This window comes from Pseudorca crassidens, chromosome 7, assembly GCF_039906515.1.
Source record: "Pseudorca crassidens isolate mPseCra1 chromosome 7, mPseCra1.hap1, whole genome shotgun sequence".
NCBI lineage: Eukaryota > Metazoa > Chordata > Mammalia > Artiodactyla > Delphinidae > Pseudorca > Pseudorca crassidens.
Window position 1 is genome coordinate 101015204 of NC_090302.1, and position 108592 is coordinate 101123795.

Genomic DNA, 108592 nt, shown 5'->3' on the forward strand with positions numbered 1-108592 from the left:
GGGATGTGCCAGCATCCCTGGCCATTGCCTAGTAGTGTGTCAGGAACAGTCCCTAATCATAAGACAAACAACCACGTTCCCAGCATTCTCACACCACATACACAACACATACACACCACACACACACACACACACACACACACACACACACACACACAGACTGTTCCTCCCTGAGGACAGGAACCCTGTATTTCTTGTTTTAATATCCCAGCTTCTGCCCCAGGCAGGGCCTGGCACCTAGGAGATACCCCAGGTGCTGCCACCCTGGTCCTATAGACCCTCATTTCTTGCCTGGACCTCCAGACTGGTCTCCGAGATCCCACCCTGTGTGCTATACTTTAGTCTCCACATAGCTGTCTGAGTGTTTGCTTTAAAGCAGGATTCATGCCAGTTTCCTGCTCATTACCCTCAGTGCCTTCTCATTTATGCCTAGAAAAAAGTCGAAACTCCCTACCTTGGCTCTCAGGCCCTGCGTAATGTTGGCCCCTATTCCTCTCTGCTCATCTCCTACTACATCCCTCACCCACACCATCCCAGCCAGCAGGCCTCCTTCCTGCTTGAATATGCCAAGGCCATCACCACCTCAGGGCCTCCACCTTGGCTGCCTCCGTGGCCTCGCTTACTCTCCCTGCTAACCTTGGCATGACTCATTTCTTTACATGTACAACTCAGCTGCTCCTGTGAGGAGTTTTACTTGATCGTATGAGCTACAACAGGCAACCTGTAATAGCACATCTCCCTGTTTTACTTCCTTTACACCACTTCTTAGATCTAAAACAATTTGTCTTATTTACTTCATTTACCCTGTTGATGCCAAAAGCTCAGCTTCTCTGTACACCGGCGCTAAATCAAATCTCAGAGACAGAGTTTTGGGTGAAGTAGAAAAGGATAGCTTTCTTACTTTGCCAGGCAAAGGGGGACACAGCAGGCTCCTGCCTCGAAAAACTGTGTGTCTCCTTGGAGAGGATAGTGAGAAGTTTTAAAGTAATGGTTCAAAGATGCATGATCAGCCCTTGGACATTCTTCTGATGAGGTGGTTGTGAGGTAAGTAGGAGTCAGCATCATCGACCTTCAGGTTCCAACTGGCCTGGGTTCTACATGCTTGTGGGCAGCATACCATTGTTAGTCATTAACCTCTCTCACCTGGAGGGGGTTTCAGTATCAGAAAACAGCTCAAAGATATTGTTTTGTGTATCCGTTGATGGGGAGCCAGGACCTTGCCCCAAGGCTGCACTGTTGTTTCTCTTGACTGTTTCTCACTGGTCTCGTATCCCCTCCCTTCCCTAATTAACAACTGCTTGAATCTGCCCGGTGGAACTCAGAGAAGGTCATGGAGGCTGAATGAAGTCTATTTCCTGTGATCAAAGAAATGGGGGACACAGAAAGGCTTTGTGCCCAGGAGTGCCACAGGGCCCTGCTCGGTGTCACCGGCTCCCCCAAGTAAAAATGTTCTCGTGTATCATTAGTGTCTAAAAGATACTGAACACAAGGACAGAGGAATAAATGTGTGATTAGATGAGAGGATGGATGGGCGAAGGGTAGGTGGGAGGATGAGTGGCTGGAAGGGAAGATGGGTGGGTGGGTGCAAGGATGGTAGGCAGAGATAGATGGAGTGAGTGGAGACAGATCAAAAGATGGGTGCATGGGCAAATGGATGGAGGGGTGAGTAGATGAATTACAACTTCTGTAATATATTATATGGACCTAGAAAAGGCAAGACCTTCTCTGTGCACGAGGACATGCTGTGTGCTGGGGACTTCTCGAGAGGGAAGGCCATCTGCCGAGTGAGTAAGGCCATTTCCGTTCTTCCCTTGCCTGTTGTCAGGGCCTCAGTTTCTCTGGGGGAGGGGCTGTGTTGCCTCTACTGTCTTTGTGGAGACCCCTGGGACTTCCCATTTCCTCCCTCTACATGTCTTCCTGGCCTCCATTCCTTGGCAGAGTCCCCCAGGACAGCCCCTTCCTAAGCCCCTTGCACATAAGGGCATCTACTGGCAGCACCCTCAAACAGCATCTTTTTATGAGGCACACTTTAAAGTTTTTACTGAAGTATAACATACATACAAAAGAATATATTCGTGCTCTTTTCATAAGTTGGATGAATTTTCACATAGTGACGCAACACGTGACCAATACCCCAGAGGCCCCACTCACACCTCCTTCCTATCATCAACACCCAACAGAAACCACCACCTTCACTTTTGACACCTTAGATTCTGCATGTTCCATAAGTAGAATTCATTTCCAGTTGTCAATCTTTCATGTCTTAACATTGTATTTGTGAGAGTCATCAATACTGTTACATGTAGTTATAGTTTGTTCAGTCTCCTTGCTCTAGAGGACTCTATTGTGTGAATTGAATTCTATGATCAGTTCTACTCTTGATGGGTATTTTAGAGGTTTCCCAGTTTTTCATTTCATTTCACTTGCAAATGTTTTCTCTTGTATTTCACAGAAGCCCTTGAGTAGAATTGTTGGATTAAAAGGTATGTGTATATTCAGCTTTGGCAGGTATTTCCAGACATCTCCAAAGAGGTTGCACACTTTCCACTCATCCCAGCAGTGGATGAGAGTTTAATATTTATTTATTTTATTTATGTATTTTCTTTATTTTTTTTGGCTGTGTTGTGTCTTAGTTGCATCACAAGGGACCTCTGTTGAGGCATGCGGGATCTTTCGTTACGGTGCGTAGTCTGCTCCAGTTTCTCTCTAGTTGTGGATCTCAGGCTTCTCTCTAGTGGTCGCGTACGGGTTTTCTCTCTCTAGTTGCGGCGTGCAGGGATCCGGAGTGTGTGGGCTCTGTAGTTGTGGCACGTGGGCTCTCTTGTTGAGGCACACGAGATTATTAGTTGTGGCGTGAAGGCTTAGTTGTAAACCAACTATAGTTCAATTTTTAAAAATGGAAAATTTTTAAAAAATAAAGTATACATTCTAATGGTAAAAAGAAAATAAGAATTTGTGTTTATGTGTTCCCTTTCACGCAGAAGTGGGATGCTTACAGAGGCACTAAGCTCCTCATATTTGGAATCTGTACCCTAAAAAGGCTGTTCTGGCACGCAGATTCACAGACCACCGTAAGTGAGAGGGCTCATCTAGTAGTGCTGAGTCAGCCAACATTGAACACAATCCATGAGCACTGTCCCCTCTTCCTCCCAGAGACCATGGCAGACACCAGGAGCAGATCCCTGTCCTCTCTCCCTGGAGCCCAGATAGAACTGAAGGTTCACTAACAAAACCAGACGTGGCACATGACATAGAAGCTATTTGACACTCATGTGTCCCACCCATGTCCCACCCTTCCCACTCAGGTCCATAGATGAACAGGAGGAGGCCCACGCATGACAGCCCAGTTCATGGATACCAGACACAGGGCTGCATGTGGATGCTACTTCTCCTCACTCTCTCCTCATTTGTAAACATCTACCAATAAATAATATAAATAATCCCACACCTATAAAATTGTCAGTGGGAAATGATGGACACTTTAAAAGTTGCTGGTCATCTAATCCTAGACAAAGTCAGACTCCCGTATGAGGGAGAATTGATCCCACCAGTGCCTCCCACTGCAGTGGGCTTCGTCCTCCCTGCTCTGTATTTTTACTGATTTTATGGTTGCCTGCTCCCTTCCAGGGAACCCACGTAGTCAACCTAGTAAGTAACCTTTCCAAAAGGTTTCCCACGTTCATATAAATCTATACAAAAATATTAAAATGGAAAGATGCTTATCATAAAATATTAAGTCGTCATTAGACATAATTAAGTACGCACATAACATGGGTGGATGTCCCAAAATAAAAAATACAAGTAAAACGTGCAGTTCTGGTAGGATGACAAAGTGCTCTGAACTAAATGACATCCTAAATCAACTCTCAGTACATACACGAGCATAAATATTTATAAATATTTCCACCATCATTTATCAATGACATTCCATAAAAATTACTCATTTTACTGAAAAGTTCTAGAACTCTACAACTTCTGCATATATCGAATGATAGTGTTCCTTCAAGTATTTGTCAAGTACCGGCTGTTTCATCCAGGCTGGTGTCCAATCATGTGTCCCTTTCCAGAAGAAAAGGTAAAGTAGGGAAGCTGTAGTTTCATAAAGAGATTCTTTTAGACTCAGGACACAGCAGAGCCTGCTTCACCATCTTCATAGACATACTTTCCCGAGCCCAACAGGTGGTCCCGAATTGTCTCCTTTGCCAGTCTTTCCCCCAGCGTTTCCAAGGCATCCAGCAGGGTGTTGACTGAAGCCGCCCGTCCCTTGTTGCTGACCCAGGTCTCTAGCATTTCATACAAGGCATCCCGAGGGACCCGGACCCCTTCTCTGGCCAGAAGGATCTCATTTCGCGTGAGGCCCAACTGCCTCATGAGTGAGTCCCAGGAGTTAGGGGACACGGCGGTTGCAAAGTAATCGAAGAATAGTCTCAGACCTAGGTTGAGGGAAAGTCACAGAGACAGAGTTGGGACAGGCTTTAGAAAGGGCAGAGGACCCTCAGTCAGGCCTAGACCCCAGGGTGGGACCTGAGGAGCGCCCTCTGCTGGTGAACCTGCTGCTCTGCGTCCCTGACATGCTTCCCATCAGCAGAGAATCAGGCCACACTCCATGGGCCTCACCTGTGCCCAAGGCACTGCAGGGAGTCCAGGTCTCCAGAGAGTCCTGCCCTAAGGGGGGATGAGGGCCCACCAGGGAGGGGAGATGGACGTCATGGAGGGAGAAGGCAGTCTGTGGTAGGAGACAGAGGGCGGGACACAGTGGTGCAACAGACCTCAGAGGAGGACACCTGCCGTTCTCACGAGAGTGAGGTCCCCTGGCTGCCACCTCTGCAGTGGGGACAGAGCAAGGGCCTGGAGGGAGGAAGGTCTCTGGCCTCACACCCAGCTCGACCTCGCTGACTGACACTGTGGCAGAGCTAGATGGGGACAGACTCGGAGCAAGAATTTAACCCATCAAATGGAGCAAGCACCACCCACCTCACGGGACTGTACTGGGGATTCAATGAGGCGTGTGTGAAATGCAGTGCACACCACCGTGCATAGGTACATAAGGTGGGCCCCGATACAAATTTATATTTTCTAACGGCTGCACTGAAAAACGTAAAAAGTAACAAGTAATAGCTAATTTTCATAAAATAGGGTACTAACTCAATATATTCTAAAAATTTTCATTTCAGCATGTAATCAGTATACAACAAACTGTTAATGAGACATATTACAGTCCTTTTTCCTACCAGTTCTTTGCAATACAGTATCGAGTTACACTACAGCTCATCAGATTTGGCCACAGGTCAGATGCTCCACAGCCTCCTGCGGCCCCTGGGTGCCCTGCTGGACGGCACAGCCCCTTAGATGCCTCAGGGTGGGCCAACCTGGCCCTGAGCAACAGGGGAGGAGGGAGGATGGGGGACAGGGAAGGACAGGGAGGTGTTATGGGACACTGTTAGGGGACAGAGGGGTGCAGGGTGGGGAGAAGAAGAGCGGGCAGAGAGGGAATTAGAGTCCCGAAGGTCCAATGACAAGCCATCCCTGCTCTGAGTTGCCCTAACAGCTATGGGGACGGCAGTTAGGGCACTGTCCCTCCTCCCTCCACTCCTGCCCCAGTGCCCGGGGAAAGCACTCACTTTCAGTGGGGTCTGCACCGTTTGCTGGAACCAGCAGCCTTCTTCTCGTGTGAGATGCTTCATCTTCTGTTGGTTCCTGTAAAACACAGTGGAGAACAGCCTTGGTCTTAATCAGGGGTCCTGGGTTCCAGAACTGAGCCCGGCAACCAGCCCGCTGCGTGACATGGGCAGCCACCTTCCCTCCCGGGTCTCTGTGGAGACGGAGAGGAACCTCTCGCCCTGAGCAGTTCACAGGCTCATGTACTCATGGAGGGACATGTTCCCTGCAGTAATGCTCACTTCTTAAGTATCTGCTCCAGTTTTGACAACTGTATACAGCTGAGTAGCCATCACCCAATCAAGACACAGAACATTCCCAGCACCCACACAGTCCCTTCTGCCCTTCTAGTCCTTTCCCACCCACCTCGTCAGGAGACAAGCACTCCATCCCAGCCTTCTTGTGACTCAAATGAAGAGTATTTACAAGGGCATTTTGGAAAATCTAAAGTAAGTGTCTATTCCATGTACATGAAGGTGCTTTGATCAGCAATAATGTACCATATCAATAGCCTAAATAAGGGAATGAAAGCATCTGATAGCCTCCATGGAGACTGGAAAGGCATTTGGTAGAAGTAAACATGAACTCTGACTTTGTAAAAATACCTAAAAATAGGAGGCTGCATCCACAATGATAAAATTTTCTATATGAACACAAGAGTCAGCATCATTCCTAATGGTGAAATGTTGGAGGCATTCCCAGTGGAATCAAATCAAGAGCAAAATATCTGCCTTCTCTAAGCATCTTTGAACATAAGTTCTGGACTATGCAGCAAGCAAGATGTGAAGAAAAAATGAGGCAAAACTAGGGGAAGGGGGCAGAAAAAATAATTATGATTTTAATATGGCTGAATATTTTAAAAACCTAAGGTTTAAGCTACAGTACTTAAAAATGAGTGCATGTCTTGATGAATGTTAAAAACATAGCAGAAACAACATATTAGAAAATGAGATTATAAGAGGATCCAACCATTAAGAGTAATAAAGAAACAGCTTTGACAGGAAATAGTCATAACTTATCTGAAGAACTCAAATCTTATTGAGTCATAATAAAAACCCTTGACTTGAAATGCTATCTCCTTTTTTCATTCATATATTTTTTCATTGAGTTATAGTTGATTTACAATATTATATTAGTATCAGGTGTACAATGCAGATTCAGAATTTTTAGAGATTATACTCCATTTAAAGTGATTATAAAATATTGGCTATATTCCCTGTGCTGTACAATCTATTTTTGTAGATATTTGTTTTGTATATAATAATTTGTACCTCTTAATCTCCTACCCCTATTTTGGCCTCCCACCTTCCCTTTCCCCCTGGTAACCACTAATTTGTTCTCTATATCTGTGACTCTGCTTCTTTCTTGTTATATTCATTTGTTTTTTTATTTCTTAAATGCCACATTAGGTGATAACATACAGTATTTGTCTTTCTCTGTCTGACTTATTTCATTAAGCATAATACCCTCCAGGTCCATCCATGTCGCTGCAAATGGCAAAATTTCATTCTTTTTTACGGCTGAGTAGTATTCCATTGTGTGTATATGTGTGTGTGTGTGTGTGTGTGTGTGTGTGTGTGTGTATACATGTATATCTCACATCTTCGTATCCATTAATCTGGGTTTTTTTCTTTCTTTTTTGTATTTATTGTGGTAAGAACACTTAACATGAGATCTACCCTCTTAACAGATTTTTAAGAGTACAATACATTTATTATTATCTATAGGCACATTGTGGTAATGCAGATCTCTAGAATTCATCCATCTTGCACAACTGAAATTTTATACAAGTCGATTAGCAACTACCCATTTGCCCCTCTCCCTAGCCCCTGGCAAGCATCATTCTATTTCTTGCTTCTGTGAGTATGACTATTTGGGATATCTCATATAAGTGAAATCATGCAGTATTTGTCCTTTTGTGACTGGCCTATTTCACTTAGCATAATGTCCTCAAGGCACATCCATGTTGTAGCATATTGCGGGATTTCCTTATTTTTTAAGGTTTAACAATATTCCATTGTATGTATATACCACATTTTCTTTTTTTTTAAATACATCTTTATTGGAATATAATTGCTTCACAATACTGTGTTAGGTTCTGTTGTACAACAAAGTGAATCAGCCATATGCATACATATATCCCCATATCCCCTCCCTCTTGAGCCTCCCTCCCACCATCCCTATCCAACCCCTCTAAGTCATTGCAAAGCACCTAGCTGATGTCCCTGTGCTATGCTGCTGCTTCCCACTCGGTATCTATTTTACTTTTGGTAGTGTATATATGTTGATGCTACTTTCGCTTCGCCCCAGCTTCCCCCTCCCCGCGGTGTCCTCAAGTCCCTCCTCTATGTCTGCGTCTTTATTCCTGCCCTGTCACTATGTTCATCAGTACCATTTTGTTTTTTTTAGATTCCATATATATACGTTAGCATACGGTATTTGTTTTTCTCTTTCTGACTTACTTCACTCTGTATGACAGACTCTAGATCCATCCACCTCACTACAAATAACTCAATTTCATTTCTTTTTATGGCTGAGTAATATTCCATTGTATATATGTACCACATCTTCTTTATCCATTCATCTGTCGATGGACATTTAGGTTGCTTCCATGTCCTGGCTATTGTAAATAGTGCTGCAATGAACATTGTGGTACATGATTCTTTTTGAATTATGGTTTTCTCAGGGTATGTGCCCAGCAGTGAGATTGCTGGGTCATGTAGTAGTTCTGTTTTTAGTTTTTTAAGGAACCTCCGTACTGTTCTCCATAGTGAGAACTGAGGGTTGTCTTTTCGTCTTGTTTATGGTTTCCTTTGCTGTGCAAGAGTTTAAGTTTAATTAGGTCCCATTCGTTTATTTTTGTTTTTGTTTTCATTACTCTAGAGGGTGGGTCAAAAATGATTTTGCTGTGGTTTATGTCAAAGAGTGTTTTCCCTATGTTTTCCTCTAAGAGTTTTATAGTGTCTCGTCTTACATTGAGGTCTTTAATTCATTTGGAGTTTGTTTTGTGTATGGTGTTAGGTAGTGTTCTAATTTCAGTCTTTTACAGGTAGCTGTCCAGTTTTCCCAGAACCACTTATTGAAGAGGCTGTCTTTTCTCCATTGTATGTTCTTGCCTCCTTTGTTGTAAATTAGGTGACTATATGTGTGTGGGTTTATCTCTGAGCTTTCTATCCTGTACCATTGATCTATATTTCTCTTTTTGTTTTTGTGCCAGTACCATACTGTCTTGATTACTGTAGCTTTGTAGTGTAGTTGGAAGTCAGGGAGCCTGATTCCTCCAGCTTCATTTTTCTTTCTCAAGATTGCTTTAGCTATTTGGGGTCTTTTATGTTTCCATATGAATTGTAAAATTATTTGTTCCAATTATGTGAAAAATGCCATTGGTAATTTGATAGGGATTGCATTGAATCTGTAGATTGCTTTGGGTAGTATAGTCATTTTCACAATATCGATTCTTCCAATCCAAGAATGTGGTATATTTCTCCATCTGTTTATGTCATCTTTGATTTCTTTCATCAGTGTTTTATAGTTTTCTGAGTACAAGTCTTTCACCTCCTTAGGTAGGTTTATTCCTAGGTTTTTTATTCTTTTTGTTATGATGGTAAATGGGATTGTTTCCTTAATTTCTCTTTCTGATTTTTCATTGTTAGTGTATAGGAATGCCAGAGATTTCTGTGCATTAATTTTGTATCTTGCAACAATACCAAATTCATTGATTAGCTCTAGTAGTTTTCTGGTGGCATCTTTAGGATTTTCTATATATAGTATCATCATCTGCAAACAGTAACAGTTTTATTTCTTCTTTGCCAATTCGGCTTCCTTTTATTTCTTTTTCTTCTCTGATTGCTGTGGCTGTGACTTCCAAAACTATGTTGAATAAGAATGGTGAGAGTGGGCAACCTTGTCTTGTTCCTGATCTTAGTGGAAATGCTTTCAGTTTTTCACCATTGAGTATGATGTTTGCTGTGGGTTTGTCATATATGGTCTTTATTGTGTTGAGGTAGGTTCCCTCTATGCCCATTTTCTGGAGAGTTTTTTTCATAAGTTGGTGTTGAATTTTGTCAAAAGCTTTTTCTGCATCTATTGAGATGATCATATGGTTTTTATTCTTCAATTTGTTAATATGGCGTATCACATTGATTGCGTATATTGAAGAATCCTTGCATTCCTGGGATAAATCCCAGTTGTCATGGTGTATGATCCTTTCAATGTGTTGTTGGATTCTCTTTGCTGTGGTTTATGTTATTTTTGCATCTATGTTCATCAGTGATATTGGTCTATAATTTTCTATGTTTGTGATATCTTTTTCTGGTTTTGGTATCAGGGTGATGGTGGCTTCGTAGAATGAATTTGAGAGTGTTCCTCCCTCTGCAGTTTTTTGGATTTGAGAAGGATAGGTGTTAGCTCTTCTCTAAATGTTCGATAGAATTCACCTGTGAAGCCCTCTGGTCCTGGACATTTATTTGTTGGAAGATTTTTAATTATGGTTTCAATTTCATTACTTGTGATAAGTCTGTTTATATTTTCTAATTCCTCCCAGTTCAGTCTTGGAAAAATGTACCTTTCCAAGAATGTGTCCATTTCTTCGTGGTTGTCCATTTTATTGGCATATAGTTGTTTGTAGTAGTCTCTTATAATCTTTTATATTTTTGTGGTGTCAGTTGTGATTTCTCCTTTTTCATTTCTAATTTTATTGATTTGCATACTCTTCCTTCTTCCTTGATGAGTCTGGCTAAGGATTTATCAATTTTGTTTATCTTCTCAAAGAACTCACTTTTAGTTTTATTGATCTTTGCTATTGTTTTCTTCATTTCTAGTTCATTTATTTCTGCTCTGATCTTTATGATTTCTTTCCTTCTAGTGACTCTGGGGTTTCTTTGTTCTTCTTTGCCTAGTTGCTTTAGGTGTAGGGTTAGATTGTTTATTTGAGATTTTTCTTCTTTCTTGAGGTGAGATTGAATTGCTATAAACTTCCCACTTAGATCTGCTTTTCCTGCATCCCATATGTTTTGGCTTATCATGTTTTCATTGTCATTTGTTTCTATGTATTTTTTAAAATTTCTTCTTTGATTTCTTCAGTGATCTCTTGGTTATTTAGTAGTGCACTGTTTAACCTCCATGTATTTGTGTTTTTTACAGTTTTTTTTTCATGTAATTGATTTCCAATCTCATAGCGTTGTGGTCAGAAAAGATGCTTGATATGATTTCAATTTTCTTAAATTTACTGAGGCTTGATTTGTGACCCAAGATGTGATCTATCCTGGAGAGAATGTTCCATGTGCAATTGAGAAGAAAGTGTATTCTGTCACTTTTGGGTGGAATGTTCTATAAATATCAATTAAATCTATCTGGTCTATTGTGTCATTTAAAGCTGTGTTTCCTTATTTGTTTTCTGTTTGGATGATCTGTCCATTGGTATAAGTGGGGTGTTAAAGTCCCTTAGTATTATTGTGTTACTTTCTATTTCCCCTTTCATGGTTGTTAGCATTTGCCTTATGTATTGAGGTGCTCCTATGTTGGGTGCATAAACTTTTATAATTGGTATATCTTCTTGGATTGATCCCTTGAACATTATGTAATGTCCTTATCTCCTGTAACAGTCTTTAGTTTAAGGTCTATTTTATCTGATACGAATATTGCTACTCCAGCTTTCTTTTGATTTCCATTTGTATGGAATATCTTTTTCCATGCCTTCATTTTCAGTCTGTATGTGTCCCTAAGTCTGAAGTGGGTCTCTTGTAGATAGCATATATATAGGCCTTGTTTTTGTATCCATTCAGCCAGTCTGTGTCTTTTGGTTGGGGCATTTAATGCATTTACATTCAAGGTTATTAGTGATATGTATGTTCCTATTACCATTTTCTTAATTGTTTTGGGTTTGTTTTTGTGGGTCTTTTTCTTCTCTTGTGTTTCCTGCCTAGAAAAGTTTCTTTAGTATTTGTTGTAAAGCTGGTTTGGTGGTGCTGAATTCTCTTAGCTTTTGCTTGTTTGAAAATGTTTTGATTTCTCTGTTGAATCTGAATGAAATCCTTGCTGGGTAATCTTGGTTGTAGGTTTTTCTCTTTCAACACTTTAAGTATATCCTGCCACTCCCTTCTGGCCTGTAGAGTTTCTGATGAAAAATCAGCTGATAACCTTATGGGGATTCCCTTTTATGTTATTTTTTGTTTTCCCCTTGCTGCTTTTAATATTTTTTCTTTGAATTTAATTTTTGTTAGTTTGATTAATATGTGTCTTGGTGTGTTTTTCCTAGGGTTTATCCTATATGGGACTCTCTGTGTTTCCTGGACTTGCGTGACTCTTTCCTTTCCCATGTTAGGGAAGTTTTCCACTATAAACTCTTCAAATATTTTCTCAGACCCTTTCTTTTTCTCTTCTTCTTCTGGGACCGCTCTAATTCGAATGTTGGTGCATTTAGTGTTGTCCCAGAGGTCTCTGAGATTGTCTTCAATTCTTTTTTCTTTATTCTGCTTCTCAGGGTTATTTCCACCATATTGTCTTCCAGCTCACTTATTTGTTCTTCTGCCTCAGTTATTCTGTTATTGATTCCTTCTAGTGTATTTTTCATTTCAGTTATTGTGTTATTCATCTCTTGTTTGTTTATTCTTTAGTTATTCTAGATCTTTGCTAAACATATCTTGTATTTTCACAATCCGTGCCTCCATTCTATTTCTGAGATTCTGGATCATGTTTACTAACATTACTCTGAATTCTTTTTCAGGTAGATTGTCTATTTCCTCTTCATTTATTTGGTCTTATAGGTTTTTACCTTGCTCCTTCATCTGTGACCTATTTTTTTGCCATCTTATTATTATTTTTTTGATTGGTGGGATTGTCTAACTACTTGTTTGACCTGAGGCTTCCACCACTGGAGTTTGTAGGCTGTTGGATACAGCTGGGTCTTGGTGCCGAGATGAGGACCTCCATGAGACCTCACTCTGATGAATATTCCCTGGTGTCTGAGGTTCTCTGTTAGTCCAGTGTTTTAGACTCAGAGTTCCCACCACGGGAGCTTTGGCCTGACTCCTGGCTCGTGAACCAAGATCCCACAAGATGCAGAGGGTTTCAAGAAAAAAAAAAAAAAAAGAACAATAATGAACAGTAAAAAATAAAATTAAACTCAGAAACTAACAAATATGTTAGAAAGTATATAAAAATAAAAATATAGATGAAACAACAACTGGAAGGTAAAACAGGACCACAATATTAAAAAAGAGGAAAAGAAAAAATAAAAGGTGGAAAAGGCCTTGGCTGTGGACATCAGGGTTTAAGCAGTGGCGGGGTTTGGGCACTGGGTGGGGCCTATGGTTAGGGCTCACAGGGCTGGAACACACCCTGAAGTGTGTGAAGGGTAGGGCTTAGGCTCAAGCCTGAAAAGGGGCCCAGGTCTCTGGTCTCAGAGGGTGGGGGCCCAACCTAGAAGCCCAGCAGGCTTCCCAGACCTGAGTAGGTGGGGCAAACATTCTCTGCTCCTCTCCAGCTCCTCTGGTCCTGGAGGGCTCCTCCTGCCTGCCTCTCCTGTTCTCCCCCCTGGCCTCCTTGCTATGCTCCCAGGACCAATGCAGCCTGGAGGGGGCCTCTGAGGGGATAGGACCTGGCCCAAGAGCCAGGCAGACTTCCCCAGCCGATTGGGCAGGGGAAACTCTCAGTGTGCTACCCCCTGATCCAAGTCCCTGAGGGTCCCTCCAAGTATGGGGAACCCCTCCTTCTCAGTCATCCCTCAGGGGTGCTGGTCCTGTCCAGCCTTCACTTCTCCTCCCCACTCAGGCCCCGCATGTCCTACTGGTTTGCTTGGGGGTTCCTCCTTTCTCCGTGGGCATCAAGGTCCCCCACTAGAGTCCAGCAGGCACCCTAGTTGTGGGGAGACATGAATTCTATATCTTCCCAAGCCGCCATCTTGACTCTGCCTCTCCATTCATCTGTTGATGCACACTTAGGTTGTTTCCATATCTTGGCTATTGTAAATAATGCTGCTGTGAACATTAGAATTAGTGTTTTCACTTTTAATAAAATATATACCCAGTAGTGAAATTGCTGGATCACATGGTAGTTCTATTTTCAGTTTTTCGAGGAACCTCCATACTGTTTTCCACAGTGGCTGCACCAATTTACATTCCCACCAACACTGTATGAGGCTTCTTTTTTCTCTACTTCCTTGCCAAAACTTGTTATTTATGGTCTTTTTGATGCTAGCCATTCTGAAAGGTGTGAAGTGATATCTCATTGTGGTTTTGATTTGCATTTCTCTGATGATTAGTGATGTCGAGCATCTTTTCAGGTACCTGTTGGCCATCTGCATTTCCTCTTTGGAAAAATGTCTATTTGGGTTTTCTGCCTGTTTTTTAATTGAGTTGTCTGGTTGTTGTTGTTTTTGATATTGAGTTGCATGAGCTATTTATATATGTTGGATATTAACCCCTTATTGGTCATATCATTTGCAAATATTTTCTTCTATTCAGTAGGGTGTCTTTTTGTTTTGTCAATGGTTTCCTTTGCTGTGCAAAAGCTTTTAAGTTTAATTAGGTCTATCTGTTCATTTTTGCTTTTGTTTCCTTTGCCTTAGGCAACAGATCCAAAAAAATATTGTCATGATTCATGTCAGAGAGTGTTCTGCCTATGTTTTCTTCTAGGTGTTTTATGGTTTCTGGTCTTACATTTAGGTTGTTAATCCATTTTGAGTTTATTTTTGTATATGGTGTGTGAAAATGTTCTAATTTCATTCTTTTAGATGTAGCTGTCCAGTTTTTCCAGCGTCAGTTACTGAAGAGAATGTCTTTTCTACATTGTATATTCTTGCCTCCTTTGTCATAGACTACTTGACCCTAAGTGCATGGGTTTCTTTCTGGGCTTTTTTTTTTTTTTTTTTTTTTTTTTTTTTTGCGGTACGCAGGCCTCTCACTGTTGTGGCCTCTCCCATTGTGGAGCACAGGCTCTGGACACGCAGGCTCAGAGGCCATGGCTCACGGGCCCAGCCACTCCGCAGCATGTGGTATCTTCCCAGACCGGGCCACGAACCCGTGTCCCCTGCATCGGCAGGCGGACTCTCAACCACTGCGCCACCAGGGAAGCCCTCTATTCTATTTTTGTAGCTTTGTAGTATAGTATGTCTGTGTGACTGTTTTTGTAGCTTTGTAGTATAGTATGAAATCAAGGAATATAATACCTTAACTTTGTTCTTTCTCAAGACTGTCTTGGCTATTCCAAGTCTTTTGTGTTTCCACACAAATTTTAAGATTATTTGTTCTATTTCAATGAAAAATGCCATTGGTATTTTGATAGGGATTACATTGAATCTGTAGATTGCCTTGGATAGCGTGGTCATTTTAACAATATTAATTCTTCCAATTCATGAACACAGTGTATCTTTCCATTTGTTTGTGTCATCTTCAGTTTCTCTCATCAGTGTCTTATAGTTTTCCTAGTACAGGTCTTTAACCTCCTTAGGTAGGTTTATTCCTAGATATTTTATTCTTTTTGATGCAATGGTAAATGGAATTGTTTCCTTAATTTCCCTTTTTTGATAGTTTGTTGTTAGTGTATAGAAATGCAACAGATTTCAGTATATTAATTTTGTGTCCTGCAACTTTACCAAATTCATTGACTAGCTCTAGCAGTTTTCTAGGGGTGTCTTTAGGATTTTCTATGTATATTATTATGTTATTTGCAAACAGTAACAGTTTTACTTCTTCCCTTTCAATTTGGATGCCTTTTATATGTATTTCTTCTTGTCTGTTTGCTGTGGCTAGGACTTCCAACACTATGTTAAATAAAAATGGTGACAGTGGGCATCCTTGTCTTGTTCCTGATCTTAGAGGAAATGCTTTCAGCTTTTCACCATTGGGTATGTTGTTAGCTGTGGGTTTGTCATATATGGCCTTTATTATGTTGAGGTGTGTCCCCTCTATGCCCACTTTTTAATTATAAATGGATTTTGAATTTTGTCACAATGTTCTTCTGCATCTATTGAGGTGATCATATGGTCTTTATTCTTCAGTTTGTTAATGTGGTGTATCATATTGATTGATTTGCAGATGTTGAAAAATCCTTACATCCCTGGGATAAATCCCAATTTATCATGATGTATATATCTTTTACTGTATTGTTGGATTCAGTTTGCTAATATTTTGTTGAGGATTTTTCCATCTATGTTCATCAGTGACATTGGACCATAATTTCCTTTTTTGTGATATCTTTGTCAGCTTTTAGTATCAGGGTGATGTTGACCTCATAGAATGAGTTTGGAAGCATTCCTTTCTCTGCAATTAGTTGGAATGGTTTGAGAAGGATAGGTGTTAACTCTTCTCTAAACGTTTGGTAGAATTCCCCTTTGAAGCCATCAGGTCCTGGACTTTTGTTTTTGTGGAGTTTTTTGATTACTGATTTGATTTCATTATGGGTAGTTGGTCTGTTCCTATTTCTTCCTAGTTCAGTCTTTGGAGATTGTACATTTGTAGGAATTTTTCCATTTCTTCTGTGTTGTCCAATTTATCGGCATATAGTTGTTTGTATTAATCTCTTATGATCCTTTATATTTCTGTGGTGTTGGTTTAACTTCTCTTTGTTTTACTTATGATTTTTATTGGCTTGGGTCCACTCACTTTTTTTCTTGATTAGTCTGGTGAAAGGTTCCTCAATTTTCTTTTTCTTTTCAAAGAACCAGCTCTTAATTTCATTGATCTTTTCTATTTTTTTGTTTAGTCTCTATTGCAGTTATTTATTCTCTGATCTTTAGGATGTTTTTTCCTTCTACTTATTTTGGATTTTATTTATTCTTCTTTTTTTTTTTTTTTTTGTTCCTTTAGGTGTAAGGTTAGGATGTTTACTTTAGATGTTTTTTGGTTCCTAAGGTAAGCTTATATCACTATAAACTTCCCTTTTAGAACTGCTTTTGCTGTGTCCTATAGATTTTTGGATCATGGTGTTTTCATTTTCATTTGTCTCCAGATATTTTTTAAATTCTCCTATGATTTCTTCAGTGATCCATTGGTTGCTTAGCAGTATACTGTTTAGGTTCCACATGTTTGTGTTTTTTGCAGTTTATTTTTCTACTAGTTGATTTCTAGTCTTATAGCGTTGTGGTCAGAAAAGATGCTTGATATGGTTTCAAATTTCTTAAATTTATTGGGTTTGTTTTGTAGCCTAGTATATGATCCATCTTGGAGAAATGTTCCATGAGCACTTCTGTACAGCACAATGTATATTCTGCTGCTTTTGGATGGAATGTTCTATATATGTCAGTTAAGTACGTCTGGTCTAATGTGTCTTTTAGGGCCGGTGTTTCCTTATTGATTTTCTGTCCAGATGATTTGTCCATTGATGTAAGTGGAGTGTTAAAATCCCCTACTCTTGTGTTACTGTCAATTTCTCCCTTTATGTCTGTTCATATTTGCTTTATGTATTTAGGTGCTACTATATTGAATCTATATATATTTACTACTGTTATATCTTCTTCTTGGATTGATCCCTTGATCATTAGGTCATGTCTTTCTTTCTCTCTTGTTACAGTCTTCATTTTAAAGTCTATTTTGCCTGATATAAGTATTGCTACCCTGGATTTCTTTTATTTCCATTTGCATGGAATACTTTTTTCCATCCCCCTCACTTTTAGTCTATGTGTGTCTTTAGAGCTAGTGGGTCTCTTGGAAGTAGCATATATATGGATCTTGGTTTGTAGCCATTCAACCACTCTTTGTCTTTTGATTGGAGCATTTAGTCTTTATTCATTTAAAGTAGTTATTGATAAGTGTGTACTTATTGTCATTTTGTTAATTGTTTTCAGATTTGGGGGGTAATTCTTTTTAGTTTTCCTTTTTTCTTCTTTTGTTCTCTTCCCTGTGACTGATGACTCTCTTTATTGTTATGTTTGTATTCCTTTCTCTTCTGTGTGTGTATGTAATATAGATTTTTGATTTCTGGTTACTGTGAGGTTTATATAATCAAACTATCTGTATGTATTTGTGTGATTAATTTGCTGATCTCTTAATTTCAAAAGAATTTTATAAACCCTGCTTTTTTATTCCTCTTGTGCCTCAATTTCTGTTTTTGACATCATATTTTATATCATTTTGTTTTCTATATTTCATTACTACTTATTGTGTATATAGATAATTTTACTACTTCTGTTTTTTACCTTCCTACTACCTTTGTATGTGGTTGATTTACTACCTTTACTGTGTATTTTCCTTTACCAATTAACTTTTTACTTTTGTAAGTTTTGTGTTTCTAGTTGTGGGTTTTTCTTTTCCACTGAGAGAAGTCCCATTAACATTTCTTGTAAATCTGGCTTGGTGGTGCTGAACTCTTTTAGCTTCATTAGGTCTGTAAAACTTCTGATATGTTCATCAAATATGAATGGGAGACTTGCCAGTTAGAGTATACTTGGTTGTCGGTTTTCCCCTTTCAACAGTTTAAATATATTGTGCCACTCCCTCTGGCCTGCAATTTCTACTGAAAAGTCAGCTCATGGCCTTATGGGAGTTCCCTTGTATGTTTCTTGTTTCTTGTTGTTTTCCCTTGTGGTTTAATATTCGCTCTTTATCTTTAATTTTTGCTATTTTAATTACAATGTATGTTGATGTGGTCCCCCTCAGGGGTTATCAGGGCTAGTGCCAGTCACCCGTATGCAGAATCAGATCCTGAGATCTCTGGATGCAGAGCTGTGGGTGTCCCAAAGCTGGTGTCAGCCCACTAGTGGGTGGGATTGGATCCTGGGGCCACTGGCTGAGGGGCTCAAGGTGTCCCCTTGGCCTGTAGTTGGCCTGCTGTTGTGCATGGCTGGAGCCCAGTGGGGTCCCAGAGCTGATGCCAGCCTGCTGATGTATTCGTTGGGTCCTGACAAGGCAGCTGAGGGGCTGCAGTGTTCCTGGGGCTGCTGCGCAGTAGATCCTGGGGCTGGTGTCTGCCCACTGGTGGGTGGAGCTGGGTCTCTGGCTGCAGGGCCCTATGATTTCCTGGGACTAGTGCCCGCACACTGGTGTGCAGGGCTGGGTCCCGGGCCCACTGGTGGACAAGGACGTCCAGGGGCAACTGTCGGCTCAGGTGGTCTTAAGTCAGGCTGCCTGCTGGTGGGTGGGGCTGTGTCCCTGCTTGCCTAGATGCTTGGCCTGAGGCATCCAAGTGCTGGTGCCTATAGGCTGGTGGGTGGGGGTAGGGCTGGATCCCAAGGCTAATAAGCTAGAGGGAGAATTCCAAAATGGTGCTTGCCAGCACCAGAGTCCATGTGGTAGAATGAACTCCCCCAAATTGCTACCAGCAGTGTCAGTGTCCCCAGGATGAGATCCAGTTGCCTCTTGCCTCCCCGGGACTCTCCAAAATCAGCAGGTAGGTCTGACCCAGACTTCTTTCAAATTTCTGCTCTTCCCTGGGTCCCAGTGGTTGTGAGATTTTATGTGCACCCTTTAAGATGCAGTTTCTATATCCCACAAACCTCTGGGTCTCCTGAAAGTAAGCCCCACTGGCCTTAAAGCCAAATGTTCTAGGGGCTTGTCTTCCTGGTGCAGAACTCCTGGGCTGGGGAGCCTGATGTGGGGCTCAGATTCCTTGCTCCTTGGGCAGAACCTCTGCAAATGTAATTAGCCTCCCAATTGTGGGTTGATCACCCGGCAATATGGGTTTTTACTGTACTATGTCTCAGCCATCTTGTGGTTCCTTCTTTATATCATTAGTTGTAGAAGATATTTTCTGGTAGATTCTGGTATTTCTCACCAATAGTTCCTCTGTAAATAGTTATAATTTCGGTGTGCCTGTGAGAGGAGGTGAGCTCAGGGTCTTTCTACTCCACCATTATGTTTAATCTCTCAATGTTATCTTCTTTGATAAGAGCAATATTGAATATTAACAAGATCTTAATTCTTCCTAGATTAATTTATGAATTTAAGGTAATACAAAATATTTCAATAATTTTTTTAGGTGTGGAGGATATCTTATAAAATAATTCTAAATTTTATCTGGGTAAACAATAAATTTTGAAAAAGTAAGAGGTATTGCTCTCTCAGATATTAAAACATACTAAACAGTTTCATTGGTATAGTATATAGATGACATGCATAACAATTTCAGCAAAGAATCAGAGAAAATTATACCTCATAGTTACCTGAAATAAAAAGAACTAAGTGGCTAGAGAAAGATTATAGGATGAGGCTTTCATGACTCACTGAGAAACTTTCTATACTGTTTAAATTTTCTCACTGTGGATATGTATTAACTACTGTGAAAAAATGTGAAAAGTGATTAATCAGGATGGGGGGATTATTTGTCTTTTTTGTTTGTTTGCTTCCTTTCATACTTTCTCTTTAAAAAGAATGCAGTATATAGTTGACCCTTGAACAACAAGGGTTTGAACTGCACAAGTCCATGTACATGTGGATTTTTTTCACTATATATGCACTACAGTACTATATGATACACAGTTGGTTGAACCTGAGGATGCAGAGCCACAGACATGTGGATTTTGGAGGGTCTTGTGTCCCTATCCCCAGCTTTGTTCAAGGGTCAACTGTCAATGCAGGAAAAAAACCCCAAAAAGAACACTCTAGATGGAAAGAGATCATTGTCCGTATAAATATTTCACATGTGATAAAGGAGAGGCCTAAAACAGAGGGAAGTGGGAGAAGCAGTTGCTAAATAGGGTAATAGGAAGGAGACAGTGACTCAGAATTCAGGGAGCTCCTCACATCATATCATATCACAAAATAAATTCCAGTTAGCTAAAATTGTTAAATGCTAAAAATCATCATTAAATTTAAAAACTCTAAGAAATTAAAGAATTTCATCTTATGTTGTGGGGAATGACTTTCCAACCTTATGAAGAATGAGAAATGTTTGCACAGGTTGACTACTCACTGTCAAAACTGATGAACAGATATGAACCCAAACTGGATGTGCATGTGTGTGTAGACAGTAGAAAAGCACTTCTACAAGTTGACCCCAAAATTCTACTTCTTCTAAGAAGCCACTATACAAATATGATCAGCTATCAGGACTAAGATTTATTTTTTATTTATTTATTTTTTTGCGGTATGCGGGCCTCTCACTGCTGTGGCCTCTCCCATTGCGGAGCACAGGCTCCGGACGCGCAGGCCCAGCGGCCATGGCTCACGGGCCCAGCTGCTCCGTGGCATGCGGGATCCTCCCGGACCGGGGCACGAACCAGTATCCCCTGCATCGGCAGGCGGACTCTCAACCACTGCGCCACCAGGGAAGCCCAGGACTAAGATTTATTTTCATGTATGTTCAGTGTAATAATAATTTTGTAACAAATTTGATATTCCTATTATTAGGAGGAATGGCTTACGATATTATTTTACAACTATGCAGTGGAATAGTATGCAGCCCTCATTCAATCATTCAACAAATATGGGAGTGCCCACTCTGTGCCTCCTTGTTCTAGACTGAGGAAACAGTGAGAACTGGACAGATAATAAACAGCACAATATTGCATAGAGCTGACAGTCTGCCATATCAGGGTAGCAGGTTCCTTTCCCCTTCAGGACCCTGATATCCCTCTATCACCACTTCCCCATGGGACAGGAGACCTGACCAACATTGGTCTTTCTCTGTTTCTACTTCAGTCCTGGGCAAGAAGAAAGCTCACCACACACTCACCAGTAAATGCTTTGCTTCCACTGGAGACTGTACCATGACACCTGTCAGCTTGTCCTGCTCCTGGTCTTCTAGGTCCTTCTTGGGCACCAGAATGGACAGCAAATCTCTGTTGATCAGCATGTTGTTATGGGCATTGTCCAGAGCCCCAGGACCTCTTGGGGGACAGGAGCAGCAGAAAAAGACCTTGGGAAGGCAAGGAGCTGATTCAGGAGTCCATACCCACAGATCCCTGCAGCGTCTGGGGGAACATGGTGGGCTCTGCCTCCCCACCTACTCCCGTTTGTCCCCCCCCAGGTGGGCACAGACTCAACACATCCAGGGTTCTGCTGATGGCACCAGGACCCTAATGCTGTGCTAAGGGGGGTTTAGCACCCTTGCCTGACACCCCCCCATACCCCAGGGTGCATCCAGGGTTATGGAGTGAGGGCGTCTCACAAGCAGGAAGAGGGACAGGGCTAGCACTGCCAACCAGCCTTAGAGCTGCTCTCAACAGGCCAGTTGCTCTCCTACAGTCAGCCCAGAGCCCTCAGGCCACTTGAGAGAGCCAGGGACAACAGCATAGGACAAACTGGGGACCGTGTCCACCCAGGGCCAAACAGTTACTGAGGGCCTGATGCCACCAGGTCCTGGAGAAACCAACTCACCCTGTCCATGCACTTAGGGTCCACACCACGACCTAGAAGAGAAGAGGCATCCGCCTGAGCCGTGGGGAACGCCCTCTTGCAGCACCTCCCTCCCCAGGGACAGTGCCAGGGACAGGGTGTGGGCTGGGGGCTCAGACACTGAACAGGGAGCCCCGGGCCTGGTGACAGGGAGCGGGCCATTCCAAATCTGGAGAACCCTCGGGGAGGGAGAAGAGAAGGGGGAAAATGAAACCCATGTAAAATCTCTGTGGGGTTCTGCTGAACGACCCTCCCCCTGACTCTTGTCACCCAGTCAAGGTGCTGACCACCTCTCTGCCCTGGCTGGGGGTCCTAAAGACATTAAGAACTGACCCTGCTCCCCACCCACCATACTTGGCCAGGGGGAAGAGGGGACCGTCAGCTGAGATGGGGGACTCATGCGATCCCGGCTTCGTAGGAGCAGGTGAGGTGGGAGGTGGAGGGGGATCCCGGGGAACAAGATCAGAGCCAAGCCAGGAGGACTGGGGAGATGGAGGAGGGGGCCAGCACCTCCCCCTTCCCTCCCAGAACCTCACCTTGAATGCAGCACCGCCAGAAAAGACATGCGATCACCAGCAGGAAACAGACAGGTGTAATTACAGCTACAACTGTGATCACCAGCTGTGAAGTGTCTGAGGAGGAAGAGGGAGTGGTGGGCAGTCTTGGGGGCATGGTCACTGTCTCACCAGGAACCGGGGCCTCCCCACTGGCCTGGGTACCTGATTTTCGGTCCACACATGTGAGGTCGCTGAAAGGGCTACAGGGCGTGGCCATGACCATCCCATCAGGGCACCTGGGTACAGACACAGGGAGGACATGGAGGGGATCCGTCAGGGAAAGCTGGCCAGATGAGGAGAAAGAGGGAGAAAACTCCCACCTGGGGTACCCTGACAAGACAGTGCAGGAGGGACGGGCTTCTCCTGTCTGCAGGGCTGGGTCCCCTCACTGCCCCTTGCTGGGTGGGAGAAGGATCTGGGCTTGTGCACTCCAGCCCCCAGGGCTCCTGCTGAGTGTTCAGAGCTGCCCCTTAAGGAGCTGGGCCTTCTCTGCAAGGCCTGCACTGGCCTCCCTGGGCTGCAGGGGAAGCCTATGTGAGGGGGCATCTCATCCAAGTCAAGGGTCAGAAGGGTTTGGGCACAAGCCAAGCCTCATCCTCCAGTCAAGCTTTAATACAAGGATCCTCTTGTCCTCCACCTGTTGACTCTTCCTACCAATCACAGCCAGCACTGGAGCGTCAGAGGAGAGCAAATTACTATTGGCCCCTACATCCCCAAATAGGAAAGATTCATTCCCTCTTATTGGGGGAATGAGGGCTGGATGTGAGGTCAGCTGAGTTGGCTCAGGGCTTTAAAGGAACCTTGAAGGAGCTACATGCTCAATCTTATTATGACTTGGCTGTGGGCACTTTTGTATTCATGGGCCCTTTCCTGCATAAAAAATATTAAAGATTCCATTTTATGACTGAATTGTTATAAAGATGAATATAAGCCCAGCTGCATTCTACTCATTTTTTCCCCTCTTGATATCTTTTTTTTAAAGAAATTAAAACTTCTGTTGACTGCATCATGGATCTAATCAGTGGCCTATTGTGTCCAATAGAAAAGCCGACCTGGCCAAAGGGAAGCGGTGCTAAGGAGGTGTGGGAAGATGCAGGGGGCAGTGCAGGGACATGCAGATGGATGGGGAGGGGCTGCTGCAGGCTCAGGAGACCCCACCAGCACAGGGACGGAAGCTTCCCTGGGGCGGAAGCGAGGCTCTGTAGTGTTTCCCTTGAACTGTTGGGAACCACCTAGGCTCCCACGTCTCACCCAGTGCTGCACTTCTGGCAGAACTCAGGTGAGTCTTCTTCATGGAAAGTTCCAGGTTTGCACTGACACTGTGTGTCCTTAGTCGCCGTGCAAGGGGTCCTCTCTTCTTCACCTGAAGACAAAGGATAAGGTTTGGGGATGTGTTTCCCTTGCGTGACCCTCGACCCTTCTTCACCAACCAAACACCCACCCACTCAGCTCTCCTCAGTTCACTGTAGCTTTGGGGGTCAAATTCTGCAGCAACACATGTGGGGCACATAAAGGACAGCCCCTGTTCACCTGTCACCAATACTCAGAGGTGTGAGAAAAGGACCATGATTCATTATTTAATGCATTAGGACAAGGAGGGAAATCTTATAGCTCACAGGGTCAGTAGGAAGGGCCAGGTATAATCTGAGAGACCCTGGATGGAGAGGAACCCTTGGGTGACTTCCCAAAACCTAGCCCTGCTGGAGAGGTAGAGGGGCCCTAAGTTGTAAAGGCTGAGAGAGGCCAAGTCTCTGCCAGGAGCACAGAGCACAGGGCTAAGAGGGGCCTGGCCCAGGACTAGACCCACGTCAAAGCTCAAACCTAGCACTTTTCCACTTGGCCAGGCCTTTTCTTATGCTGTAACTATACATATCCCATCCCTCTCCCCCATCAAAGGACAGATTACTTTCCCACCACTTTCATCTGATGATTTAAAAGATTTACATACTATGTGGCATGCATTATAAAAATAATTTCTATTTTTTGTATTGACCTAAGACATAATCATAAAACAGGGTATGATGAAGACCAAGAAGGACTGGAATTGGAATCCAGATGTCCTGATTCCATGTTGGATACAATTCCCACCTCATCATGCCTGCACTTGTTATGGGTCCCCATGTTCTGTACCTGATTTACAGATTGTACATGGTAAGCAGGAAGGGAGCATATTCCAGTGATTAGTAAAGTCCACTCCATTTGTACAGGATATACAGTTTTCTCCACCTTCTGATACATGGTATCCTGGGAAGGGAGAGAAAATCTGGTAAATGAATCCCCACAGGATTCCCAGGGGCTGGCAGTGGTGACTGGGAGACTCCTCTTTTGGCCATCAACAGAATCCAAATGGGGAAATTCATTTTACCTGGCATCAGCCAGTTCATCAATTCTGCATCTACTATATACCCTTGACTAACAATGCAGCATAAATATATTACAAGTCAATAAAAAATTCAAATATTATAGGAGCCACGTTAAAAGAGCAGAAGGAAACAGCTCAAATTAATTTTAATAATGCATTTTAATCAATATATTCAAAATAATATCACTTAAAGATGTAATAAACATAAAACAGTCGAATATTTTACATTCATTTTTCAAAGTATGTCTTAGAATACAGGGATTATTTCTCCCTTACATCACTCACTATTCGGAGTGGCCATATTTCAAGTGCTCAGTAGTCACATGGACCTAGTGACTACTAAATTGGACAGCACCATCAGGTCCCTAGAGAGTCACAGAAGAAAGTCTTAATCCCTGTCCTCAATGAGGTCCAGGTCAGTGGAAGACACAAACAAGATCAGAAGTAATATGACAATCACAGACAAGCCTTCAGTTAAAGTTCATGCCATCCTCCAAAACAATGGAAAGAAAAATGGGTCCTGTATGTAAAGAGTCAAAGAAAGATCCAGAGAAAGTGTGGCTTTGTGCCTTGGAATACAGAGGCATTCTCCAGGCACTGAGGTGAGACCTTGCAGGAGCTGCTGCTGCCTGGGAACGTATGTCCCGAATCATACAAAAATTGTTTTTGGCTTATTTCACATAGCACAGGTTTTTGAGGTTCATCCATGTTGTAACATGTGTCAGAATTTCATTCTTTTTTCAGGCTGAATAATATTCCATTGCATGTGTATAAAACATTTAGTTTATCTATTCATGCATGAATGGACACTTGGGCTTCTTCCACTTCTTGGCTATGATGAATATTGCTATGAACATGGGTGTACTAATATCTCCTTGAGACCTCATTTTTAATTCTTTTGGATATATACCCAGTAGCAGGATTGCTGGATCATATGGTATTTCTAGTTTTTAATATTTTGAGGAGCCACCATACTGTTTTCCACAACAGATGCACAATTTTTACAATCTCACAACAGTGTACATGGATTGCAATTTTCCACCTCCTCACCAACACATTATTTTCTGTTTTGCAATAGTAACCGTCAAATTGGTATGAGGTGATAACTCACTGTGGTTTTAATTTGCATTTCTCTTATGATTAATGATGTTGAGCATCTTCCCGTATGCTTGTTGGCCATTTGTATATCATCTGTGAAGAAATGTCTAGTTAAGTCCTTTGCCCATTTTTTTTTTTTTTTGCGGTACGCGGGCCTCTCACTGCTGCGGCCTCTCCCGTTGCGGAGCACAGGCTTGGGACGTGCAGGCTCAGCGGCCATGGCTCACGGGCCCAGCCGCTCCGCGGCATGTGGGATCCTCCCAGACCGGGGCACGAACCCGTGTCCCCTGCCTCGGCAGGCGGACTCCCAACCACTGCGCCACCAGGGAAGCCCTCTTTGCCCATTTTTAAATTGGGATGTTTGTCTTTTTGTTCTTGAGTTGTAGGATTGATTTATATGTTCTAGGTATTAAACCCTTATCAGTTATTTGATTCACAAATATCTTCTCACATTCTATTGATTGTTTCCTTTGATGCACAGTTTTAAATTTTGATGTACAGAAAGTCCCCTACATACGAACATTCAAGTTGCGAACTTTCAAAGATATGAACATGCTTTTGGATGTCCAATCACGTAAGTTAGTTCATGTGTTTGGCATACATCGTCATGTGCGTGCATCCTCTACAAGTGGTTGTGCTTTTGTGTACTTTATTGTACATACTATATAGAATACAGTAGTACAGTATCTTTATTTCAAGCCCAGGATGTCCGTAAGCAAGCATAAAAGCAGCAGTGATGTATCTGGTACTAAGAAGCGCCAAGCGATAATGACGGAAAGAAAAGTGAAAATAATTTTGAGAGAGTGGAGCAACAAGACGAAGAAGAAGTAACTGAAGAACTGAAGAGTTTCATGATGCAGGAAATGGCAAGGGGATTTTCTTTACTTGAGGAGGCACTGTTAGTTTTTGAGGCACAGGATCTGAACGTAGATTGGTACACAAAGGCTGCAGCAGCCGTTCAGAGTGCAATCCAGGACTACTATGTCATCTCTGATGAGAAAAAAAAAGGGCTACTACCCAGACATCACTGGATCAGTTTTTCAAGAGGGTAGCTAGAGTTAAATCTAGCAAGGAATGCGAACCTGCAGCCAAAGGCCCCAGGAATGATCTCTGCCCATCAGTGGGCTGGCACTAGCCCTGTGAACACCTGGGCCCCAGCCCTGCCCACCAGCAGGCTGACATCAGCTCTGAGACATCTTAGGCCCCTCAGCCACTCTCTCTGGGATCCAGCCACACTCATCAGTGGGCTGACACCAGCTTTGGGACACCCCAGACCCTGTAGCTAGCCATGTCAGGAACTGGTCCCACTTCTCAGCAGTTGACTCTAGCTCTGGGACCCCTGGTCCCACAACCAGCCACCCTGGGACCTTGCTCCAACCACCAGTGGGCCAGAACTAGGCCTGGAATTCCTGGGGCTCCACAGCCAGCCACCTTGTGTCCCAGCCCTGCCCACCAGTGGCGAGCAGACACCACATTAGGCAGGGACTAGCAGCCAAGTGGACTGAGGGCCAGCCATGCCTACCAGCCCACCCATAGTAGTCAGCCTGCCACAACAGAAGGGCCCACACAGCACACATGGGGGCACCCCTAGAGCATATAGCTCCAGTGATGATAGGGGAGTGTGCTGCTGGGACATAGGACATCTCCTACAAAAGGTCATTTCTCCAAGATTGGGAAATGTAACCAACATACAAATATATAGAAATAAAAACAGTGAATTAGTAAAATGAGGTGACTGAGGAATATGTTCCAAATGAAGGACCAAGATAAAACCCCAGAATAATTAAGTGAAAATAGAGATAAGCAACCTACCCAATAAAGAGTTCAAGGTAATGATCACAAAGATGATAAAAGAACTTGGGAGAAGAGTGAATGGACACAATGAGATTTAACAAAGAGTTAGAAAATATAAAGGAGAACCAAACAGAGCTGAAGAATATAATAACTGAAATAAAAAATATATTAGAAGGAAGCAACAATAGATTAGATGATACAGAGGAATGGATCAGTGAACTGGAAGACAGAGTAGTAGAAATTACTCAAGTTGCACAAAAAAGAAAAAAGAATTTAAAAATACAGGACATTTTAAGAGACCTTGGACAACATCAAGTGTACTAAATTTGCATTATAGGGGTCTCAGAAGGAGACTAGAAAGAGGAAAAGGTACAGAGAACATACTTGAAGTCATAATAGCTGAAAATTTCCCTAACCTGGGAAAGGAAACAGACATCCTGGTTCAGGAAGCACAGAGGGTCCCAAACAGGATAAATGCAAAGAGAACCACATAAGGACACTGAAATTAAAATGGCAAAAATTAAAGATAAAGAGAGAGTATTAAAAGCAGCAAGGGAAAAGCAACAAGTTACACACAAGGGAACTCCCATAAGACTATCAACTGACTCTTCAGCAGAAACTCTGTAGGGCAGAAAGGAGTGGCACAATACATTTAAAGTGATAAAAGGGAAAAAACTACAATGAAGAAAACTCTACTTGGCAAGGCTATCATTCAGATTTGAAGGAGATATCAAAAGTTTTACAGACAAGCAAAATCTAAATGACTTCAGCACCTCCAAACCAGTTTTACAAGAAATGTTAATGGACTTCTCTCAGCATAATAGAAAAGACCACAACTAGAAACAGGAATATTTTGAAAGTAAAAAGCTAATTGATAAAGGCAAATATACAGTAAAGGTTGTAAATCCACTTATAAAACCAGTAGGAAGGCTAAAAGACAAAAGAAGTAAAATCATCTATATCCACCATAAGTAATTAAGAGATACACAAAACAAAAAGATGTAAAATATGATGTCAAAAAAAGTAAAGATTGGGGGTTGGAGAGTAAAAATACAGTTGCACTGTTGTTAAACTGTGTTCAAATTTAAGAGAGCATCAACTTAATCATACACACACACACACACACACACACACACATAGATTGCTGTATATAAGCCTCATGGTAACCATATTTCAAAAATTTGTATTAGATACACACACGAAGGGAAAGTAATCCAAACAAAACACTGAAGATAGTCATCAAATCACAGGGAAGAGAGGAAAAGAAGAACAAAGGAACAAAAAACTACAAAACAACCCCAAAACAACAAAATGTCAATGCATACATATCTATTGATAATTACTTTAAATGTAAATGGACTAAATGCTCCAATCTGCTGCTTACAAGAGACTCACTGCAGCACTAAAGACATTCACACTGAAAGTGAGGGGCTGAGAAAAGGTATTCCATGCAAATGGAAAAGAAAAGAAAGCCAGGGTAGCAATATTAATATCAGACAAAATAGGCTTTAAAACACAGACTGTTATAAGAGACAAAGAAGGACATTATATAATGATGAAAGGATCAATCCAAGAGGATGATATAACAATTATAAATATATATGCACTCAACATAGGAGCATCTAAATATATAAGGCAAATATTAACAGACACAAAAGGAGAAAATGGCAGTAACAAATTTAGTAAGGGATTTTAACACCCCACTTACATCAATGGACAGATCATCCAGACAGAAAATCAATAAGGAAACACTGACCTTAAATGATACATTAGATCCCATCTAATAGATATAGAGAGAGAACATTCCATCCAAAAGCAACAGAATACACATTCTTTTCAAATGCACATGGAACATTCTCCAGGATAGGTCACATGCTAGGCCACAAAAGAATTCTTGGTAAATTTACAAAAATTGACATTTTATCAATCACCCTTTCCTATCACAACGCTATGAGACCAGAAATCAACTACAAGAAAAAAAACTGCAAAAAACATAAACAAGTTGAGGATAAATAATACAATACAAAGCAAGCAATGGATCACTGAAGAAATCAAAGAGGAAATTTAAAAATACCTGGAGACAAATGAAAATGAAAACACAATGACCCAAAATGTATGGGATGCAGCAAAAGCAGTCTAAGAGGGAAGTTTATAGCAATTCAACCTCACCTCAGGAAACAAGAAAAATCTCAAATAAACAACCTAACCTTACACCTAAAGGGGCTAGAAAAAGAACAAACAAAACCCAAAGTTAGTAGAAGGAAAGAAATCATGAAGATCAGATCAGAAATAAATGTAATAGAGATTTTAAAAACAATAGAAAAAAATCAATGAAACTAAGAGCTGGTTCTTTGAAAAGATAAACAAAATTGATAAACCTTTAGCCAAACGCATTAAGAAAAAAAGAGAAAGGGCCCAAATCTATAAAATCAGGAATGAAAAAGGAAAAGGTACAACTGACACCACAGAAATACAAAAGATCACAAGAGATTACAACAAATAGTTATAGAGCAATAAAATAGAAAAACCTAAAAAAAAAGAAAAAAGAAAAAATCCTAGAAATGTCCAATCTCTCAAGACTGAATCAGGCAGAAATAGAAATTTTGAAGAGACCAATTACCCATAATGAAATTAAATCAATAATTTAAAAATTCCAACAAACAAAAGTCCAGGACCAGATAGCTTCACAGGGGAATTCTACCAAACATCTAGAGAAGAGTTAACACTCATCCTTCTCAAACTATTCCAAAAAATTGCAGAGGAAGAAATACTTCTGAACTCGTACTATGAGGCCAGCATTACCCTGATACAAAAAACAGACAAATATATGGGAAAAATTACAGTCCAATATCACTGATGAACATAGATGCAAAAATCCTTGGTAAAATATAAGTAAACTGAATCCAACAATACATTCAAAGGATCATACACCATGATCAATTGAGATTTATCCCAAGGTTGCAAAGATGGCTCAATACACGATGTAATACACCACATTAACAAACTGAAGAATAAAAACCATCTCAATAGATTCAGAAAAAGCTTTTGACAAAATTCAACCTCCATATATGATAAAAACTCTCAACAAAGTGGATATAGAGGGTACACACCTCAATATTATAAAGGCCATATATGACAAGCCCACAACTACCATCATACTCCATGGTGAAAAGCTGAAAGCATTTCCTCTAAGATCAGGAACAAGAAAAGGATGCCCACTCTTGTCCCTTTTATTCAACGTACTACTGGAAGTTCTAGCCATAGCAATCAGACAAGAAAAAGAAATAAAAGGCATCCAAATTGGAAGAGAAGAAGCAAAACTGTCACTGTTTGCCGATGACATGATATTATACATAGAAAATTCTGAAGACATCACCAAAAAACTGCTAGAGCTCATCAATGAATTCTGTAAAGTTGCAGGATACACAATTACTGTAGAGAAATCTGTTCTGTTTTTATGCACTACCAATGAACTATCAGAAATAGAAATTAAGAAAACAATCCCATTTACTATTGCATCAAAAAGAATAAAATAACTAGGAATAAATCTCAGTAAGGAGGTAAATGAAATGTACTTGGAAAACTATAAGACATTGATGAAAGAAACTGAAGACAACACAAAAAGATGCAAAGATATACTATGGTCATATGTTGGAAGAATTAATATTGTTAAAATGACAACACTACCTGAGGAAATCTACAGATTCAATGCAATTCCTATCAAAACACCAGTGACATTTTTCACAGAAATAGAAAACATAATTCTAAAATTTTTAATGAAACACAAAAGTCCCCAAATAACCAAAAACAATTTTGATAAAGAACAAAGCTGGAGGTATCACACTCCTTGATTTCAAAATATACTACAAAGCTACAGCCATCAAAACAGTATGGTACTGGCACAAAAACAGACACATAGATCAATGAAATAGAATAGAGAGTCCAGAAATAAACCCACACTTATATAGACAATTAATCTATGACAAAAGAGGCAAGAATATACAGTGGGAACAAACATGCCTCTTCAATAAATGGTGTTGGGAAAACTGTAAGGCTACATATAAACTGGACTACCTTCTCACACCATATAAAAATTTAAATTCAAAATGGTTTAAAGACACTAATGTAACACCTGAAACCATAAAACCTTCAGAAGAAAACTTCAGGGGTTCACTCTTTGACATCAGTCTTAGCAATATTTTTTTGGATACATCTCCTCAGGCAAGGGAAACAAAAGCATAAACAAATGGGACTATATCAAACTAGGATATATTTTTTGATATAATATATATAAATATATATATTTTTCCTTTGGTCCCTCACTCCTCTCCTACTTGGATAACTGTGGTAATTCAAAAACTGATACATACCAATGAGTGCTTACCCCCTTGGGGGTGGTGCATGCATTTATCAGCTCAAAAGCAACCAGGTCAGCCTCCCCACTAGCCTCAGTGAGGGCAGTGCTGCCGGCTTCGGTGACTCTAGGTAACCTCGGCCCATTGCAGGCCCCATGGGGGCCATGACCCATTCAAATGTCTGCCCTATCAACTTTTGATGGTAGTAGCTGCCTGGACAGTGGTGACCATGGGTGATGGGGAATCAGGGTTTGAATCCAGAGAGGGAGCCAAGGAAAGCAGCAGGCATGCAAATTACCCACTCCCAACCTGGGGAAGTAGTATCGAAAAAAGTAAAAAAAAACACAAACCCAACACGTAAGACATGATTCATCACATATAAGGGATTCTCAATAAGGTTATTAGCTGATTTCTCATTAGAAATAATGGAGGCCAGAAGGCAGTGGAGGGAAAAATACAAAGTGCTAAAGGAAAAAAAACAAAAACAAGAAACAACTTGTCAACCATGAAGTTCTATATCCAGCAGACTGCTAGCCGATTTCTGGATTTTGGACTTGCCAGCTTCCACAACTGCATGAGCAATTCTTGAAAATAAATCTCTGTCTATACATACAATCCCTATTGGATCTTTTTCTCTGGATAATTCTTACTAAAACAAATTTTTGGTACTTTGAGAGATTCTAGCAGAACAGAATCTTAAGGATGATGGGTTAGAATTGGTTCTCTAATCTGATTAGACTTAAACACACTGATGCCTTTATTTCCTATAATAAAGAGTGCATGGCCAAGGGGGAGGGGAGTGGGAGAGGGTTGGATTGGGAGTTTGGGAATAGCAGATACAAACTGGTATATATAGAATGGATAAACAATAAGGTCCTATTGTGTGGCACAGGGAGGTATATTCAATATCCGGTGATAAACCATAATGGAAAACAATATGAAAAAGAAAGTATATGTATAACTGAGTCACTTGCCATACAGCTGTAATTAACACATTATAATTCAACTGTACTTCAATAAAAAATAAATTAAGAAAAAAGAGTGCACAGATAGTCCATGGATTGATGTTACAATAGAGGATATGCAAAATATCACCACTGGATCTTCTAATCAAATAAGAGACAAGGTCTCTTATAGGCACATGAAAAGATGCTCAACATTGCTAATAATTAGAGACATGCAAATCAAAACAATGAGATATCACCTCACACCAGTAAGAATGGCTATCATTTAAAAATCTACAAACAATAAATGCTGGAGAGGGTGTGGAGAAAAAGGAATCCTTCTGTACTGTTCGTGGGAATGTAAATTGGTACAGACACTATGGAGAACAGTATGGAGGTTTAAAAAAAATAAAAATAGAGTTACTGTATGATCCAGCAATCCCACTCCTGGGCACATATCTGGAGAAAAACATTGTTCGAAAGGGTACATTCACTCTAATGTTCATTGCAGCACTGTTTACAATAGCCAAGACACAAAAGCAACCTAAATGTCCATCAACACATGAATGGGTAAAGAAGATGTGGTACATATATACAATGGAGTATTACCCAGCCATGAAAAAGAACAAAATAGTGACATCTGCAGCAACGTGGATGGACCTGGAGATTATCTTACTAAGTGAAGTAAGTCAGACAGAGAAAGACAAATATCATATTATATTGATTATATGCAGAATCTTTAAAAAAAGTGATACAAATGAACTTATTTACAAAACAGAAACAGACTCACAGACTTAGAAAATGAACTTAATGATTACTGGGGGGAAGGGTGCAGCGGGGAGGGATAGACTGGGAATTTGGGATTGACATGTACACACTGCTATATTTAAAATAGATAACCAACAAGAACCTACTGTAAAAAAAAAATTTAAATTCAGAAGTAAAAGTGCAATTTCTCCCCTTTACAAAGTCTTAGAGGTTAACACTATAAAGAGTTTTTGATGAATATCCTTTTTAGACCTTCTCTTTTTTTTTTTTTTGTGGTACGCGGGCCTCTCACTGTCGTGGTCTCTCCGGTTGCAGAGCACAGGCTCCGGACGCACAGGTTCAGCGGCCATGGCTCACGCGCCCAGCCACTCCGCCGTATGTGGGATCTTCCCGGACCAGGGCGCAAACCCATGTCCCCTGCATCGTCAGGCGGACTCTCAACCACTGTGCCACCAGGGAAGCCCCTTTAGACCTTCTCTTATGTGTACTACCTTTATAACTAAAAAAAGGTATTAAAAATATCAATAGACATGGAATAGCTTTACTACACTTGCATTTTCATAGTTTAGTTTCACACTTTGCTTCTGTGATCCAGCTATGAAGATGGTAACTTGGAAAATTTTTTTATTATAAACTCTAATAAAATGTTAAAAGTGAAAAATAAAAGAGACAAGGTCTAGTTGACCATTTATATTTATAATACCTTTTATATCTTTATATTTTAAAGGTATATTTTATTTTACTATTTTAATAACTTTTGGAATTTCTTTGAAAAATTGTGGTAAAAATATACAGCTTTCAATTTACCATCTTCACCGGTTTTTTTTGTTTTGTTTTGTTTTTTGCTGTACACGGGCCTCTCACTGTTGTGGCCTCTCCCGTTGCAGAGCACAGGCTCTGGACGCACAGGCTCAGCAGCCATGGCTCACAGGCCTAGCCACTCCGCGGCATGTGGGATCTTCCCGGACCGGGGTACGAACCCGTGTCCCCTGCATCAGCAGGCGGACTCCCAACCACTGCACCACCAGGGAAGCCCCATCTTCACCATTTTTAAGTGTACATTTCAGTAGTGTTAAGTATATTCACAGTGTATGTTGTACAACAGATCTCTAGAACTTTCATCTTACAAAATAGAAACTCTGTATCTGTTAGGACTAATTCCCTGCCCCACTCTCCCCAGCCCTTGGCAATCATCTTCCTACTTTCTGTTTCTATGATTTTGAGTACTTTAAATACTTTCTATGAGTGTAACCGTACAGTATTTGTCCTTTTGTGACTGGCTACTTGTTGTAGCATGTGACAGGATTTCCCTCCTTTCCAAGGCTGCATAATATTCGATTGTGTGTATATAACACATTTTCTTTATCCATTCAACTGTTGGTGAACATTTGGGTTGTTCTCACCTCTTGGCTATTGTGAATAATGCAGCTCATATATGAAGGAGTATGCAAATATCTGTTTGAGATCCTGCTTTCAATTCTTTCGGTTATATTCCCAGAAGTGGAATTGGTGGATCATATGGTGATTCTATTTTAATCTTTCTTTAGGAGTCTTCATACTGTTTTCCATAATGACTGCATCATTTTATATTCCTACCAATAGTGCACAAGGACTCCAGTCCTTCCACATCCTCACCAACACTTGTCATTTTCTGTTCTTTTGATAGTGGCCATCCTAATGCATGTAAAGTGATATCTCATTGTGGTTTTGATTTGCATTTCTCTTATGATTAGTGAAGTTGAGCATCTTTTCATATGTTCATTAACCATTTTTTTTGCCTTCTTTGGAGAATTGTCTATCCAAGAACTTTGCCCATTTTTAAATTAGGTTATCTTTGTTGTGTTGTTGAGTGGTAAAAGTTCCTTATATACCCTGGATATTAACCCCTTATCAGATATACAACTTGCAAATATTTTCTCCCATTCAGTAGGCTGTCTTTTCACTCTTGATTGTTTCCTATGATGCACAGTTTCAGAGTTTTATGTAGTTCCATTTGTCTTTTTTTTGTTTTTGTTGCTGATTCCTTTGAACATTGTTATAAAACTAATGAACAAAGTGAGATTGGCTGCCTGCTTTTAATTTTGCTGGACACAATGGGGGTAGAAAACAATAAGCTCAAGGATTTTAATTCCCAGCTTAAGCACTGCATAAATGACATGAGAGCTTCTGTGTCTGCCCTGAAAGAGACACTTATTTCCTGTAGCTGCAGAGGTGAGTGTGCTGAAAACCAAACCCAGTATCTAGTGGCTGAATCACAATACAAATTGTTCAGTACACGCCAAAAGAGCTGCTTGATTTTTCCAATTTAAATAGAATCTCGGGAATATGTGTGGGATGGATATTAAGGTTGTGAAATAATGGTAGAAAGAACATAAAGTTGGATTAGGCCACATTTATTGATATGGGTCAACTAATGTTGCAATTTGGGAGTTACAAAGGGCTCTAATTGTTTGTTTCTTCAGTTTGTTGGCTGGCTGAAACATTGACTAAAAAGTAGCTCACGGTAAATGAAGTTGAAATGCCAGACCTGCCTTGGTATACTACAGAGGAAGGGAAAGACTCAAAGAGATTGGAATGTTAGAGTGGGTTTGACATTTAAGACCTGCTCACACACTCTGGGATGTTCCAGAGGACACATCTTTCACTAGTACTCTGGGAAATAAATTTGTGAAGGGTCCCTAGCATCCTTGAAGAGCTCTGTGATTGCTCTTCTCTGTAGACCAGAAAGTACTGTGGGAACTGCGGCTACTGAACTGGGAAATCTAAATGTAATGAGGGTAATTGGATCCCAGGGTGGCAGGGGCCAAGTGGTGGCACTCAGTGGCCAAACGTAAGCTGGGTGTGGTTATTAAATGGACAGCAGTCAAAGTAGTGCTCAGAATAGTCTTACTTGCAGAAACCTATGACATTGGTGGGTTGATCATGGCATTCCTAGAACTGAAATACATAGAAAAGTCTACTAAATTTGTACAAGATATGTATAAGTAGAAAAATTCTAGGTCAAGTGATCAAAAGTCTAACTTGAATCATAAAAACAGAGTCATGTCCCCTCAATCAATTCCCATCCTGTTTACAGACCTAGAACTCTTCAAATGAAGGAGAATCTGGGTACCCTTGAGGAAAAACCCTGGTATACTGCCAAAAGTTTATATTGTTAATCTTTCTCTGAGCTTTCCCCAAAGGGACCTACAGCCTTTTACCAGACTGACTGTGCTTTGGGGAAAAGGAAATAATCAGACCTTTCAGAGATCACTGGACATTGGCTCTGAACTGACACCAATTCCAGAAGACCCAAAACATCACTATGGTCCACATCTCAGAATAGGGGCTTATGAAGGTCTGGTGAACAATGGAGTTTTAGTTCAGGTCCATCTCACAGTGGGTCCAGTGGGCCCCCAAATACATCCTGCCATGATTTCTCCAGTTCTGAAATGCATAATTGGAAGAGACATACTCAGCAACTGGCAGAATCCCCATATTAATGTTTCCTGAGATGTAGAATGAGGGCTATTAGGTGGGAAAGACCAAGCGCAAGCCACTAGAACTGCCTCTACCTAGAAAAATAGTAAACCAAAAGCAATACTGCATTTCTGGAGAGACTGCAGAAATCAGTGCCACCATCCAGGACTTGAAGGGTGCATCCCCATGCATTTTGTCTATCTGGCCCGTGCAGAAGACAGATGGATCTTGGAGAATGACAGTGGATTATTGTAAGTTTAACCATTGCAACTGCAGCACCAGATGTGGTTTCACTGCAGAAGCAAATTAACACATCCTCTGGTACCTGGTATGCAGCCATTGATCTGACAAATGCTTTTTTCTTCATATTTGTTAGTAAAGACCACCAACCAGCAAGTCGAGCAATATACCTACACTGTCCTGCCTCAGAGGTACATCAGCCCTCCAGTCCTGTGTCATAACATAATTCACAAGGTCTTGATGTCCTTTCCCTTATACACAACATCACACTGGTTCATTACATTGATAATGTTATGCTGATTGGATCTAGTGAGCAAGGAGTAGTAAGTACTCTGGTAAGATGTTTGTATATTAAAGAGTGGGAAAGAAATCCAACAAAAATTCAGGGGCCTTCTGCCTCATTGAAATGTCTAGGGGTCCAGTGGTGTGGGGCATGTTGAGATATCCTTTCCAAGGTAAAGGATAGGCTGTTCCCTCTGGCTCCCCCTACAACCGAGAAAGAGGTACAACATTTAATGGGCCTCTTTCAGTTTTAGAGACAACATATTCCTCATTTTGATGTGTTATTCCAGCCTATTACTGAGTGACCCAAAAAGCTGCTAATTTTGAGCGGTGCCCAGAACAAGAGAATGCTGTGCAGGTTGATTACACTGGACCACTTCCATCATGAAAAGGGGCATCATTTTGTTCTTACTGGAATAGACACTCTGAAGACGAATCTACCTTTCCTACATGCAATGCTTCTTTCAAAAGTACCATCCATGGACTTACAGAATACCTATCCACCACTGTGGTATGCCTCACACCATCGATCTGACCAAGGAACTCACGTGACAGTAAGTGAAGTGCAGCAATGAGCCCATGCTCAAGGAATTCCCTGGTCTTATGCTCTCCACCATCTTGAATCATCTGGCTTGATAGAATGGTGGAATGACCTTTCAAAGACTCAGTTACAATGCCATCTAGATGGCAATACCTTGTAAGATTGGGACAAGGTTTTCCATAAGGCCATATATGCTCTGAATCAGCATCCAATGTGTAATATTTTCTTCCATGGCCAGCATTCATGGATCCAGGAACCAAGGAGTGGAAATGGGAGTGTTACTACTCACTATTACCGCTAACTATACAGTAGCCAAAATTTTGCTTCTTGTTCCCATGACTTTATGCTCTACTGGCCTAGAGGTTTAGTTCTAAAGGGAGGAATGCTTCCACCAGAAGACACAACGATGATTCAATTGAACTGGCAGTTAAGAATGCCACCCAGCCACGTAGGGCTCTTCATGTCTCTGAATTAGCAGGCAAAGAAGTTACTGTACTGACCCTGACTGCCAAGGGGAAATTGAACTACTGCTACACAATGAAGGTAAGGAAGATCGTGTCTAGAATCCAAAAGATCCCTTAGGGTGTTTCTTAGAATTACCGTGCATTGTGATTAAAGTCAATGGAAATCTATAACAATTGGATTCAGGCAGGACTAATGGCTTAGACCCCTCAGGAATGAAGGCTTGTCTCACTCTAATATGCACAGCATATATGCATATGATCAGCTAAGATGCTTGCTGAGGGCAGGGAAAATGGAATGGGTAGTAGAAGATGGTTTAAATACCAGCTACGACTGCATGACCAGTTACGGAAACAAGGGTTGTAATTGTTATAAATGTCTTCTTTACTATGTTATGCTTGTGCTTTTGTATTTATATATGTTAAGCAAATATCTTTGCTTTCTTCCCTCTCTTATCCCCTTATCATGTAAGATATATTGACTTTATATCATAGTATTTAAGTATTGTTAACTTACATCATAGTATTTAAGTTATGAGATAACATGGAGAAGAGTATAAGTCACCCAAGGACATTGCATCCTCTTCTAAAGAAAATATAGGTGTGTTTTCAGATGTATGCAGCAGTGTTGGATCATGTTAGAACTATGACCTTGTTATTGTCTTTATTTGAAGATTGAGTATGGTCAAAAAGATTTTAAATCTTAAAAATTTTTCTATTTGTTTTCCAGAGAAATAGAACCAATAGAGAGAAATGGAGTGTGTATGTGTGTGTGCTCGTGTGTGTATAGAAAGAAAAAGATATTTTAAGGAACTGGTTCACACAGAGTAGGCAGACAGGGAAGAGTTGCAGTTTGATTCTGAAGGCAGTCTACTGGCAGAATTCCCTCTTTCTCCAGAAAGGTGAATCTTTTTCTATTAAGACTTTCAACAGGTTGGATGAAGCTCACGCACATTAAGGAGGGTAATATGCTTCACTCAAAGTCTACTGATTTAAATGGTATCATATCTAGAGGGAAGAGATATGGGAACATATGTATATGTATAACTGATTCACTTTGTTATAAAGCAGAAACTGACACACCATTGTAAACCAATTATACTCCAATAAAGACGTAAAAAAAAAAAATTACCTTCACAGAAACATTAGAACATTATCTGGGTACCGTGACCTAAATAAGTTGACACATCAAATTAACCATCACAAGGCCACCCCTTGTCAACTTGACACCCATACACATCTCCAGAAGATCCCTGTTAATGGGCGCACAATGTACAAAGATGTGATCTCTGACGACAATATATAAGGGGAGAGATGGAGATGTATAGGAACACAGTGTTTGGATTCCATTGAAATGTTGTCAGAATTATAAAAACTAGAATTTTATCAGTTTAAGATGGTAATTGTAATCTCCATGGTAACCACTAAGAAAATGACTAAAAAATACACAGAAAAGGAAAAAAGGGAATTGAAATAGTACTAAAAAAAATCAATCAAATTTTTAAAAAGGCAGTAATGGAGAAATTAAGGAACAAAATACATAAGACATAAAGAAATTAAATACCTAAGACCAGAAGTAAGTTTTACCTTATCAGTAATAGTGTTAAATGTAAATAATTTAAACTCTCCAATTAAAAGGTAGAGATGGTCAGACTGGGGAAAGAAAAACCAAAACCATAATTCTTCTACATGTTGTCTGTGAGTTCCCTGATTTATTTTTATCAATATTGAATATACTCTAGGGCTTCCCTGGTGGCACAGTGGTTGAGAGTCCGCCTACCGATGCAGGGGACACGGTTTCGTGCCCTGGTCCGGGAAGATCCCACATGCCGCGGAGCGGCTGGGCCTGTGAGCCATGGCCACTGAGCCTGCGTGTCCGGAGCCTGTGCTCCGCAACGGGAGAGGCCACAGCAGTGGGAGGCCCGCGTACCACAAAAAAAAAAAAAAAGAATATACTCTAAAAACCCTACCTTACAGAAAACTTAATAATGTATTATCATGATAACAATTTATATCAATGATAAAAATGTGATTATTTAATAATGGTGCTGGGGCAACTAAGAAGACTACTGGAAAACAATGAAATGTCTTTCTTACTCTCTTCTTATAAGAAAATAAAATCTGGGTGAATCAATGACTTAATTATAAAATAGAAAATAACAAAACTACTGCAAATATATATGAGAAATTTCTCTTACAATTTTATAAAGAGAAAGAATTATCTCAGTATATCCCTCATCCTTCCTAATCTGCTCTGTTCACCACCATATTAAAGCCCACCCGTCTTGACCCCGGACCACAGCAACAGGTGCTGGAAGCCCTTGTGCATTTACAGTTTCGTTTTTGTGTTTGTTTGGGGCTAAGCTCTTCCCTGTCCACATCCTGACACTTTGACAAGCCCACACTGAGCATCAGATGGAAAGGCACAAGAGTCTTTCTTATGATGCTCATGGAAATGCACAGTCTTAAAGGGTTTTTAAGCACCCCTCAGTACTACTCTTGCCAGCTCTGGAAGCCCTTGTGCAGAAAATCAACTTCTAACTCACTTTCCTTCCTGGGGTAAAGGAAACACGTGCAAAGCAAAAACCCCAGTCAACCACCCTGCCAGGCATGGTTTCTGCTGTTTTCCTGTGGCTCATAGAACCACATGGAACAGACATCACACCAGGTAGAAGAACCAGGGGTGCACTTCACAGACATGCCCTGGAAGGCTCTCCACCTGTTTCTGGTCTTGCCCCCTTTCAATCCAAGAGTGTGCTCTTATCGCATTGGTCCTCTGCCTAAAACAAACCTGATTCCTTCAGTCTTTCGCTTAAAACTTTTTGGAGTTGTCCCTCACTAACAAAATAAAACCCATGCTCCCTCCACGGTGTCCAGGACCCCGTGTGATCTCCTCCCACCTGTCCTGTTGACCTCTCCACCCTCCACTCACCCCAGCTGCCCCCTAGCTTTGCTAAAACAAGCCCAGCCCTGCCCCTTGGGGTGACAGTTCCCGGGGGCCCCCTCAGGAGCACTCTACCTGGCTCTCTGCACCAAAGTCACCAACCCCAGGAGGCCTTACCAACACCATCTCTGTCCCACCCATCACTCAGTTATCCTCACGGTTCCTAGCTCATCTCTCTGACTGTCACGTTTGTCCATCTGTCTGGGTGTCATCCTAGGAGGAGTGTTCCAGGAGGGCGGGGGCCTCACGTCCTCCACTAGCACAGCGCCTGGCACACGGAAGACTTCCAGTAAATGCCTGTGGAATAAGAACCAGGAACTGCAGGAATCAGAAGACCAGAAGGACATGAAGATAAGGCAGACAAGGGTCAGGTAAGGGTTGGAGATCAGTCGTAGAATTTACCTGGGGGACACAACTCCCAGATGCTGCGCCTCCATCCCTGTGGGGCAGCTAATTGTTGGTGAACTCCATCCTTCCCTGTGGGCATGATTGAGGCAGCTGTGACCTATAGGGACAAAACAGGGACAGGCATGAGTGGCTTCCAGACTCTCACCCCTCCCAGAATCCATTCCACAATCCTTTCACCTCACCTCCAAAACTAAGCAGAACTTACGCCTTTCTCCCAGCTCCAAAGTCTTAAATATTCTTCAGTATTTATGTTTGAACTTCCATGATTTGGGGCTAGCCAAGTAACATACCCTTGAAAAACTCTCCTTTATCCTTTTCTCTTATAGAAGAAAACATGTTTATTCTAGAAAATAGGAGGAGGTAAAATTTTTATAAGGATACAAAAACTATATATGATCCCCTCATCTTAGAAATAGCATCCATTAATGTTTTGTCTCATTTAGTTCCACTATTTCACCATATGTGTGAATATTCTCTTTCTTTTACATACACACACACATTTACGAATGAGGGTTATATAATATGCAAACTTAAAAATATCAGGATACAGAGTCAAACATTAAATAATTTTTTGTTCACCAAATATTGATTAAATGATGAATTTCTGGTTTAAAAAGGTGCCTCAGACATCTAGACCAATAGAATAGAACAGATAGCCCAGAAATAGACTGTTGCATATATGGTCGAATGACTTGACAAGGAGTACCAAAATCATTTAATGGAGAAAGGACAATCTTGGGAAAACTGGATATCCATATGCAAAAATATGAACTTGGACCCTTACTTAACACCGTATACAAAAATTAACTCAAAATGGATCACAGATAGAAACATAAGAGTTAAAGCTATAAAACACTTAGGAGAAAACATAGGGGCAGTTCTTCATGAACTGGAATTTGGAAATGACTTCTTGGATATGACACCAAAAGCACAGGCAACATGAAAAAAATAGATAAATTGTGCTAACATCAAAATTTTAAACTTCTGTGCATCAAAAAAACACAATTAACAGAGTGAAAGGGCAACTCACAGAATGGGAGAAATGTTTGCAAATCATATATCTGATAAGGGGTTAATATCCAGAATATATAAAGAACTCCTACAACACAACAACAATAATAATAATAAACAACCATTTTAAAATAAGTAAAAGATTTGAATAGATGTTTTTCCAGAGAAGATGTACAAATGGCCAATAAGCACATGAAAAGATGCTCAGCATCACGCATCATTAGGGAAATGCAAATCAAAACCACAATGAGGTACCACTGCACATCCATTAGGATGGCCACTATTAAAAAAAGAAAGGAAAAAAGAAACCCATAAACTACAAGTGTTGGCAAAGATGTGGAGAAATTGGAAGTCTTGTGCACTGTTGGTGGGAATGTAAAATGATGCAGCCCCTATGGAAAACAGTTTCCATAAAATTTGGGGGTTTCTCAAAAAACTAAAAATAAAATTACTATATGATCTAGCAATGTCATCTCTGGGTATATATCCAAAAGAATTGAAAGCAAGGTCTCAAAGGGTTATTTGTACACCCATGTTCATAACACCATTATTCACAATAGCCAAAAGATGGAAGTAACCCAAATGTCCATCAGTGGATGAATGGATAAACAATGTGGTATATACATAAAATGGAATATTATTCACCTTAAAAAAGAAGGAAATTCTGGCACATGCTACAACACGGATGAACCTGAGGACACTATCCTAAGTGAAATAAGCCAATCACAAAAATACCGTATGATTCCGTTTACATGAGGTCCCTAGAGTAGTCAAATTCATGGAGAAAGTAGAATGGCCATTGCCGGGGTCTGGGTAGAGGGGAGAATTTGGATGTTGTTGTTTAACGAGTAGAGAGTTTCAGTTTTGCAAAATGAAAATAGCTCTAGAGATTGGTTGCACAACAATGAGAATATAGTTAATGCTAGTGAACTATACACTGAAAAATGGTTAAGATGGTGAATTTTATGCGATGTATATTTTACCACAATTTTTAAAAAAAATTTAAAGTGCCTGACAAGCTGTCCCTAATGGAACCTGTCCAGGATCTATTAAATACCAGAGAGTCACAGAAAAGTGACAATTTGTGTCACAATCTCTGAGCTATAAATGACATAAGAGCAATTGGAGAAATTTGAATGAGGTCCGCGAATTAGATGGTAATGTGTCGATGTTAATGTTCTGATTTGAAGGTTGTATTGTGGCTATGGGGGAGAATGTTCCTGTTTGTAGGGAGTACACACCAAAGTGTTCAGGAATGATATTCATCATGTTAGCATCTAGTTTTCAGATGGTCAGGATAAAGGGTTTTGTACAATATATGCAAATTTTCTGTAATTTTGAGTGTTTTAATAAATTAAGAAAATATGTCAGAATAAAAATACAGCACCCTCCCCAGGACACAAAGGAGGTGAGCCTAGGGTTGGCCTCAGCATCCTGCCTAAGGACAGTTTCCAGGCTGAAGCTCAGGAAGGGACCCGACAGAGACCCCGTGGCCTCTTAAGGGAGTGAGAGGAGTTCCAGGAGGCTGAATGCAGGGCGAGAACTGGAGAAGAAAAGCTGCCCAGAGTGAGCTCTGGAGACGTGCAGAGGGGCCCATCCAGTGTGTGGGTGAGTGCTCATCTGTGCACGCACGGGAGGGACCCACCCCCGGCTGAGAAGAGACCGCTAGAAACCAGCCGGCTGACAAGGATCGAGGCTCGCCCGGGGCTGGCACTGTTGATGCTGCCATTAACCAGAGTGGACAGACTGCATAATAGGGGTGCTGCCTAGATATCAGTGGTTAACTACTATGTCCTTTGTAGTTAATGAATTTAATGCCCAAATAAGGCAAGTGTAGCCCAGGCATCGAACTTAAAAGCAAATATTGGAAGATCGAACTGATATTCAATTTTCTTTACTATGACTGGAACAATATCCAGCCCTCTTTAAAAGAACAACAAAAATGAATACCTAAGAAAACAAAATTCACAATCTGTATCACTTAATAAAAAGTGACAGAGCAGGAAGCAGGAAAACATCAGAATAAGTAGGAAAAATTCAATCAATAGAAATTGTAGAAAGTGACACAGACCATTGAATTAATCCACAAAGACTATAAAACAGCTATTTGAATCTTATACTCAGGGACATAAAAGAATAAAATGAACACAATCAGGAGAGAGATGGATGACATATAAAAGACAAACAAACAAACAAGAACCAAATGGAACTTCTAGAAATTTAAAAAGTAACCATATCTGTAATGACAGATATAGTGATCGGGATTGGAACAACTAGATGTCCACATGCAAAAAACAAATCTAGATACAGACCTCAGGAAGGAAAGAATACCTGCCATCTAGCAGCCTTCACCTGCGGCCACCTGTGGCCTGAGGAAGCTCAGGATGTGAAAACCCTGAGGAAACTCAGGATTTGAAAACACAGGATTCTGGCCCCAGATAGGTTAGGTGCATACTAAAGGAATGATTTCCGTGAGACCTGACTCTTGCATCTTCCCATACATAGAAAGGTGCTAAATTCCTTAACTTGGGATATCTGGGTTTTCTTTCATTAACAATAATCTTTTGATGTTCCCAACTACCTGCCCTTTGTTGCAAACTCCTATATATCCTAGCTTCCCCTTCGCCTCCTCCGAGCAGTTCTCTCAGGGTTACTTGAGATGCTGCCTCCTGGGCTTGAAGTCCTAAAAATTCCCACCGAGGGACTTCCCTGGCGGTCCAGTGGTTAAGACTCCATGCTTCCAATGCAGGGGGCGTGGGTTTGATACCTGGTCAGGGAACTAAGATCCCACATGCCATGCGGCATGGCCAAAACCAAATAAATAAATTAAATAAAAATTCCCGCTGAATAAAACATAACTCTCAACTTTCAGGTTGTGATTTTTTTTTTCTTTTTCGTACGTGGGCCTCTCACTGTTATGGCCTCTCCCGTTGCGGAGCACAGTCTCCGGACACGCAGGCTTAGCAGCCATGGCTCACGGGCCCAGCCGCTCCGCGGCATGTGGGATCCTCCCAGACCGGGGCACGAACCCGTGTCCCCTGCATCGGCAGGCAGACTCTCAACCACTGTGCCACCAGGGAAGCCCCTGGAAGGCAGATTTTTAACCACTGGACCACCAGGGAAGTCCCTGGTGATGACTTTCTAGATACAACTACCAAAGGCATGATCCATGAAAGAAATAACCGATAAGCTGGATTTCATTAAAGTTAAATTCTGCTTTGAAAAAAACAATATCAAAAGAATGAGAAGTCAAGTAACAGACTGGGAGAAAGTATTTGCAAAAGATACATCTAAAAAGGACTGTTTTCCAGGGGCTTCCCTGGTGGCGCAGTGGTTGAGAGTCCACCTGCCGATGCAGGGGACACAGGTTCGTGTCCCGGTCCGGGAAGATCCCACATGCCGCAGAGCGACTAGGCCCGTGAGCCATGGCTGCTGAGCCTGCGCGCCCGGAGCCTGTGCTCCGCAATGGGAGAGACCACAACAGTGAGAGGCCCACATACTGCACAAAAAAAAAAATTAAAATTAAAAATAAATAAATAAAAAAATAAAAAGGACTGTTTCCCAAAATATACAAAGAACTTAAAAAAAACTCAACAATAAGAAAACAAACAACTCTGTTAAAAAATGGACAAAAGACCTTAACAGATACCTCACCAAAGAATATACAGATGGCCAATAAGCATACAAAAAGTTGATCCACATCATATGTCATCACGGAAATACAAAGTAAAACACTAATGAGATGCTGTACACACCTATAAGAATGGCCAAAACCTGGACACTGACAACACCAAATGCTGATGAAGAGGTGGAGCAACAGGAACTCTCAATTACTGCTGGTAAAAATGCAAATGGAAGAGCCACTTTGAAGATAGTTTTGTGGTTTCTTGCAAAACCAAACATACTCTTACCATATAATCCAGCAATTGTGCTCCTTTGTATTTACCCAAATGACTTGAAAATGTATGGCCACACAAAAACGTGAACACAGATGTTTATAGCAGCTTTTTTCACAATTGCCCAAACTTGGAAACAACCAAGATTTCCTTCAGTAGGTGAATCGATAAATAAACTGTGGTACATCCAGACAATGGAATGTTATTCAGGCCAGAAAAGAAATAAGCTATCAAGCCATGAAAAGACATGGAGGAACCTCAAATGCATATCACTAAGTGAAAGAAGCCAATCTGAAAAAGCTACATACTGTATGAATCCAATGACATGACATTCTGGAAAAGGCAAAACTATGGAGACAGTAAAAAGATCAATGGTTTCCAGCAGTTGGGGGCCAGGGAGGAATGAATAGGCAAAGCACAGAGGATTTTTAGGGCAGTGAAAATACTCTGTATGATACCGTAACAATAGTATACATTTGTCCAAGTTCATAGAACTTACAGCGCCAAGAGTGAACCATAATATAAATTATAAATTTATATTTATAAATTTATGGTTTATATAAATATAAACCATAATATAATATAAATTATGAACTTTGGGTGATTAGAATGTGTCAGTGTCGGTTCACCGGTTATAACACATGTACCACTCTGGTGGGTATGTTGATAATGGAGGAGACCATGTATGTGTCGGGACAGGGGGTATACGGGGAATCTATGTACCTTCCTTCAATTTTATTTTGACTCTAAAACTGCTCTAAAAGAATAAAGTCTTAAAAACAAAACAAACAAACAGCATGATAATACACACACACACACACAAAGGAAAAAAATGTACTGGATGGGGTTAACAGCAGATTAGGATGTGTAGAAAATCAGTGAACTTGGAGAGAAAGCAATAGAAACTATTCAAAATGAGAGAGAAATAAAACAGATCCGAAGTTGAGAGCATTTGGGCTCACCAGGCCCAAGACCCTGCACTGCCATCCCGACACCACCTGACGTTGGGCTCCTCTAAGTTCCTCCATGACCCCCCCAGCACAGCACTCCACCCTGTGCTTCAGAAGCTCCTGCCCCACCCCAGGGAGCCCACAGCACAGTGCCAATACATGCAGGTGGCAGCCACTGCGGGGCTGGGGGGTGGGAGACCACGTACCCTGTGGCCCTCCCAGCACCAGCGTGACCGACACCAGCCCTGAGGATGGGATTCGTCCTCCCACACAGCCTCACATAGCGCCCACACAGCTCTCAGCAGCTTCAGAGGGCCCTGCAGACGTTCACTTCCTCCCGTTTTACAGCAGGAAGCAGGGGTACACAGGGTCCCAGAGCTGGAAGGAGCAGAGCAGGCCTGCAGTCTCCAGCTGCAGTCCCAAGACTCCTGTGGCCTGACTGAGCCTCTGAACCTCACAGTTCCCACTTTGAAAGAGAGAGAAACCTGGGGTAGAAGACCTACAACAGAAATGGGGCCCCATCACATGTGCAGAACAGGGACCTGGGTGAGGACCAAGCTCAGCTCTGCAGCTCATCTCATGTCATCCTTCCAAGAGCCCAAAGACATGGGCCTCATCTCATGCCAGGCAGGGCTGGGGGCAGTAACTGGCCCTGGGTGACAGCATTCAAGTGCAGAGCTGGGACCGCTGTCCCCCTGTCCCCTCCCCTGCTGCCTAACCTGCGGTCTCCTGGCCACCCACTCCCAGTCTCAGAAATCTCCTGGATCCTTGAAAATCTCTACTGGCACCGAGGAATCAAAACCACAGCACTGTGGTGCCCCATATTTACTTTAGACAAGCAGAGAAGTAAAGTTCAGTGTGCCAAGGGTGCAGGGAAACAGGCATACTTGTGGACTCTTGATGTGAGTTAAAATGGTCTGGCCTTTTTTTTGAGGACAGTTTGCCATTATATATAACGAAAGTATAATATTACCTAACCCATTGACACAACAATTTCACTTCCAAGGAGTTACCCAGTAGACGGTACACATGCATGTATGACACATACAAAGGTATATACTACAGTACAGTTGGAATTAGCAAAAAAACAAAAAACAAAAAAACCAAACAAGGATATAATCTAGAAAGATATTCATGAAAGACAAGAATGAAATAAACTGGTTCACCCACATCTGCTTTACCTATACAATAAAATGTTATGCTGTTAGAAAGAATAGGATAAATCCGCATGTACTGACCTAAGACATCTAACGGAATTGGTTATTAACTCAGAATATAACAAAAGTGATCATGACTGTAAATGCATTTTTAAAAAAGCCATGAGAAGGGATGAGAACGGGAGTTTGGGATGTCAGAGGCCTAGGTCTCACATTCCCCAAACCATCAAGATCATATTTTGACCTTGTCTACACAGGTATTCTCACATTCACCTGGAAAAACACCTGTTGTACTAAAGTGATTCATTCATGCAGCAGCCTTAAACATGGGTCTCGTCTAGTATAGACTAATTTTTTAAAAAATTAATTCTGTAATCATTTTGTGATTATATGTTATTGCGTCTCTGAATTTTGAATTAATTTGTTAAATGAAAGTACTTAAAACTTCATGACACCTGTAATGTTGGTTTCACATTTAATTTTTTTTTTTTTTTAAACATATAAGGAACCTGGAACATGCAGGGGTGGAGCCTTTCCACTTGAAGTGTCTTTAGGATGTGCATCACCATGGGTTTTCCTGTTTGCATCACCCACCTCTAAGGAAGGAGGGGCGGCTCCAGTTCCTGGCTGCCTGATGGTCATTTAAGGGCAGCCTCGCAGGCAATGTGACTAGAAGGAACTGGGAACCTCCTTCCTGCTGAAACTCAAGGGTCAGAACAAAACGTGTGGAAGGCAGCCTTCTTCTTGGGCTGCTGTTTAATCAATTTGCCATGAGTATGTTTTAGAATTTAACCATAAGTGTAAAATAGTAAAAAGAAAGAAAGAAAAGACAGCCAATCTCTCTGTCGCTCCAGGCAGCTTGCCAGGGAGTTTCCAGCTTGACACTGCCCGCTCCAATGCCTGGAATACACTGCTGGGGCCGCTCAGAAGGCCAGCCGGGCCGCGGACCGGGAAGGGGAGCGCGAGCTCTTCTCCCTCTGGGCCCGGGTCGGTCCTGCCGGGCCGTGACCCTGTTCCTTCCCCCGATTCTGCCCACTGTTGGTCCTGCGCGGGTGACCCGGGCAGGCACCCAGCCATGTCCGCCTGCCCACTCCCCCCACCCCGCTCCCTCCCCCGCTTCTGCCGCCCCCTCCCAGCCACCAGGCGATCCTTCCCCCCAGCCAGGACCCGCGGCGGGGACTCACCGATTGCAGGACGACAAAGATGAGAGCCAAGGGCCCCCGGAGCCGAGGCCTGGGACCGGGGGGGCGCCCTGCTCCGGAGCCCGAGGCGGCCGGTGGGCTCTGTCCCCGCTGCCCCGTGCTGTCGCGGGGCGCTCGCTGTCCCAGCCGCCGCGGCGTGACAGCCTGCAGAGCCATCAGGAAGCAACAGTGTCTTTCGTGGGGCTCTGGATCGTCCCTGCCGCCCGTGGGGTGTGCGGGAGCTCACTCTTGTCTCTCTCTTTACTCTCTTGGGAGGGTGGACCGTCCTGACTTTTGTACTCGGCGGCGTTGAGTCACCTGGGCGGGGCAAAGAACGGAAGCCAGCTAGCGAATAGGCACACCGTTGTTGAAACACGTGATGTGTTGGCAGAGAGGCTCTGAATAAAAGGCCGTCGTCTTCTAGGTACACCTCTGGAAGGTGGGGGGCTGGACATAGAACTAACCCTCTGGCTACCCTGGGCACGTGGTTTGTTTCTGGATCCTGTCCTTCCCAGGACAGGCACAGAAGGTGGTGGTGAGGAGTTTGGGGGGACGAAGTGGGAGCTGACCACTCCCAGAAACTGTGCCCTCAGCTGTGACCAGGGTAGTGAGGTTGAGTCCGAACCCAGGACCTGTCCTGATCCCGTCCCCTTTCCAGAGCCAAAGCCTCCCGTGTTTATAAACTCTGAACTAACCTGCCCTGACTTTGGCGTTTTCCTCACACGGCTACTCCCTCACCCGCCCCCCCCCCCACCGCCACCGCAAGAGTCTCATTGACTGAGTTGATATGTTTCACTGCACCCAGGGTCACTTTGCAGCTCTGTCCCAGTGCGAAGCTTCTTGGTCAGGGCCTTGATCTTAGCATCTCTGTAGCCAGGTGTCTGGCTGGAGCAGACACTCAATGAACAGGTGAGTCGACCGAATGAAGTTCACAGAGGCATTGATCGCTGGGTCTGAATTCAGGTCACCATTAGGCTTCCGACCTCCCCCATCACCACCTTGCATGTTCTGGTAGTTTCAGGTCCATCATCTGACTTTCACACTCAGGACTTCATGTTATCTTGTCTCAGCCCTACTGCTCCTGCAGTCAGGCAAGCTGGAGGAACCCATTTCAGCCTTTCTTCAGGATTTTCCTTCCCTGTAGGTTCCATAAAGCCCTTGGGAAACAGAACTGCTGGAGACTAATTGGCACATTAAACCAAATGGGCCAAGAGGGGGGTCCCCACGTGGGTCAGGCCCTTTCAGCTGTCCCTATACCTCCATCTCTGTGCCTGGCCTATTTTATCTTCATGACTTTCTGAATGTCCTTTGATGATAACAGGGCCCTGATTTTGCAATCCAAGGACACCATCCACATTGGGCAACGCTGCACTTTGGGCCATCAGGCTCAGAGGCATATGTCCAGGTCACTCCAGACTGTCCCATCTCTCTAGTTTGTCAGGACCAAGTAGGTACCAAACCTTCATCCCTCTCCTCAAGTTCCCATCATCTTCTTCTGCTCTCCATCTCATCCTGGAATGTCTGGGTTTGGCCTCTGCTATCTGTAGGCTGTTGCCAAGGACTCCATTGTGCTGTTCTCAAGTCCACGTCCCTCCTCTCCTACTCATGCCAAGGAGGAAGTGGGACACCGGCGGCTCCAGTGAAAATAATTTGTCAGTTGGCACTGGGAGGAAAAGGCTGGCTCTGACACTGTGTGATTTGGTGGTCCTGGGCTCTCTATCCTATAGGAGGTGTGAACATTTGATAATACGATGCAGGTACAAATACTTCGTTAAAAAGCTCCATGGAAGGTTTGTTACAGTACATTTCAGACTTGATGACACAAAATAAAAAGAAAGAGAAAAGAACCCTTATTATGAAACGCTTCTCTATTAAAAGGGAAAATCTATACGAAGGAGACTGGTTCAGAGCGGGGTTGGTGGCTGTCTGGCTATGGTCCTCAGCTGGTGGGACCAAAACACGCTAAATGCATGGATCCGGTGTCCTGGGTTCAATGTGTAGAGGAGAGGAACAGTTGTCAAAGAGCAGACCCTTTACAGTGATTCAGCAGGGAAAGGACGAAGTGCGCCCTCAGGAGTAGAGGAGAAAGAGGAAACCCGAGAAACCACAGACGAGTAATGGAAGACCATAAAACCTGAATATGTACAGCCTAGGAAAAAGGGCAAAGATGACTTGGGATTCAGGAAAGGGGTGGATGAAAATACACTATTGTAGTAATGGATTCAGAACACGTGCTAGAAATACCACGACTTGTCCAATCTCAATATACTATGGGTTTTCAATAAAACTAAATATATATATATATATATATATACACATATATATAAACTATTTAATGAAATTTCATGTAGTGGGCATGTTACATCCAGGCAGTGAAGTGGTGTGCACCTGCTCTATCTTCTTTACTCCCTGGGACTAAGTTTTGGCCTCTCCGATCCTCAGTTTTCTTCTTTAAATGAACATGGTCGTATCTTTCACACTTGCTTTCTGTTTCAGAGTTAGAGCAGAAGTTGCTCCTGGCATAATGGAACATCAGGCTATCAAGAGTTCTAGCAGACTTCTCTGGATCCTGTGCCCACATTTTCAGAGGGATCCTTGATGGCCATTCCATAACATATCTCTTAGCAACTTTCAAATATACAATACAGTATTATTAATTATAGTCTCCATGCTGTACATGACATCTCTAGGACTTATTTACTTTATAACTGGAACTTTATACCTCGTTCTTAAAGGGAGTGTCCTATTTTATCTTCTCCATCATGATGGCATTTACCTTAAGGTTCATTCTTTATTCCATCTCATTCAAAAGATTTCTTCTTTCTTGGAAATATAGTAGCTATTATCTCTCCTACTCACTTGACACAAACATGTATTACCTTCTATTTTATTTTCTGTTTGCAGACTGCATGTATTCTGACCAGACAACTCTGTTACTATAAAATCTTTCTTATTCCACCTCCCTATTTCTTACTTCAGATATCTCTTTTATTTCCACATTGTGTCTTACATATGTTGTCTAACACAGTTTGCTCACTGATCATAGATCTTGATCTTATGGAGACGTAAGCTTGGCCCAATACATTTTTTCTTCACTGGGACTATTTAAGCTTCCCATATGGCTGTGATTTCTTTTTTTAATATTTATTTTTTTATTCACTTACTATTTATTTATTTTTTGACTGTGTCAGGTCTTAGTTGCGGCATGCGGGATCTTCACTGAGGCACGCGGGATCTTTTGTTGCGGTGCTCCGGCTGATTGTTGTGGCACGCGGGCTCTTTGTTGCAGCGCACACATTTTCTCTCTAGTTGTGGCGGCGTGAGGATTTTCTCTTCTCTAGTTGTGGTGCACCGGCTCCAGAGCACGTGGGTTCTGTAGTTTGCAGCACGCAGGCTCTGCAGTTGAGGCACGTGAGCTCAGTAGTTGTGGAGCATGGGCTTAGTTGCCCCATGGCATGTGGGATCTTAGTTCCCTGACCAGGGATCGAATGCTGTTCCCCTGCATTGGAAGGTGGATTCTTTACCACTGGACCATCAGGGAAGTCCCCATGGCTGTTATTTCTAATTATTAAGGTCCTCGATGAAGGTGGCCAGAGTGGTGGGTGGGGCAAATGGGAGGCAGGGGCTAGCTCATTCAAGAACAAGGCAGAATCATCAACTCCCTCTCAGTGTCTTTTCTCTCATCCACTTCCTTCCTCTGGTTCCTCTTTTAGGCCATTTATATTTAATATATGCAAAACCTAACCAAGGAGGTGACTGAGCACTGTAAAACATTGGTAAAGGAAATTGAAGATGATCCAAAGAAATGGAAAGATATCCCACGCTCCTGGATTGGAAGAATTAATACTGGTAAAATGGCCATACTACCCAAAGCAGTCTACAGACTTTAATTTAATGTGATCCCTATCAAATTAGCCGTGACATTTTTCACAGAACTAGAACAAATAATCCTAACATTTATATGGAACCACAAAAGACCCAGAATTGCCAAAGCAATCCTGAGGAAAAAGAACAAAGGTGGAGGCATAACTCACCCAGATTTCAGACAACACTACAACGCTACAGTAAGCAAAAGTGTGGTATTGGCACAAAAACAGACATATAGATCAATGGAACTGAATAGAGAGCTCAGAAGTAAACCCACACACCTACAATCAATTAATCTTTGATAAATGAGGCAAGAATCATACAGTGGAGAAAGGAGAGTCTCTTCAGCAAGTGGTGCTGGGAAAGCTGGAAAGCCTTATGTAAATCAATGGAATTAGAACACTCCCTCACACCATACACAAAAGTAAACTCAAAATTGTTTAAAGACATAAATATAAGACATGACACCATAAAACTCCTAGAAGAGAACATAGGCAAAACATTCTCTGACATAAATCATAGCAATATTTTCTTAGATTAGTCTCCCAAGGCAAAAGAAATAAAAGCAAAAATAAATTGGACCTAATCAAACTTAAAAGCTTTTACACAGCAAAAGAAACCATAACAAAATGAAAAGACAACCTACAGACTGTAAGAAAAAATTTGCAACAATGTGACCGACAAGGGGTTACTTTCCAAAATAGACAAACAGCTCATACAACTCAATATCAAAATAAAGGAACAACCCAATCAAAAAATGGGTAGAAGACCTAAATAGACATTTCTCCAAAGAAGACATACAGGTGACCAACAGGCATATGAAAAGATGCTCCACATTGCTGATTATTAGAGAAACGCAAATCAAAACTACAAAGAGATATCACTTCACACCAGTCCGAATGACAATCATCAAAAAGTCTACAAATCATAAATGCTGGAGAGGGTGTGGAGAAAAGGGAACCCTCCTCTACACTGTTGGTGGGAATGTAAGTTGGTGCAGCCACTATGGAGAACAGTATGGAGGTTCCTTAAAAATCTAAAAATAGAATTACCGTATGACCCAGCAATCCCACTACTGGGCATATACCCAGAGAAAACTATAATTCAAAAAGACACATGCACCCCAATATTCATTGCAGACTATTTACAATAGCTAGGACATGGAAGTAACCTAAATGCCCATTAACAGATGAATGGATAAAGAAGATGTGGTACATATATACAATGGAATATTACTCAGCCATAAAAAGGAATGAAATTGGGTCATTTGTAGACCCAATTTATTAATTTCTACTATTTCTACATGACTTCCACAAATCATGTATTAACGCATATATGTGGAACCTAGAAAAATGGTACAGATGAACTGGTTTGCAAGGCAGAAATAGAGACACAGGTGTAGAGAACAAACGTATGGACACCAAGGGGGGAAAGTGGGGGGCGGGTGGTGGTGGTGGTGGGATGAATTGGGAGATTGGAATTGACATATATACACTAATATATATAAACTAGATAACTAATAACCTGCTGTATAAAAAATAAATAAATAAAATAAAAATCAAAATAAATAAATAACAAATCACGTCCCAGGATTTCTAACCCTCTCCAAGCCTCCTAGAGAGTGTTCAGGCAATGTCTTGTCAGGTGGCTTTTGCTTCATTTCTCTGGGTCACCAAAACCTTTCTCACACTAATGACCATTTTGCTCTACCCTAGTAGTCTAAAGAATTAACCTAAGGAAATAATCATAGATTATAAGAACATTTATGTACAAAAATGTTTCTTGAAGCATTATATAAAATATCAAGCACATTGCAAGAATCCCTATAGGATTCTGGTTGAGTAAATGATAGTGTAATATTAGAGAGTTATTAAAATAATGTAGCAAGATAATTAATGATACACAGCATGATCAAAATATGGCAGGAGGAAAACATGAGAGGATTAAATAGAGTATATATTTTGCGGTTTTAGGAGAAGTTCAAAATTTTTTTTATCATTCTCTTCAAATGGTTCAGCTGAGCATAAGCTAAAATCAGTAACTTGCCTGTAATGAATAGGGTACAACAGAAGTGGCAGTGTGTGACTCCTAAGACTAGATCATTAAAGGCATTGTGGTTTCCTCCTTCCTCTCTCTGGTAGATCACTCTCTCTGGGGCGGCCAACTGCCCTGACATGAGGATATTCAAGCAGTCCTATGGAGCAATCCCTGCAGCAAGTGACTGAGTCCTTCTGCCAAGAGCCAGCAAGCAATGGAGGCTTCTTCAGTAGCCATGTGATGAGCCATCTGGGCAGTAGACCCTCCAGCCCCAGTCGGATAAATGCTTGTAGTTTTAAGCTTCAACATTTTCAGGAGATATGCAGGCAGCAATAGATAACAATTACAGTGTACATGATGCAATGAGGACCGGATACCAATGAATCACTCAACCTCACTCTTCCCTTCCCACCTCTGTCCCTCCCTTCTGTTTATTCATCTATGTCTAATGAAATGCACTAATATGCTGAGGGTGATATATCTAGATAATGGAAAAACAGTGAGATTTCTGTATATATGTATCATTTTAATCTTCCACAGCAAATATGTCTAACTTAAAATATAAATATTGTTTTTAAATGTACAATGCTCTACCCTGTTTATAAGAGAAGCCTTTTTAGTATGATAGAATCTACTTTCATGTAATTATTTCTCCCAACAAACCAAATGCTTGTAAGCAAGCACTACCGTGAAAAATACTAAAATTTTTTAGACCCGAGACAACATTTTTGAAAGGGAAATTCCAGCCAGTTTCCTGAAGAGTCAACTGCTTACCAACATTTACAGTAATCACTGTGATTCAGCAGTAACAGAATGAACTTACTGAATGGTACCATGTATTAAGCATCCAGTATCATGATTTTAGAAAAATAATGACCTAGAAAAGTAATTAGTATGAAACTATTGCCGTTTTAACCATCCCCTGAATGTGCCTTGCTTTGCTTTAGAAAAATAATTTCCAGATTTTCTGCTTTTGCTTATAAGAAGATAAAAATTACGTAAGTGTCCATCTTGAGCAGACTGACCAAGAAATGCAGCTGGCCTAGGTCCCAGCTAGGGTCTGGGGCTTGTGTGAGGTGGGGTGAGAGGGTGGAGCTCTGCAGAGCCTCTGTGATTATCGCTTTATAGGGTAGGGTCACAGAGTTTGAACAAGTTTGGCTTTCGGCCAAAGCACCTTGTGATATTTTTAACTATTAAAAGGAAGTAAAAGAGAATAAAATGTAGTGTTCTGCTGCTACATCCTGTATTTTTAAGCAGGAAATCCCTGATCATGCAGAGTATTTGAACAAACCAGAAAGTTTTTTGGGTTTTTTTTCCCCTCCCATTTCTAGCCAAGAACAAAACAAATTCTTGGAAGAACTAGGTAAGGGGCTGGAGTAGAGGATTAATTGGTGTTAAATCCAGGAGGATTGGAGGAGGCCAGGAAGATGGAAGAGGAGGTGGGGTTGGACTGCAATCAAGAAAATCAGCACCATTCTCCTGCCTAGCGCCCCTCTGAAGTGTAATCCATGGAAATATGTCTTTAATCTGTCCCTCCCACTGCCCCACGAGGACAGGAGGGTGGGTCAGCCTTGCCCGCCGAGCACAGGCACGGTTGGCCCATGCGAGCTGCCCTGTATTATGGAATCGGGCCAGCAGTCCAGCGCACAGGGCACCAGACCCATCCAGTTAGCATGTTTTGGCAAAAGTAGCTGAGGCTCACAGCCCAACAAACACCAGTCGTGCTTCTGATTTCATGCTCACTCCTGAGTGCATTTTCTTTCAAAGGAGAAAGATTGTATAATAAAGATTTTTTTGTTTAAAAATTTTTTGGCATTGTTAATTCTGAACTATGTTGATAATATCATCCCTGACATAGCAACAGAGTTTTTTTTCCCTCACGCCATTGTCTTCAAATCCTCTCACAGAGCCCAGGCACCGATTCTGCACTTTACTCAAGGCCAGTGCCAAGTTCCTTTCAGTGAACAAAATGCCTCCCATGATTCTGTGCGGCTCGAGGAAGAGGAGAGGGACATGAGCTTGGGAACAGCACTGTGGAGTCCATGGCAACAGCCTACAGATATCAGAGGCCCAACCCAGATCTTGGTGGATGAGATGGAGAATAGAGGAAGATGCTGGGAACTGTGAGGAGTGGGATGGGGGCTTGGAAACAGCTTAGTCCTGATAAACTAGAGAGATGGGGCAGTCTAGGGTGACCTGGACATATGTCTGAGCCTGGTGGCAGGAAGCACAGCCTTGCCCCAATGTGGATAGTGACATGGAATTGTGAAATCAGGGCCCTGTTGCCATGGAGAGACATTCAGAGAGTCATGAAAATAAATAATACACAGTTTATTTATCTATAAAATAGTGTTTGAGCTCTGTAATCACATCCAGGCCACATTCTTTCTTGTGTATCTCACTTGCATGCTGTAGTGTATATAGAAGTAGAAGTATAATGGAGTACACGTGAAACCTATGTAATATTATAAACCAGTGTTACTTCAATTCAAAAAAAAGAAAGAAAAATAACTGTCTAACATGTCCAAAATATTCTATAATGTAGAGCTTTAAATTTATAAAATTATAGAGGCCAAAGTTAATTCACAATAGTAAAATACAGTCCTTTGCTTATACATAAAATCGTCTTAGCAATTCAATGGTAAATTGGTCATTACTTAACAAATAATTTTAAATGTCTATGGAAAAAAGTTCCACTTGGGCCCCCAATAAGTCCTGCCATTTCTATGCATTTATATGTGCCATCATTCTGGAAAATCTGAAGCCAATAACAAATTATATTAGATGTTTTTATAAGTACATTGATTTATTCTTTTTTTTTTTTTTTTTTTTGCGGTACGCGGGCCTCTCACTGTTGTGGCCTCTCCCGTTGCGGAGCACAGGCTCCGGACGCGCAGGCTCAGCGGCCGTGGCTCACGGGCCCAGCCGCTCCGCGGCATGTGGGATCTTCCCGGACCGGGGCACGAACCCACGTCCCCCGCATCGGCAGGCGGACTCTCAACCACTGCGCCATCAGGGAAGCCGTTTCTTATTCTTTTAAATAATGGCAGAGTATTTTATTGTTTGAATGAACCACACTTTTACTCTCCCCTGTTCTGGATAGTTGTTTCAACTATATCCTATTTATGTTTTTGCTAATTCCAACAGCATGGTAGTAAATACACTTGTACATATCACACATCCATATAGACTTGTGTATCAGTCTATTACATAACTCCTTAGAAGTGGAATTGTTTCATCAGTGGCATAAATGATTTTAAAATTTTTTAGATAACAACAAACTGTTCTCCAAAAGAAGGCTGGACCATTTTAACTCACATCAAGAGTCCACAAGTGTGCCTGTTTCCCCGCACCCTTGCCACACTGAACTTTACTTCTCTGCTTATCTAAAGTAAATATGGGGCACCACAGTGCTGTGGTTTTGATTCCTTGGTGCCAGTAGAGATTTTCAAGGATCCAGGAGATTTCTGAGACTGGGAGTGGGTGGCCAGGAGACCGCAGGTTAGGCAGCAGGGGAGGGGACAGGGGGACAGCGGTCCCAGCTCTGCACTTGAATGCTGTCACCCAGGGCCAGTTACTGCCCCCAGCCCTGCCTGGCATGAGATGAGGCCCATGTCTTTGGGCTCTTGGAAGGATGACATGAGATGAGCTGCAGAGCTGAGCTTGGTCCTCACCCAGGCCCCTGTTCTGCACATGTGATGGGGCCCCATTTCTGTTGTAGGTCTTCTACCCCAGGTTTCTCTCTCTTTCAAAGTGGGAACTGTGAGGTTCAGAGGCTCAGTCAGGCCACAGGAGTCTTGGGACTGCAGCTGGAGACTGCAGGCCTGCTCTGCTCCTTCCAGCTCTGGGACCCTGTGTACCCCTGCTTCCTGCTGTAAAACGGGAGGAAGTGAACGTCTGCAGGGCCCTCTGAAGCTGCTGAGAGCTGTGTGGGCGCTATGTGAGGCTGTGTGGGAGGACGAATCCCATCCTCAGGGCTGGTGTCGGTCACGCTGGTGCTGGGAGGGCCACAGGGTACGTGGTCTCCCACCCCCCAGCCCCGCAGTGGCTGCCACCTGCATGTATTGGCACTGTGCTGTGGGCTCCCTGGGGTGGGGCAGGAGCTTCTGAATCACAGGGTGGAGTGCTGCGCTGGGGGCATCCTGGAGGAACTCAGAGGAGCCCAGCGTCAGATGGTGTCGGGGATGGCAGTGCAGGGCCTCAGGCCTGGTGAGCCCAAGTGCTCTCAGCTGTCCCTCTGGTGAGCGCCTTGCACAGGTGCAGTCTGAAGGGTAAAGGTATCCATCCATGAGGCTGCACGTGGCTGGTCACCACGGCCCCTGCTAAGAAGGCCTCAGTCCCTGTCCTTGGACCACTTCCCCTCAGCCAGGGATGGAGAGAAGCATGGCTCCAACCTTCTGTGTCAGGGCTGGAGGAGTAGGGCCAGTGACATGCACGGAGCATGTGCCGTTGGGCAGCTGTATCCTGCACTCAACCAGGGATTGGGCATCCGTTATTCAGTGTAATTTTCCTAACAACTCAGGGAGATAGGGATGGTTTTTAACCTGTGTTTAATATAGAGAAAATGAGATTCAGAAGGAATACATGTCTGGCCTGACCATCTTTTTGTTTGTTTGTTTGTTTTTGTTTTTGTTTCTGTTTTTTGCGGTACGCGGGCCTCTCACTGCTGTGGCCTCTCCCGTTGCGGAGCACAGGCTCCGGACGCACAGGCTCAGCGGCCATGGCACGGGCCCAGCCGCTCCGTGACATGTGGGATCCTCCCGGACCGGGGCACGAACCCGTGTCCCCTGCATCGGCAGGCGGACTCTCAACCACTGCGCCACCAGGGAAGCCCATGACCATCTTTATAATAGCAGGTATATTTTGCCCTGGGAATAGCATCTCCTGCCAGTTCCTCTTCAGGTATATGTGAGAAGGGGGGAAAGGAAGAAAGGGTCAACGTTGTACTTAACACCCCAGTGTGCTAACACTTTAGACAACCATGTTGGACATTTAGGGGAGGTGAGCTAATTCCAGTTTACAGATGAGAAACTATAGCTCAGAGAGGAAAAGTGTACTGGGTCTGAAGTCTCTAGAGAGGAACTGAGAGGGAGAGGGGGAAAATAGGGATGTTTATTTTTAAAAGTAAAATATAAAGACAATTTCAGTGTTAAGCTAGAAGAACTTCATTACCAAGTCATTGGAGTTCAGTTAAGTATTAAGGGTTAGTCAGTAGTTAACCACTGATATCTAGGCAGCACCCCTATTATGCAGTCTGTCCACTCTGGTTAATGGCAGCATGAACAGTGCCAGCCCCGGGCAAGCCTCGATCCTTGTCAGCCTGCTGGTTTCCAGCGGTCTCTTCTCAGCCGGGGGTGGGTCCCTCCCGCGCGTGCACAGATGAGCACTCACCCACACACTGGATGGGCCCCTCTGCACGTCTCCAGAGCTCTCTCTGGGCAGCTTTTCTTCTCCAGTTCTCGCCCTGCATTCAGCCTCCTGGAACTCCTCTCACTCCCTTAAGAGGCCATGGGGTCTCTGTCGGGTCCCTTCCTGAGCTTCAGCCTGGAAACTGTCCTTAGGCAGGATGCTGAGGCCAACCCTAGGCTCACCTCCTTTGTGTCCTGGGGAGGGTGCTGTTATTCACCCACCAAGTATTGGGTTGGCCAAAAAGTTCATTTGGTTAATGAACATGTTGTTCAATAAAGTTCTCGGTGAAAATGAAACAATGTGTCTCATTTTTACTTAAAACTGAACGAACTTTTTGGTCAACCCAATACTTGAAGAGCTCTTCATTCTCGGAAAGTCTGGGCCCTGGGGGAAGCAAACAAACGACTCCATGTTTCCCTGCTCCTGGGAGCTCACCGTCTGTGGAGGAAGTGAGACCAGGGACCTAAATAACCAAAAGAAAATGGCCTGAGATCCCATCACCCTCGCCTCGCCCCACCTCCAGAGAGCCTGTGATGTGATTCCTCTATAGATTTCCTCTGACAGAGGTGAGGCCCTGGGTTGTGATATTACTATTGGAGGATGTGGTTTTTTTGTTTTTTTTTTAAATTAAAATCAGCTTTCTGAGTAATGATTACACTAAAGAGAGCTTGTACTGAAATACAGCTTTTACCACGGGCCACGGTCTTTATACACATAGACACTCGTTGAATTCTCACAAAAGCCCTGCTGGGTAAGATCTCTGATTATCCTTGTCCGATGAGCAATGTGAGATGAAGATAGGTAGACGTGGCCTGCTGGAGGTCCCCCAGCTCTTTGGTGGAGGGGCAGGTAGGTGAGCAACCCCAAGGCTGGGAACTGGGTTCCCTGCTGACCACTCTCCAGGTGAACATTTGGTCTCTGAGGCGTGCAGTCAGGCAGCACAGGGCCACCACTGGAGGATCCCTGAGAGGTCATTTAGTCCCTTCCTTTCCTCTCCAACCTCATATTTACCCTTATTCACATTTACCCTTATTTACCTGAATAAGGGTAAATGTGAGGTTGGAGAGGAAAGGAAGTGACTTCCCAGGATCGTGCAGCTGTTTAGTGTCTGGCCCTGGATGAGAAGCCTGACGCCTGGATTCTCACCCTGTGGTCTTTTTACACAGTTAAAAAGAAGTCATAAACCTCAGAGTCAGATCTCAAGCCACAGGAAGACCCTGAGGACAGATCTGAAGCTGATGTCAGTTTACCAAATTACAGCTTAATTTAAGATAAGCAAGGCAGTTTTAAGGGTTGTATGCTCTAGAGGGGATAAAGGAGATTGCTTGAGTTGACTCTTGATCCAACAAACCGAGCTAGAGTGAGGATCAAATTTGGTTCTAGAAGAGTCTAAAGCATGCATTGCTTTGAGGCAAAAAAAAAAAAAAAAAAGACAAGGAAATTCCCAGCTGACCCTCATCTCTGGGAAGAGCTAGGGTCCATGGAGTCTTATGCCGCCCAAGAACTGGAACACAGGGCCTCCTCTCTTCTCACATTTGGTTCTCTCTCTCTCTCTCTCTCTCTCTCTCTCTCTCTCTCTCTCACACACACACACACACACACACATATCCAACCTTGGATACATCCTGCATCCCTCAAGCAGAGACGGCTGACCTCAAACTAGGAAGCCTCCTCTTCCCTCACTTCACCCCTCCCTCCCATCTCTCTGACCTTGTTCTTATCTGTGATCCTGTCTGTGTGGACTTTCCCCTCCATGTCCACCTGTGTCCCTGCCACCCGTGGCATTGTCACCTCTGCTTTGCAGCCCCTCCAGGCTCTTTTCACCTTGGCGACCTTGGAGGTGGCGGGGGCAGGGGGGGGGGGTGTCTCTGTGTCTCTGCCTCAGCTCCCTGTGGCTGGAACTGTCCTGAGGAAAGGAAAGGCCATGCCTTGTCCCCGATGCCCCACAGGCCCTGCACAGGGCTGCACAGCAGGCTCCAGACGTGCCTCCCCCGAACGTACATGGGTTCTTAGATGCCTGCACTAACGCTAGTACGATGTTCTTGTCCTGTTCTAGAGGGTATTTACGTGGGTGGTGGGAAATATGACCGATGGTTTCGAGACAGGAAGGGGGCAGGGCACAGCCTTTAAAAGAATGACATAGCCCGAGGGCACAACATAAACTGATTAGAACCAAATAGGTCCAAGATGGCGGACGAGTCCAGTAGGCCTTGAGCCTCAATATACTCTCATTGTAAGACATCAGCACGCTCAATGACACACCCACAGGCGCCATGACAGTTCCAAGGCCGACCATAAAGGTCAAAAAGTGGGCAGTGGCCCAATTCCGAGAAATCCGCACCCCTTCCCCCAAATAGCTGGAATATTCCTCACACGTATCAGCCTATGAAATTACCCACCCCTGTAAAAACGGACAACCCCATACCCTGGTGCCGCTCTTGCCTTCCGAGATGGCCCATACTCTGTCTGTGGAATAAACCTTCTTTCTCATTACTACGGCTCACTCTTTTTTTTTTTTTTTTTTTGCGGTACGCGGGCCTCTCACTGTTGTGGCCTCTCCCGTTGCGGAGCACAGGCTCCGGACGCGCAGGCCCAGCGGCCATGGCTCACGGACCCAGCCGCTCCGCGGCATGTGGGATCTTCCCGGACCGGGGCACGAACCCCTGTTCCCTGCATCGACAGGCGGACTCTCAACCACTGCGCCACCAGGGAAGCCCACGGCTCACTCTTGAATTCTTCCCTGCTTGAAGCCAAGAACCCACACTTGGCGGCCGTCCCAGGGACTCGCCTGAGACCTGGGATGTGACCATCCTCTCGCGCCCCACATTCTGTCTCCTGCAACAATTTGGCAACAGAACAGAGGCAAGTGAATGTCATGCTGAGGGACTGCCCCGGTTATAGGCTCCCAGAGCCAGTTTTCACTGTGTGGGCCCTGATCAAACCAGCACTAAGATAATTGTTGATAAAGACAAAATTGTTTTCTCAGTGGATGGTGGACTAGATGTGTGAACTCAGACTTGGCCCGAGCAGTATTTGGCCTGTGTCCTCATGGTTAGGTTGCACCAGTGAGAAAGAGGAAAGTGGAGGCAGACATGGATCTGAGAGAGATGGTCACTATAACACTGGAGGTGATAAGATACGTTTCATAAGAGAGAGAAGGATTTCCTAACCTGAGAGCTGGCTGAGTCATTATCAAAATCAGAGAGTAGGGAGTAAAGGACTTTAAGATTTAGGTGTATGCATGTGTTTGGAGTCAGTTTATCATTTTCCTTCTCTCTGAAGATCTTAATATTTCTTGCAATACAATTCTATTGGCAAAAAATTCCCTCAATTTTTGTTTGTCCCAGAATGTCTCTAGTTCTCTTTCACTTTTGAAGGATAATTTTATGGGGTACAGAATTCTAGTTTGGTGGGGTTTTTTTCTGAGCACATTAATCATTTCACTCCACTCTCTTTTTGCTTGCATGGGTTCTTAGATGTCAGCTGTAATTCTTATCTTCTCTCCCCTACAGGTAAGGTTTTTTTTTTTCTCCTCTGGTTTTTTCCAGGATTTTTTCTTTAACTTTGATTTTCTGTAGTTTAAATATGATATATCTAGGTATAGTTTTTGTCATTTATCCTGTTTGGTAGACTCCGAGCTTCTGCATCTGTGGCTTGGTGTCTGACAATAATTTGGGAAAATCATCATTCATTATAGTCTCAAATATTTCTTCTGTTCCTTGCTCTCTTTCTTCTCTTCCTGGTATTACCACTATGTTTATGTTATAGTTTTTAGTTATCCCACTGTTCTTGGATAGTCTCTCCTGGGTTTTGTTTTGTTTTGTTTTTTTCAGTCCTTTTCTCTTTGCTTTTTAGTTTGGGGGTTTCTACTGAGGTAACCTGAAGCTCAGAGATTATTTCCTCAGCCATGTCCAGTCTACTAATAAGTCCACCGAAGGCATTCTTCATTTTTGTTAAAGTGTTTTTTGTCTCTGGCATTTCTTTTGGGGTCCTTCTTAGAATTTCCATCTCTTGGTTTACACTGACCATCTGTTCTTTTGCACTGTGTACCTTTTTTTTTTAATTTATGAATTTTATTTTATTTATTTTTTATACAGCAGATTCTTATTAGTCATCCATTTTATACATATCAATGTATATATGTCAATCCCAATCTCCCAATTCATCCCACCACCCCCACCCCCACAGCCACTTTCCCCTCTTGGTGTCCATATGTTTGTTCTCTACATCTGTGTCTCTATTTGGTTCATCTCTGTCTCTCATGGTTCATCTGTACCATTTTCTAGGTTCCACATATACGTGTTAATATATGATGTTTGTTTTTCTCATTCTGACTTACTTCACTCTGTGTGACAGTCTCTAGATCCATCCACGTCTCTACAAATGACCCAATTTTGTTCCTTTTTTTATTTTTATTTTTTTAAGTAATCTGTAAAACTTTATTCAACGACATTAAGAAGTCCTAAGTTATACATAAAATATCAGTTGTGGATATAGACAAAATATAAGTTTTTAAGGCCATGGAGGTAGAGATTTTCCTCATCCATTCACTGAGTAGATATCTGTATTCTTTCACAATGCAAAGATGAGTAAGGTTACTTTACTTAGTAACACGCAATATACTGAAGGTATAAATTATGGTTTGAAGAGAACAGTATTTTCTTTTCCTTTTTTTTGAATTTTATTTTATTTATATTTATATACAGCAGGTTCTTATTAGTTATCCATTTTATACATATTAGTGTATATATGTCAATCCCAATCTCCCAATTCATCACACCACCCCCACACCCCCCCCCCCGCCACTTTCCCCCTTGGTGTCCATACATTTATTCTCTACATCTGTGTCTCTATTTCTGCTCTGCAAACCAGTTCATCTGTACCATTTTTCTAGGTTCCACATATATGCATTAATATACAGTATTTGTTTTTCTCTTTCTGACTTACTTCACTCTGTATGACAGTCTCTAGATCCATCCACATCTCTACAAATGACCCAATTTCATTCCTTTTTAAGGCTGAGTAATATTCCACATCTTCTTTATCCATTCATCTGTCAATGGGCATTTAGGTTGCTTCCATGACCTGGCTATTGTAAATAGTGCTACAATGAACATTGGGATGCATGTGTCTTTTTGAATTATGGTTTTCTCTGGGAATATGCCCAGTAGTGGGATTGCTGGGTCATATGATAATTCTATTTATAGATTTTTAAGGAACCTCCATACTGTTCTCCATAGTGGCTGTATCAATTCACATTCCCACCAACAGTGCAAGAGGGTTCCCTTTTCTCCACACCCTCTCCAGCATTTGTTGTTTGTAGATTTTCGGATGATGCCCATTCTAACTGGTGTGAGGTGATACCTCACTGTAGTTTTGATTTGCATTTCTCTAATAACTAGTGATGTTGAGCAGCTTTTCATGTGCTTCCTGGCCATCTGTATGTCCTCTTTGGGGAAATGTCTCTTTAGGTCTTCTGCCCATTTTTGGATTGGGTTGTGTGTTTTTTTTTAATATTGAGCTGCATGAGCTGTTTATATATTTTGGAGATTAATCCTTTGTCTGTTGATTCGTTTGCAAATATTTTCTCCCATTCTGAGGGTTGTCTTCTCGTCTTGTTTATGGTTTCCTTTGCTGTGCAAAACCTTTGAAGTTTCATTAGGTCCCTTTTGTTTATTTTTGTTTTTATTTCCATTACTCTAGGAGGTGGATCAAAAAAGATCTTGCTGTGATTTATGTCAAAGAGTGTTCTTCCTATGTTTTCCTCTAAGAGTTTTATAGTGTCTGGTCTTACATTTAGGTCTCTAATCCATTTTGAGTTTATTTTTGTGTATGGTGTTAGGGAGTGTTCTAATTTCATCCTTTTACATGTAGCTGTCCAGTTTTCCCAGCACCACTTATTGAAGAGACTGTCTTTTCTCCATTGTATATCCTTGCCTCCTTTGTCATAGGTTAGTTGACCATAGGTGTGTGGGTTTACCTCTGGGCTTTCTATCCAGTTCTATTGATCTATATTTCTCTTTTTGTGCCAATACCATATTGTCTTGATTACTGTAGCTTTGTAGTATAGTCTGAAGTCAGGGAGTGTCATTCCTCCAGCTCCGTTTTTTTCCCTCAAGACTGCTTTGGCTATTCAGGGTCTTCTGTGTCTCCATACAAATTTTAAGATTTTTTGTTCAAGTTCTGTAAAAAATGCCACTGGTTATTTGATACGGATTGCATTGAATCTGTAGATTGCTTTGTGTAGTATAGACATTTTCACAATATTGATTCTTCCACCCAAGAACATGGTATATCTCTCCATCTCTCTGTGTCATCTTTGATTTCTTTCATCAGTGTCTTATAGTTTTCTGCATACAGGTCTTTTACTTCCTTAGGTAGGTTTATTCCTAGGTATTTTATTCTTTCTGTTGCAGTGGTGAATGCGATTGTTTCCTAATTTCTCTTTCTAATCTTTCGTTGTTAGTGTATAGGAATGCAAGACATTTCTGTGCATTAATTTTGTATCCTGCAACTTTACCAAATTCATAGATTAGTCTAGTTATTTTCTGGTGGCATCTTTAAGATTCTCTATGTATAGTATCATGTCATCTGCAAACAGTGACAGTTTTACTTCTTCTTTTCCAATTTGTATTCCTTTATTACTTTTTCTTCTCTGATTTCCATGGCTAGGACTTCCAAAACTATGTTGAATAATAGTGGCTAGAATGGACATCCTTGTCTTGTTCCTGATCTTAGAGGAAATGCTTCCAGTTTTTCACCACTGAGAATGATGTTTGCTGTGGGTTTGTCACATATGGCCTTTATTATGTTGAAGTAGGTTCCCTCTATGCCCACTTTCTGGAGAGTTTTTATCATAAATGGGTGTTGAATTTTGTCAAAAGTTTTTTCTTCATCTATTGAGATGATCATATGGGTTTTTTTCTTCCATTTGTTAATATGGTGTATCACATTGATTGATTCGCATATATTGAAGAATCCTTGCATCCCTGGGATGAATCCCACTTGATCATGGTGTATGATCCTTTTAATGTGTTGTTGGATTGTGTTTGCTAGTATTTTGTTGAGGAGTTTTGCATCTATATTCATCAGTGATATAGGTCTGTAATTTATGTTTTTTGTAGCATCTTTGTCTGGTTTTGGTATCAGGGTGATGGTGGCCTCATAGAATGAGTTTGGGAGTGTTCCTTCCTCTACAATTTTTGGGAAGAGTTTGAGAAGCATGGGTGTTAGCTCTTCTCTAAATGTTTGATAGAATTCACCTGTGAAGCCATCTGGGCCTGGACTTTTGTTTGTTGGAAGACTTTTAATCACAGTTTCAACTTCATTACTTGTGATTGGTCTGTTCCTATTTCTTCCTGATTCAGTCTTGGAAGGTTATACCTTTCTAAGAATTTGTCCATTTCTTCCAGGTTGTCTATTTTATTGACATAGAGTTGCTCTTAGGATGCTTTGTATATCTGTGGTGTCTGTTGTAACTTCTTCTTTTTCATTTCTAATTTTATTGATTTGAGTCCTCTCCCTCTTTTTCTTGATGAGTCTGGCTAAAGGTTTATCAATTTTGTTTATCTTCTCAAAGAACCTGCTTTTAATTTTATTGATCTTTGCTATTGTTTTCTTTGTTTCTATTTCATTTACTTCTGCTCTGATCTTTATGATTTCTTTCCTTCTGCTAACTTTGAAGGTTTTTTGTTCTTCTTTCGCCAGTTGCTTTAGGTGTAAGGTTAGATTGTTTATTGGAGATTTTTCTTATTTCTTGAGGTAGGCTTTTATTGCTATAAACTTCCCTGTTAGAACTGCTTTTGCTGCATCCCATAGGTTTTGGATCAACGTGCTTTTGCTGTAATTTATCTCTAGGTATTTTTTTATTTCCTCTTTGATGTCTTCTGTGATCTCTTGGTTATTTACTAATGTATTGTTTAGCCTCCATGTGTTTGTGTTTTTTACGTTTTTTCCCCCTGTAATTGATTTCTAATCTCATAGTGTTGTGGTCGGAAAAGATGCTTGATACGATTTGAATTTTCTTAAATTTATCGAGGCTTGATTTGTGACCCAAGATGTGATCTATCCTGGAGAATGTACCGTGTGCACTTGAGAAGAAAATGTAATCTGATGTTTTTGGATGGAATGTCCTATAAATATTAATTAAATCTATCTGGTCTTTTCTGTCATTTAAAGCTTGTGTTTCCTTATTAATTTTCTGTCTGGATGATCTGTCATCCAGACAGGTATTTTTTTCTTCTGAAAGAAAAATATCAAAGAATTTGTGCACCTGTCTTAAAACCACCACATGTAAATACTATTAATAATCTTATTTTTTCCACTTAACATATTTTGAACATTTTTTCATTTCATTAATTATTTTGCTACAGTATTACTTTTAATAACTCCCTAACATACTGCATGAGTGTTAACACCAGTAATTTAACCAGAATCCCATTGGGAACATTTTAATTATTTTGAAGTTTTTGACATTTGAATAACACTACAAGAAACATTTTGGTGTGCATATGTTTCTATAATCCATGATTATTTAACTAGGCTAATAGGTAGATTAAAATGGTCGTTCGTGTGGAAATGGTTTCAGCGACTCAGAGAATGGAGCAAAAGCCACTTAATAAGACATTGTTTGGACACTCTCCAGGGGGAGGCATGGGGAGGGGTGGAAATCCTGGGAAGTGGTTTGGATCAGCAAGATTCCAGAGCTCCTACAGGATTATAAGAGTAAGTGGAGGAGAGAGACAGCTGTCAAAATGAAAGACCTTTTGCAGTGATTCAGCAGGGAGAACATGAGGTGCGCCCACAAGGACAGAGAAGAGGAAACCTGAAGACCAGCAGACAAGTGATGAAAGATGGTAAAACCTGGGTATGAGGAATCCAAAAATGGCAAAGATGACTCAGGACACAGGAAAGGGGTGGGTGAAAAGTCACTTAACGCTTTTGTGGAAATCTGTTTTTAAAAATGAGTTTTCTATTTGTCCAATCTCAAGATAGTGTGGGTTCAGAAGTTTATCTGTATTTCATGGAATTCCAGAGTGAATGTTTAACATCCAGGCCATGAGGCTGTGTGCACGCTGGTTATCTTCTTTACTACTTGGGATGAATTTCTGGCCTTTCATACTATTGTTTTGCCTTTATAAAATGGACATGATGACATTTTTCAGATTTGCTTAAAGTTTAAGCTTTCTGAGCAAAGATTGTGGGCTACTTGGTTTAAAGGCTCTTTGAGTGGTAAACATGCCTTAGAAGGTAGAGATTGGCTACCTCCCTGGAGGGATTTAGAGGCTGTTCCGTCCCTGTCAGGGGCATGTGCTCACATTCTAGGCTTCTCTCCTCCAAGAGACTGTTTCTATTGCAGAGTAAAATATATGATCTTTTTTACTGAGGAGGAGAGCAGGCGCAGGTGTGTCAACCATCTATATAAGCGCTGAGTTTCATGATATGGGATTCCTCTCCAGTGGCATAAACCCCACTGCATGCTCAGGTACGTCTGTCTCTACCCCCTCACTCCATGGGGACCTGGGGCTTGGGTAACCGGGGCTAAGTTTGCTTGGCAACTAAATAGTCTGATCCTTGATCCAGAAATTGCACGACGTGATGGTGTGTGTATAGTCTGCTAGCATGTATGTTTGTATACATACATATACACACGTATACATGGATACAAATACATACATGCTACCCAGGTCTACACAGACACACAAGGACTCCCGTATATAACTGTGGCAAGGTAACTTGTTAACTCACTAGTAGGATCTCAGACCTGTCAGGGTTTCAAACAAAATATTGAGAAATGGAACAGCAGAAGTAGTGGGACGTCTCTTTCAAGATCAGGGTAGAAGGACGGTGACTTCAGTCACCCTGACACTCCCCCCAGTCTCTCCCTGCTCTCTCGCTCTGATGAAAGAAGCTGCTATGTGGTGTGCAGCCCTATGGAGAGGCTCACAGCACAAAGACCCAGGGTAGCCTCCTGCCAACTGCCCCCCAAGAACTGAATCCTGCCACCACCTTGTGTGTGAGCTTGGAAGCTTGTCCTTCCCCACTCAGCTCTTGCAGTGACCGCAGCCCCAGTCTTGTGAGACCCAGAATAGAGAACCCAACTATGCTGGGCCTGGATTCCTGATCCATAGAAATGGTGATGTAATAAAGGCTGTGGTTTTTAAAACACTAAGTTTTAGAGTAATTTCTAGTAATACGGGCTTTTACGTATCCTGCAAAACTGCTCAGGTTCATCCCAAGTGGACTGTGAAATAAAGCCTATTGACCATGGAATATCGCCCCTAACACCTTCACCTTCTCACCCCGCAGGCTCCAGTAAAACTTTGACAGACACAGAAACAGATGGAGGCCCAATCAGACTGCCCAGTTCAAGGACAATTCAGATGATTCGATACAAGGGCCTCATACAGGCAAAATTTCTTTTCAAGAATTTATTTTAAAGTAATTATAAATTCACCTCTTACTCCTGATTTGTGATCTAAAATATTTTTCTTCCCAATCCTGATGTAATATGTAGTAACTCACAGGCAGGGGCAGTGGCAGGAGGGGGGCCCAAGGGAGTGTGCAGCTCTGCACCCAGCACCCTCACTCTGGGGAAGGGGACAGGGGTGGGACCATGGGGCCTCCCAGGAACTCTGGTGGGTGGGAGAGCCAGACCCTAAGGTCCAGGGGAAGGGAACTGGGGCTCCATGAGGTTGCAGGGCTGAGCCACTGGGCCCACTGATGAGGATGCAGAAAGGCCAGCGGGGAGAGAAAGGGAAGATGGCCCAGGAGTTGCAGGAGGCCCCCAGGTGAGGGATCACAGAATGACCCCAGCAAGCAGGGCCCCACCCCACTTCCCAGCAGCTCTGTCAGAGCCAGTCTGCACCTCTAGGGAGCCCAACAGGCCCAGGTGTGGCCCAGAGACATCACCTGCGGAGCCTGTGGGGAAGCCGCGCCAGGCTGGGGTCCTCCCCCAGGGGAAGGGCAGGGAGGAGGAGCTGGATTGCAGTCCCCCAGGAACCTGGCGCCCAGAAATCCAGAGTCAGAGCAGGAGACGCCCATGCAGGGCGAGCTTGAGCCCGAGGCATAAAAGGGAGAAGGATGGAGCGGGTCACACAGCAAGAACACACACCCCTGTACCTGTGTCACTCAGCACTGTTCTACAGGAGGACAGGAGGATGGAGGAGAAAAGCACACATAAAATTATATAAAATTGCATATTTAATTTGGTCACGAATTCATAAAAATGCATATTTATATAAAATTATAAAATTTTAAATATAATATTGCATAATTTGGTCACAAATTCATAAACACATGAGTATTTTATACCTAATGATATTTCTTGTATTCCTTGATATTTCTAACAAAATCTTCAAGAAGGGGTCCTCTCATTGAGAAGAGACTTGAACAGACATCCAATTTTCAAGTAAAACTTCAAAAGTATCATATTTGCACTGGCATAAAGCAATACAGGATGCAAGTTCACATTTCTTAAAGATTCTCATTGGTAAAACACACAATAAACATGCGAACAAGTGAATATAGCTGACAGACACTGGCAAGGCTAATACTTTAGATTGGCACTCAAGGAAGTCTTCTGAGAAAGGGACAAGTGACCCAACACCTGACTGACAAGAATCCATTTATATTTCCCACTGAAGATGAAGGCAAAGTGTCCTGCACAGAAGGAACAGCAAAGGCAGGAAACACCTGACTTCCAGAAAAGGGAGGGACATCAGGGCCAGGGGCATATAGCACCAAGACCACAGGGTCGGCCCTTCTAGAAACTCAAGTGAACTCCGCATGCTATATCCTGATGTGCCTAAATTCAGGCAGTTCCAGGTTTGGCCACATTAGCCACATCAACCTTAGGGAAGACAACACACAAAGCTTTGAGATGGAATAGACCAAAAACCCCTGAGAATTGTTTCCACCATTAAATTATCCTGCAGCAGTTGGAACACTATGGAGAAGGGTTTAATGGCAGAAAGATATTTTTAAAAAGCAATAAAAGGACCAAACCTTAATATAGCAGCCATTTTAGGTCAATTCTCACAGTATTTAAGAGCTGGTAGTTTTGTGTGAGTCTCTTCTGCAGAAGGCCATGAGATCCTTTATATAGCCAATTCAGGTGAACAGGAGGAGGCCCAGGCACCACAGCCCAGTTCACGGACCCCAGATGCAGGGCTGCACGTGGATGCCACTTCTCCTCACCCTCTGCTCAGATGTAAACTCCTACCTATAAAAAATGTAACTATTCACACAGGTATAAAATTGACATGTTTAAAGTGGGCCCTGGAGAAGTCACCAGGCATCCAAAAGTGACCAAACTTCCTTTGAGGGAGAAGATGCTATCAGTGCTCTCCCCACAGTGGGCTTTTTCTCCTTTCCTTTTTTTTTTTTTTTTTTGCTTTTTTTGTTGTTGTTGTTGTTTTGTGTTTGTTCTTTTGTGCTTTTTGTTGTTGTTGCTTTGTTTTTTTTGCCTCGCAGCTTTTGGTATCTTAATTCCCCGACCAGGGATTGAACCTGGGACCTCAGCAGTGAAAACGCAGAGTCCTAACCACTGAACTGCCAGGGAATTTCCTCCTTTTGTATTTCTAATTGTTTTTGATTCCCAGCTCTCATCCAGGTAACCCACATAAACAACCTAGAAAGTATATTTGCAAAATTTTTTTTACACTTATATAAATATATATATATAAACATTAAAGTATGAAGATTCACAATATGTTTGCACTTTAATGATGTGTATTATGTTACACATCATTAAATGCATACATATCAACATGAATGACAAATACAAATGAAAAGTGCAAGTCTATTATGATAAAAAAGTGTCTTCAACTGAAAGGCTGAGGTCCTCAAACACTCAGGACACAGCAGAGCCTGCTTCACCATCTTCATAGACATACTCTCCCGAGTCCAGCAGGTGGTCCTGAATTGTCTCCTTTGCCAATCTTTGCCCCAGCTTTTCCAAGGCGTCCAGCAGGGTGTTGACTGAGGCCTCCCGTCCCTTGTTGCTGACCCAGGCCTCTAGCATTTCATACAAGGCATCCCGAGGGACCCGGACCCCTTCTCTGACCAGAAGGATCTCATTTTGCGTGAGGCCCAACTGCCTCATGAGCAAATCCCAGGAGTCACACGGCACGATGGTTGCAAAGTAATCAAAGAACAGCTTCAGGCCTAAGTTCGGGGAAAGTCACAGAGACAGAGTTGGGACAGGCTTCAGAAAGGGCAGAGGACCCTCAGTCAGGCCTAGACCCCAGGGTGCGAGCTGAGGAGTGACCCCTGCTGGTGAACCTGCTGCTCTGCATCCCTGACATGCTTCCCATCAGCAGAGAATCAGGCCACACTCCATGGGCCTCACCTGTGCCCAAGGCACTGCAGGGAGTCCAGGTCTCCAGAGAGTCCTGCCCTAAGGGGGGATGAGGGCCCACCAGGGAGGGGAGATGGGCGTCATGGAGGGAGAAGGCAGTCTGTGGTAGGAGACAGAGGGCGGGACACAGTGGTGCAACAGACCTCAGAGGAGGACACCTGCCGTTCTCACGAGAGTGAGGTCCCCTGGCTGCCACCTCTGCAGTGGGGACAGAGCAAGGGCCTGGAGGGAGGAAGGTCTCTGGCCTCACACCCAGCTCGGCCTCGCTGACTGACACTGTGGCAGAGCTAGATGGGGACAGACTCGGAGCAAGAATTTAACCCATCAAATGGAGCAAGCACCACCCACCTCACGGGACTGTACTGGGGATTCAATGAGGCGTGTGTGAAATGCAGTGCACACCACCGTGCATAGGTACATAAGGTGGGCCCCGATACAAATTTATATTTTCTAACGGCTGCACTGAAAAACGTAAAAAGTAACAAGTAATAGCTAATTTTCATAAAATAGGGTACTAACTCAATATATTCTAAAAATTTTCATTTCAGCATGTAATCAGTATACAACAAACTGTTAATGAGACATATTACAGTCCTTTTTCCTACCAGTTCTTTGCAATACAGTATCGAGTTACACTACAGCTCATCAGATTTGGCCACAGGTCAGATGCTCCACAGCCTCCTGCGGCCCCTGGGTGCCCTGCTGGACGGCACAGCCCCTTAGATGCCTCAGGGTGGGCCAACCTGGCCCTGAGCAACAGGGGAGGAGGGAGGATGGGGGGCAGGGAAGGACAGGGAGGTGTTAGGGGACACTGTTAGGGGACAGAGGGGTGCAGGGTGGGGAGAAGAAGAGGGGGCAGAGAGGGAATTAGAGTCCCAAAGGTCCAGTGACAAGCCATCCCTGCTCTGAGTTGCCCTAACAGCTATGGGGACGGCAGTTAGGACACTGTCCCTCCTCCCTCCACTCCTGCCCCAGTGCCCGGGGAAAGCACTCACTTTTAGTGGGGTCTGCACCGTTTGCTGGAACCAGCAGCCTTCTCATGTGAGACGCTTCAGCTTCTCCTCGTTCCTGTAAAACACAGTGGAGAACAGCCTTGGTCTTAATCAGGGGTCCTGGGTTCCAGAACTGAGCCTAGCAAACATTGTTCTGAAATTCTGGCATATGCAGCCATAAGTGAAACAAAAACACAATGTAGGATATTTGAAGGGAGAAGACAGAATAGTCATTATTTGATATATGATTGTATTCTTACAAAACTCTAATGGTTTAGCAACAATACTTAAATGTGAATGTATGGATGGATGAATGTTAAAAATTGTAGCAGATAATAAATTATATAAAGAATTACAATAGTCAGATAAACTTATAAGGTTACAGAACACTTGTAGTACAAAGACACAGCCTCAACAAGAAATGAGAAATTTACCAAAGAAAAACACACATCTATTTGAGGTATTATAAAACCCTTGACTTGAAAATGCTACCTCTCTTCTTAAGAAAAATACAGAATATCTAAAAGACCTCAATTCTTCCTAGATTAATTTATAAATTAAGGTAATACTCAAAAAATTAGCAGCTAAATCGAGTATAAGGAATGAGATGGTAACTCAGAACAATTCAGGGAGCTCCTCATATCTTATTTATCACAAAATAAATTCCATTTAACTTTTTTTTTTTTTAATTTTATTTATTTATTTATTTTTGGCTGTGTTGGGTCTTCACTGCTGCATGCGGGCTTTCTCCAGTTGCTGCGAGCCGGGGCTACTCTTCGTGGTGGTGTGCGAGCTTCTCATTGCGGTGGCTTCTCTTGCTGCAGAGCACAGGCTCTAGGTGTGCAGGCTTCAGTAGTTGTGGCACGTGGGCTCAGTAGTTGTGGCTCGTGGGCTCTAGAGCGCAGGCTCAGTAGTGGCGCACAGGCTTAGTTGCTCCATGGCATGTGGGATCTTCCCGGACCAGGGCTCGAACCCGTGTCCCCTGCATTGGCAGGCGGATTCTTAACCACTATGCCACCAGGGAAGTCCCTCCATTTAGCTTATAAGCTCTATGCTACCAATCACATCATTTTAAAAAAGCCTACCTGGGCTTCCCTGGTAGGCCCACGCACCACGATGAAGAGTGGCCCCCATTTGCCACAACTAGAGAAAGCCCTTGCACAAAAACGAAGACCCAACACAGCCAAAAAAATAAATTAAATAAAATAAATTAAAAGCCTACCTAGGAAATTAGAGAATTTTATCTTCTGTTTGATGAAGGACTTTTTTTTTTTTTTTTTTTTTTTTCTGTACACAGGCCTCTCACTGTTGTGGCCTCTCCCATTGCGGAGCACAGGCTCCGGACGCGCAGGCTCAGCGGCCATGGCTCACGGGCCCAGCCGCTCCGCGGCATGTGGGATCTTCCCAGACTGGGGCACGAACCTGTGTCCCCTGCATCGGCAGGCGGACTCTCAACCACTGCGCCACCAGGGAAGTCCCGATGAAGGACTTTAAAAGCTCTGAGCAATGAAAAAATAAATGTATCGACAGATTTAATTAGTTAATATATAAAATTCTGCACATTAAAATACTAAACCAAATGAAAAAACACACATGCATGTACTCATGGGCACAAGAGCATGTGTGCTCAGAAAGACTCTTAACAGACAAGACAACAATCATCTCAAAATAATCAAAACAAAAAAAATACAAGTTTAAGTCAGTTTTTTGCTTGTTACCAAAAAAGAAATATATTAATGTCATATCAAAACTATTGAAATGATATGACCCCAAACGTCTGTGTGTGTGTGTGTGTAAAGTGAAAAATACTTCTATACGTTGACAAAGAGATTCTACTTCTACTAGGAAGCCACCCCACGAATATGTCTATTCATTGAGACAAATACTAATTTTCAAATAGATTCAACTTAATAATAATTTTGAAATAAATGTGAAATTCCTAACGTGATGAGGAATGGCTTAAAAGCATGTAACAATCACACAGAAAAATATCACGTAGCTTTAATTCCCTCACTGAACAATCATGGGAGGGACCACTCTGGCTGTTCTAGACACCAGGAACGTGGTGAGAACAAGACAGATAAGTAGCATAAGAGCTGCCAGTCGACCATAGCAGGGGGTGGGCTCCCTTCCCCTCCATGACCATGATCTCCCTCCATCACCACTTCCCCATGGGACAGGAGACCTGACCAGCATCGGCCCTTCCCTGTTTCTACCGCAGTCCTGGGCAAGCAGAAGGGCCAGGGCACCACAGTCACCAGAAGACGCTTTGCTTCCCCCTGGGACTGGGCAGTGGCATCTGTCGGCTTCACCTGCTCTTCTGCCTCCTGCTCAGGGACCAGCTCAATCAGCGAATCTCTGTTGATCAGCATATTGTTGTGGGCATTGTCCAGAGCCCCAGAACCTCTTAAGGGATGTGAGCGCCAGAAGAGGACCTTGGGAAGGCAAAGAGCTGACTCAGGAATCCATACCCACAGATCCATGTAGTGTCTGCGGGGGACATTGTGGGTTTTGCCTCCCCACCTACTCCCATGCTGTGTCCCCCCAGGTGGGCACAGACTCAACACATCCAGGGCTCTGCTGATGGCACCTGGACCCTAGTGCTGTGCTAAGGGGGGTTCAGCACCCCTTCCTGACACCCTCCATGCCCCAGGGTGCATCCAGGGTTATGGGGTGAGGGCGTCTCACAAGCAGGAAGAGGGACAGGGCTAGCACTGCCAACCAGCCTTAGAGCTGCTCTCAACAGGCAGTTGCTCTCCTACTGTCAGCCCAGAGCCCTCAGGCCACTTGAGAGAGCCAGGGACAACAGCATAGGACAAACTGGGGACCGTGTCCACCCAGGGCCAAACAGTTACTGAGGGCCTGATGCCACCAGGTCCTGGAGAAACCAACTCACTTTGTCCATGCACTTAGGGTCCACACCACGACCTAGAAGAGAAGAGGCATCCGCCTGAGCCGTCGGGAACGCCCTCTTGCAGCACCTCCCTCCCCAGGGACAGTGCCAGGGACAGGGTGTGGGCTGGGGGCTCAGACACTGAACAAGGAGCCCCGGGCCTGGTGACAGGGAGCGGGCCATTCCAAATCTGGAGAACCCTCGGGGAGGGAGAAGAGAAGGGGGAAAATGAAACCCATGTAAAATCTCTGTGGGGTTCTGCTGAACGACCCTCCCCCTGACTCTTGTCACCCAGTCAAGGTGCTGACCACCTCTCTGCCCTGGCTGGGGGTCCTAAAGACATTAAGAACTGACCCTGCTCCCCGCCCACCATACTTGGCCAGGGGGAAGAGGGGACCGTCAGCTGAGATGGGGGACTCATGCGATCCCGGCTTCGTAGGAGCAGGTGAGGTGGGAGGTGGAGGGGGATCCCGGGGAACAAGATCAGAGCCAAGCCAGGAGGACTGGGGAGATGGAGGAGGGGGCCAGCACCTCCCCCTTCCCTCCCAGAACCTCACCTTGAATGCAGAACCGCCAGAAGAGATATGCGATCACCGGCAGGAAACAGACAGGTGTAATTACAGCTACAACTGTGATCACCGGCTGTGAAGTGTCTGAGGAGGAAGAGGGAGTGGTGGGCAGTCTTGGGGGCATGGTCACTGTCTCACCAGGAACCGGGGCCTCCCCACTGGCCTGGGTACCTGATTTTCGGTCCACACATGTGAGGTCGCTGAAAGGGCTACAGGGCGTGGCCACGACCATCCCATCAGGGCACCTGGGTACAGACACAGGGAGGACATGGAGGGGACCCGTCAGGGAAAGCTGGCCAGATGAGGAGAAAGAGGGAGAAAACTCCCACCTGGGGTACCCTGACAAGACAGTGCAGGAGGGACGGGCTTCTCCTGTCTGCAGGGCTGGGTCCCCTCACTGCCCCTTGCTGGGTGGGAGAAGGATCTGGGCTTGTGCACTCCAGCCCCCAGGGCTCCTGCTGAGTGTTCAGAGCTGCCCCTTAAGGAGCTGGGCCTTCTCTGCAAGGCCTGCACTGGCCTCCCTGGGCTGCAGGGGAAGCCTATGTGAGGGGGCATCTCATCCAAGTCAAGGGTCAGAAGGGTTTGGGCACAAGCCAAGCCTCATCCTCCAGTCAAGCTTTAATACAAGGATCCTCTTGTCCTCCACCTGTTGACTCTTCCTACCAATCACAGCCAGCACTGGAGCGTCAGAGGAGAGCAAATTACTATTGGTCCCTACATCCCCAAATAGGAAAGATTCAGATCTTATTGGGGAACAAGGGCTGGATGTGAGGCCAGCTGAGTTGGCTCGGGTTTTATGGGAACCTTGAAGGAGCACACATATGACCTCATTATGACTTCTGTCTGTGGTAGACACTTGTCTTTCTAGGCTCCTTCTGAGGAGGTGTGGGAAGGGGGCCCTGGGGAAGGACACACAGAGGAATGAGGAGGGGCTGCTGCAGGCTCAGGAGACCCCACAGGCACAAGGGAGCCCTGAGGAGGTAGGAGGGGCTGCATGCAAACCGGAGAAAGGGGTACAAGGAAACTGGGGGTCTCTGTGGGTTGGGAGCCCCCAGGCTCCCATGTCTCACCGGGTTCTGCACTTGTAGCAGAATTCAGGTGCATCTTCTCTACGGAAAGTGCCAGGTTTGCACTGACACTCAGTGTCCTTGGTTGAGGTGCACGGACTTTTCTCTTCTTCCTCTGGAGACCAAAGATAAGGTTTTGGGGGTGTGTTTCCCTCACGTGTCTCTCAGCCATTCTTCACCACCCAGATCCCCACCCACTCAGTTCTACTCAGTTCAGGAAGTAATTTGGGGGCCATTTTCTGCAGCAACACACACAGACCATCCAAAGGACAGCCACTGTTCACGTGTCACCAATGGAGGCATATGAAAGGGACCATGCGTCATTACAGATCACATCAGGATTGGGAAGAAAAAGGTTTTAGGTCACAAATCAGGAGCAAGTGCTGGGGTGGGGGTGGGGCAGGGTGTAATACGAGACACTCTGGATGCAGAGGACCGCTTTGGTGACTTCCCAACACCTGGCCCAGCTGGTCATGAGAGAGGCTGAGATCCCGGAGCAGAAGTCACAGGGCTCACAGGGGACCGGCCCAGAGCCAGACTCGCCACACAGCTCAAACCCAGCCCTGTCCCACTCACCCAGGCCTCCCGTGCTGTCACTAACCAGCCCCTCCGTCACGGGACACATTACTCCCCCCCTTCCAACTGATGCTCTGGAAGACTTCCCTACCAGGTGGCATACGTTATACAAATAATTTCTGTTTTCATTTATTTTGCTGACCTAAGACAGGGTAGGACGAAGACCTAGCTGGGCTGGAAATCAGGTTGCTGACTTCCCGTTCCATTCAAATCCCATCTCATCACCCAACTGTAGGCATGGGGACAGGTTCTGTACCTGATTTGCAAGTCTTACAGAGAAAGCAAGAAGGCAGGGTGTTTGAATAATTGGTGTAATCCACCTTATCCGTGCACGGCGCACAATCTCCACTGGCTTCCTCCATGTGGAACCCTGGGAAGGAAGGGAAAAGCTGGTGAGTAAATCCCCACAGGATTCCCAGAGGCTGGCAGTGTGGACAGGGCTGCCTCTTTCGGCCATCCGTGGAATCCACACAGAGAACTCTCCTTGACCTGGCTTTAATCTTTTGATTCTGCATCTACCACGTACCTTAGACCAGTACTGCCAACAGGAATATATTACAAGCCACGCATAAAAGTCACGTTCACAGTTGGCACATTAAAGAGTAAAAAGAAAGAGGCAATATCCAACACAGTATCATTTCAACATGTATCAATATAAAACAGTGAGATTTTTACTTACTTTAATACCTCACTAAAAAAATAAAACTCATGCTCCCTTCACAGTGTTCAGGGTCTATGGCCTCCTCCCACCTGTCCGGGTGACCTCTCCACCCTCCACTCACCCCAGCTGCCCCTTAGCTTTGCTCAAACAAGCCCAGCCCTGCCCCCTGGGGTGACAGTTCCCGGGGCCCCCTCAGGAGCACTCTACCTGCCTCTCTGCACTAAAGTCACCATCTCCAGGAGGCCTCACCAACCCCGACTCTGTCCCACCCATCACTCAATTATCCTCACGGTTTCTATCTCATCTCTCTGACTGTCATATCTGTCCATCTGTCTGGGTACCATCCTAGGAGGAGTGTTCCAGGAGGGCGGGGGCCTCGTGCCCTCCACTAGCACAGCGCCTGGCACACGGAAGACTTCCAGTAAATGCCTGTGGAATAAGAGCCGGGAACTGCAGGAATCAGAGGACCAGAAGGACATGAAGATAAGGGTGCGGTAAGGGTTGGAGATCAGTCTTAGAATGTACCTGGTAGACACGACTTCTCTGAGAGGCTGTGTTTCCCTCCCTGCGGGGAAGCTAATTGCTGGTGAAATTTTTCCTGCCTTATGGGCATGGCTGAAGCAGCTGCAATCTGTGGAGACAAAGCAGGGACAGGCATGAGTGGCTTTCAGACTCTCATCCCTCCCAGGATGTATCCCACAGTCCCTTGACCACAGCCTGCAAAATGAAACAGAACTGGGGCCTTTCTTCCAGCTATAAACTCTCATTCTTTTCATGTTTGTCCCCTGGCCTTTTGTGCTACCAAGTAACTTACACATAAATTTTTTTCCTGGTATTCCTTTCTCTTATAATAAAATAAAATATGTTTATTCCAGAAAGCATGGGCAAGGAAAAATTTTTTATAAGAACACAGAAACCACAGGGATCCCCCCAGTTAGAGAAAACATCCATTATTTTGTGTCTTTACTTCTTCTATTTGACCATACGTGTAATACTCTCAGGCTCGCTCTCTTTCTTTCTCACATGCGCGTCCGTGCGCGCACACACACATTTTCACAAATGAGTCATACTATGCACACACTTTTTCAAAATCAGGATACAGGATCACAGTTGAGTAATGAACTTTTGGCTTTAACCGGACAAGCTGTCCTGGAAAGGAAGCTGCTAGCGTTCCACATAATGAGTCACATAGAGGAAGAAGAAATAGCAATACAGAGTTTTGAGATGAGTCTCCACGCTAACAATGACACAATGGGGCCAGTCGAAAAAATCTGAATGGAGTCTGAGGATTTGATGAGGATTAACGTGTTGATGTTAGTGTTCTGATGTTGAAGGCTGTGTTGTAGTTTTGGGGGAGAATGTCCTCATTTGTAGGAAATATACATTCTTCAGTCATGGGATCTATCATATCAGCAGCTATTTTTCACATGGTACAGGAAAAAGGGGTGGGGGTTGTATAGTCTTTGCAACTTTGCTTTAACCTGGGAGTGACAAAATAGAAAGTGAAATTAAGGGGAAAAAAAGAAAGAAAGAAAAACACAGTTAAGATGGAAACAGCTTACGTTGAGCCCAGTTCAACTGCCTGGATCTAAAAAACATAAAATGCAGCTCTCTTCCACAGAAAAGTCTGTCAAGTATTTGGGGACAGCTAAGCCCACATACGTCCTCTAAGTCGTCCCTTCCCCAGGCTGGGCCTCCTCTGACTCCCCACAAGTTGGTGGAATCTCCTTTCCCTGCCTTCACAGTCCTATTCCCTCCTCTCTTTCCTGGTTCTCCTCTCACAGGCGCTCTCCCTCAATGTTTTATTATGAACATTTTCATGCATCCAACAAAGTTTAAAGATCTGTACGGTAAACTCTCATATACTCACCACCTAGATTCTGTAACTAACATTTTGCTATATTTGCTTTATCACATATTTCTTTCTTTTTTAAATTAATTTATTTAATTTTTATTTATTTTTGGCCGCGTTGGGTCTTCGTTGCTGCACGCGGGCTTTCTCTAGTTGTGGCTCGCGGGCTCTAGAACGCAGGCTCAGTAGTTGTGGCGCACGGGCTTAGCTGCTCCACGGCATGTGGGATCTTCCCGGACCAGGGCTTGAACCCGTGTCCCCTGCACTGGCAGGCGGATTCTTAACCACTGCGCCACCAGGGAAGCCCCAAATTTCTTTCTTTATCTATCCCTCTGTCCATTCTCCTATGTGTCTTATTTTTATGATGAAATTCACGTCTGCAACTCAATACTTCAGCATTGTCAGTAACTTGAGCTCCATATTTCTTTACAGTTTTTTTCAGTGTTAAGATTTACAAAGAAAGAAATGCACAATTCTTAAGGGTACCATTCAAACAGTTTTTAAAAACACATACACTTGGGAAACCCAAACCCTCTATCTAGATCCTGGAAATTAGCATGACTACAGAACATTCCTTCACACCCCTTTCTAGGTTATCCTAATCTCCTATGTGACTCCAAGAGGAAGCGGCCTTCATCAGATGGAGGAAGGTCTCTTCTGCCCTGATATGAGAGGTTTTAGCATGACAGGGAGGTTAAGAGTTGTCGAATGCTTTTTCTGCATCTGTTAAGCTGTTCATATAGTTTTTCTCCTTCATGGTGTTAGCATAGTGAAAAACACTGACTTATTTTCAGATGTCATTCCTGTGACTAAACCCACTTGGTCATGGCATGTTTTCTTCTTTAAATATTCCTGAATTTAGTTTACTATTTGTTTTGTTAAGGAATTCTGCCTCTGTTTTTAGGAAGGATATTGAAACGTATTAATATTTTTCTTCTTTTCAAATGTTTTTGTCAGGTTTCACTATTAGGGTTATGCTGGGCTTAGAATCTACTGAAGAACTCTTATGTTGTCTGAAAGAATTTGTGTAAGATTTTTGTCAGTTCTTTTACTGTTTGTATTTTTGCCCCCTCCCCTGCTGCCTAATCTGGGGTCTCCTGGTCATCCAGTCTCAGAAATCTCACGGATCTTTGAAAATCTCTACTGGCACTGAGGAATCAAAACCACAGCACTGTGGTGCCCCATTTTTACTTCTTAGACTAGCAAAGAATTAAAGTTTAATGTGGCAAAGGGGTAGGGAAACAGGCACACTTGTGGACTCTCGGTGTGAGGTAAAATCGTAAAGCCTTCTTTTGGAGGCCAGTTTATCCTTATCTAAACAAAAGTGTAAAATTATCTAACCTGCTCACAGCAGTTCCACTTCTAAGGAGCTACCTAACGGACACTGCACATGGCTACACGGATACTTGACAGTGCGTACAGGCACCCAGAGCCATTCATCAAGCCGTGTTCAACATGAATCCTACCTATGATAAACTGATAATTTTAAAAACTAAGTCTATATTTTTTTGTGAATACAAAACGCTATTTCTTTTCTGATTTTTAGTACTAATTTGTACAATGAAAAGTACACATTTTCATGATTCCTGTAACCTTGTTAGGCCCTTAATTTTTTTTTTTTTTTCCTGTGAACATATAAGAAACTTCGAAAAGAGCCTCAAACCACCGGAGAAAGCAGTGGAAGGAGGCACATTTTTTTCCATAGTGAGTTTCTTTAGGATGCACACTGATAGTGGTAAATCGCCCCCAGAGCCTCCAGCTCGCCTCCTAAAGAAGTGGTGAGAATCTGGTCCCAACTGTGGGTTGATTGATGGTTTCTACACAGCACCCATAAATTGCAACAAACAGCAAGCAACGTTAAGGGTTGCTCCCCTTTCAGGGAAAAGGAAATTCAAAGGAGCTTAAGGCAGTGGTGGGGGAAGGCAGGGGCCTACACGGTTAATCGATTTACAAAGGACACGTTTTAAAAGTTAAACGTAGTGCAAAATAAAAAGAGAGAGAGAAAAAGAGTGAGGAGGATCGGAGGAAGGAAAGGGGAAGAGAAAGAAAAGGCGATCTGTCTGTCACTCGCTGATGCTCTCCTGGGACCAATCTGGAGGCCAGACCCTCCAAGGACCCGGAGGCGGAGAGCGGGCTCTTCTCCTTCGGGGCCGCAGGTAGATGTTGCCAGCCCCGGATCCGCACTCCGCCACCCCCTCACCCCCTGTACTTGGGCTTCGCCCGGGTGGGTGCTGCCGGGACATGCCCAGCCGTGTCCCGCCCCCCTCGCCCCCGCCCCTTCCCGGCCACGGAGCGCGCCATCTGGAGCCGGGACTCGCGGCGGGAGCTCACCAACAGCAGGACACCCAGGACGAAGAAGATGAGAACCAAGGGGCCCCGCAGCCGAGGCCTGGGACCGGGGGTGCGCCCTGCCCGGGTGCTCGAGGCGGCCTGTGTGCTCTGTGCCCGCTGCCACGTGCGGTCGCGGGGCGCTCGCTGTCCAGGTCGCCGCGAAGTAGCCATCAGGAATGAAAGTGTGCTTCGTGGGGCGCGGGATCGTCCCTGCCGCCTGTGGGATGCGCGGGGCAGGGCTCTATGGTCTAATGATTCAGCCTGACGCTAGCTTTATATCCTCGGGTTGCGTCACCCGCGGGGGCGAATGAGCTACGCCTTCCGTCGAGTTGACGTAAACATTCACCACTTCTAGCCAATCGCGTGTGGCTCAGGAGAGGAGCCCAGCGACCTTGACGGCACCTCTGTTTCAAAGAGGAAACTGCCTGCTTTGGCGGCTGATGCCCGGGGATGTGCCTTTGGAGGTGGGGACAGGGCACCTCCCACATGCTCTGTTGTGATCCGGGCTGTGAGATTCAGAATCTGCGTTCAAGGCGGGTCCTGACCCTGCCCCTTTGCAGGGCAAATGCCCCACCCGTTCATAAACCCTGAACCACCTGTCTTCTGACTACCGCCTTCTGCCCACTCTCAGCTTCTGCTCCTCCCCGCCCCCCTTCCATTGACCAGGGCCCCAAGGAGGCCAGAGAACAGGGACTCCCAAGAAGGAGACCCCACCCCCACCCCGAGAGTCTGCGGAGCGCCTCCAGCCCCGCTTGGCACAGAGTGGATGCCCTGCACGTATTGTAGGGGTGTGAACTAAGAAACCTTGAATTGTTAGAAAAATGAGTAGACTGCCAGACTCACTTGCACTTTCTGAGATTTAAGTGCTTAGAGAATGAGAGAGACCTGGTGGGATTTTTTGCCCTGGGCCTATTCACGTAATTAATGTTAATGATCAATTTACTATCGAATTACAAATAAGTATTTATTTAAAGGCAAAGGATACACACTATATTTTCCTGTTGTGAACTCTACTTTTTAAGGACCTTAATTATCATTAGCATGGCTGTATAAATTTACTTTCATCACGTTTGTTTTATAAACCTGAAGTTGTACCTGATAGAACATTTGGACCCTGGTGAATACCCCCTCAGGGTTCCCAGCATCTTCCTCTACCCTCTCCCTCACCCTCGTGTCTGGGCCTCTGATATCTGCGGGCTCTTGCCATGGACTCCATGGTGCTGTTCCCAAGCCTGAGTCTGTCCCCCATTCTTCACTGGTGCTGGGCCCTCTATCCTAGGGGGGGTGTGAGCATTTACAACACAATGCAGGTACAAATACTTTGTTAAAAAAAATTTTAAAGTTCCATCAAAGTCTGTTACGGCACCTTTCAGATATAATGATGCAAAATAAAGAGAAAGGAACCTTTATTATGAAAACCTCTTCCACTGAAAGGAATAATCTATTCCCGGTGAGCCTGGTTCAAAGCAGAGTAAGTCATCCTCCTCTTCCCTCTATGCCCTTCCTTTCTTTCCTTCATCATTTTGCTCCACAGGCCTACTTCCTATTAGGATGTTGCAGATTGGGAACAAGGGTCCCTGTCCTTTGCTGCATGGTGGTAGTGGTGGGGTGAAGTGGGGGGGGACCACAACTGGGAGGTGTTCTGGAAGCTGCCCCCTCAGAAGCCTGGTGAGGGCCCAGAAGCCTCGTAGGGAAGTGCTTCTGTATTAGCTGTTTGTCACAGCAATGCCCCCAACCAGACCCTATATTTGATTTTTTTTTTTTTTTTTAATTGCAGACCAGAATACCAACATGTCCACTGGAGACCTCTGGGTTCTAATCATCCCTGAGTCAATAAATCCCTGTGTGACTTGAGGAAAGTTTTTTTAATTAAAAACATTTTTAAAATATTTTACACACTGCCCCTTGACGCCGGTGGCCTGAGGCAGGTCTTCTAGTAACAGTCCAACTAGAGGAAGGGGAGTCTAAGCTGCTCCTGGGGAGGGGAGCTGCCAGAGAGAATCCAAGGCAGACTGGATGGAACTGATGACTCAGGCTGGTGGAGGTCTTGGGTACCCCCCAGCCTCGTCACCTACCATGGCACTGAGAACGAAGAGGAAGCAAGAGACATTCCAACCAGCCAGAGGAAATCCTCCCCAGCCCCTGTGCAAAAGCCCACAGTCATGGAGCTGTCTCTGAGTCTCTTAACTCTCCGTTTGCATACAGTCCTTTTTTCTTTTCTTTTTGCCTTTTGACCCTCTTCACCCATTTCTCCACCCCCGCCAACCCGCCCTCCCCACCTCTGGCAACCATCAATCTGTTCTCTGTATCTGTGAACTTGATTTGGGGGTTTTTTGGGTTTTTTTTTTTTTTAAGATTTTATATGTAAGAAAGATTATATTGTATTCTCTTTCTCTGTCTGGTTTATTTCACTTAGGATAATGCCCTCAAGGCCCATCCATGTTTTCACAAATGGCAGGATTTCATTCTTTTTATGGTTGAATAATAGCACATTGTGTGTATGTCTGTGTGTGTGTGTGTATACATATATATATGCCACAATTTCTTTATCCATTCATCTATTGATGGACACTTAGGTTGTTTCCAGATCTTGGCTATTGTAAATAATGCTGCTATGAACATGGGTGTGTTCCAGTTAGTGTCTTCATTTTTTTCAGATAAATACCCAGAAGTAGAATTGCTGGATCATATGGTAGTTTCATTTTTAATGTTCTGAGGAACCTCCATAATTTTTCATAGTGGCTGCACCAATTTACCATCCTACCAAGAGTGCACAGGGGTTCCCTTTTCTCCGCTGCCTCACCAATACTTGTTATTTCCTGGGTTTTTTTGATAATAGCCATTCTAACAGGTGTGAGGTGATATCTCATTGTGGTTTTGATTTGCATTTCCCTGATGATTAGTGATATTAAACATCTTTTCATGCACCTGCTGGCCATCTGTATGTCTTCTCTGGAAAAATATCTGTTCAGATCTTCTGCCAATTTTTTAATTGGATCGTTTGGTTTATCTTATTGAGTTGTATGAGTTGCTTATATATTTTGGATATCAGCCTTTTATCAGATATACGATTTGCAAACATTTTCTCCCATTCAGGATGTTGCCCTTTTGTTTAGTTGATGGCTTCCTTTGCTGTGCAGAAGCTTTTTAGTTTGATGTAGTCTGACTTGTTTATGTTTGCTTTTGTTGCTTTTCCTTTTGGTGTCAGATTCAAAAAATCATTGCCAGGACCAATGTCAAGGAACTTACTGCCTACGTTTTCTTTCTAGGAGTCTTATGGTTTCAGTTCTTACGTTCAAATCTTTAATCCATTTTGAGTTAATTTTTGTGTATGGGGTAAGATAGCGGTCCAGTTTCGTTCTTTTGCATGTGGCTTTCCAGTTTTCCCAACACCATTTATTGAAGAGACATCCTTTCCCCATTGTATATTCTTGACCCCCTTGGCATAAATTAATTGACCATATATGCATGGGTTTATTTCTGGGCTCTCTATTCTATTCCATTGATCCATGTGTCTGTTTTTATGCCAATACCATACTGTTTAATTACAATAACTTGGAAATATAGTTTGAAATCAGGAAGCAGGATGCCTCTAGCTATGTTCTTCTTTCTTAAGACTGTTTACGCTATTTAGGGTCTTTGGTGGTTCCATACAAATTTAAGATTATTTTATTTATTTAATGTTTATTTTTATTTTTTTTCTTATTACTCATCCATTTTATACACTTCAGTGTATAAAATTTGTCCTTAATTTTTCTTTGTCTTTAATTTTTGCCAATTTGCTTACTATGTGTCTCGGCGTGTTTCTCCTTGGGTTTATCCTGTATGGGAGTCGCTGTGCTTCCTGGACTTGGGCGGCTCTTTCCTTTCCCATGTTAGGGGAGTTTTCGACTATAATCTCTTCAAATATTTCCTCGAGCCCTTTCTCTCTCTCTCCTTCTGGGACCCCTATAATGTGAATGTTGTTGCGTTTAATGTTGTCCCAGAGGTCTCTTAGGCTGCCTTCATTCCTTTTCATTCTTTTTTCTTTATTCTGTTCTGCAGTATTGAATTCCACCCTTCTGTCTTCCAGGTCACTTATCCGTTCTTCTGCCTCCGTTATTCTGCTATTGATTCCTTCTAGTGTATTTTTCATTTCAGTTATTGTATTGTTCATCTCTGTTTGTTTGTTCTTTAATTCTTCTAGGTCTTTTTGAACATTTCTTGCATCTTCTCGATCTTTGCCTCCATTCTTTTTCCAAGGTCCTGGATCATCTTCACTATCATTAATCTGAATTATTTTTCTGTAAGGTCCCCTATCTCCATTACCTTTAGTTGTTTTTCTGGGGTTTTATCTTGTTCCTTCATCTGGTACACAGCCCTCTGCCTTTTCATCTTGTCTATCTTTCTGTGAGTGTGGTTTTTGTTCCACAGGCTGCAGGATTGTAGTTCTTCTTGTTTCTGCTGTCTGCCCTCTGGTGGATGAGGCTGTCTAAGAGGCTTGTGCAAGTTTCCTGATGGGAAGAACTGGTGGTGGGTAGAGCTGGCTGTTGCTGTGGTGGGCAGAGCTCAGTAAAACTTTTATCCACTTGTCTGCTGATGGGTGGGGCTGGGTTCCCTCCCTGTTGGTTGTTTGGCCTGAGGTGACCCAACACTGGAGCCTACCTGGGCTCTTTGGTGGGGCCAATGGCAGACTCTGGGAGGGCTCACACCAAGGAGTATTTCCCAGAACTTCTGCTGCCAGTGTCCTTGTCCCTTGGTGAGCCACAGCTGCCCCCCACCTCTGCAGGAGACCCTCCAACACTAGCAGGTAGGTCTGGTTCAGTCCTATGGGGTCACCGCTCCTTCCCCTGGGCCCTGATATGCACTCTACTTTGTGTGTTCCCTCCAAGAGTGGAGTCTCTGTTTCCCTCAGTCCTGCCGAAGTCCTGCAATCAAATCCCACTAGCCTTCAAAGCCTGATTCTCTAGGAATTTCTCCTCCTGTTGCCAGACCCCCAGGTTGGGAAGCCTGATGTGTGGCTCAGAACCTTCACTCCAGTGGGTGGACTTCTGTGGTATAAGTGTTCTCCAGTTTGTGAGTCACCCACCCAGCAGTTATGGGATTTGATTTTATTCTGATAGTGCCCCTCCTACCATCTCATTGTGGCTTTTCCTTTGCCTTTGCATGTGGGGTATCTTTTCTGGTGAGATACAGTGTCTTCCTGGCGATGACTGTTCAGCAGTTAGTTGTGATTCTGGTGTTCTCGAAAGAGGGAGTGAGAGCATGTCCTTCTACTCTGCCATCTTCCTTACCTCAAGTGTCAAGATCATTTTTTTCTATTTCTGTGAAAAATGCGATTGAAATTTTGATAGGGATTGCATTGAATCTGTAGATTGTTTTGGGTATATGAACATTTTAACAATATTGATTCATCAATTCCATGAACATTTACTATTTTTCTGTTTATTTGTATCTTCTTCAATGTCTTGTAGTTTTCAATATACAGATCTTTCACTTCCTTTGTTAAATTTATTCCTAGGAATATTATTCTTTTTGATGCAATTGTAAATGACATTATTTCCTTAATTTCACTTTCTGAGGGTTTATTATTAGTGTAAAGAAATACAATAGATATTTATATCAATAAAGATAACTTCATTGAATTCATTTATTAGTTCTAAGAGTTTTTGATGGAGTCTTGAGGGTTTTCTATATATAATATCATGTTCTCTGAGAATAGTGACAGTTTTACTTCTTACTTTCCTATTTTTTTAACATCTTTATTGGAGTATAATTGCTTTACAATGGTGTGTTATTTTCTGCTTTAAAACAAAGTGAATCAGCTATACATATACTTATATCCCCATATCTCCTCCCTCTTGCATCTCCCTTTATTTCCTATTTGGATGCCTTTTATCTCTTTTTCTTGCCTAAGTCCTCTGGCTAGTACTATGTGGATAAAAGCTGTGAGAGTGGGTATCCTTGTCTTATTCCTGATCTTAGAGGAAGAGTTTTCAGATTCTTGTGAATTATACCACGCAGAGAACTTCCAGATAAGGAAGACACATCTAGATCAGCAAAGGGTAACTACTGCCCTTTAGTTACAATCAAAAAACATTACACAACATTCAAATACCACTCGGCTGCTCTCAGACCTCTCTTGTGAGTGAACTATGCTTTCAAAAGCCCAGTCATATGTGCAGCCCTCCCCTTTTGGGGAAGGACACAGAGAGGAAGCCACAAGAGTGAATCTGCTTTTCAGGAGGGCAGTAGTTGTGACACTCATTACTCTTTCTCCCAGGACAGACTTGACTCGGATGGGTGACCTCATGTGTCACCCCATCACCTCTTTTGGGCATCTTTTCATGGACAGATTCCTCCCTGTCCTTAGCTTAAGTCAAGAGCCAACCAGGACAATGCTGGAGAGAGATTTCTTATAGGAACATTTATGTATTATCTGATTGTTGCAATAATGGGACATTTATTTTCTACAATATGTACACACAAATTTTGATGAGACTTATTTGAGAACTGTTGCTAACAACATTCCTGTTCATCTTATATTCCCAAAAGAGAGAAGGAGAAAATTAAATGCATGGTGAGTGTTGAAGGGGTTTTAGGTTCTCCATGAGGAAGGTGACCTAGGATCCTCCAGAACTTCTTCTGCCTGGATTATTGGCCAGCTAGAAGAATCAGAACCACGCAAGTGTAGAGGCCACCTCACTGGAGCCAGTGGGCATGAGTTCACCCACCGCCCCCTACCTCTGGCCCTTTTGGGCCTGCCTGGTGGTCAGGGTCTGAACAGCCTTTGTGGGTGCTGTAGGAGCACTTCTGAGTGCTCTGGCCTCAGAGGAAATCTCATGACGTTCCTGCGTATGCTGAGTGTCACCATCACTAGGCCCCCTAGTGACTGCGTGACACAGGGAGTATGTGGAGAGAGAAGGAGTCTGGTTGGAGATTTAGTGGACGGAGGATGCAACTAATAGAAACAAAGAGTGGCATCCTATCCCTTTGTCCACATAATGTAACCCAGTCAGGGGGTGACATCCTATCACCTTGGCATTTTCTTGGTGAGAAGGAAGTCAGATTCTGTCCATACCCTCAGGTGGGATTACACAGGGCTGGACTCATTGGTGGTCATCTCAGGGTGTGTCTGCCTCATGGATTATTTTAAAATCAGAAGAAAATTTAACGTAAAAGTAACCTAGTAATGGATCATTAAAACATGTACAAGACAAGGTACAAGAATAGAAAGGGTTCCAAACCCTAAAGCACAAGTTTGATGAGCTGGTTGTTTTCCTAATGTACACTGAAATACTGGATATATATTGTGCCTGACTTTCAAAATGAAATAAGAATCCTGCATGTTCTCCCTTAAACATACCTTTGGATATTGTTAAAGATCCCACCTGTTGGCAGTACTGCAATATTCTACATTCTAAATGGCAGTAAGGTAGATTAGGACTTGGGCCCATATGACAGAGAAAAGTAAGCAGATATAGATGGAAGATGTTAAGCGTAAAGTTAATGATCAGGTATATAAGTGAATATTTTTTTCCTCTAAATTGATACACTAATTTCAGTACACTTCTTTTCTTTGAATAAGGGAAGTTAGAATAACCATAATGGTAGTAATGACTGAACAACTCACAAGACAGCAGTGGGTGCAGGAAGGGATTTTCCCAGGGAAACCTCAGGAGCCAGGAGATGTAGGTCCCTGCTTGCTGCTGCAAACCAGGGATGGAGGTGAGCTTTGTCTGGGCCATTTCCCTTCCAGGGAACTTCCCACCCTGTGGTGAGGACATTCCCTCCCTAAGGATGCCCTGATCCCTCTCAAGGTGTGAATACTTTGCCAGGGTCTGTCCTCATCCACCTGCAGGGCCCTGGAGAGCTCTGTGCAGACCTGCCGCTTCCCAGCCCCAGCATGACCCTCTGCCTCCTCAACCCCAGTCCTGCGCCTGACCTTTCTCCAGCATGGGGATAAACGAGTGCACGGAATCAATTGTGAGGAACCCTGACCATAGCTCCCCCAAAATCTCCAGACCAAAATGAACAAGCTGTTGGTAGGAACCAAAATAGTGCACGTGTGTGTGTGTGTGTGCATGCATATGTGCATGTGTGCACGTATGTGTGTGTGTGTGTGTGTGTGTGTGTAGAGGAAAAAAATACCTCTATATCTTAACTCAATATTCCACTTCTTCTAGGAAGTTACCTTAAGAACATGATCAAGAATCTAACTGAAGATATATTTTCAAATATATTCACAAGTTCTTGGCTATCAGGATGCTGGTGATTGATTGAGCATTGGGGGAGGGGATGGTTGCAGGGCTCCAACATAGCAATGGACACTTGCCATCTTGGGAATGCAGGGTATCTTCCTCACCTTCAGAGGTGACAGAAGGTTTATTGTCTGCGTTGGGGTGGGGAAGTTGGGGCAAAGGTGAAATGCAAGAGAAAAGGTACAAGGCTGGAGAATGGGAATGCCCTATAGTAAGAGGACACGTAGTACTGGTTTGGAGCAAAAGGGAAGGAGAAAGGGGGATAACTGAGCAGGAGCAGATTGTGGAGGAGGGGAGAGATGGTACTCGAGGACTATGGAAGAGTAAAACAGCAGGTTGTGGTTTCCGTGTCTTCAGGGTGAGGCTGAGGTACCAATGGGCAGGGGCAGAAGGGCAGCCTCTGGGTGTGGGGGATGCAGCTGTGTACTCAGCACCTTGGTTCTGGGAAGGGGACAGAGGTGGGACCATGAAGCCTTCCAGAAACTCTAAGTGAGAAGGAGAGCTAGGGCCTAAAGTCCAGGGGAGAAGAATTGGGTCTCTGTGAGGTTGCAGGGCTGAGCCACTGGGCCCACTGATGAGGATGCAGAAAGGCCAGTGGGGACAGAAAGGGAAGGTGGCCCAGGAGCTGCAGGAGGGTGAGGGGTCACAGAATGACCCCAGCAAGCAGGGCCCCACCCCCCCTTCCCAGCAGCTCTGTCAGAGCCGGTCTGCACCTCAAGGGAGTCCAGCAGGCCCAGGTGTGGCCCAGAGACATCACCTGGGGAGGCTGTGGGGAAGCCAGGCCAGGCTGGGGTCCCTCTCCCAGGGGAAGGGCAGGGAGGAGAAGGAGGGAGGAGGGGCTGGACTCTAGTTCCCCAGGAACCTGGCGCCTGGAAATCCAGAGTCAGAGCAGGAGACACACTCATGTAAGGTGAGACTGAGGCATAAAGGGTAGAAGGAAGGAGCCGGTCACACAGCAAGAAAACACACCCCTGCACCTGGGTCACTCAGCACTGCTCCAGAGGAGAGCAGGAGGATGGGGGAGAAAAATACACACACTTATTTTTATTTAAAATTACATATTTTGGTCATGGATTCATAAATATGTAAATATTTTGTAGCTGATGGCCTTTCTTGTATTGTTTGATATTATTGACAAACTCTTCAAAGGGATTATCAACTGCTTCCCTTTCAAGGACAAGAGATAAACCAGGGACACTGTGATTTCCTAAATCAATTCTTCCACTCCCATGCACGTGCAGGGGCTATCTGCCCTGTGTTCTTTTGTCCTGTCTTCAAGTTCATTGATCCTTTCTTCTACCTGTCAAATGTGTGGTTAAACACCTCTAGTGCGGATTTCTCACTTCAGCTATTTGACTTTTCAGCCCTACAATTTCGTTTTGGTTCCTTTTGATATTTTTTTAATGGACACATTCCCTACAGTAATCCTCACTTCTTAAGTGTCCGCTCCAGCTTTGACAGCTGTATGCAGCTGAGTAGTTATCACCCAATCAAGACACAGAACATTCCCAGCACTCCACACAGCTCCCTTCTGCCCCTTCCAGTCCTTTCTCACCCACCCCGTCAGGAGACAGGCACTCCATCCCAGGCTATATGTGACTCAAGTGAAGAATATACATGAGGGCACTTTGGAAAATAGAAGTAAAGGTTATTCCACAAATGCAAAGGTGCTTTGATCAGTAATAATGTACCATATCAATAGTCTAAATAAGGGAATGAAAGCATCTGATAGTCTCTATGGAAGGTGGAAAGATATTTGGTAAAATTAAGCACCAATTTTGATTTTTTGAAACCATCTCAAAATCGGAGGCTGCATCCACAATGATAAGAATTTCTACATGAACCCAAGACCCAACCTCATTCTTTTTTTTTTTTTTTTTTTTTGCGGTACGCAGGGCTCCCACCGCCGCAGCCCCTCCCATCATGGAGCACAGGCTCCGGAAGCGCAGGCTCAGCGGCCATGGCTCACGGGCCCAGCTGCTCCGCGGCATGCGGGATCCTCCCAGACCGGGGCACAAACCCGCGCCCCCCACATCGGCAGGTGGACTCCCAACCACTGTGCCACCAGGGAAGTCCCAACCTCATTCTTTTAAAAAAAATTTAATTTAATTTTTACTGAAGTACAGTTGATTTACAATGTTGTGTTAATTTCTGCTGTACAGCAAAGTGATTCAGTTATTCATATATATATTTTTTAATATTCTTTTCCATTATGGTTTATCATAGGATATTGAACATAGTTCTCTGTGCTATACAGTATGACCTTTTATCCCCAACCTTGTTCTTAATGGTTAAATACTAAGGGCCTCTCCAAGAGAGTCCATTCAATATGAAAACACCTGCTTTTTCTAAGGATAGTTGAACATTATTCTGAAAACTCTAGCCTATGAAGCATGTTGTGAAAAAAAAAATGAGGCAGATTCTTGGATGGAGCAGGTAAAACAGTCGTTATTTTAGATATGATTGTAGAGTTTAAAACTGAATCAGAAAATTTATGACAAGAGGGTCCAACTTACAAAATGCTTAAAATACAAAGAGAACAGCCTTGACCAGAAAATGTAATAATTTATGTGAAGAAAAGCATAAATCTTAATTGAGTTATAATACAGTTGAACCTTGAACAACACAGATTTCAACTTTGTGAATCCACCTATATGTGGATTTTCAAAACATATACAGTCAGCTCTCCATATTTGCACATTTTGAAATTTCTATCTGTAGTTGGTTGAATCCACAGATGTAAAACCCATGGGTATGGACGGCTGCCTTTACCATGCCATTTTATATCAGGGACTTGGGCATCTGCAGACTTAGGCATATGTGGGAACTCCTGGAACCAATTTCCTGCAGGAACCGAGGGACGACTGTACTTGACTTGACATTCTATCTTCATAAGAAATATGTTGAATATTGACAATATCTAAATTCTTACTAGATTATTTTTTAATTTTAAGATAAATTTAATAAAAACTTCAATGATTTTTTGGGGGGGAGTGGAGGAAATCTTGTGAAACAATTCTAAATTCTGCCTGGGTAAAATTATAAGTTTTAAAAAAGTAAGGAAAAGGTATTTGCTCTGTTACATACTAAAATATATTAGAAAATTTCATTGGGAAGAGCATATTACATAGTATAATGTCTTGCATGTAAAAATATACAGCTGTACATATGCATATGCATATATACATGGCATATACATAAAGATTCTGGCAAACAATCACAAGAAATTCCCTCTCCTAGTTACTTGAAATAAAAAGAGCCAGGGGGCTGGGAAAAGAGTGAAAGAGGTCTCACTATTGTCTGAGAACCTTTCTGTACTATTTAAATTTTCTCACTTTGAACGTGTATTGACCTCTTTTTAAAAATATCAAAGTAGTTAATCAGGATGGAGGGATAACTGACCTTTTAAATGTTTCTTTCTTTTTTTTTTTTACATTCACGTTATTAAGTTAAAATGTGTACTGAGCAAGAAATGAGCAAAAAGGAACTGTCTAGGCAGAAAGAGACCAATGTCTGTATAAACATTTGAACTGTGATCAAGGACAGACCAAAAGCAGAGAGAAATAGGAGAATCCATTGCTAAATGGGGTTGGAAGAACCAGAAAGTGACTCAGAACAATTCAGGGAATACATCATATCAATCACAAAATAAATTCCATTTAGGTTATAGCTACACGCTAAAAAAAATAAAAATTCTCTACAAGATTAGAGAACTTCATCTTATATGGGGTCTCCCTAAGCTTATAAGCAATTAAAAAGTGTTGTATCTACAAATTTCACTAGTTAAAAATGAAAATTTCTGTACACTAAAATATTAGACTAAATAAAATGATAACAAAAAATTAGGAACTTATTGTCTGTATGTGAGAAAATGCGCAGGCATGATAGCTTGTCTTCTTAGAAAGACTCTAAGCAGAAAAGACCAAAATCATAAACAAAAATAATGAAAATAAAGAAATGCAAGTTTAAACCGATTTTTTTGTAGTTAGCAAAAATGAAAAAAGGCCCACAACATAAGATCAAAACTACTGAACTATATGAACCACAACCGGATGTACACGTGACCACGTGAGTGTGTGTATGCAGGTCTACGGTAAAAATATACTTTTGCAGGTTGACCCAGATTCTATTCTTCTAGAAAGCCACCCTATTTACATGATCAGAAAAATATATATGGATTTATTTTCACATATATTCAACGTAATAATAATTTTGAAAAAAATCAAAAATTCTTAGTGTTATGCAGATTATTACTAAATTATGTAACAGCCACACAGTGGAATACTATGCAGCCTTTATTTAATCGTTCAACAAACATGGGAGTACCCACTCTGTGCCTGCCTGTTTTAGGTTTTAGGAATATAGCTAGTGAAAAGAAGACAGATAATAAGTAGCATAACATCTCACAGAGCTGCTGGTCTACCATAGCCGGGAGCAGGTTCCTTTCCCCTCCGTGACCCTGATCTCCCTCCTTCACCCCTTCCCCATGGCACAGGAGACCTGACCAGCATCGGCTTTTCCCTGTTTCTACCATGGTCATGGGCAAGCAGAAGGGCTAGGGCACCACAAGGCCCAGCACACACTCATCAGCACACACTCTGTTGTTTTTCTACTTTCAATTTCATTACTTTCTGCTCTAATCTGTATTATTTCCTTCCTCTGCTTACTTTACCTTTAGTTTGCTCTTCATTTTTCAGTGTCTTACAGTACAATATTAGGTTATTGATTTGAGATCTTTCTTCTTCCTTTAAAGTAGTCATTTACAGCTATAAATTTCTTTCTAAGTTTTCAGCTACTTTAGCTATATCCCGTAAGTTTTGGTATGCTGTATCTTCAATCTCATTCATCTCAAAATATCTTCCAATTTCCTTTTTGATGTCTTCTTTGACTAGCTGGTTATTTGGGAGTGTGGTTTAATTTTTACATAGCTGTGAACTTCCCCAATTTCTTCCTGTTATTGATTTCTAACTTCATTCCATTGTGGTGGGAGGGTATACTTTCTATTATCTCTCTCCTTTTAAATTTATTGATATTTGTTCTATGAGCTCACATATGGTCTAATCTGGAGAATGTTCCATGTGCACTTGAAAAGAATGTGTATTTTGTTGTGGTTGACTAAAGTACTCTATAGATGTCTGCTAGGTCTAGTTGGTTTATAGTATTGTGCAAGTCTACTATTTCCTTGTTGATCTTTTTTTTTTTTTTTTTTTTTTGCCACACCATGCAGTGTGTGGGATCTTAGTTCCCCGACAAGGGATCGAACCTGTGCCCCTCGCAGTAGAAGCTCGGAGTTTTAACCACTGGACCACCAGGGAAGTCCCCATTATGAATTCTTATAGATTAAGGAAATTGCACTTCTAAGTGTGCTTTGTATTCTGAGTATTTTTTTCTAATTTGTTTTTAACTTTGTCATGATTTCTTCCATGCAGCTTTCTTCTTAATTTTTATATAGTTGACTTTAGGCAAGTTTTATAGTTTCTTGTCATACTGAAGAAGCCTTTCCCCTCTCCGAACTTGTAAGAATTTTTTTCTCATATTTTTGCAGTACTTTTTTGTTTCATATATTACAATTAATTCATTGATCCATCTAGTCTTAATTTTCTAATATAAGAAGAGCATAAGGAAGACACTATTATTTTTCAGAAGTCATCCTAGTTGCTCCATCACCATTATTGAATAGTCACTTTTTTATCATTGATAGGAAGTGTCATCATCATAACACATTATTAAGGAAAGGTTTTGAAAGTTGGTTTTTTTAGAGTATCTTTCATTACTGATAAGTATGAATTAGATGAGAATGACAGATAGATCCTGCAGGGAAGAGTGAGGTCACCTGAAGGAGGAGAGCCTGGAGGTGAAAGTCAAGCCTTGGGACATGGGCTCCCAGGTCGTGACAGCTCCTGCAAGTCTTCAGCTCAGTTCCTGGAGAATACCTTTGCATTCCAGAGCACAGAACCCCCTTTCTTTGGGTCACCATTTGACTCTTCACAGCGTAAATTTTTTCCTATTGTTTTTTTGCCGGGGCAGATGGCATGAGCTTTATCTGAAGGCTTTTCCCTCCTTATTGTATTACTTCTGTGCCTCTTTGTGTCTTCCATTGACTGGCAGCTCGTTGAGGACAGGGATTAGGACTTTCTTCTCTCAGTTCTAGAGACCCAGGTGGTGTTGTCCAATACAGTAATCATTAGGCCCATGTGGGGATGGAGCACTTCAAATAGCTTCTCTGAATCAAGGTGTGTTGCAAGTGAAAAATACACTCTGAATTTCAAAGACAGTCTTTTAAAAAAAAAAAAAAGGATCCCAATGTTTTAGATTTCTTATATTTTCCATCTCTTTGTTGAAGTTCTCACTGTGTTCATTCATTCTCCCCAGTTCGGCAAGCTTCTTTGTGACCATTACTTTGAACTCTTTATCAAGGAACTTACTTATCTCCATTTCATTAAGCGTTTTTCCTAAGGTTTTATCTTATTTTGTCATTTGGAACAGATTTCTTTGTTTCTCCATTTCGCTTGACTCTCTGTGTTTGTTTCTATACAGTAGATGAAACAACCATCTCTCTCCCAGTCTTGAAGAAGTAGCCTTGTGTAGGCAATGAATTTTTTGTTCAGTCCTCCCCCAGCTCTTAGTCATCTCTCAAACTTTTGGGATTGCTGAAGCAGCCTATTATATTTTTTAAGTGTTCCCAGTAGTTGAGCATGTGCCAAGACGTGTCCTATCCCAAAGGAGAAGATCTCAATGCCTAGATTCAGGATGACTGGAAGCCAGCCACACATGCACAAAGAAAATTACGGGCTAATATCCTTGATGAACATAGATGCCAAAATCTTCAACAAAATATTAGAAAACTGAATTCAACAATACCTTAAAAGGACCATGCAACATGATCAAGTGGGATTTATTGTAAGGATGCAAACTATGGTTCAAAATCCACAAATCAGTCAATGTGACACACCACATTAACAAGATGAAGAATAAAAATGATATGATCATCTCAATAGATGCAGAAAAAGCATCTGACAAAATTCAACATTGATTTATGATAAAACTCTCAACAAAGCAGATATAGAGGGAATAGACCTCAACATAATAAAGGCCATATCTGACAAGGCCACAGCAAACATCATATTCAATGGTGGAAAGCTAAAATTACCTCTTCTAAGATCAGGAACAAGATAAGGACACTCACTCTTGTCACTTTTATTTAACATAGTATTGGAAGTCCCAGCCAGAATGATTAGGTAAGAAAAAGGAATAAAAGACATCCAAAATGGAAAGGAGTAAGTAAAATTGTCACATGTCACAGATGACATGATATTATGTATAGAAAATCCTAAAAATGCCATCAAAAAAACTCTTAGAACTAATCAATGAATTCAGTAAAGTTACAGGATACAAAATCAACATGAAAACATCTGGTTGCATTTCTTTACACTAATAAAAAACCAGCAGAAAGAGAAATTAAGAAAACAATCTAATTTACAATTGCATCTAAAAAAGAAAATTCCTATGAATACATTTAACCAAGGAGGTCAAAGGCCTGTATATTGAAAACTACATTGAAGAAGACACAAATAAATGGAAAGATAGTCCATGCCCATGGATTTAAAGAATCAATACTGTTAAAATGTTCATACACCTAAAACAATCTATAGATTCAATGCAATCTCTATCAAAATTTCAATGACATTTTTCACAGAAATAGAGCAAAGAATTAAAATTTGTACTGAACCACAAAAGACCCTGAATAGCCAAAGTAATCTTAAGAAAGGAAAGCAAAGCTGGAGGCATCTTGCTTCCTGATTTCAAACTATATTATAAAGCTATTTCAATTAAACAGTATGGTATTGGCATAAAAACAGACACATAAATCAGTGGAATAGAATAGAGAGCCCCAAAATAAACCCATGCACATATGGTCAATTAACTTATGCCACGAGAGCCAAGAATATACAATGGGAAAGGACATTCTCTTCAGTAAATGGTGTTGGGAAAACTGGACAGCAACATGCACAAGAATGGAACTGGACCACTATCTTATACCATACACACAATCAACCCAAAATGGATTAAAGAGTTGAACATAAGAACTGAAACCATAAAACTCCTAGAAAAAAACATAGACAGTAAGCAACTTGACACTGATCCTGGCAATGATTTTTTGAATCTGACACCAAAAGCAAAAGCAACAAAAGCAAACATAAAAAAGTGGGACTACAAAGCTTCTGCACAGCAAAGGGAACTGTTAACAAAATGAAAAGGCAACATATTGAATGCGAGAAAACATTTGTAAATCATGTATCTTATAAACAGGTAATATTCAAAATATATAAGGAGCTCATACAACTCAATAGCAAAAATCCCCCAAACAATCCCATTTAAAAATTAGCAGAAGTTCTGAATAGACATTTTTCCAAAGACATACAGATAGCCAATAGGTACATAAAAATATGGTCAACATCATTAATCATCAGGGAAATGCAAATCAAAACCACAATGAGATATTGCCTCACACCTGTTAGAATGGCTATTATCAAAAAGACAAAAAAAGAATAAGCGTTGGGGAGGATGTGAAGAAAAGGGGACCCTTGTGTACTGTTGGTGGGAATGCAAATTTGTGCAACCACCATAGAAAACAGTATGCAGATTTCTCAAAGAGTTAAAAATATAACTACTATATGATTCTGCAATTTCACCTCTGTGTATTTATCCAAAGAAAATGAAAACGCTAACTAAAAAAGATATAAGCACCCCATGTTCACTGCAGTATTATTTACAATACTCAAGAAATGGACACAACTGAAGTGTCCATTGATGGGTGAATGTATAAAGAAATTGTGGTATATATATATATATATATATATATATATATATATATATATATATATAAACACAGTGGAATATTATTCCGCCACAAAAATTTAAATCTCTCCATGCATGACAACGTGGGTGGACCTTGAGGGCATTATGCTTGGTGAAAAAGTCAGACAAAGAAAAATACCATATGATCTCTCTTATATGCAGAATCTAAAAAAAAAAATTAAAAAAAAAGCTCATAGATACAGAGAACAGATTGATGGTTGCAACAGGTGGGGTAGGAGTGCAGGATGGGTGAAATGGATGAACTGTTTTGTATGGTTTTGGTTTTCAGTTTAAATAAATTGAATAATATTTTTTATTTAAAAAATTAAATAAATTAAAGACCCTATCTACAAACATAGTCTTATTCTGAGCTACTGTCGGTTAGGATTTAAACATATGAATTTGGTGGTGGAGGAGCACAATTCAGCCCATAACAGGCACGTAGGAAAAATACAAAATCATCTAACATACATGTAAATAAGTAAATAAAATAAAAAGGAAGTTGACAACCTGTCCTCAAAAATAGTCTGTCAATTTCCCACTAAATATCAAGGAGTCACAGAAAAAGATGAAACAGCAATTCAGGATAGGATCTCTGTGCAATAAATGATATCATAGAGACAACTGGAGAAATATGAATGGGGTCTGAGGATTAGCTGATAGTACCCTTTGGATGTTAATTTTCTGATTCTGAAGGCTGCATTTAACTATGGGGGTAGAATGTTCTGGTTTGTTGGAAACCCCCACCGAAGCATTAAGGGGTGATATGCATTCTGTCATTGACTTGTTCTCAGATGGTTCAAGGAAATATGTTTAGTACGGTTTTTGCAATTTTCTGTAATTTGAGAGTGTTTTAAGTCAGGATGTTAAATTTTAAAAAGAAGAAGATTGAACCAAAAACAAGTTATGTGGAGCCCAGTTTGACTGGCTGGATCCAAATAAGACAAAATGCAGCCCTCTGACACCTAAAATTCTTTGAAGAACTTAGAGACAGCTGTGCTAATGTGTGTCCCTCTAGTCCTCCCTTTTCCAGGCTGGGCCTCCTCTGAGTTTAGGTAATGGCTGCGTCCTCTTTTTCTGCTCACACAATCCTATTGCCTCCTATGCTCCCGGACTTGCATGCTATGACCTGCTAGATTCACTTAGTTCTAGCAGGTGTTCTCTGCAAATGAATACAGTTGGTTATTTCTTCCTTTCCGATCTTTATGCCTTTCTCCTCTGACTTAGAGCAATGTCCAGAACCTGAGTAGAATCATCTTGTATCTGTTTTGCTAAGTAGTATTTTTCAAGGAATTTGTCCATTTTATTCAAGTTGTCAAATTTATCAGCATAAAATTATTATTCATAAGATCCCCTTATCCTTTTCATGGCTGCAGAGTTTGTAATAATATCCCATCGTTACTTCTTTATATTGGGTTTTTTTTTTTTGCTTTTTTTCTTTTAAAATTTGGTTTATTGATTTTATTTTATTCATTTTGTTGATTATTTCAAAGAATCAATGCTTGGTTTGTCAATTCCTTTAACTATTTGTATTCTATCTCATTGATTTCTACTCATATTATTATTTCCTTCTTATTCTTTTGAGTTTAATTTGCACTTATTTTATGGTGATTAATGCGGATCTTCCAGTCACTGATTTTATTTTATTTTTTAAAATTTTACTCCCTATTTCTCCCAACCCCCTCTTCTTTTAACAGAAGGAAGGTCTTTAATTGCAAACTACACAGTTTACTCTAAGCACTGCTTTAGCAGTCTTCCACAAATTTCCATGTGGTATGTATTCAGTATTATTTATTTTGAAATTAAAAAAAATTCTCTTTTGATTTCATCTAAGAACCATGAATGCTTTGGAGGTATGTTGCTTTAAACTCAAATTTTGGAGTTTTTTTTTCTAGAGATCATTCTTGACTAGTAATGTAATTTCACTGAAGTCAGAGAACAGAGTCTATACGATTTCATTGCTTTTAAACTTATTTAGACTTTTTAAAATTGTCCAGAATGTGGTCTATGTTGATGAAAGTACCACGTTCGTCAAAAAAGAATGAGACTTCATTAGATGTTGCAGTGTGCTCTCTGAATGTCAATTAAGTCAAGGTGGTTGATAGGTTTTTTTTTGTTCTTTTTTTTTAAGTTTGTTTTTAATTTGGTCGTGCCGCAGGGCTTCCGGCATCTTAGTTCCCCAACCAGGGAGTGAACAGGTGCCCTCTGCGGTGAAAGCAGAGTCCTAACCACCGGACTGCGGGGCAATTCCCATGGTGGTTGATAGTGTTACTACCCTTTCTCATTTTCATTAAAGGGTGATATGATAGTCCTTTAATTTCATCAGTTTTTGCCTTATGTATTGATATTTTAAAGCTCTACTATTAGGCACATAATATTTATGATTAAGATGTCTTCCTGATGAATTGACACTTTTAACACTACAAATGGTGCCTTTTTAAAAATCTTTGGTAACATCAAGTGAAAACTTGAAATTGACTCCATGGTGCCTTTGGACCTGGGCAATCCCTCAACAGGACATTCAGTTACCTCTGTTCTGTTCCCAACCTGCCAGTCATATTTCCCACCATAAATACCCCCAGAACAGGACAAGGACATCATACCAGCATTAGTGCAGGCATCTTAGAACCCATGTGCGTTCAGGGGAGGCACGTCTGGAGCTTGCTGAGCAGCCCTGTGCAGGGACAGTTCCGGCCACAGGGAGCTGAGGCAGAGACACAAAGACCCCCCCGCACCCCCATAAACACCACCAAGGTCACCAAGGTGAAAAGAGCCTGGAGGGGCTGCAAGACAGAGGTGACAATGCTACTGGTGGCAGGGACACTGGTGGACATGGGGTGAAAAGTCCACACGGACAGGATCACAGACAAGAACGAAGTCAAAGTAAAAGGGGGAGGGGGTGGGCGAGGAGGAGGCTTCCTAGTGTGTAATCCCCACTGCACCCTGTTTGAGGGACCCGGGTGTGGTGGAGATCTGAGGCTTTGCCGACCCACAGACCTGTGTGTCTGTGGGGGCGGGGGGTGTGTGTGTGTGAGAGAGAGACAGAGACAGAGACAGAGGAGGGAGACAGGAGGGCTGCACTGGAGCAGCAGCGTGGGACAAAAGAGAGAAGGTAAGGAGGGGACTTCCTTGGCAGGCCAGTGGTTATGACTCCCCGCTTCCACTGCAGGAGTCAAGGGTTCGATCCCTGGTTAGGAAACTAAGATCCCACATGCTGCCAGCATGGCAAAAAAAAAAAAAAAAAAAAGAGGGAGGAAATGAGAAGGAAGGAGGAGATGTGGAAGTGTGTTAAGTTGAGCCCTGTGTAGACTCTACTGACCCTGCTCTGCCCAGAGATGAATCATGAGCAGGGATTTCCCTCTCCTGCTTCCCGCCCCCGTCGCTTCCTGCCCTCCCCCCCCCCCGCCCCCCCCTTAGACTGCAAAACAGTCTAGTTTGATCTTCACTCTCTCTTTTTCCTGATAAGAGTCAACCAAACAAACACTACTCTTTGCTTGACGAGACAAACACACCCTAAAGCTACACCGTTACTCTTTTTTTTTTTAAAGATTCTTTAAATTCTCTAGTGCTTTACAATTTTCAAACGTTTCACACACGTGTGATTTCATATAATCCCATAACAACACTTCTTTTCCCCTTATCCCTATATTGCCCCTCCCTGATTCCCTCTCCCTACTGGTAACCACCAGGTTGTTCTCTATATGCGTGAGTCTGGTTCTTTTTTGTTTTATTCACTAGTTTGTTGTATTTTTCAGATTCCACATATAGGTAATATCATTCAGTGTTTGTCCTTTACTCTTAACCTGAGCAGCTGTGACATAGTGCGTCAGACTTGTTCTCAAAGTCTTCTTGTGGTCTGAGGTCTGTTTCTTCTGAGATTTTTGTGGGTTTGGATGGTTGTTGTATAGGTAAAAAGACAAGCTACGATAACGCTAAAGCCTTCCGCCTCCTAGCTCAGGGCAGCCATTAAATAGTTTTTCCAGGATGCACACCTTACCTGTTTCGATCTCAAAATGGAAATAAAAATAAAAGCTTCACACCCTTTCCTCCTAAACTAAAGACAGAGCCCCTGGGGTTAGCTGTATGATTACTGGTGGTTTACCCTGTAAGCCCTGTATGTTGCTGTGGAAGAAAGTGCCCGGAAGGAATTTGGCAAATTGCTCACAGCAGCCAAGAACGGGTGCTGAATGCAACGGAGGATGGGAAAGCTACTTATCTGTAAAGATCAATGGGAAGAATAGATGCAATGAGCATGTTTTAGAATTTAAACAGAGGCATAAAAGGGGGGAGGGGGAGGGGAGGGGAGGGAGGGGGACGGGAGGGGAGGGGGAAGGGGGAGGGGAGGGAGGAAGCTGGGAAGGAAAGGAAAGGAGAGGGAGGAGAGAGGGGGTGCGAAGCGGAGTAAGGTAATGAGGGGGAAGGGCTGGGCCATATCAAGGCTTGCTAAGGAGTTTTCAACTCTTCTCTCTGGAATTTACTTCGGGGGCAGCCAGACAAGCCTAGGAATGCGGGCTTTTCTCCCTCTGGGCCCGGTCGGTCCTGCCGGGTCATGACTCTGCTCCTTCTCCCGACTCTGCCCACTGCTGGTCCCGCTCAGACAACCCGGGCCGCAGGTGACTCGGGCAGGCACCCCACCGTGTCCCCACGTCCCGCCCACCCCCGTTCCCGGCCGCCAAGCGCGCCTTCCGGAGCCAGGATCCGCGATAGGGACTCACCGACTGCAGGACACCCAAAAGGACGAAGATGAGAGCCCTGGGGCCCCGGAACGGAGGCCTGGGACTAGGAACCGAGGCCCGGGAGCCCGAGGCGGCCGGCGCGGTACGTCCCCGCTGCCTCGTGCGGTCGGGGAGCGCTCGCTGTTCAGGTCGCCTCGAGGGGACAGCCGGCAGCGCCATCAGGGATCGAGAGTGTCTTTTGCTGAACGCGAGAAAGTCCGCTTCTGATTGCTAGTTGCTGGAAGTCTGCGGGATACCGCGGTTCCGAAGCACAGCTCTCGCGGGTTTGGGGTGAATGAGGAGAGCTGGTGGCCCCGCCTAGTCTTACGCGGGTATTGCGCAATCAGTGCCGGGCGAATAAGAAGCTCCTTCTTCCTCTGAACTGGACAAAAGACGGAGTTGGCGTTAAAAACCCTTCCTGAAGCGGGTCCCTTACCAGGGCCAACGACGCTCCCGAGATACCGCTCTGGGCTTCTCACTACAGCCTTCTGCCCACTCTCAGCTTCTGCTCCTTCCACCCTTATTGGCAGGGTGGGTGCATGAATATCACTGCCTTCAGAGTCACTTTGCAGCTCTGTCCCGGTGCTAAGCTTCTGAGCCAGAGGCTTGATCTTAGCGTCTCAGTAACCAGGTGCTTGGCTGGAGCAGACACTCAATGAACACGTGGGTGGACAGAATGAAGGTCGCAGAGGCAGCAAGCGGTGGATCTGAATTCAGGTCACCATTAGGCTCCCGAACTCCCCCGTCACCACCTTGCACGTTCCCGTAATTCCAGGTCTGTCATCTGACTTTCGCACTCAGGACTTCATGCCATCTCTTCTTAACCCTGC

General features: G+C 42.8%; 2 protein-coding genes across 5 annotated transcripts; both read right to left on the reverse strand.

Annotated features, from left to right (window-relative positions):
• Positions 1-2012: 2012 nt before the first annotated feature.
• On the reverse strand, positions 2013-86535 carry LOC137228130 (tumor necrosis factor receptor superfamily member 10A-like). Of its 3 annotated transcripts, XM_067745155.1 has the most exons (10): positions 50338-50614; positions 42134-42236; positions 24614-24727; positions 23735-23846; positions 22646-22719; positions 22463-22558; positions 21909-21940; positions 21265-21447; positions 5622-5697; positions 2013-4433 (listed from the first exon to the last, which is right to left on the reverse strand). In XM_067745155.1, the coding sequence occupies exons 1-10, from the start codon at positions 50509-50511 to the stop codon at positions 4120-4122; spliced, it is 1278 nt and encodes a 425-aa protein (XP_067601256.1). In that variant the 5' UTR covers positions 50512-50614; the 3' UTR covers positions 2013-4119. The 3 variants fall into 3 exon arrangements, with proteins under 3 accessions (XP_067601256.1, XP_067601255.1, XP_067601254.1); XM_067745154.1 differs by lacking the exon at positions 50338-50614 and adding an exon at positions 85949-86535 and having other exon boundaries at positions 22463-22719; XM_067745153.1 differs by having other exon boundaries at positions 22463-22719.
• Positions 72832-108092, reverse strand: LOC137228131 (tumor necrosis factor receptor superfamily member 10A-like). Of its 2 annotated transcripts, none has more exons than XM_067745158.1 (9): positions 107763-108092; positions 82291-82396; positions 81361-81474; positions 80532-80643; positions 79450-79706; positions 78896-78927; positions 78312-78434; positions 76003-76075; positions 72832-74814 (listed from the first exon to the last, which is right to left on the reverse strand). In XM_067745158.1, the coding sequence occupies exons 1-9, from the start codon at positions 107940-107942 to the stop codon at positions 74501-74503; spliced, it is 1311 nt and encodes a 436-aa protein (XP_067601259.1). In that variant the 5' UTR covers positions 107943-108092; the 3' UTR covers positions 72832-74500. The 2 variants fall into 2 exon arrangements, with proteins under 2 accessions (XP_067601259.1, XP_067601258.1); XM_067745157.1 differs by having other exon boundaries at positions 78258-78434.
• Between the last annotated feature and the right edge of the window lie 500 nt (positions 108093-108592).

Coding starts and splice junctions, on each gene's coding strand:
- LOC137228130 (XM_067745153.1), bottom strand. CDS start 50,511: ATGGCTCTGCAGGCTGTCACGCCGCGGCGGCTGGGACAGCGAGCGCCC. Junction 22,720..23,734: donor TGCCAGAAGTGCAGCACTGG/GTGAGACGTGGG, acceptor GTCTGTACCCAG/GTGCCCTGATGGGATGGTCA. Junction 4,434..5,621: donor CGGTGCAGACCCCACTGAAA/GTGAGTGCTTTC, acceptor CCCTCAACCTAG/GTCTGAGACTATTCTTCGAT.
- LOC137228131 (XM_067745157.1), bottom strand. CDS start 107,942: ATGGCGCTGCCGGCTGTCCCCTCGAGGCGACCTGAACAGCGAGCGCTC. Junction 79,707..80,531: donor TGCTACAAGTGCAGAACCCG/GTGAGACATGGG, acceptor GTCTGTACCCAG/GTGCCCTGATGGGATGGTCG. Junction 76,076..78,257: donor GGGAAGCAAAGCGTCTTCTG/GTGACTGTGGTG, acceptor TGTGTTTTACAG/GAACGAGGAGAAGCTGAAGC.